Source organism: Agelaius phoeniceus, chromosome 2 (assembly GCF_051311805.1).
Source record: "Agelaius phoeniceus isolate bAgePho1 chromosome 2, bAgePho1.hap1, whole genome shotgun sequence".
Taxonomy (NCBI): domain Eukaryota; kingdom Metazoa; phylum Chordata; class Aves; order Passeriformes; family Icteridae; genus Agelaius; species Agelaius phoeniceus.
The window spans coordinates 30,096,421-30,203,419 of NC_135266.1; the positions used below are offsets into that span (position 1 = coordinate 30,096,421).

The 106,999-nt window shown below is 39.6% G+C and overlaps 2 protein-coding genes across 2 annotated transcripts; both read right to left on the reverse strand.

Moving 5' to 3' along the window:
* Window positions 1-22,332: 22,332 nt before the first annotated feature.
* SLC9A4 (solute carrier family 9 member A4) lies at window positions 22,333-53,065 on the reverse strand. Its single transcript, XM_054627744.2, has 12 exons — window positions 52,789-53,065; window positions 50,107-50,570; window positions 44,567-44,826; window positions 41,233-41,450; window positions 39,039-39,241; window positions 37,824-37,910; window positions 36,503-36,573; window positions 34,116-34,277; window positions 28,329-28,425; window positions 26,441-26,572; window positions 25,639-25,726; window positions 22,333-22,787 (listed from the first exon to the last, which is right to left on the reverse strand). The coding sequence occupies exons 1-12, from the start codon at window positions 53,048-53,050 to the stop codon at window positions 22,489-22,491; spliced, it is 2,343 nt and encodes a 780-aa protein (XP_054483719.2). The 5' UTR covers window positions 53,051-53,065; the 3' UTR covers window positions 22,333-22,488.
* A 2,829-nt stretch (window positions 53,066-55,894) lies between these two features.
* Window positions 55,895-104,975, reverse strand: LOC129117200 (interleukin-18 receptor accessory protein). The gene is made up of 22 exons (XM_054627743.2): window positions 104,632-104,975; window positions 103,478-103,563; window positions 103,121-103,285; window positions 100,459-100,578; window positions 99,193-99,433; window positions 93,748-93,925; window positions 92,684-92,837; window positions 92,125-92,187; window positions 88,906-89,062; window positions 88,592-88,725; window positions 87,655-87,816; window positions 83,691-83,849; window positions 68,924-69,055; window positions 67,599-67,866; window positions 67,285-67,459; window positions 65,855-66,029; window positions 64,086-64,154; window positions 63,807-63,927; window positions 61,892-62,046; window positions 60,883-61,020; window positions 57,144-57,314; window positions 55,895-56,522 (listed from the first exon to the last, which is right to left on the reverse strand). Exons 3-22 carry the CDS (start codon window positions 103,212-103,214, stop codon window positions 56,128-56,130), a joined length of 3,261 nt encoding a protein of 1,086 aa, XP_054483718.2. The 5' UTR covers window positions 103,215-103,285; window positions 103,478-103,563; window positions 104,632-104,975; the 3' UTR covers window positions 55,895-56,127.
* Between the last annotated feature and the right edge of the window lie 2,024 nt (window positions 104,976-106,999).

Consider the following 106,999-nt stretch of genomic DNA (forward strand, 5'->3'; position numbering starts at 1 on the left):
CTCTAAGAGAGATATATATGCAGTCATATAAATATATACATATGTAGTTACATAAACTAATCTAAAGTGTTGACACACTCAGTATGGATACGCCTGTGGATACATATAGCGTCTTTAAATACAGGTATCTAAACGCAATTTAGGGACTTTATATGTATGCATGTACATCTATACATGTACGTGTAAATGTATACATATGTATATACATATATATATATGTATATGAATGTTTTTACATATACATTAATGTTTACATATGTATGTGTGTATAAGCGTATGTATTTTGCCATTACCAAATGCAGCATAGGTGCCTCTACCACATATACGAAAGATAGCATACTGTTCAGAATTACTAATTAAAACTCTATTAATTTGGAAAGTTAAAACAGTGCATACTGTATACATATATGTATGTATATGCCTAATATAGAAAATAAGTATATATTATATTATATTATATTATATTATATTATATTATATTATATAACATTAGTATATTATATAGTCAATATATAAAATAATATATAATATATTGTCCATATGTTTCCACCTCTCAAACATGTGATAGTCATAATCTGATTTATGTTATTAACAGATACACATTCTATTAATTCAGGCAGTTAAAATTACACACTGTATAAGCATATATGATCACTCATACATATATTCTCATATATATATATATATAAATATACGACTGATAATATATGTATGTGTGTGTCAGTGTGTGTTGCAAATATTGAACATGTGACTGGCAAAATCCTCTTTCTAAAGGCACTGCGATCTGATTCCATCAGATACTGCTGAGCACCAGGTTTCTGTATTTCCTGAAAGAATCAATCTCACCCGAGATTTACTCATGACTTCATCACTTATGAGTAAGACAGTATTCCAAAGCTCAAACTCATAAAATCTTTAGAGCACACCATTCTGCATGCCTCTATAGCAAAGCATGTCTTTCTTGGCTTCCAATAAAACTAAAGCAGGAAGTAGGAGTTATTTTTTTCCACAAATGTATCAGTGGCTACTGTGTCTGTAGGGTGTTAAAGTTCAGAATCAATTAGCTGAATATCTGTAATTGTCATTTACCTTCAGAACCTGAAAAAAGGTCACTAAGCCTGTGGTTTGAATGACAAATTTTAAGACATTATATTAATAAAAAAATGCTCTTTATCTACAATGCAGTCAGGAAAACATATTTTAATATCAAACCATTATATACATCATCTCTCTAACTTGATGCAATATCTTCATATCTTCTTTTATTTGTTTTATTATATTCTCTGATATAAGAGAAACACATAAATATTGCCAATTCTGAGGACATTTCCTTTATATGGAAAAGGAATACAAGAAGAAAATGATCTTTCATTTTTGAATCTCCTTGTCCCAGTCAGACCATCCATAAGAAGAGAAGTCTAACCCTCAGGTGAAGGTGATAGCACTATTTGTTATAAATAATAAATTTAATTTAGTCTAAAATTACAAGATCTGTAATGGTACTCACATGTTTCATTTTATGACCTTTTCTGCAGATAAAGAAAACCTTTCTGAAAAATAAGGTTATGAAAGCATCAATACCTGCTCTCCTAGGATCCCCTCTATCTGCAGGATGCTGCACTGAACTGAGACTTTTATTCAGTGCTGGTGAGTATTGACAAGAGCAAGGTATCCCATCGACTCTTTTCTCTAATATCACCTCATAATTCTGATCTATGCTGGAATTCATACCCCATCCAATAACACAGCCAAAATGCACTGTAGAGCAGGGAACTGAGCCACTGTGCAGCAGCCCTGCAGGTGCACCAGCCACCAGACCAATGTTTGGACATTTTTGAGCAGCCTGAGGAATTTCACTTTGCCATAAGAGGGGAAGGAACACTATGAGTGGGAAAAGACTGAGTCATACAAAAGTGGAGGAAGGTCCATTCTCATGGAAAATGTTCGTCATTGCTGCCCTGTTCATTACAGGCAGTGAGGGATGACAGAACACGGCTGCTGCATGCTGGCAGAGACAGAGAGATGCCTCAGCACCCAGGTCATGTGCTTTTAGTCACAAAGTTTCACTCACACACAGGAAAACAGACCCTTCCTTGGGGCACCATCCAGATATTTGCCATTATTTGTCCTCTTGCTCTCCTCAACTCCAAAAATAAAAGAGCACAGACAGCAGAAATCCCTCTAGCTCTGAGGGAGCTAGAGAGAAATCCCTCTAGCTCTGCTGTGGGTCTGGTTAATAAGCTAACTTTCTTTTTATATTAAGAAAATGAGAAGTTGGTAAATGGGAATTTAAGAAAATGACGGAAAGATGTCATTAATCTTGAGCCTGGAGACCTATATGCCAGTAATAAAAAGGGAAATAATGCATTGACACAGTCCCCAAAACACTTGAGACAATAAAGAAAAAAGGTATTGATATTAATTAGAGATGATAGTCTATTATTAAACCAAACTAATATATTTTATGGATGGATTGTGTACATGAGACTATCCACCATTTGAACAGGAATTGCCCTTACAGAATAGAATGATGCAGTGGGGGAGTGGACCCTATTTGACTTTGGACCCAGCTGAAATGGTTGCAGTGAAGCTTAGCATGGTATGAGGTACTGAAGTGCTTGTGAAGATTCTGGCAGTATTTTGACACATGCCACTTTTCATTGCCACCAGTCCTGGTCCCACAGATGCTGAGGGTTTCACCACAGGTGGAAGGTCTTTGAATCCAGGCAGAGCTTTGCCTAAGACAGCAGAATGGGGTATGATATTCTTGTTACCTCTGCCTCACCTGGGTAGGCTGTGTGAGACAGCAGCAACAGCTTCATTTCCCTGCACTGCCCTTCACATTGTGCCCAGCCCTGCAGGTGTCTGTGCAAGAAGCAGCTTCTCCTGAAGCCATGACTGGGGACCTCTCCATACAGAGAAAAATATCCCTGAGCTTCAGTGCTGCCCAAGAAGGGGAGGGAGGGGGCTCAGGGAGAGCTATAGGGGAGACGTGAAGGTGTGTTGCTGGCGCCGCGGTGTCTCGTCATGGCTCTGCGCCTGACAGCTCAATGCATCTGCTTCCACTTCAGAACAATTTTCTGTCAGGTCGCTCCGCACCATTTCAGTGACAGCACAAACAGAGAGCACGTACGCCGCACTTGCCTGATTCCAGCTGATCCATAGAGGACCTTCCCAGAGAGCCCCCAGCGCTGCCTCCCTGCCCGCGCTGCGCCGAGCCATCTGCGCCTGGTGCGCTTTCATCTCCTTAATTCTGCTCACAGGCATTGTCTGGTTTGCCAGATACAGTGCTAACAGCATTTCACGTGACAAAGTGCATGTTATTTCATACATCAAGATGCTAACTCACATGATTCAGTTTGTTTACCTTTTAATCCTTTTATTGATTATTACTGAGCAAGGGACTGCCCAGGGTACCCACAGAGAGCTGTTTGGGAAAGGGAGACATTGGCACATACACCACACAAATTTGGAGTAGCTTGAGTGGTTCATACAAGTGATAGGACAGTTTAGTTTTACTTTTGCTAGAGTAGGCACTGGGACTTTGTCATTGTAAGCATGGCATTGAGTTACAGGGTTGTATGTTGTCTGTGTTTATAATTCCAGCTTTATCTTTTTAGTAGCAAAGATCAGTCTATTGCTATAATAAAAACTTTGCTTTCACAATAAAAAGAGTAATAAGTAATTTGAAAAAAATGAGAATTTTCACTTTATCATAAATTTAGCTCCGTATTTTAGGGATTTTCTAAAAATTATGAAATGATATTTTCATATTTGATGTTCTGACCCGTCTTGGTCATCAGAGAAGCATTCTGGAAAGTTAATGTGACTATTCCACTAACTGGATCCTCTACAAGAAATGTTTTAGGTCTTCTCTTGTAAACATGATCAAAAATCAAAATGGTTGGAGGGGAAATCATAAATATACTAACAAATATTTGTCCGTAATTTTCATTGCTGTTCTAGTTTGACAGAAAATTTCAGCAGATAAAAAATTTTAAAAAAATACATTCTATTGCTGATGTTTTATTTTGGTGGAAATTAGCCCTGTGCAGGGAATTTTGCATACTTCTTGAACTTTCCCTGACACAGTCCATATAGCAGTATTGTAAAATCTGTGCTCTTTCTTCAGAAGAAAAGTATACATTTCACCATTCTTCCTAGTAAATTCTCCAAAACTTTTTCCAGTTTTCCCCAAAAATATTTTCCCCTAGTGCACAGGAGACAAACACAGACTACCTTTTTGAAATACATCAGAGTGTTACTAAAATAAATTTGTAAAAAAGTCTAGTATTCCCATTAGAAAAGGGAAGGAAGTTTCTGGGCTATATCAGGCAGAGAGGTGGCTCATCTTGACATCTGCAGCTGTATGGGAATCACAATTACACAAGGAAAGCCTGTGCCCGTAGTGCATGCAACCATGATGTTCTTGGAGTTAAGTGAAAATACACATCAAAGAGAGGACATAGATTTTTTTTTTTCACTTGTTTAGAAGCAGCCTCATTGAAGATTTAAGGATTATAAACATGCTTGACTGAGAGTGGTTTTCTCTAGGAGTGGGGGCTGGTCACTCACCTACATGCATTATGTTAACAATTGTTTCTCAAAACCTATTCCATTAGGGGTTAGACTCTTTTATAAGGGCTGTGTCATCAGGGCCTTGGCTGAATAACTCTGTCTCTAAATCCATTAATTAGTGAATTAATATCTCAACTATCAAATGATTTATTATCTGAAATCAACACTCCATTTAGGATGTGTTTTTCCACAGACTTTTCCAGGACTGCTTAGCAACCATCCCCATAAACCAGGTCCACCAGAGGCATTATACCTTGCTCATGTGGGCACTTTAATGGCAGCAATTTAGCTCTGCAGGTCTGAACTTTGGTTAGCCATTTTAAGGCCCTAGCTCTGTTAGCAGGGGACAGGTACCATCAGCTTTCTAATATTCCAGGACTCCAGGAATGGTAGAAGCAGCGGATTGCCTGGCAATAGATGCAGAACATGAGGAAAGGAGCATAACTATTTTTTTAGCCTTCAAAAGCAGCCCCATTAATGAAGTGCTGAATTCAGAGTGATGAGCTCTGCTTTTCTGGGGTTTCCTTAGGCCACACACAGCAGCCATCACAGCACCAGCACAGTTATTCCAGTGTGAAGCCCTGAGGGAGCAACATGTTGCTGCTTCTGTGGATTACAGGCAACCACCTCCCCAAAGCCAGGACTAATCTGGGCATCAGAGTAATTGCACCCATGTGAACACTCTCCTAAAGACTTTTCCTGAGGCTTTCCCCAGCCAGCAGCTGTGTACACAGCACTCTGCTCACCATGAGTAAGCATCTCCAGCAGATCCAGCCAGGAAGATCTGGAGAGCCTTTGTGCCTCGCACCAAATAACTGAGAGGTTTCAGCAGCATGGCAGGGCATCAGAATTAAATATCATCCCAAAGAACAGAAAAGGGACCTGTCATAATCTACTGCAGGAGGGCTAAGTGAAGTTTCTAACTCCAGAGGCAACCCAGGAAAACTAATAACCCATGAAGTTGATTTCTGCTATTGCTTCAAAGTGAAGTGGCCTTCTGTTCATAAGACAGGCAAAATCAAGAGTCACCCAGAGAGTGATTGTACTGTTTTTTCTTTTATTACTTCTGTTTGAGGTGATCTGGATATCACTGAAAAATTACATTGTTGGTCACATTTGCTGAAAGTCTAGAATTCAACATGACAGGCTGGTCTCCTTCTCTTAAGTCTTAGAACAATCTAATTGCTTAATAGCTAAGCAACATGTTTAATGTTTAAACAGTAAATCCCCTCTTTAGCTCACTCTGCACCAGGACACTTAGTCATTGAATGATTTCAGAGGCTGTGTCCCCATGCTGGCTGTCAAAAGTAGCCACTGTTCTCAAGCTTAGCACCTGTCACTGCCATGAATACAGAAATACTAATTTAAATGTTTAACTTCGGGGGCGAAGAAAGTTAATGACTAAAAGAACACTTCCAGTTTTAGCCTTACAGTGCCATCAACAACAATGAGAATTTTCCTTTGAAAGCAGAGTTTGATATATTATGACAGATATGATAAACATATTTCTTAACTCTCTCCCATGAGTTCAAGTTGTAGGGCTGAAATTGGAGGGTGAAGTGATTCCTTTAGTGCTGTAACCCATATTTACAACTCTGACAACCTTTGAAGCATAGAGGTGTAGCCTCTGTTTGCAAAGGGCAAGGTAAAGACTGACCCAGTCCTGCTAAGCTACATTTCTGACTCACTACCACTAGATTAATGGCACAAGTGTGTTGGCCAAGTGTGGCTTTCAAAAATGCTGAGGAGTTGTGGATTTCTTCCCTGAAAAAGTTTCATTTAAAAATAAATGCTACAATGTTTCCCAAGCAGTTCTGAAGCACGCAAAAAATGTGTCCAGACTGTGCTTGGTCTTGTAAGGAATCAAGTACCACCTTATTCTCGGCTAAGCACAGCCTAACCTCTGCTTCCCTTTCACCAACAATGAGCTGGCTTGAATAGGTATAGTAGGTCACATTTAGGCCCTGGATAAAGACTCTAAGAAGATCTAAGAAGACTCAGATCTTAAGCAGGAGTCTAGAAATGTCTTCTGGGATGCCCACAGAACACCACCCTGCAGCAATGATGAAGGTCAGTTGACAGCAGTAGCTGGAACAGCATTAATACGTGGTGTAGGGAGCTGTTCATCTCATGGCCCCTTTCTCATCTATATCTTGTTTCTGACACACTCTTGTTTCTCCTCCTTATCCCAAAAACCCACCTGCAATATACAACTACCTTAGATTCTCTACAAATCTGACTCTGTCTTGAGTGATGCTGTATGTATCCCACTGAAGCCAGGGAAGTGTTCCTGACAGCTGAAGTAGCCCTAATGCAAAGAAGGTGTTTTGAATTTTGAATTGCACTGAAAGGTAGTTTGTGAATTGCTGCAGTGGTCTGCCAATGAATTAAGTGTCTGTACACTAATACTGTGTATGTAGGACTTAAATAGTAAGCATTTGTTATCTAGAAAAAAATTTAACCTAGAATAGCTGGTGATTTTTATAGACTGTATATAACTTTTCTGTTAGGATTCAGAAAGCTGCATTTCAAGAGTTGATTAATTCTTCTTTTCACTGGCTTGTGTTTTGTTTATCTTTACTCAGTTTTCCTTTACTTATTTCTCTTTATCCAGCCTACCCACTGAAGTCAATTAGCCATTGCTTGCATCTCTGATGTCACTATATTTTCACTGCAGAAGGTTCACAAACCCTTGCAGAATCTGTAAGTGCTTATCTCAGCTGCTTGGCTCTATGACCAATAGGCAGCTGATGTGAACATAGGTTTTCCACTTGACTTGGTGGAGTTTGGCTTTAAGGTTTATACAGAATGTTATGTGTGGTTTGGTTTTCAATAAAAATTAGTCCTATGTTAGTCCCATTGTTCCTATGATTAATGTGAAAAAATAAATCTTCTTCACATAATCCTGTCCTTGGGAAAGTTAGCACAAAACAATCAGGTAAGAAATTAAAGAAAATCATTCATTTGTTCAAGAAGACATCTCATGGGAAAGTCCACCCTTCCCACTGCCTTGTGAAGAGGAGGTGTGTTTGGTACAACAGCCAGTCAGTCTGTGAGAGTTAGAAGAAAGCCTCTGATTTGAAGACACCCTAAATTTAGAGTCAAAAGGACTGCAGCTGTTAAATTCTCCCTCTGCACTCCAGAGACAAGGGGTACAACATTCAGCTGCACAAGAAACCCTCCCCAGCCTACAGCCTGGATTTTAGCACTTCTGAAGTGGAATAGCATCAGAGTGTGGGGTTAAGGGAGCAAAGCTGCAGTGCTTAGAGCATGCAGCAGCCAGGCATCAAAATCTTTTTTTTCCTAGAAAGAGCCTTCTCATAATTTCAAAGATGGTATTATGGAACCCTATGACTCATTTAACGTTCCAAAAGAGTATCAAGAAATAGGTACAACATTTTCATTATCAGAGTTTTCCAAATGAAAAAAAGAAAAGTAATAGCAAAAACTGCTGATATCCTAAAACTTCTCAAAAAATTTATATGGCATTTTAAACTGGGAAGATGCATAAAGGAGTTTTCAGGAATGGAAAATGTGGACACTTCTTTAAAAAGCTTTGAGAAGAGTGGAAATTTTTGTTAACAAACTAATGATTGCTCACTGGTATAGAAACGAATTGGATATATTGGCATAATGAGGAAGATGCCAGATTTTCTTTGTCTCAGTGAAATTATTTCAGTAAACTTTCTCAGCATTTGACAGACTTTTTAAATGCAAGATGTACATAACATACCACTGAAAAGATCTGATGAACATTCTTAGTATTGACAATCCTTTGATAACCACATTATCACTGGCTCCCATACCCTCTTCATTTGTCTATAACCTGGTTTTGATTATACTAAAATGCTGATAGTTTAGTAGAGAACAAATTTACTGCTTCTTCAGTGACTAACAGACAGCCTCTTTTCCTTTTATATAATTTAGTATCTATATCAATACATTTACACACAAGCACACATGCACATATACTTGCACATATATATGATTTTATTTATATTTTATATATCTTCCATGTAATTAGCTTGAATAAGCAGTCTTATGTTTGAAATTATTTTTCCCCTTCTCCATGAATGCAAATCTTGCAAATAGAATCTGCTGCTGTATTTATAAATCCTTTCAGCTAGGCATCGATACTTCAATGTTAGAGTTATCAACTTAATTGCAAGCATTTAAAAGTGATAAAAAGCAGTAGGATTTGATCCCACAATTAATTACACATGGGCACCAAAATGTAAACAAACTTTTTGATAAGAGAAAAGGCTGCACTGGTAAAAAAAACAGCAAACAAGCAAACAAAAAAAAAACTGGAAGAAAAAAACTAAAACAACAACAACAACAAAAAACCCTGAAGAAAGCCATCCTAAGCACCCTAGCAGAAAAGTGCAGAGGAATAGTAAAGTGTGTCCAATGCCAACCACAAACAAATCTGCTCACAGAAGCCATGTCAGGATAGCATTACTTTATTGAGAAGATTGTATCCATTTCCTTGTAATTTAACCTGCCTCTGATTACTTTCTTATGCAACAGTCTCTCTTGGAACATTGCATCATGGAAAAAGAAGGTGGAGCAGTTATATTCATGGTCATTAACTACCAGTATGTTTTTTAACTCCTCCTGCCTGACACTCCATCTATACCTTCTGAGGAAGGAACATCCTGCCAAAATACAGAATTAGCAAAATTTCTTAGATAATTTGCAACAAGGTTTATCACCTCTTGACACACAGAAATAAGTAAATCCCCTTTTCCATTTGCAGGTGCCTCAGGAAATGCCAGTTCTGAGGTGAGGAGCAGAGGCTGTGTATCTGTCCTGTGCAATTAACCTCTGCTTGTCCTGTGCTGAAGTAAAGTTGTCACATAAGCAGTTTGGTTCTCAGCTAGACCAGCATGTTGGTGCCAGTCCTGTAATGGCAGCAAACACCATCCCACAGTGTTTGAAATAAACTAGAGGAGTTGGTTAACAGAAAAACCTTAGAGAGAGAAAAGAGAAATCTGTCTGACCTGTGTTTTCTACTGCAGAAGTCAAATACCTTGAAACTCAAAGCCGTATGAAGTCCAGTGATAAAGGCTCTGATCGGCCTTATCATAAAGCAGAGCAATGGGGCTCAGGAGCTCAGTCCCTGGGTAGGGACCGGGTGCCCGAGGCTCACTCGCTCATGCCAACGCCGTGGGGCTGCCATGTAGCAAGCATGGTGATTATCAGCTCTAGAGTGATTGCAAGCTCTCAGGATTTCAGCTTTGCTTGCTAGGTAGTGGTGCCCCGGGCTGGAGGCTGCAGCAAACGGAGAGAGAGGAGAACGAGAAGGCACAGGCTGTTCCACGGAGATGGCTTTATTTGGGGAGGTCCGTGAAGGGTCTCTGCTCTTCTTCTTTCTCAACTAATGGGGTACAGTATGCTTCTTTTATAGGGTTGGAAAGGATCCAACCAATGGTAAGGGGTTAACATGACATTGCCTTATAGGGTTACAGAGATAGGTTAAGGGTGGAGGACAGGGAAACAGGAATTTTCTTTTGCTGTTTCAGCATTCCTATTGTTCATATTCTCCATGGTGCTTTTCCCAAACTTATGGGGTTTACTACAGTCCAGTAGTGGAGAGCTAACAAATTTTGATCCTGCATGCAGTCGGGTCCCAGCAGCAGGATTCCCAGACTGGCTCAGTGCCACACACTTGTGAGCAGATGCATTCTTAAGGCAAAATAGATGGGCTTGGAGCTCATGATACAGATGATGATACAGCTGCTTTGGTTCTAGATGCTGCTTTTTTAGAGCCCATGCAAGTATCTTGGTACAGAACTAGACTAAAAAGTATCAGCTTGTTTTTTAACACCTGCTCTCAGGTTCAGCCCTAGCATCATATAAAGTATGTTCAGATGCTGGTCTAAAAAAGACCAAAATCTCTTAGACCCCCTTAAACTCCTCAAAAAAATGTAATCATAATTTTATTTTTAGGGTGCCCTCATCTGTCCTGTAGCAATGGCACCTTGGGATCTATTTAGGGCTCCTGGAAAGCAGCAGGCACTTCAAAAAGGCTTGCTTGCTGCTACCCAGACCCATCAATCACTGTCTGCAGATGCTGCCTCCTAGAGCTGAGCAAAAAGATGCCCCACCTTGATAAGCTGGGGTAAGCTTCACATCTGAAGCTGAATGTGGTGGATTCAAATCTCACATTTGCCCACAGCTACTATCAAAATCTCACAGGCTGGCCTAGGCAGGGTGCCTCCTCCTTCATGGCTCATTGCAGGTACCTCTTTTCCTGAAGTTTTTCTCCCAGTTCTGGGATGGAATACGAGTTTTGACCCTTGCTAAGAAACTTGTAGGTATGTGCATTCTCCAGGTATTTTCCAATTTACTACTCACTAGAGGGGAATAGTGGATGAGGGTTTGGAGTAGATGACCTCCAGAGGTCCCATCTCAGCCATTCTGTGATTCTGTGATGATAAGGGATTTTACCTATCACCTCTGTAGTGGTTGCCTCTCTGGGAGGATTAAATGAAGCCTTCTCTCCTGGGTTTGAGGCTCAGGAGTCTCTCACCTGTGTCACACTAAAATAGGATGAACAGAGAGATACAAATTGCCAAAATCACAAGGGTCAAAAGAGTGGCAGGTTCAGATGCAGTTTTTGGAAATGGACATAATTGTTATGATTCAGAGCTGGCACTAAGCAGAGAAGTTGGCTTCCAACTCAGAAGGTCACTCAAATTCTGGGTTTGAACTGTCCAGTTTACCCTGAGAAATCATACCCGAATGCTTCTGTGTAAGGCCAAAACCAGAAAGTATGTAAGTCTGCTCACTGCACAAAATCAAGCAATTGACCAAACCAGCAATTACTGCAGGATTCAGATAATCTCTGCATACAGAGAGGAGAAGTTTGGGGCTTTTTGAAGAGAAAATCCTGCTTTTTTGAACTCAGTTGCAAGAAAAAATCCAAATCCAAATATGATTTCACCCTACATTATGCTATTGCCAGTGTAGAGGTTTTTTGGTTATAGATAAGGATCAGCTAGGGTTTATTGCAAAGTTTATTTTGTAGTAAGCCTGTAGCAGCAATTAAAGTTCCAAAACAGTTTTCACATACTAGTAATTTAAAGAAAAGTACATCTCTGAAGATGTAATTTTCCATTTTTAATCTCTATCCAAAGATATTCATTAACTTTGAGCAAATTCCTGTCAAACAGTTATAATTGTATGAAAAAGATACTTTTGCAGATATAAAAAAAGATGACTGCTGACTTTTCCCTTTCTCTTCTATAAGATAAGCCAAGAGAAATGACCTCTAAAGACTGGTACATAAATAACAGCTCAGGAACTTGTTCATAAATGCACTATAAAATTAAAATGGAAAAGAACTAAATTATAAATCCTGAATGCTGGGTAATAAGAATGCACAGTTGAAAGCAGCAATAAGATATTTTGATTCCTTTCAAGTAACAACCTGTTTCCTAAAATGATATCTGAGGTCACAAAACTAATACATGTGGAAATGGAGCTCAGTTTTAGCTTAGATGCCAGAACATAGGTGATTTCAGCTTCAGTGCAAAAGTTGTAGCTATGTACAATATTACAAAAGTTCCTTTTACAATTATGTCAAGCAACATAAAAAAATTTCACACCACAAAGTAGGATTACAATCAGCAGAAAAAAAATCATTCTTTATATAGAATGATTCTATGTGCTATTCTACCATAGAACTTATTTACTTAATAAGTAAACTCTTCCAGGAATAGTCTTTTCTTGGTTTATATTTAGCATGTTAAGTGGGAATTTGGTGTCCTTTAACATGTAGAGGTCTGTGTAGGATGATAATATATTGAGGAAAATAAATCTTTGATCTAACCTACCATCCAGCTATACCTCATATCCTGACCACTGTGAACAAAAATTTGTCAGACTCACGCAGAGACAATATCCAGACATAATTTCCCAGCAGTCAATTAAGATCTTCTCCAGGATAATTAATTATATATAGAAGATACATCAATACTTCCTTCATGCCTGGCAGCATGTAGTTCTCAAAGAGGCAGCTATAAATATTTTGCTCTACTCTGAAATTTGTATAAAGACACCATAATATTTATGGCCTCTATAACATATGCAAACTGGGATAGGTTTTAATTCTTTACACTTTTTGTATCTTGATACAAAAAGACTGACAGACCAGGTACACAATTAATATCTAGTTAATGATACCCTATCATAGTGCACTGATCTATTATTTTGGGGGTTATATTTATCTATATCAAAATAAGATATTTCATTATGTAGATTTTCTAGTATTTTTTATAAAAACCAGAATGAACTTGGTATTTTTCCCTCCTTACACTTGCAGAAATAATTCTCTACAAATCCTGAACAACAATACCATAGTAGATACTGGTAAAAACTCATTAGCAATATCCATTTGTCTCTTGTGAGAAGGATGTTGTGGGCACAGCAGTGGTTCTGTAAAGTGTACTAAAAAAAACCCAAAACTTCTCAGGCTCTGGTGGAGGCGTTATCAAACTGAAATACCTGAAGTGGGAAGAATTCCATCTTGGTGATCATGGTCAGACCTACCATAACACCTAACACTGAAGGAAATCAATACCAATTTCTATCCCTGTGGCTCCTGGAAAAGACAAACAGTGTGGGTACCAATTGTTTAGTGGGCAGTTTGGAAACAAAAAACAACTTCAAGAGCACAAAGCCCTGCCCCTCAATTATGCCTCTGTTTAATACTGAATAGTCCTCAGCAAAGGCCCAAGTCTGAAAAAAATTAAGGACATACTACTCCTATTTCCACAAACTACTTAGCTCTTAATGGAAGCTTTCTTATTGATTTCAATGACTTTATTCATATGGGATGAATCCTTACATGTTTGGCTCTAATGAGACTCCTCCAAACCTTGAAGTTAAGCATTAAAGTCCAGATCCTTGTGGGTATTTACGTGTTTAATTATTTTCCTGTATCAGAACTAGCCCATAAAGACACGTTCCAAATTCTTGGTCATAAGGCATGACAGTTCCTAGATATTTCTTTCTGCCACAGGCAGCCTGCCAACTGGGAAGCTTCTTTGCCTCAAAACTTCAAGAATACCGTGTTTCAGTCTGGCGTGGGGAGCTGGTCACTAAATTAAGATCACGTAATACATAGAGGCACGATGTTTTCTTTTGGTGATATAAACTCCTGGAATGCACTATAGCACTGCAAAAACCCACATCTTCCTTCTGTGTCACGCCCTCTGTACTTATGCCAACGGTTTTTAATCCCACAAACAAAAACAAAAAACACTGAACAAATTTTCTAAAACTAATTTTAAAAAGGAGACTACTTTGATAGGGTTTCTGACTTCAGTGGGTGTTAATTGTGCATGTCAATCTTTTTCATATTCAGCCTGAAAGTTGTTTCTTCTTAGCACAGTTGCTTTTTGTTCCATTGATTTACAGCAGAGGATTTGAATGTGTCGCCTTTCTTTTTTGGCTATTTAAACACATTGCTTAATTCCATCAACAGAGGTCACTGCAGCTCCTTTCCTCTTTGGTGAAAGTGTTCCCCTTCCAGCAGATAAAGCATAATTAATGCTGTCATCTAGCAGAAGTTTAGTTTATCCATTATTTTAGAGACAGAAAAATTACTACAGGAAAATTTGCACATAGGGGAAGACTAGAGCCCAACAACATCAAAACAAACTAAAACAAAACCCCACCAATAACAACAACAACAACAATAAAATGAGCTCATTTCAGCTTTGAAACTTAACCTAATTCATGCAAACTTGTTTATATGAAGTTCTGTGCTTGGTCACCAGATCTATCCTTCTTTACATTACCCAGGAACAAGACATGTAAATCTGATCTTGGCACCAGCTGTTCTATCTGCTCTGCAGCTCTTAGTAAATCAGTATCAGGCATTTCCACACTATGGAAAAATAAGAAAACAGCTCCTTTAAATTGCTAAGACTTTTGTCAGCAGTCATCACTTTCATTTGAATCTGTCTGCATACTTACGAAAATGATGAGGAATTATTTTGGAATATTTATCATTAAGTGGAGTTCAAGCCAAAGGGTCCATCTGAAGCTGCAGTAATGTGAGCCTTGCAATTTTCTATCACTAAAGGCATTACAGCTGACAGAGCCAAATACACTTGCAGACAGAGTCTTTTAGAAATCAAGAGAATATAGGAGTTTCACACAGTGAGACACTGTCAAAAAAAAAAAAATATATATATATATATGTATATATATATCTGGGTATATGTGCTCTATGTACATATAGAAATAGCTTAATTTATTAAGGAGGAAAAGATTTGTCTCAAAGATAATGCCTTTCTTTGAAAGGACACTTTTCTCTCATAAATGCCAAATGGATCAGGTCAGTGGAATATTAATTCAGGCACGGTAAGCTGCATTCATATGTTCACCACTAAGGTATCTAAGCAATCACTGGAGTCAGTGGAGGCAGAGCTGTTTATCAGGTAGTGACCAAGGCAGCCATCCACATGTTCAATCAATTTATGCCCTAAATGCCATTGGTGCCCACCAATTTCAGCCCCAGGGGTTCTGTCCAGTTGTCCTAAAGGTGCCCCAAGGGGCCTCTCTAAGCTCTGGCTGCTGATCCAGGGAGCAAAGAACTTCTGTGGTTCCTCTACCAAATGTGGCCAAAGATGAATTGTGGTATCTGTATATGCCTTAGCCCTGAGTGCCTTTAGCCCTAAGAGATTTGTCCTAGTTCTAACACCTGTGCTAAATATCTCCAGCTTCCCATACCCATCAGAGGAAAGGGAAGAGGAGCAGCTTCCAAGAGTTTCTGTTCCATTTTCCAAGAAAAAGGTGTGTTTGCCATAGGATATTCACTTCCTACCCTGTCACCAGCTTTTGGAACTAAGCAAAACATGCAGAACATATATAGATTCTGAAAGGAACAACAGTGAATGTACAAGGGAAAAATGAGTGGAAAACTATTTTTTTACATTTCATATATTTGGTACATGATTCTTAAGTATGGCTAAATTTTATTACATGTTTTAGGACACTGGGTGTTTGTAAGCAGCAAGTCCTGGTGTCTGGCTTGAAGCAGTGCAGAAACAATTTCTGTGAGAATTTTTTCCTTTTTTGTGGTGTGAGATGAATGAAAAGCTTCAGCCTGTTCTTTTGTTCCGTTCTGTAGGTTTCAGTCATCTGAATACCAAAGGGGAGTAAAGATAGACTTGGGGTCAAGGAACAAAAGTCTCTTTTTTTAATTCTTTTTTCACCCTTTATCACTGCTGATAATTCATTAGAGCAAGGAACAAATGGTCCTAGGCTTAGTACCAAATAATGTCTCTAAATTAATACCTGGCACAGGTGCCAGCAGTTTAACTTCAAGCATCTTTTATGATAATTTTATATTTAGCAGAATAGATTACTGATGAGAAAGCATTGAGCTTTGTCTGATAGTCTGATAATCTGACCTGTGTTTGCAGATGTAAAAGGGATGTTGCAGATGACCAATACCTGTGCCCATAGCTCACTGTGGCTATTCTTGACAGATCCTTCTTCTTTTCTGTGTTTCTCCCGCAAGGATGGTGGAAAAATAATTAAGGTATGATGTTCAGATTGGCTGTCTGCTCCTGACCAGATATTCACTGTTGGTGTGGCTGCAATGTGCCCTGCCAAAGAAAACTCTGAAAATCAGAACTTGACCTTGTTTTCTTCAGTCCATGTCACTTTTCTTATGATTGAAAGGTAGTCAAATTTTTCCATAAGGATGGGTGGATTAGAAATAAACAAGAACCAATATTAGCTTTTGAAATTTAACACCTGTGAAACCAAAGAAGGAAAGAAAAAGAAGTTTCACTTTTGATTAACACTGAGATAGATTCTCAAAATGAAATTAACTAGGTAATTTAGCTCAATAGGGTTCCAATCTTTTTAACTGGTTCTGAATATTACTCATAAACCTAACATCTTTAATTTTAAGGTTCTAAAGTATAGTGAGTTTGGCTAAACAGTAAATACAATTGTCCTACCCAAAAAGCAAACAAAACATAGAGATAAAGTAATCTGCTTTTCCACTCTCAGTGTTTGTGTTTTATGCACATATGTAAATAGAAAATTTTAAAAAGATTACATATAAAAAAAGGAAGCTTGAAAATATTTGTTACTATTTTCCAGTCACCCACACGCTTTTAAATAGCAATTTCCACTCATATATGACAATAAAATGTGGGTTTTTGGGGTCTAAGTTTTTGGGATCTAAGTTTTTGGGCCGCAGGAAAAAACCTTTAAAGTGTTAATTCTCAAAACTGACACACCAGCAGGAAAATAAAGTACATTTCACATTTTTTTTCATCTCCTGTTACTTATAAGTTGTGTTTTGCATCCACAGCCATTTGATGGTTTCCCCTACAGATACCACTGGTCTTCTTTCTTTGACTACTTCTCTTATAAATATGAATTTTATCCTTCTCACATTAAACATGATCACTATAAGCCTCTCCAGCCTTAAACTCTGACCTACTTTCCTGAATCTCACTTAGCTTCCCTTTGCTGCTCTGAGCACATCTGAACTCTTGTCATTTAAGCCAGTGTACTTCCTTGGCACACACACAGCACTAAATCAGTCCACCTAGAACTCCCACCAGGACATTTGGCTCTTTTCCTTGTGCTGCAGCTTCTTCTCTCTGCCTTCAGTGGGCACGTGCCTGCTCCATGCACTGGGATTTTGAGCAGTGCTGCAAGGGGAGTTGCCTCCCCCAGCCCCTGGTTCTGCATCCTTTGCCAGTGTCCTCCCCTGGTGTGACCCAGAAACTTTTGGGTCTTTCACAGCATCCTTCCATGTCCTGCTTGCTGGGATTATCCTGTAAGCAGCAGTTTTGCCCATGGGTGCTGTACAGATGGCAGCAGCCCTGACTGCTCAGGGGTGGGCACCACTGTCCCTTGAAGAGACACCACAGCAATGCCTTCTTCCAATGCACCATGTTAACTTGGATGTAACATCCGTCACATCTGGATGCTCCCTGCACAAGCTGCTATCTTGTCTGAGTGCTGCCACTCCACTTGCTGCTGCATCCTTCTTGCTGAGTTCTCTAAGGGAAAGATTCTTCTTTTACTACACATTCTTACTTGCCAGGGATATTAATTGAAAAGCAATAGCTGCAACAAGAGCAACAAGATCTAACAGTTAATTACACTGTGCAATAAACATGAAAGTACTGCCAGCTCCTCACAACATATCACTGACCTCAATAAATCCCTCCCTTTTTCTGCAATATTCTGTTTGAGCATTGTTGCTTTTGCTCCTAAAATATGTTCTCATTATGATTGTTCTTGTCTTATTTTTCACATTGATTAACAAGTTCTGTTCAGGCGTGAGGTCATTTAGGCTGGGACAGAGTTAATTTTCTTCATAGTGTCTCATATGGGCCTGTATTTTGGATTTGTGCTGGAAACAGTGTTGATAACAGGACGTTTTTGTTATTGCTGAGCTGTGCTTCCACAGGGTTCTGTGTACACAGAACACAGACCTGCTCTGCCTCTCACCCCACCCCACCAGTGAACAGGCTGGGGGTGCCAAGACAGCTGACCAGGTGAGCAAAGGGATCCCCCACACTTTGTGGTGTCATGCTCAGCAACAAAGGTGGGGAAGTATAAGGAGGGGAGGACAGTCAGAGTGGTGGTGTTTGCCTCTACAAGTCCCTGTTATGTGTGTGGCAGCCTGGTTTTCCTGGAGATATCTGAACTCCTGCCTGTCCATTGGAAGTGGTGAATGAATTTCTTGTTTTCTTTTGCCTGTGTGTGTGTTACCTTTGCTTCACTTACTAAACTGTCTTTATCTCAACCCCCAAGGTTTTCCTGCACTTCTCTCCCTCATCCCACCACCAGGCAGTGAATGAGTGCCTGCATGGGGCTGAGTTGCAAGCTGGGTTTAAATCACCACATTACCACATTATCTCCTGTTTTCTCTACTGTGAAAGGTAAAGGCTATTAATTATTATTCCTTCCTGAAACTCAACTGTCCTGCCAAGGAAACAGTCTTAATTTTCTGAGCTCTTATTTCCTCTCTGGATTTTGAATAATATTCTTCACCTTCTGGGCACGGATTTCCTGTGCCAGTTTACCTTAAATAAGTGTGGAATTTAAATTCCTGAGTAAATAGCACTCTACCAGCCAAAAAAAAAAAAAAAAATAAAAGAAAGAGGTCTTGAATTAACTCACCTTTGTAAATTACAGCACAAGGTTCCTGGATGTGACCCAGGTTCAAGAGCTTAAGAATGCCCACACACTGGATTTAAATTCATGCCCTAAACCATTTCAGCTTTCTTTATGGTGAGGCCTGAAGCCTATAGACATGGATTAAGTTACTTGTAATAAGATATTGCTGTAGTTATTGCTACTTAAAATATAAGTAATGTGCTTCTTTCGGGAGAACTTTTTTTTCCACAAGAAATAACGATGAAAAAAAAATAAAATGTGCAACATTATATTTTGGAACATATTTTATATAGGCATCTGCAGCATTGCTTCTTGGCTGATGGCCAGAAAAGCCATTAACAGCAACTAATGGCACAGAAGGAAATTTTCTTCCAGTACTATTTGCTAATTGCTAGGAATGAAAACTAAAAATAGACTTTACAAGTTTAGGAGCTAGACTGCAAAATCTGAGAGCACTCTATTAACTTCTAGCTTCTCTACGGCTTTACACTCTCTGAAGCTCTGGGTCACTGATTTCATCAACAAGAAGATTAGGAATGAAGCAAAGGAGGGAGATTTGACTCCATCTATGCACTAATTATCTTAGTATTTTATTATTTTCCTCTAGTCCTAATATAAACCCACAATTAGAAACTGAATGTTTTCTCCCTACTTCTGATGGGTAATTATATGATGCTCCACAACTTGTACAATATTTAAGGAATTTAGGAGTCAATTTTGAGCATATCTGTCAAAATGCACAGACTCCTCTTTTTCATGGTGTATGCCTAGTCCCTTCCCAGGCTACTCCTGACATCCCATTAATCCTTGTCTCACAGAGTTTGTCTCTGTCCAGTTCCCCGAGACAATTCGTTGATTAAATCTTCTTAAAGATGAAATGCTGAATTTGCAGCTCACAGTAATTCCTCCATTAAAGCTGTCTCTCATGAGCCTCCCTTGGAAGATGAGACACTATCCCTTCTTCACCTTTCTTTCAGATTTCCACATTCTCTCTGTTCCCAAGGATTGCCAGCAGTTTCTATCCCCCACCAGCCAGTTTTGGAGATCCTAATCCCCCACAACTCTGCGATGCAGAAGCAGGTTTCACACCTCTGTTGTCCTACTCCATGCACCTCTGTGGCCTTAGACCACATCATATGGGTACTAATTTTCCCCTCAATTAAATATCACGTGGCAAATATTGTGTGGCTCACAGTGCAATTTAAGAACCAAGCTTGTATAGTAACGCTTTCCCTTAATATCATGTTTTAATTTAGATTTATGATATGTCAATATAACTTGCTGTAGGACTGAGATCTGGTGCAAGGCTTTTGTTTAAAAACTCTGTGGTGCACTTCCTCCTTTGGTGGAGCTGGGTTTATTTGTTGATTTTCAGGTACAGAACTGTATTCATTGCTAATTCAGTTTCGGTACAGACGAAAAATCCTACCCTGTTTCAATAATGTACCACTGTTTTCATAAAAGGAAGTCATATAATTTCTCTGGCACAATAAGGAAATACAAACAGAACTCGAGTTTCATAAAGCTTTGTACAATTTCAGTACAGATGATTCATTATAACCTGCTAAGCATAAAAGCTGCAAACACAAGAAAATGGGGAAAAGGGCTGGTAGAGCTTTCTTTCTCTGGCAGTGGTTTTCAAGTTTATTAGTTTAGATTATACCTGTCCTGAATCAGAAAGCCTTTGTAAAAAATGTGAAATCATAACTTACAGAAATAAGTTCTTTTAGGGACCAGGACATACAAGCAATACCAGCAATATAAAAAAGAGAAACATGCAAGTAGCACTGCTATCTCTGACTCTTAGAGAAGCATTTACAGACCTTGAGCAAGGTCTGAGTGGAGGAAACAGGAGGAAACTTAACAAAAACATGACTGAACTTGGTACATTTCTTAACCATAGATTCAATTTCAGTGCAGCTGTAAGGGTGGGTTTATGGACTTCTGGATTCATCCCTTTGGATAAAATCAGCTCAACTACAGTGCTAAGACAGAGAAGACAATGGCAATGCTGCTTCCATTCTACAGAAAGGAACTTTTTCAGAGAAACTAGGTGTCTGGGACTTAGCTAAAATGTCTAAAGACGATACTTGCTTCTCCTGTTACTAGGGAGAGCCACCATTGAGAGTGGAGCATGGGCACACAGAGTCACTTGGAAGGGAGCTCCACAGAAAGGCTGGGAGTTCAAGTGTTGTAGTGCATATCCCTCTGATTATTTCTGCTTTCTTTTAGAGAAAATCTTCTCTGTACAACATATAGAAAGACACTACAAATAGGTGTGAGGCAAACACAGGGCCTCTCTTTCCTGCTAGACAGCAGGCTACAGGATTAGGCTCCCTTTACCTTTAATCCCAGTTTCTTGCTTCCTATCTGCATTGCTGGTCCAGCTGTACTGTGAAAAATGGTGCATGCATTTGGGCACACAAGATGGGAGTGGGGAATGGAGAAGTTAAATACTTTACAAGGAAGCCTTCTGCTTGCTGAATCACAAAAATATTGTGTATGTTCTTGCCATTCCATGCTTACAAATAAAATCCTGACAGTACTTCTGCCTGAAAACTCCTCTGGATTTGTACATACAAGGATACCTTCTTTATTCCTCCAAAACAACTGTAGGTGAGTGATAGGAGCCTACCTATTGAAATTGATTCAACTAGCTGGAGCCATGGATCATCACAGTAGATGACTTTACACACTTTTTCAGAGCCAAAACCTGAGTTACCAAGAGGTTCCTAAGTGCTTAAAACATTCACTGAAAATCCTTTTGACTTAAGGTCTTGCTTAGGCATCTTCAGTGACATTTACATGCCCTAAGAAATGCCTTTCTGCTTTTAACTCTTGCAATAAATCCATGATTCTCTGGGCTAATATAAATCCAGATCCGGCTTGCTCAGGACTAAAGCCCACACAGAATTGCACAGACGGAAGGTAAAAGACGAGAAGCGCTCTTTGCCACGTGGAGATGAGTATCCAGTTCATTAGCTTGAGACAGACACTTCTGGTGGCAGCAACCACCCAGGAGCAGAGAGGCAGAACCACACCTGCCGTAGGGTTTTATGCCCCAGGTGATGGGGGTGGGGAAAGAGGACTGTGGCCAATGGGATAACATTGGGGAGGGGCAAGGGGAGGGACCACCCGTGGGACAGACACCAGGGCATACAGAAACCAGGGGGTTATGTGAGGGAGAAACCATGGGATGAGAAAGGGGGAATAAATGGTCCATGTGACCTGACATACCCAGTAAAATTTTCCCATCACCAGGGTAAAAACACCAACTAAATAAGCTATTTAGTGCCCTACAACAAACTCTTTTCCAGAATGCAGCTGATTCTGATCTGAAATCAAAAGCTCTATGATGTGCATTCACATGTCAGAGATGCCTTTAGATATTTCTGGATGCAGACCATAGTATGAAACAAAGGCAGTGTCAGCTTCCACCCATAGTACTTCATGCACCCAACTACTGTTGTTTAAATCCTCATCCAAACCCATACAAATATCATATTCTTCTCTTTCCTGCAGTGTTTTGTTGGAAAGAAAGCTTGATATTAGCACATAAGAATTTGAGTCTTCTCTGAGCCACTAAGTACCTTAATACAACTCTTGAAAGTGATACGAGAGCAAGCACACTGGTCCCCAGAGGAAAATCATAGTTTGGTTCATATAAAAGCTTTGCTACTTCTTTTGAAGCAGTGCACCAAGGGCCCTAGAGATGCAAACACTGATGATCTCTTCTCCTCATATAACTAATGGCCTGGCTGGTGCCATTGTTTCTGTCTCTTCTTCTGACTCATACTCCTCCACTTCTCTGACAGTGAAGCGAGCCTTTGGCATTGGAGCTGGATTGTCTGCTCTGGTGAAACGATGAGGCCTGATTGAATATCCTCTTCGAGCTGGCAGGTTGGATGGAGCAGCTCGTCTGTCCAGGTGTGCCATTGGAATCAGCTCCTGCCGCTGCTTGGCTTCCAGTGGCCGTAGCCGGGGCTGGGGCCTCAATGTCAATGGCAATGCAGCATCAGAGCCACTCCTATGCTGATCTAAAGATAAACAGACAAATAATTTGTTTATTTAAAGAAGAGAAGAGAAGAGAGAAATGCCATGGTATTGGAAAGGAGAGATAAAGGGTATTCAATACAATACCCTGGAACTGAAGCATTTTAAATAATTATTATAGAATAAGGAAGCAGTCAAGAACTAAAAATAGCCCTAATTTTTAATTTTCGTCTCAAAGCTGATGTTTAAAAGATTTTCTTTACCTCATCTCAGCTCTGAAACACCAGAATATGAGCACATTCACCTACTTTTTGGTGTCTCACAGACCTGCCCAATGCCTTCACTGCAAGGATGAAGGGCAAGAGTGAAATGCAAGAGTGTTCCTTTATGTAATTTAAATTTTCCTAAAATTTCAGAAGTGTACCTAGTACCATGGTTAAAAAGCATTTTTAAACCCATAGCACAAAACAAAAACATGATAAAGGAGAAAATTCTGGTCCATCAAAAATCAAGTTTGCCAGTGACCTGTGACTAACAAGATGAACAGTTTCATCTGAAACCAGGGGTGCTTTGATTACTCTGGGTGTGTCAGATCTGCTCCTACCAGCTTGCTTTGCCACAAGTACATTGTAAAAATTTGCCTGCAAGAGGCCAGTAACTGGCATTCTCATTCTGACGAGTTTTATAGAATTTACTTTTTCCCTTTCCTAAAGCCACCTGTAGTCTAACTACACAGTAGGAAAGTAGTTAATGTAAGAAACAACTCCTAACATATGAACTAGGAGGATCTGGGATATAAACACAGAGGTCTATGAACAGTAAAATTAGTCTAAATCCTGCTACAGTTAAAGTATACATGTATTGACTGTGGTCACAGTTTCAAAATTTAAGAAATTATTGCAGATCCATAACTATTAAATTATTTTAAGCTAATGTTTATTGCACAGTTGGCACAGTAAAGCACTGCTGCTCATAGGCCCCATGGACATACGACACCCCAAGCAGGATAGTATTTCCCAGATTTCCAGGGCTTCTACTCAGCCCTTTAGGAGCATCACTGCTACAAAGTATGAATGATATATACTGCCAAAGAAATAATTCATAAAATCATAGACTGGTTAGGGTTGGAAGGGACCTTTAAGTTCCCTTACTTCTGCCCCCCTTTCATGAACAGGGAACCTTCCACTAGACCATGTTGCTCAGGCCCATCCACTTGCTCATGAACACCTTCAGGGATGGGGAGTCCATAATTTGTCTGGGCAACAACAACCTCTCTGGCCAATTCGTTTATATGAGTGGCAGAAAGAGCTGGTAGGTGACTTAAGAATCTATTTAAGGTTATTTCTGAGCTTTATTTACTAAAATTTCTGCACATGCTATATATAAGACCTAAATCAAGCTTGCTGGAAGATTTTTTTTTCCAGAAGGTCTTCCAGGCATAGACAGAAGAGATGACATTCATCTCTAAAATGCATGTGTGCACAAATGAGGTTGTCACTCTAATTCCCTACATACTGAGTACTTCTCTTCTTAGTTTCCAAGCGCAATTCATCTCATCCCAACAGTTTATGAGAGGATTTAGGGTGGCTTTTTCCTGCTGAAGACACTTAAAGTTGTGTTCATGCTACACAATTGTGGTGGTGTTCGCAGGGGTCTTAGGATGAGGGAAGAGATGAGAATATTGACTCCATGTTTCAGAAGGCCTGATTTATTATTTTATGATATATGTTATATTAAAAATATACTAAAAGAATAGAATAAAGGATTTCATTAGAAGGCTAACTAAGAATAGAAAAGGAATGATAACAAAGGCTTGTGACTGACCGAGACAGTCCGAACAGCTGGACTGTGATTGGCCATTAATTAGAAACAAGCACATGAGACCAATCACAGATCCACCTGTTGCATTCCACAGCAGCAGATAATCATTGTTTACATTTTGTTCAGGATTTAGCTCTCTCCCCACTAAAATAATATGCCTACCTCCTATAGCAGCATTTGGTTCCTTCAAAGTGTCTGCAGTCCTTTTAGGTCTGAGACTGCTGTGTGGAATACTTTAAGTCTTTTAGACAGGGAGGACTGGCTGCCCAAGGCCAGCTACTGGAGGCTCCTCCAGTACATGAGGTAGAGTGTAACACCAAGTCTCTGTGTGTAGGTCTGTGAACTGGAGCTGCTGGGGGCTGTGTCCCCTGGGATTTACATACCCAAGTGCCACCAAATGTACAGATGGAAGGTCCGGGGCCAGCTGCTGAGCAGAGCCTGTATCTCAGGCCAGCTACTGAAGATTCAGATAGCATGTATGTATTTATACTTTTCCACCAACAGTCTATCAGTCTCATCATCCAGGGAGGGGACAAGGATGAGGCCATTGGTGCTGTTTGCATTTGTGTGAGCCCTGTGCCATGTCTGTGCTGCTCTCTGTGTCTGGCTGTGTGTACACATGCACTGAATTTTGGTGTGGGGCTGCCTGTTGGGAAACCTGCTCAGTCTTGGTACCTGCAGGACCTGGGACCATGGAGCTCCATCAGTCTCACCTGGACAGGGCTACAGGTTCAGAAAGTCATAATAATTTTGCATACAGCTCTGTCTGTGGGGCTGCAGGGAATGGCTAATTTGTGTTCTTGAGCTTGGCCAGGTGGAACTGCAGGGATCACAGGAATATTTGTTCAAGAGGGAAGAAGAGAAAAGCAGGAGGTGCTGGAACAAAACAGAAACTGATGCAGTAATGATAATATAAACAACATGATAAAACAGAAAGGAGAGAAGGGTGTAGCTCATTTAAAGAGGCCATAGACTTCCACGGGACTGTGCATGTAGTACTGTTAAATCCACCAAACAACTGGCCAAGTTTCCTTTTCTACTGGAGTAGGATACAGAGTAAAGCACTTCCCTTACCTGTAAAAGTAACATGCCTGGCTTTTCTTCTAGTGGGCTGGCGTGGACCCTGAGGTAAGGAGAGGTAGCGTATTTCCGTGGTGTTAACCTGTGTAGGAGACAGAAGTGTGTCCAATGCCTGTGAGTGCCTCCACTGGGCACTGACTTGGTGAAACAGTAAAGAGTTATGGAGATATGCTGCATCATTAAAGCCAAATTTTGATAGGCATGAATAAGATCAATGCTTGGTTTAGATGGTTGAACTCACATCAGCTCCAGTGAGAATATCTGTCTGATATAACAGCCAAAGTGGTTTTACCATCACCAGAGAAAAACATGTTCCTCTAAGGTTCACCTTTCTTATTTCAGGTAAAAAATTTGAGTACAACTAATCCATCCAACAAGAACTTATTTCTCTTCCTTAACCATGATTATCTCAGTTATAAATGTCTGTGCTGTTCAATGCCTACCTTTGGTCAGACAAATCTCTTACTGATTGAGAACCCAAATCATCAACGTGCCAGAGGCTTTGCATCAGGCCTTTTCTGATTACACTATACTTTGCACATGCAAAATCAATGCAAGTTACATTATTTTACTACACACAGTCAGAGTAGCTGATTTCTGACCAATGCATTGAGATGGGACATGAAAACTTTGCTGCTCCCATGCTAAGTGAAGGTTTTTCTTCTTAAGGGCTGCATGAGCACACTGGGAAAATACCCATTTTAATACAGTGAAGGGTACATTAGAACTAGTGTCTTTCCATATTTACAGAGAAGCCAAGGCATTTTTACATAAACAGTAGATGGATAACAGGTACCGGTCTACCCCAAGGCAAGCTGTTTCCCTTCCTGCAACTTTGCCTCAGGCTGTGTTCCCGACGAATGAGGATTTCTTGTGCTTGTTTGTCACTTGTCTCAGTAGGAAGATTGTGCCGGTTGTATGCTGGTGCCTGAAACAAAAGATGCAGCCAGCTCATTTTCGGTGCCTTTGCAATGTTAATCAGTCTGATCAACCACAGGGCCAAGGGGACATCTGCCTCAGCTCGGTCACAGACCCAACACGGATTGCTTTGGTATCACATGGCAAAATGCAGCCACGCACAAATCTCACTGCTGCAGAGCAAGATGGGAGGAAGCTGAACACAGCTATAAGTCTCAGACCTCAAGGGCTGTGTTTTGATGCCATTTTTGATAGACTCTTACCTGCTCAAAGTGGAGGTATATAAAATATACCTACCTAAGAAGGCTGTTATCATCTCTGGGCTTGTCCTGTCTTAGTCATCTCTTTTCTCCTCTCATCAAGTGTAGCTGGGAGCTACAGATATGAGGCAGGTCCCAAGAAAGAGACACCTGGTTAACTCAGCTCTGAGCTTTGGTACTAATATTACCGAGTCTGAAGCAAGCTTCAGATGCACTCAGGAACAAAGAATGAATCTCTAGAATGAGATGCACAACTAAGTTTCCTTTCCATATTTGGACAAACTACAAATTACTATTACCCTAAATCTGAGCATCATTTAAGACAAGCCTTTTAGTTTATCACATACATCTAGTGAAATGAAGGAAATAATTATCTGCCTTAAAGAGAAAAATTCATTGAAGTTTATAATCCCTCTTAAAAAGTAGAATCTCATCTCAGTTTCATTCGCAAGGGTCCTTGTAAAACTGGTCTGGGGAGCAAGAGCTTTTCAGAGCTGAAAAGGAGTATTAGAAGTGGCATTACTTTCCATCCAATCTTTCATGTCCAAAAGCACACCATTCTCAATACTACATAGGAAATGACTAGCACAAATAGTCATTACTGTAACTGATTTTGAAGAGAGTTAGTTCATTTCAGTAAGCTAAGAGATAACTATAAATGCAAATTGTTGCTGGTAAGATAAGAAATTGATATCATAAGGATAATTAGCCATGGCAAGTCAAACAATGTTAGGAATGAATAACATATTAATAATGCCACATTTAAATGAGCAGGCCCTAGCATTTTCTAGTACACGTGTGTTACATGAGTTAGCCTTGTTTATCGGCATAATTTCAAGGTTACTGTAATGTATTCTCTCCCACTCTTTGCTGTGGGCGAGCTCTCAATTGTCTATTCAGTGCCCGAGACTGGATTAAGCAGATACCATACCCTGGGCTCTGTCAGGGTCACCACAAATTTCTGCAAAACAAATCCCCGCTGAGGTATTATCGCGCCACTTCTACAGGGAAACAAACCACCTAAATGTGTCAAATGAAGCTCGGAGGACGTGGAAAATTTTTTTCCTTCGTTTTTTTCCTCCTGCGGTGCGGTAAATGCCGCTCCCACGCCGGGCTGCGCGGTGTTTGCCCGCCCGCCCCCGCAGCGGAGTTTCGCTGCTGCTGCTGCCGCCGGAGCGCTGCCAGCGCCGGGCTGCGCTCCCGGGAGCCCCGGCAAGGCACAGCCCAGCGGCGAGGGAAGCCTGACCTCTACAGCTCAGGCACTGATTTATCCTGGCTTTTCCCGCTGCCGTCAGGATGGAAAAAGAAAAGGGAAAAAAAAAAAAAAAAAAAGCGCAAACCCAGCTTTCCTCTATTCCGATCAGTGCCCAAGCCCAGGTTTCTTCCCTCCTTGCCCTCCCAGCTGCCCGCAGTGCCCCCGGGCCGTGGTACGGGCAGGGCAGACCCGGGCTGCGGGGCCGCAACCAGCGCTCGGCAGCTCGGCTCGGCTCGGCTCGGCTCACGCACCCTTTGCCGCACTTGGTACAGGTTGTGTGCCAGGACATCCCGCATGGCCTCCACCTCTGCCGGGGACAGCCTGTGTGCACGCTGGTTCCTGCCGCTCCTGTAAATAAAAGGGGAAATTAAATATGATATTCATGAGCTGATTAAATACTGATCCCATTAAATAATGCATGGACTATTTTTAGCGCTAGAAAAGAAGGCTATGTAGAGCCTTTCTGTGATCAGCAACACCTGCAAATCATCCAAAGATGAATTAAAAAAGGTCAAATTTTGCTCTTTCATTGGCTTTATCCGTATAGTGGGTAGTCAAATTGGGCCCTAAGCCCTCATACAGCTGGCAGCAGAAACTCTTCTTTCTTAAACCTCCAGAAGGAAGTTCCTATTTAAGGATTAGATTAGGCCATGACCAGCTCAGGAAAGCACTGCAAGTTTCCTCCTCTGTCTGAACAAAAACCTCAGCATGGTCTAGCAGTCTGGGCCTTGCCACCTTACTGGTTTTCACTCCTTTGAGAAAGTGAAGAAAATCCTAAGAGTATATTAATTATGAAGTCTGACAGACCCACCCTGTGGTGAGGAGAACATATAGAGTTTCCTTGCTACTGAACCTGTTTCTCCATTTGACATTAAAGAATCACCTAAAAGATAGTAATCTTTGTGTCTTTAAAAAACTTTGGCAAGCCCACAGTCACTTGTAACTGCCTGGCTTTTTCACTAGCAAAGCAGTGGAGGAGGGCTGCTGTGAAATGTTATTGGGTTTCACTACAACAGTCAATCACTGTGAGAGTTAGTGTTTGAGTGAATTCCCAGGAAAAGAAAGGGAAATAGATAGTGATCATCCAGGATGAATCAGTCTGTCTTGTTCCTTCTGAATTTTTCCTTTCTCCATTTTGCTTTCCCACCTCTTAAAAAATAAAAAAAAAAAGTGATTGCAATTGTTGTTTTTCAGCTAAGTGATGTCCTTAAAGTGTTGTCTGTAAAGTGTGCAATAATTAAAAAATAAATTATGATCTATATACAGTATTGCCAGAGTTTTGTGTGCATTTATTTCACACTGCCTCTAAAATAAATTTTAAAATTTTAATGGCAAAGGACAATGGATTCATGCTAAACTGTTTATGATTCATACTAAATTGATTATGATGTAAACATGGGAAAAAGGCTGAAATTTGCAACTACAGCTAGTTTAACAATATTACTATTGTTTTGTTTGATAATCTACCATTAACATCTTGAAAACTTGTAGGACCAATATGAACTGCCTGGATTCTCTATTTTACTGCCTCTTACCCTGAAGTATACAGAGATCCCTGGTACCCTGGTCCCTGTCCAAAGCCCCTGGAATAGAAGAAATAATTCCTGATATATTTCAAGGTTTTGGAAAGTGTTTTCATTCTGCCATCAGACTAAAACAGACACCTGACTTCTTTTCTGTGAAATAAAAACAAAGAGGGAAATTTACAGCAGGTTAAGGTGTAATATTAAAGCAAGGATTGGGATAAGCAGCAGGTTAAGGACTCACTGAAGCATGAGTGACCCATTAGTCTGCCACTGAGATGCTGGCAAGTCAGTGTGACAGAAAAGGGCTGCCATTCTGGATTTGACCAGAAATCTTATCTTGTCCCTGATAAATCCTTCCCATCAAATGTTTAATTGACATTCATCAATTCTCAACAATTGCAATAGCAACAAAGTTATTTATTTACCATTAGGGAAAAAAAAGTACCTTCACCATCACCCAGCCTGAGTGGGTGGGTGCATTGGTTGGTTGGTTCCTTTTTCACTTGCTTTCAGCTCTTAGAGATACACTGAGAGGATCTGGGGATGCTACCAAGTTTCAGGCTTGGGTGCATTGCGCCTTTACTCCCTACTGGGTGTGGCGTGTCACAGTGGGGCACAGCCCGTGTATGCTGCCCTCCACACAGGGAAACCAGGCTCCTTGCTGTCAGCAGCCCCTGTCTGATGACCCTTTGGACAGCAGGGAGACCCTAGGTACACCTGGAAGATATACACAAGCACAAGCCCTGGGGACTGTCATCAAGTATTGGTCTCTAAAATACAGGCTTGGCTCATTTGTGTAATGCAAATGGAACTGGAATAGTTGCTGCATGTGGCTTTGACAACACAGGTAACAACTGCCTCCCTGCTCTGTGCTCCACTGAATGTGCCCACAGGGTCTTTATAATTTACAGCTGGGAATAAACAGGGGAAAGTATCTAAACAGGGAAAATCTTAACTCCAAAGGGGAGATTATCAGATTATCTCTACTTTTCCAGCTGCATACCTGACTTTCTCCATATGCCAACACAGAAATATCCAGTTCTAAATAATTTCAAATCTTATTATTTTGCTCTTAAAGTGAATTAAATAGAGTAAATAAAACTGCTTGAGTCTCAGTTGGGGTAGCAAAAGAAAAAGTAGCATGAAGATAATCTATATTGTTCTGGAGCACAAATAAAAAACCATCATTCTTTTCATGGGATTGGAAATTAACCTACCCAACTGATAACAATGCACATATATGGTAATAAGGAACAGATTGCTTTCACATTTTGCAGTACCTTAAGAAAAGGCTTTCAAAAAACCCCAAGCATGTACAGTATGTTACCAAACCCATAAAGTAATCCTTATTGAAACTATTTCTTTGTTGTTATTGAATCTTCCAACATGTTACAACAAAGAACAGCACAGGATATATTTGTCAAGAAAAAAGTTATAATATGGCATGAAAACTGTCTCTCTGTAATGACTGTCATGACATTATTTCTCTCTTCCTTAGATATGGAGATACTTGATATTTGATACATTGATACTTGCACAATCTGTGTCAATTTTTTTATATTATATCTAAAATCTTGAATGTTGTAAACTTTCCATTAATCTTCACTCATCCTGTGAATGAATAATGTTATTGGGGCACAACTTTCTCATAACTGTACCACCACAAATGACAACACAACAATTGGTTCTGATCTGTACTGTATTCATATATTCTAAGATTTATCAAAGTCAATATTGCAGCAATATGAAGCCAGCATTAAGTAAACCCAGTACCAAACCATCTTTCTCTCTAATGCTCATATTTCCTACAAAAACCAGCCATAAACCCACAGTTTTGATAATATCTCCTACACTCCACTTTTGCCATTCCATCCTTATTTATCAGGCTTATATTCTCCAAAATATCATAACCAAATGCTCTGCTTTCATTCCAGTGTGGATTCTTTGTTGCACTATCCGTGGGCAAATTTTCTCACTCCACACTGAAAATACTTACTGTAAATTGGACACCCACTCCACCTGCAGGAATCACACCAGCATGAATGCAATTCTCTAATTCACAGCATTGGAGATCTGCTTTGATTCTTATAAAGTAAATCTCCTTGAGTGCATAAAGGCTGAAAAAACTGATCAGAAGTGTGAGCGAGAGTTTTCTCACTACTGTGGCACTGCTAATAATGATTTACAAGCCATACATTGGAATTTTATTTCAAATCTCCTTTTGTTCATGGCCAGAGTTTTGTATCTTCACTGAAGACAGGACTTTAGGTACATGCTGACTCAATGACAGTAATCATACAATTTATAAATACATTTAGAGACCTTTTACACAGGTTCTTTTGATTGCTGTGGGGAAAGACAGCAAGAACCACTGTATTGGCTCAGACCAAAGATCCACCAACTCCCTCAATATCCTGTCTCCTGCAGTCCTCAACAGCAGACACTTATCAATGAACAGAGGTAGGGAAATGTTTATTTTCCTAGAACACTCTCACAACCTGCAAGATCATAATGGTCTTGAGCCACAGGCTGTTTTTCTGAAGTTGACACTTCATTTTTAAAAAAGCTTTCTCATCAGAGGATGATGCACAGCAAAATTCAATTATAGCCAGAGTAGAGATGGCAAAAATTAGTCCATCATATCAGCTGGTTATTAAAGAATATTTATCAACCTAAATTCTCAGCTCAGGAGAAAATTTCTGAACTATGCTGGAGCAATTTGTCTTATTTTCTCATTCCCTCAGGAAAAGAAGAGGGATGTGGTTTGATTGCCAGGGATTGTCTATCAACCTTGCACATTTTCTCTTGGCTCAGAATGGTTAAGGGATTACAGCAGACAGAAAGGAGCCTGACATACATGCAGTCTTTTTTAATATCATCCATTCAGAAAAGAATAATTTAGAGAGAAAAGGTCTAGGTCTTACACTGCATGCTGACATCAGTACAAGAAAACAAATTGATCTTGACATGACTAAACCAGAGTTTCAATCAAGATTTTCATTTAATATCCAGTTGATATTTGAATTTTCTGTTATTGGGAATGATCATCATTCAAAAAAAGTAATATGCCAGACCCTACCAGGAGCTGCTGCAAAATGGAGAGTGGTTTAAGGATGCAACAGGAAAGATCAGCAACAGTGGTCAGCAAGAACCATGGAAAGAAATGATGGAGGCAAGTGCCTGCAGCAGTACCTGTGCTCTGGACAGTGTGTTGCAAAGCAAGGATAAATATGTGCATATCAATAATAGTATGCAGGACAGAAGATTTGTGCAACTTTTCTCCTAGAGGGTTGTTCCCTCAGTTCCCTCTGGAGATCCCACCAGTTTTGTCCCCTGGTCTGTCTGATGCCACATGGCATTACTGTTTGATAGAATCATAGAATGCCTTGCATCTGGTTCCAAACCCCCTCACAATGACCAAGGGACATCCTCAGCTCTGTCAGGTTGCTCAGAGCCCCATCACACCCAACCTTGAATGTTTCCTGGGATGAGGCATCTGCCATCTCCCAGAGCAACCTGTTCCAGAGTTTCACCACCCTCATCGTAAAAAGTTCTTGTACCTAGTCTGAACCTACCTTCTCCTAGTCCTACTGCTACAAGTCTACTAAAAAGTCTGTCCCTATCTTTCTTATAAGCCTTCTTTAAGTACTGAAAAGCTGCAAACAAGTGTTCCCAGAGCCTTGTCTGTCTCCTAGGATAGGTGCTTTGACCTTCTGATCATCTTTGTGGCACTCCTCTGGACCAGCTCTAACAGGTCCATGTCTTCCCTGTACTGAGGACTCCAGAACTGGACACAGCACTGTAGGGTCTCACAGAATAGCAGGGCAGAATAACAGGGCAGAATAGCAGGGGAGAATTCCCCTCCCCCAGCCTGCTGACCATGCTGCTTTTGAGGCAGGATATGGTTGCCTTTCTGGGCTGTGAATGTACATTGACAGTTCATGTCCAGCATTTCCACCACAAGTATCCTCAAGTCGTTCTTGGCTGGCTGCTCTCAATGTTTAATTGGACAAATTTGTTTGGTTTGGAAATACCAAAATATGGCAAGGTGGTGTGAGGGATTGCAAACTGGAGCAGCAAAAATTGCAAATGCTACAAAGAAATCTGCTCTCAACAAAAATTCATGATTGGGACAATGGAGCCAGGACCTGTATGCTAAGCCATCCTGCAGGGATGGCAGGAACCTGGCAGGGATTAACAAAACCCACTGGCCAGGTAAGTTATAAGTACATCTGTCTTGAGCCACTGATGTGATTTAAAGCAACAGGACTCCTGTACATCACTCATGATTCCTCTTCAGGACTGCCCATCATGGAAAAGAAACAGGAAATGTCCATGGTTTTAATTTTCACTCTCTGAGCAAAGCGCAGTTATGATGAACACCAAATTGCACCTTCTCTTTTCTTAACAGTCTTCTTTTTTCTTACATTTCAATTAAGTCATGGAATACCTTGGGTACTTCCTCATTTTTGTCCCTGTTCCCCTGCAAAGGGTGAGGAGGTTGGTACTCACTGTAAAGAAGTAGTGGATGGTTTTGAAATTTTCATGCCACTCTCAGCCATCTCGATGGCCAATTTTATCTCCATCTTTTTGTACAATGACACAAGGCTGGATTTGGGCTGGTGTTCCCGAATTAAAATTTTCTTCAAATACTTATTATCAAACTTCTTAAATCTGCAAAAGAGATACCAAAATCAAAGTGTAGAAAAGGAAATATGTTTTCATTTCTGTACTACAAGCTGATCTTCATTCAAATGCATATATCTACAATTCAGTGGTGGAAACTGAATACAAATTAGAGGCACCTGTGGACTCCTGAAGGCCTGGTGAGCTGAGACCTTTAGGGGGATATTTGGCATAGTCTACTGGTCCACAGAGATTGCAGAGCCCGCTAGACAAAAGAAAGAAACAAGCTGCAATCAGAGCAAAAAAGAGGGCTGTGTGTATGTTTGCATATTACACTGGCACATTTGTCAGAAAAGAATACGGCCAGTCTCCATGCTTTTGTACAAATGTTGCATTATAGAAGGACATAACAGCAGCAGCTGCTCTTACTGTAATCCTGGCCTATTCAGCCAGCCACCAATGAGGCTCTAAGTGGCCCAGCAGTTACAGTAGTTAGGGCCCATTACATTGCTGATAATTTTGAATCCTGACAATTAGAGCAGAGAAAATACATTTCTTTGTATTCTGAATAACAGAGAAATTGAAAGGACCCCAAAATACTATGTGCTTGCATGCTGCAGATTGTCAAATATTGCTAATGTGTGGCATAATTTGAATGTGAATGTGTGTGGGTGCCTTGGAACAGGTACATGCTTTCAGGCAGACATTTAGCAGAACAACAGCAGATCTTCAGCAGAGCAACAGTTCTGTTTCTTTCAAAGGAACAGTTTACCACAGCAAGGTAAGGTGCTCCACGATGCTGGGAAAAGCACTACAGGGTTTGTATCTTTCTTTCCTTAGCAAAGGCTGTTTTTATTCATTAATAGCAGAGGAAGGTACACAAATATTTGCACGGGGATTACAGCTCTTTATGTTTCTCTGTGTAATAAAAAGCCTCCTGGATTGTCATTGCTTAGGTAATTAATTCTGTATACAACTTTAAAGCTGCATACAAAAGTTGAGGGAATACTTTTTAATACAATCTTCTTATGTTAAATGTCCTAGACACTGTGTGTTTTTTGAATCTGTCCATGAACCAAAACACTACATTTATGGCTAGTTCAGGGAAAATTCTTTTTTCAAAGCTATCAGGTAGGTATGGGACAAATGGATGGCATTTACTCACAGATATGTGTAAATGTAGCTATTTAAATGGATTTACTGCTCCAACAGAGATTTGTTCAGTTTGTTGACTGCACAGACAGTGGTGTAGTCCCAGCAGATGGATGTCCTAAAGCTATCTCTGTACTCAGAACCAAGAAGACATTTCAGATTCTGGGTATGCCCTAGTACATTCTATCATTACTCCCCATTGGGACAAGAATTGGATGCAAACTAGTCATCCTCTTCCCCCTCTGAATTTCTGGTTTCCATAGGGAGAAACTTGAGAGGACTTACAGCAGACACCCTTGGCTGGATTACTGGAGTCCAATGCTGAAAGGTCAGACAGGATTCCAGCACAGAAGCCTAGGCAGAACTAAGGATAACTTTTAGCCCACGGCATCATAATAAGATGTTTGGGGGAAAGAAAAATTAGTCTTTTCCCTGCTTCCTTTCATGCTGTGGGGTGGTGGCCAACATGTCCACAGGACTCCCTTAGGGAAAAGGTAGAGGGAGCAGGAGATCTATCTCTTCTGAGCAGAGCTTGGAAGAGCTGCAAAGCTTCACAAATCCACCTCACACTGCTGATGGAAGGGACAATGTGTGCCCTGCATTTCTGAGTAAAGACTAGCTTGAGGGTATCCGCTTATGCTACTGGCTGTTTAAATTCAAACACTCCCTTCAGCACTCTTATTCAGATTTTAGTGAATGCAAAGACCTATAACGACCCGTGACTAATTATTACTGATTCTCTGCTACTGTGGAGGCTCACAGCAAAAGCCATCAAAGCACTGAGACCATGTGTAGCTTATGTTCTAAATCCAGAGTTAAAGAAGTGTTTCCTGGGATCTCAGATTTATACCAAGGGTGTGCACAGGCTGATATCTGCAGCATGAGTTGCCATGCTATGTTTTTCTTTCAGAAGGCTTATTTTCTGCTTGTGCAGATCCAATTTAGCAGGCAATGTATGAGCATTGCACTCTCAAGAGTTAATGGTTACTCAGGAGTTCTGTTTCTAGAAAGAGATACAGCACATGACCACAGCATTTTGATTTCCTCTTCTATTTACCTACTATATTTTACCTGATAGATAGGTTATTTTATTATATTAGACTGCAATAAGACATACTTACTTATCTCTCAGTTGATAATGACTCCAATGTCCACATATGTCTTCAATACCTGCTTTCAAGTGATCCATCAACTACAGGAAAAAAACATGGAAACATTGTAAGTGGCCATTATGAAATGTCCATGTGTTCATTATGAAATGTTACCACAAATATGCACTTATTGACATGATTTTGAGATTTATTGTTTTCCTGGAGCATGTGAGTTAATTCTGACAGCATCTACATTTTTCTAAAAATCAAGGCAAAGAGGCCACTGTGGCAGCTTGGCTGCAGTGGCAGTGTTTTAATGGAAGCAAAAAATTTTGGGGTCCTTTTTGTCTACTGAACCCAAAATATAAATTCTTGGTTCTGTTTCCCCTCCAAGTTTCCCCTCCTCATGCATGGCCTTCCTGGGAGAGGCACAGGGCCACATGCCAACACCTTCACCTTGACAGATAAACTCTCTGAGGAATTTGCAGAATGACATGAGACTGGTCACTGCTACCTTCTGTTACTTTCAGTCCTTTTGTGTGCTTTTCCAGCACTATAGAGACAGAAAAAGACCAATTCTTACAGACATATTGTCATAAGGGGTGCTTTAAAATGCAGGTTCTCTTCAAGGTTCATTGTAAATGTTCAGATAGGAAGAATTAAATTCACTTTAAATTCAAAATCAGTTCAGATGTTCTAATTTTGCTAATATCTCTTCAGCTTACATCTGTGCATGTGTTTAATTTTAAGACACAGCATTTCTGTTGATTTCAAATGTATTCCCTATTGTGAAATGAAAGAATGTACATAGGTTTTCTGTAATGTTAAATCAGATTGAACAACTTCCTGTTATTTTATATAATAGTAATTTGGGAACTGAAGTAAATGTTTGAGAGGACAAAAGATCACTACTCAGAATAACTTGAAACTAAGTTTGCAGTTCAATGGTTCAACTCAGTTCAATAAATCTGGATTAAAGACTTTTAAGACTTCAGTGTCTAGAACTGGTCAAAAGATGGCAACAAGTGTTTCTGACTAATCCAGCTAGGAAGGATGGAGAGTACTTTGATAAACATTACCTTTCTCTTTCTGTCCTCCCATGGTCAAAGTGCCAATGAATAAGGACCTAATACACCATGACACTTGTGGATGATAATATAATATGATAGTAAATATGAACATAAATGAGATGCAAGATCTCAGAAAATCATGCCTAAGTTACCTCCTTACATTCTTAAAAGCATTGAGCATCCAAATGCACAGAATGCTAGATTTCCAAGGGCTTCCCTCTTTCCAGCTCTTCTAGAATACCTGTTCGTTCCTTTTGGGGTTACTGATATTAAAAACTTACTCGCACATGAATTTCTTCATTTATAGATTCCTTTTTGTTCGTCTTTTTAACATCCAGATATCTGACCAATGGTCCAATTGTGATGCCCTGCATTTGGAATAATGAGTTGAATAGTTAAATATCTTTTAGGCAAAAATAGAAAGAAAGCAAAAGGGGATAATTTTAATCAGTTAGGAAAGCTGTGTCTTAGCACAGAAATTAACTATTATTTGTATGGAGAGCTACAGAAGAGAATCTAAAATAAAAAACTTTTTAATAGGGGTTTTTTTAAGTGAGATTCTATTTATAGGCATATTCTAATAATGTAAAGTAACTGACTCATTGGCAATCATCTTCAAAAGAGGATTCATTTGAAAAAAAAATAATCTTTGCGAGGTCTGGAAGTCTTAAAACCATTTACTTCAACATTTTCAGAATTAAACATTCCAGGGGGTTTTCACTTAGAAACAGTTTCCAGCTTTTCCCACTTCTTTACTGCACTGCTACAGAAAACCATTTTAAAAGTGGAAATAGAAACTTTTTTTTTTTCCTGAAACGTTCTGGTGGAACCTAAGTGCCTTACTTTATCACAAGTGCATAGTGCCCCATTGGCACCCTAGAGGATCTGAGACCTTGGTATTGGAAAATGCAAAATATGGGATGCAGAGTTCTCTAGAAGTTTCAGTTCTTCCAGGTACAGCAGTAAGCAAGGTTGAATAACTCAAATATCTAAAGTAGACACCTATCCTTACAAATGTGACTTATTCACTTCATTTTTTAAAATATTCTTTTACAAAGGATTTCAAAATATTTGTATTTGGCCTCTAAGATGAAGTTAAAAGTATAAAATTCAAAAGCTGTCACAGAACAGACATACATACTGTTTTCTGGTCAGTTTGAGATACATCACGAATAACGAATGAATCAGTACTGAAAGGTAAAGCTAAAAGACTTCTTAAATTGGAAGTACCAGGAAATGCATGTGGAATGAACATAAATAATTTTGGACACCAAGTGCCCTCTCCCCTGAATATTTTAAAAGACACATGTTTTCAATACAGAATTTTTGTATTACCTAAAAGCTCTTAAAAAGGCTAATTACACAGTACAGTGCTAAATCTGGCCCTAAAATGCAATAACTTGTCCTAGCCTAAGAGTGAATTCAATGCAATTTTCACTATGAAGCTTTCAGTCACCTCTAGTACATGAAAGTTATCAATTAAGAAATATACATACTTGGATGAACACAGTGAAATATATAACCACAATGGTTGCAGTGATGAATAGGTTTTTTCTGGGGAAAAGATTCACTGGAAGCAAGAATGCAAGAGAAAAGCTGCTGGCTCCTCGGAGGCCGCTGTAAGAAATAATGAGTTGGTCTTTGAAGGTGAAGGGATATGTTCGGAACTTGTTACTGATGTAGAAGAGAGCAAACACACCTGGGAAGGGATTAAAAAAACCCCCACAGTTATTATTAATCAAGGAGAAAAAGAAAATATTAAATATTAAAAGCAAAGCAATTGTTGTTTTGGGGAACTGTTGACAGCCCATGTTTTTTTCTCTTTTGGTTTCTTGTAGCTTCTCTTTGACCAACTGCTAAATTTGGCTTGTGTGAAATATGTCCTATAAATTACTGTGGTTCCTAACAGCTTCAGGATTTAAATTCATTAACACAGTTTAGAAGAGAGATTAGGGGAAAATATTTACTTCCTATACTTATGTTGTATAGTTTCCTCCAAAGTGTTCTGGAGAAAAGGAAAACAACTGGATGAGAGTTTTCCCTGGGCCTTCCCTTGCAATGTTTCCTGCTTTCTGTACAGTGTCTGCCTAAAGTGTTTGAACAGTGTTTTACCAACAAGTCCAGTGGACAGGTTCACCGAAAGACAAAGAATAATAGCATTTTAAATTTTTATCCTTGGGTTTATTGTGACTCTAATTCTTTGTTTATTTCTCAAACTTCATTTTATTTTAATAAAATTTAAAATTAATAAGATAATCTGCGGCTGTGTAAGGACTGCAACTTGTCTTTATAGTGTAATTTTAGGAATTTGTTATATATCTGTTATATATTTGTTATATATATAACTTCTTATATATCCTATGTTTTATGTGGAAACCATTAAATTACTTACATAAAAGCTGACAAATGCTGATAACTGGTGTTATTTTACACAGCTGTCACTGATACACTCAGATTGTTAGAGGTAAAGCCAATAGCAGCATCCTCTTATGTAGGTTGCTGGATATCACTTTATGCAAGACCTTTTTTGGCTACTTATAATTATGCTAGGTATCAGGTACTCAGAGTGAAACAGCCTATGTGAGGTATCAACCTCAGGCCGCTTCTCTTTACTTTATTCAAGTTTCAGAGAAAATGATGTAATCATTTTAACACACAAATTTAGCAGAAAATGTTTTGTCCTTCCTCTGGAAAGCTCTAGCACTCCCCTTGGTGTCTGAGAGTAGGATGGACATGTGGCTGGAAAACAGCTTTAATATCAGGAGAGGCTTGTTTCTGTCTTAATTAGAAGGATACTTCAAAATGGAGAGCAAGCCTTTAAAAATTCAGAGGCCACACTTGGTCCAGATGCAGCAAGAAAATATGTAATTACTTCCTTTTTGCTACCACCTCCAGAACACCAACCACCAGCCTTCTTATTCCTTCTCCCTTTTCAGCATTACTGTCAACTCATCCTGGACATTAGGAGGAGATGAGAAACTCTGTCTCACAACTTGTCTGACATCATCTATGAACTGTCCTGTCCATGCTAGAGGAATCTGTCCCACAGTTCAGGGAGTAGGACACCTTTGCAGGAATGGGACATACCATGCGCAAAAATGGAATAATTTCATACAGGCACTACTTTTTAGCAGTTTAAAACTTTAGACTCGACTTGTGATTAGTAGTAGCATAGTGCTGTTGGCCCACATGTGGTATAAATCCCTGATCAGTTATCTATTAGTGCTAATTTTCACCTTCCCTCTTTTCCTATGCCTCCAGCCCTCCCAGCCCAGGACCTGTAGTGTTATAGCACTGGAAGTGTGATGATCTACATTATCTAATTATTAAGTTAATGACAGTGTGTTGTGAAATCATTATGAAGCCCACTTATCTAAGGGCATATAGTAAATAAAGATATAAACATCTCTATAAGTGTAATCATGGCAATATATTAATTTTGCTTTAAAAAAATCAATTTTCACCTAAATGTAAAGTCTTTGCTTGGAGACTTGCATTCAGATTTGTGTGGAGCTTTTTTCCTCTTTTTCTCTGTGTGTAGATGTGTGAAATTTGCTTGTCACTAATATGAACTAGTAAATTGGTTGTTAAACCAGTTGTGCCAGTCCCCACAGACTTTTCTAACAAAATTTTGTGCCAAAGATTTCTTCTCATAGATGCAGAGAAGGTTGTCTGCAAGAGTTTACTTACTCAGTGTCCGCCAAATGAGGCAGAAGAACAGAGTGAAGCAAATGAAGGCCCAGTTCCATTCATGGTTTTTCCCCACTGTAGACACTCCCATGAACACAAAAATCAGGGTCTCACTGATGCTGCTTAGCATCTTCATGAAATATTTTATTGTGGTGTAAGAATTCTGGGAAACATTCTCCTCCACATATTTTTTCATTGTCACTGCACATGCTGTCATCCTGTATCAAGCAAAACATCAGAGATCAGCCATGACCTGTTCTTCTTTTCAGTTAAGGACAACATCAGCCATCATAACCTGTACTCTCCACCACCAGGTTCTGACCTTCATCAAAGCAAGCATTTTATTTCCCCAGTAACATTAGCTATTTCATTAGATAGAAAAGGATCTTCATTCATGTTTACAAATCTGTTTTACTTATAGGATAAAGGAAGCAAACCAGTCGGCCTTTCTGACAAGGAAGGGAGGGGATCACATTCCAGCTCAAAGTCCATTTTATCCTGAATGCCTAACATGGAGCCACCAAGCACCAAATATTTGTCTCAAACAACAGGCAGGTAGGTTTTGTACCAGCCTACAGGTGGATCAGTTAGAGGGACATAACCTGCCTGGAATGTCACCTGGGTGACATTCTCCCTTGAGGTGGCAGTGCAGATCATGGTAGCCCCACGCCAGGGCCAAAGCTACCATGGCTCCCTGGCAGATCAGCAGTGCCAGGGCAAGCTGCAGGACTCTCCAAGCACAGCAGCCCTTTGTGGCACAGCAGGAGAAAATTCAATTATCCTACAGAGGTGTCCTCCTCCCTGCAGTTACCTAGGGTGTGTGGAATGTGCCTAAGAAGGCAAAGGGATGTTTTCCACTTCTCCACTGTTAATGAAGACTAGAACTTGTGTCAGAGGCATCAGCAGCCACCCAGCACAGATGCTGGTGACAATCACATGGAGCAGCAGTCTTTGATCAGCCCTACTGAAGGGGATTTCCTTTTCCCCTCTGCATTTTCCGTAGGTAACACACAGATTGAGTGCTATGCTAGTAACATATTCCATCACCTATCTAGTTTCTACTGATATGATTTTAGTCTCTGGGGGCCTCTTGTAATGATATTTTTCCAAACTTGTGAATTCAGAGAATGATGACTGTTCATTAGATAACCTTCCTCTAGTTTCAGTTCATTTAATTTCCACTGAAGAAATCTCAAGGGTATCCTGGTGGAGCTGAGTCATTTAGCATGTCCAAGGACACTCCAAGACAAGGCCATTAGGCATTAATGATTAATACTGTTGACTTTCAGATACACATACATAATAGACTTTCATGATCCAAGTGAAAAATGAATGAATCCTCAATAATTCAGAAAGGTGGCAATAAGTTTCCATCTCTAAAACAAGCAATAATTTCCTTAATGAAGCAGTAAGAATAATAAATCCAAATTATATTACAATTCTTAAATTACTAATAATTTCAGAACTCTAATGAAAATAAGAAGTGAAAGAAATAAAGAGCTATGTGATCTTGTGCAAGGAGTAGGTAGGGAAGCAGTATTTTGGGCAGTGCAGGTAGGAAGGGGTCCATATGGTTTTACTGCTCACTGCACAATACATCTAATCCTGCTCAACTAAAGTTGCCAGTCAGCTCAATCTGAGCCTACATTTGGGTATACAAAACATAGCACAAGACTCATCTGCTTTGTATAGTTGCTCAAGATAATCTATATCCAGTCTAACTACTTATTTCATATGTTTAAATATTCAAATACTGTTTCCCAGGACCATCCTGCAAAGGTTATTTTTATAATGGCAATTCTACTCTGAAGCTGACTAACCCAGGGTTTTTCACCTGCAGAGGAGAAAGCTTCAGGAGCACTTTATTTCAATCTTTTGACATTTAAAAGAGGCCTATAAGAAGTATGGGGACAAACTCTTTAGTATCACCTATTGCAATATGACAGGGGATAATAGTTTTAGACTAAAAGATTTAGGTAGATTTAGACTAGATGTAAGCAAAAACTATTTTACAATGAGAGTGGTGAAGCACTGGAAGAGGTTGCTCAGAATGGTGGCAGATATCCCACCTGTGAAAACACTAAAGGTCAGTTTGGATGGGGCTCTGAGCAACCTGATCTAGCTGAAGATGTCCCTGCTCATTGCCAGGGCATTGGACTACATGGTCTTTAAATGTCCCTTCCAACCCAAACCATTCCGTGATTGTGAAATCAGAGCTTCACAAGTTGAGGTGAGTAAATGTACCTGTCTGGACATCAGCAGCCACATGCTTGTATTTGTTAAGTTTAAACTGGTTTGTCCTCTATAAAGGGAATCACTTTCTGCAACACGAGGTCATCCAAGGCCCTCATGAAAGCTCAGAGCCAGCAGAGGCCATGCAAAGCTGCTGCTACCCACCAGCTGTGCACTGAGCCTGTGGCAACCAGCAGCACCAGCTGCAGCATTTAGCAACAGGAGGTCTCCACCTTCTTATGCTGCACCCTGCAGGAGGGCTGGTTTGGGTGGTATCCTTGCAAGCCACTTTCTCACTTTTTCACTTTTGCCAGCAGCTTTCTCCTTAAGTCTCTCACTTCCATCCCTGTTCCTTCCTTTCTCTTCAGCTCCTTTCCTGCTACCATCTTCTTTCCTTCCCACAATTCTCACCATTCCTGCATTTACTCCAGTCAAGAGCCTAACAGCTTTCTCTCTGCAGCAGGCACCCACACCATCACATACTTTGAGGAACATGTCCCCAGCATCACAGCAGTATCAAGCTATCCTGACCACAAAAATAAAATACTGCTAATATTCATATACATGACTATAAGTATGCATGTGTAGGTGATGTTCTCTTTCACCTGGTATTTCCTCCAGTTTCAATCTCAGTGATGCTGTTCAAATGTAATATAATTCCAGTGAATGGTGTTAGGGCTGATGTTCACAAAGAACTCAGATGTGCTTTCTTATATTTTCCATACCCATCGCTGTATGTCTCTCTTAGAATCTGATGGTGAAGCTGCTTAGAAATAAATACAGATAAACTGTTGTAGTATCAAATCATTCTCTTCTGCTGCTGATCTTATCAGAGATGGCAGACAGATGGTGGCAGCACTGGCAACTTTACGCACAAACAGCATGTGAAGGACCAGTACTTTTGCCAGCGTCCCTTGGTAGAATATCTGTGCCTACACTGACTGTGGGTTTGCTTTTCCTAATCACCACTGCATTTTACAGATCTCTAAGAGTCTGTGCACTGCCTCTCTAATGCCTGTGTTGCACCAACCTTGAGCAAACCACCACAAAACAACACCAGTTCCTCAAAGAGATCATCCAAAAAGCCGTAAGGAATACTCACGCCAAAATGCCAGAGATGTAAAGGGTTTCAGCAGACAAGTATGAGAGGTAGCTGAACATGAAGACCAGCAGGGGTTCGATTGAAGAGACGTTGCGGGTGAAACGAGTCATGAATGCTGAGACAAATCCAAACACGATGCCAAACAAGACTCCACCCAGCCCCACCACGAAAAAGCGAGCAAAGCCAGCAAAGACATCGATGGATTCAATTTCTTCATACCTGTGCATCTGGGTGAAGGCAATGAAGATGTTGTATAAAACCTACATGTGAAAATAAGAAAACAGCAGTTGGGCATCTTTTCTGAACCTGGCACCTATTTCATAGGTGAAATAATGTGCGTGTGTTTAGTGTCTGTGTTTGCCAGAAATTGCTTTAGACAGATCAGCAAAGTAACAATTGAAATCTCAGCTGGTTCTTAACAAGTCTCAGAAATATGAGTCCATTAAGTGCCCTGAAAAAGAGCAACAAAAAAAAAAAAAAAAAAAAAAAAAAAAAAAAAAAAAAAAAAACCAAAAAAAAAAAAGTAAATGGCTGTGGAATAGCATTGAGTAATAAAAAAAAAAATACTCTCTTTTCTTGGTTTGTTTGAGAGTTAATTTTTGGTCCTTGTAGAAGAGGTTAAAAGCTCATCTGGGTACCTTAAACACCATGGAGGCTCTACCCTCCATGTTCTCCTTCTGAATCAGGCTGGGGCAGGGTAGGGACTAGGAGTCACATATTTCATTTAAGTCCCATTTAGTTTGTCTATAGGATCAGTTAGTAGACTTGACAAACTTCATCAGATGGACAAGGTAATGTTGCATATTTTTCAAAAGCACTTGGCACATAAAAATCATGAAACATCACTGAGAATGGGACTGGGAAAGGAAGATGGTAGCCTCAGTTTCATTCTCTAGCTAGGTAAAAAAAGCCTCTCTATCATCACATATTTGGAGTTTGGTGCTACTTAACCACTTCCCAAGATAACCATCTAAAAGTATGAATGAAATGCTGTGACTCTCTAAATGTTCTAAAGACCCTGCACATATACATATTTTGATTAGAAATCTTGAAATTGCAAAAATTAAAAGAAAATATCAGATTAGAAGAAAGATGCAATTTAATGCAAATTACAATTTTATGTAATGTATTATATAATTTGGTCTGTAAAGATAATATCTTAGAGAAGAAAACTTTACCAAACTTCTATTATCAATAATTTCTATTCTTCAGAAACTGTTAATGAAAAATTTTCAGCAATTCCACTTTCATTCATCTTTTAGAAACTAACAGAAAATTTCCAGAGCAGTGTAGTAATGAAAAGGCCTTAGAGGTTGCTGACAATCAGTTAATATTAAGTCCTGTCAGATCTGTTTACAGTAACTGTGTAACACATGAAAGTCACCTTTCAGTTTTGAAGAGAATTTGGGAAATAACTAGACACCAGCTCTCCAAAGCTGTTGCACGAAAGCATTAGTTCAAAAACAATAAATAGACCAAAGTAATTTGCATTTTATGGTTTTCTTTGGTCTTTCTTCTTCATCTAGTTAATTCCAGAAGGTTATTAAGAAGACTAAAGCAGGTATTTGCAGGTAGAAGAGTCAAGCTCATTAGGATAATAATTACTGCTCAGCTACTATCCAATCTTAAATTGCTCCTGGGGACATATAACCTTGAGCTGTCACACAGTCTGTTCTCCAGGAAGCTCACTGCTAATAGTTCTGGGAGACAGACAAAGCCTAACAAAATATTTCTTTTAAGAAAATACCCAGGACTTCTTTTTCCTAATGCCAGTGTATGAAATTTGTCACTTCAGCAGCAGATAAGGAAAAGAAGGTTCATGTTTTCACAGTAAGCAAACCTCACCCCACCTACCCTATAGCTTTTAATTTCAGAGCCTGTTTTCTCTGTTTCCCTTTCTTGTAGACTTTGACCTCTTCCTAAGAGTTGTGATTCTTTATAAATGGTACCACAGCATGATTCTGTGCTGACTTAAGAAGATTCTCAGCAAATGACTTAAGAATGCTTTTCACTTTTCTAGTTCCTCAAGTATCCATATGATTTAACTGATTTGGCATAAAAATGAAAGTTATGGAAATATGAATGACTTTTTTTTTTTTTTTGTAATATGCTTTGTAGCAGTAAACTGTTCTGTATCACAACCTGCACTGTGTCATATAAGTAAGGTTCAGCTAAGTTACATTGCAGTGTTTATGCCAGTAAATGGATTACTAGAATTCTTTATATATTAGGAAAGCCTGAATCAGATTAGGAGGCTTTTGTTCACACAAAAAGAGATGGATTGATAGTGGTCTCATGTAGCAACCCTGAGAACATCATGATTTGGGTTGCTTGGAGAGGATTTTGTACCACTGGGCAGCTCTCAGAACAACAGAGAGGAGCAGAGAGCATGACACTGCTGCCACAGGAGACTCCCCAGGGACTGCTCCGTGTTCCAGGTGTCTGTGTACGATTACTGCACACACAATCCACACCAGAAACATTGGAAGAAGAGATTTTCAAGTGGCTGCCTTAACCACCAACACAGGCTGTCTTGATAATTCTTTCTTACCACCCTGCTGATTCTTTCTGACCACTGTAGCTGGTTTCACTCTAATGACAGTGGAACAACTTTTACAGCAGGAGCAGAGAATATCTCTATCCTCCTATCTAGCATCCAAACTAGTGATCAAGGTCTTTCTCAGTGACATTAGAGGCACTTTCAAATCTCCTCAAATAAAAAAAGTAATTTTACTTAGGTCTTCAACATGTATTAGATTTAACTATTCTGCTGCTTACACAGAAGACAGGGTTCCATTAGAGAATACAGCCAGTGCCACTCATTTTGAGTACAGCATGATATTTAGGTGTTCTCAGTATTTCTAGAATCAAGCCTCAGAGATGAAGCAGTCAGGGAATATTCCATTTCCTGATTCATAGCAGTGGCTCAGCTCCTGTTTAGAAACAGAATTGTCTGTGTATATGTGGGAGCAGAACTTCAGATGGCTGAAACACTTCACAGCAAAATCAGGGTATTCCACCTGAGTTCAGTCTTGAATGAGATCTGCCCAGGATTTACAATACTGTTATTGAACAGGGCTTTGAAATTCCATTAATGTATGATGTATCCTAGGTCCAGCCCTGATGCTGTCTGAACTATTCTGATGCTAACAGCCCACTCAGAAATAACTGGGGAAAGAAGTAATTAAGAGGACTTGGAACCTTCTTTTTTCCATCCACATACATGGCCCTACTGAAGAAAAAAAGAAAAGGTACCAACAGGTAAAATGAGTAAATCATCCACTTTTCTCCCATCCCCTTAAGGCAAAGTCATAACTTCTAGATTATAATTCTAATTCTAATTATAATTCTAATTCTAAATAACAGTCTGTTATTTTGTAATATTTTTTATATACCAACATATTAAACTAAATATAGGAGACAGAGCTATTGTTGCCCCACATGTATTACACAAGTTGAACAAAACTCATACCAGTTTTTCCTGCTGGTGAAAAAAATGTTCAAGCTGATAAGCAGGCTGGAGAATACCAGGGGATATTTGTATTTAAACAATAAAAAAATATGTATGCCTAATATATCTTGGTGATATTATCTTTTTCAAACACTTAGAGTTAACTCAAATGAAACGGTTAAGAGCAAAATAGAAGGATAAGGTAAGAGAAGACACCTGAGAGAAGTAGTTTTAAAGTCTTGGAAAAAAGTAAGTGGGATATCAGAGAGGAGACAGTCATCTGCTGGACTCCATTCAGGTGACAAATACTTCAGTCTTCTTGAGCATGAAGCCAAGTAGAGATTTTGAAAGCTCAAATGCCCAGGAAGGGGGTGAATGGTGGTTGATGCAGAGATGCAGTAGCAGGAGCTGACAAAGTGATGGCAACACAGCTGCTCTGAGATGAGCCCCAAAGATGAGTGTGGGGCAATGGGAACTCTCAGTGGTGCACCCAACGAAGCCCATGTACAACCTTTTCACCTCCTTTACTAACACACCCAGGGCTGCTGAGGAGTGCCTACATCCACTGTTTTAACAGGCTTTCTGTCACTGCACATTTGTACTGTAACAGGATCCCGACTGGAAGCTCGGGTAAATACCATCAGGAGTTGGACCCATATGATAAATAGCTGGGAGAAAAGCAAAGGCAAGGTAGTGAGCCCATCAAAAAAAGCATGAAACAAGCTCTTCCAGCATGAAAACAAGACATTACATTTTTGAGGTCAGTATTTGAAGGAACTAAAAAGAGAAGTGTAAGAGATAGACTTATTGGGGATTTTTCTGTTACAACTGTAGCACCCAAGTAGTTTGACCATAAATGAAATAACATTTGTCCCTTAGTTCTACATCAGCCCTGTATCTCTGATCACCAAGAGGAAGGATTTATGATCCTTAGGCTGTGCCTGCAAGAAGTTACTTTGTTCCTTTTTCTTTTCTGAGTACTGGTAAACTGCACTTTTCCCATGAAGCCTTTCAGCAGTGAACTCTGTACGGATTTTACAAGTCCCAGTTGGGCTGTACCTCTTGTATAGCAGTATCTGAATAGTTTTTATGTGGTTTAGATTCCTGTGATTTAAATTCTGTAAAGATCTTATCTGTGAAACTCCTTAACCTGCTGTTAACTTGTACCACATGAGCAGTCCTGTTGGTTTCTGAGCAATAAATTTCCTGCTTGAAATTTCTTCCTTGAAAAACATGTGTTTTAAATGTTCTTGTCATTTCTGCTTACAGCTAGAGTTTCAGGTTGCTCCAATTTTAGCAGAACTAACGAGATAAAGGGAAAAACATTAGCAAAAAGGAACTTTGTAAAAACACTCTTCTCCTATTAAAAACAAAAAGTCAACAACAACAAAGAAGAGCAACAATAAAAACACAGCCAACCAAACAAATCTCTCCTATTCAGGAAACATTGTTTCTGGATATTTATGACAAGACAGCCGAAAAATTTAAACATTTGTCGGATGTCAATATTTTTTTACTACTAGAAACAGAATTATGCAAAGTTCTTAGTGGCGTTTGGAATTCCTGTCTAAGGTCTCTTGTGAAATTTCTGGAAGGGGCTGGAGGACAGAGTGTGGTCTCCAGCAGTTATCCACATCTGGTCTGCTTTTTGCTTTTTTTTTCCAGAGGACCCTCTCAGGTATGTGACAAAGCAGGATCTCCTGTATTTCTACCCTTGCTGCCTTCATTCTTTAAGCAGTACAATTTTCTCTTTATTTGCTTGCACAATGTCAAGAACATTCCAAGGTCCTACACTGATCTGACCAGGAAAATCAGCTGTAGCTTATCCATTCACTTTAGTAAATGCAAGAGCACATCTCACATGTACGTGGATGTTTCCCTCTTCCAGCAGCTCTAAAGTACATGCTTTGGAAAGAGGTAATCTAAGATGTAATTTTTGCATGCATTAAAATCTCTTGTGTGTAACTGAGTGGAGTATTCATAAAATAGATAATGGATAAGGATCTCCTGTGTTCTGGTCCTGTGCCCAGTAACCCTACAAGCCAAAAGAGTCCAAAGAGGGGAAGACAAGGAGCAAAAACAAACTCACCACAGTTATGCCATCATTTAGCAGTGACTCTCCAAAGATCATCATGTAAAGCTGCTCATTAACAGAGGCTTCTTCAAAAACCACCAGAACTGCCACGGGGTCCACTGCTGAAATCATGCTGCCAAAGAGCAAGTTCTGCAGCAGGCTCAGGTCACTCAGGCCAAAGGCTTCGATCTGGCAGACTCCATAGAGGGAGAGGCCAATCCCAAATGAGCTTAGCAGAGATCCCAGAACAGACCACCACAGAATGGATCCAAAGTTTTCAAAAAATGGTCGAGTTGGCATGAAATAACCCTCCTCCAGAATAATGGGTGGGAGGAGATACAAGAAGTAAATACTACTGTCCATCACTGGTGGAGATTTGTGATGGGAAGCAAAGATGATTGCTCCTACTAGGGCTCCAATGGCAATCAGGATGCAGCTTTCAGGCATAAGTCTTGGTAATCGGTGAAAGATGTGGAAACCTTGAATAAAACATTTGGGGATTATTCAAGTTTAAATTAACCTCATATCAGACAATTGTAATGCCTGCATTTGGACACTTTGTCTTCAGACAGCCAGTTTTTGCTTTAAGGATTATGAAGGTAAAAAACTTCTGTTAGAAGTGTTTTTACTGCACTTCTGCAGTACTGTTCCCTTCAAAACTAAACATTCCCACACTTGTATCACTAAAGCAGGACAAGAGTGTGCCCATGAATTTCTTCTCTTCTTGCTGCCCTGCTCCTGGTTGATGAGCAAGCATGTCTGAGTTTAAGCTCCAGTTCTGGGAAGGCAGAAACCTCTTTGAAATGATCCTCCACAATTTGGAAAGAAAATATTCTTTAAGAATCCTCACTGCCCACCTGCCATTGGCTTGTCTAGTCACTATAAAAGGAACTGTGTGATCATTGTGTGAATGGGATGTGCTTGTACTAAAAATGTCAGGACTTTTTAAAATTTACAAGAATGAGAATGATGCAGACTAAGAAACTCTTAAATCCAATGTCTGTGACTCCATGTTTGAAGCTAGGTCAGCCTTCATCTTGCAACTCTAGAGGGTTCTGCCATGACAGTATTTCTGTGATCCTTACACTATCAGTCTTCAAAAGCAAAGGAACATAATATTTTTATGAAAGTTTCAATAATTTTTTTAGGACACTACTTTTTTTTTTTTACCAAGAGGTATGTTTATATCATAACTCTTCTCATCTGCTTTTTTAATTTTAAAATAATTTTCAACTCTTCTTCCAGTCTTACAGATAAGGGGATTGTTTTGCTTTTCAAGATCTTGGAACTGTTTCCCATCCTTACATCTCAAAATCCAGAAAGAAGAAAATACCTGAACAAAACACTGAAAACTTTAACCATTTGGAAATCTTCTTCCCTGGGTAACCAGATTATTCAGACTAACTCTTTCTTTCAAATAGATTTAAAATTAACAGCTCCACACTTTTCATCAAAAATAATGTATGAAAATTCACAGTAAAAGCAACAGGTCCACCTGGGAGGCATCACACAATTCTTCTAAAGTATCTATTTCATGTTCAAAACAAGAATATTGTGTGGATGTGCCATATGTCAAGTCTTGTGCTTTATGGATGATAAATAAAGAATTTGGTCGATATGTTTAATATTAAAACACTCTGCTGATGCCATAACACATTTAATTTTTGAAAATTTTGATTGTTATGTTACCAGTGAAAACATTTGCAGGAATCAGATTGAGGGCATCAGCTATAAGGAAACTAGCAAATCATGGATAGTGGTAATGATTTTTGTCAGCTGGGTGACTATGACAGGAAAAATGTTTATCTCCTGGCCACCTTCACAAAAACATCAGTCTCACCTGATGATTCTGGATATTCTCACCTACCAGCTTCTTCTAAGAAAGGGTTCAAAAATCCCACATAAAGTTCAAAGGAAAACTATTTTATGTGTGCAACTCTTCACATTACTACCATCTTCTTCATTTATTTGATATTGCTGCATTAATTCTAAATGGTCAAAAAAATTTCAGCCCAGCCATGAAAATGTATAAGACATGATGAGCCTTTTTTTGCAATATTAATTACAGTTCCTATTGCAATTACTACTCCCTGAGTTGCATTTCCCCTTTCAGATACCCACATGGAGCTCCAACAGAAGCCAGTTGCATTGCTATGTATTCAAAAGATACTTAGCCTACATCCCTGATGATCCACACCCTCAGAGAGCCTCATTCTCTCTCCCCAGTATTACTTTTCACACCAACTTCAAGGAGCAAATAAGTAAAACAAAGACTCAGAGGGAAATGTTTCCTTTCATTCATACAAAGGAAGAATGCTTTACACATTCTCCCCAAAATTCGATGCACTTGAAGTCTCAATCTGGTGTAACTGATTTCTGCAGCTGGGTCAGGTTGCAATTTCCAGTATCTTGTGATGTATAAGGACTAAAAAAATGGACATCACTGTGTCAGGAAGCTCTGTTGCTATTTGCTACTCACAACCCAAGAGACCTGAAGATTAGAGGTCATATGTTAAGTAAGATGGAATCATTCTAAGGTGGAATTTTGGCAGAGCTGTGGTAATGAACATGCCTGTTCTTTTGACAGATGCTGTAAAATCAATCCCAGCTACAAATGAATGAAAGTTACTTGGTTATATTGTATTTTTTTAACTTCTTTCCAAGTTAGGAGGACCCAAGATCCCATTTTCTACTTACCTATTTTTGCAAAAGAGGCAAGGAGGATCCAAAGGGTAACTTCATAGGGAATTTGCACATAGTCATAGTCCAGTGTGAAAACATGTAGCCTCATGTCTTCAGAAGAGTCAACAGCACCACTGGAATCATGTTCATAGTGAAGCAAGGCCCTCTTGCCCAGGCTGTGCTCACCCCCATGAGCAGCAGCAGAACAGGATACCACACTCAACAGCAGCAGCAGCACTTTGGAAAGCTTTGCACGTGCAAGCCTGGCAAAGCCCATGTCTGGAGCTGTGACAATTTTATTACAGATTTAGCATATAGTGGTGCATGAAGGTGTGCACAGTCACTTCTGGTGATTCACACTGCCCACAGCCACTTCTTCCTCAGGGCTCTTTCATTTACCTGTTAGAGGTCATTTTATAGTCCTTATGTGCCTGTCCCATTCCTTGTGCTGCAGACAGACCTGGAGTTTCTGTGAAGATACCGGTTGTGCAGGTTCCACTGACCCAGAAAAACCTTGGCCACAGCATTACCTTGTTGAGGAATAAAAGGACTTTTCCAACTACATAATTTATGCAGCCGCTCTGATTTTTCCCCTGTCACACAAAAAAAAAAAAAAAAAAAAAAAAAAAAAAAAAAAAAATCAACCAAAAAAGCTCTCAATGCTCACCATTCAGGCAGCAAGCACAGCACGGGGGAATTGCATCGGTTGTGAGAGGTGGTGGTGGTGGCAGCCTGGGCAGGCAGGAGAGCCAGCTCCGTGCCTTCCTCTCTTGCCCTCGTTCCCCATCTGCCTCCCCAGCGCAAGTGGCACCCCGGGCACCACACTTGGCACAGCTCCCTGGTCCTGTCACACCTGGTAACAAAACTACCCAGTGTGTAAATAAAGGGATTGTGCAGGCTCCCGGGAGGGACATCTGGTGGGGGACCGCGCAAATTACAGCCTCGCTTGGGAAGGGGCTCCCTCCCTTAAACACGTGTATGTAATTAGCAGGAAATATCAATATAAAGAGCAAGGGCTGAGTCACACCGCCTGCGTGATATTGGATCTTGGGTTGTCTTGTATTTGGTATTTGTTTTACACATACCAGTAAGGCACCTACTGGGCAAATACATTATCCTCCTCCAACTGCTCCTGTGGATCATGTTTTTTAAAATACCAGCATATTTTCTCCTCCACAAAAACTACCACGTTTAGTATAAGGAAAACAGGGTGTGCAAACATAGTGCTGTTAATTAGAAGGTTCTAAAACCTGTACTACTTATCTTAGAACTGAGTGCATTTAATTTAGTGACAAATTATTCAAATTCATAGATGATTTGACTGTGTTAGAAGACAGTGCAGATAGGGCAGATGGTGAGAACAGATGTGATAACCCAAAACAACTAGTTCTGAGAACCCTGAAACCACACTGCATGTGCTTGGGAGGGGATTCCTTCAAAGCAACTGGCCTTACAGACTGAATGTCCCTTCATGGGTAGAGAATATCTTCCACTTGACTTCCTGTGGAAGGGATACAGTGTGTGCAGCTGTGATGGTCTATAATGCAAAGCAAAAGGTGACATGTGGTGACAAGTGAGAAATTTGCATCAAAATGATAATTATTTGAACCAAATCTCCAACACAGGTGCGACTGCAATGTCAAAATTCTCTGAGGTACAGCGTTAGAACCCTAGTTAGAGAATTTTAGACTTTCTGTGCTGATCCCCAAAAGAACACTACATTTAACCTGAAGCTGTAGAGAAAGCTTCCAAAATTTAATATTATAACTTAAATTATAAGTGTATAATTTGAATAGAAGTGTGTAATATCACATAATAGAAAACCTAGAGTTTAAAGTTTTAGCATATAGTAATATATATAAAATAAAATATAAGTTTTAGATCAGAAACTAATCCTTTTTCTTCACCTTCTTCTTTATGGGTTTGGGTGATATTTTGTAATTAAATAAAAAAGTCCACATTATGAGCCACAAGTAGTTAGTTATTAAGTTAAAAGTAAAAATAATTGAAGTGTCATTTCTTAATTAGACAGTTTATCCTTAAAAAAACCTTGCAAAGTGGGAGATACAGCTCCATTTTTTAGTTTGTTTAAGTACTGTAAAACTCACAGTTTATGAGACTGTAATATAAATAAAAACTAGAAAACATCTGAATCCAAACAAAAAATACCATCTCACACATTTAATACCGAGCCTAACAAAAAAGAAGTTAAAACTCCACAGTACAGTCAGTGATGCCCTTTTATGTTCTACATGAAGCAGTATCTTCTGTCAGCCTCACAGCACCATCAGTCCTTCCAAAAAAGCTTTGAACCCAATATAACATTAGGTAGATAATACTCAGCCTGCTTGCAAATGAGTTCTTTTTTCCAGTATACTGATCCTGTTGAGAGTAGTATTTCTTAGAATCCCTTTCCAACAAGGAATCTGGCAGATGAGATATTCAATTAGCATTATAAAACAAGGATTTATTAACTTGAAGGCCAAATAAAGTGATCAGAACAACAGAGAAGAGGCCATACCACTCAGATTGCTTAGTACTGACCATTGCATTTCACTCAGCTACAGACATACACACAGACTGCAAGATGGTTTGGAGAGTTGGCAGCCAGAGGACTGCAAGGGAAAGATTTAGAGACCCTTGAAGTCTACTAGTTGTGACAATCAGGGCTTTGATTTACACCTGCAACACACCCACAGTGCCAACAGGTCCAGTGGGCATTGAGTGACCAGCACCAGCCAGGATCAGCAATGATCAGGTGCAGGTGTCCCTGAGTGTGAACTGTTTTACAACTGGTTGAATTCTTCCCCTCATTGAAGGAAGGGTGGAGATGCCTGGGCTAAGCCTACAGAGTGGTCCTTCTTTTCTGAATCCCTTTGGCATACCCAGCTGTAGAAGTCTCTCATGGTAGTTTCTTGACGTTCCCACTGGAGGAGGTAGCTCACTTGAAGAATTTGGGTATGTCCCACTGGACTGCATCAGAAAATTAAACTGCAAGCATCCTCTGGAGTTCCATTTTTAAAATATTTTTCTAGAAAACAAGTGTTAAAGTATTCCAGAAAGAAATGCAGTGCAAAGAACATTGTATGTCTCAAAATCAGAGCAAAATGGTATAATAAATAAATGGTATAATGAAAATGGTAATAAAATATTAATTTATGAAAGATATTTACAGTTTTTAAATATTTATATATTACAGTTATGTGCAGTGGCACAGTTTTGCTGTGCACTGTCACACTTCAGTCCTTCTGACTGTTTCAGAGCAAGCTCTTGCTGGCTGCAGTGACAGTGGGCAGCTGTCAGATGATACAGAAGAGGTCTTTGACAATTGTGTTACCATTCCTGAGCCTGACGTCATCCCCCTGTGAAATTTCTCCTATCTATACCCAGTCTGAATAACCTTTGGGAGAAGCCCTTGAGGCTGAAATTTTCCAGCCTTTTAGAAGTTTTCATTGGCATGTGGTAATGCATGTATTTCCAGAACTTCTTGTGTGGAGCAGCAGAAATTGAAGACTTCCAGGTAATGAGTGGTAAAATCCGAAGTGCTTTCTTCACTACTGGAGGCAAAGTCTCTGGCTCCTGGAAATCCTGGAACTTTATTAGTACCAGTTTGATCCCTTTATCTTCCAATGCACAGTTCACTGCTGCCTGCAGTTCAAAGATGCTTGGTCCACTGACATAGGCTGGGCTCAAAATGATTATTACCCGTCTGCTGTGTTTAATAGCAGTTACAACTTCATCTGTGTAGGCTGGAGAGGAAATGGTGAGAGTTACTGCATTCTGCAAAGGAGTTTTTATCTTATCACTTTCTTTATCAACAGCTAAAACCCTGAAATAAGGAAAGGCAAGAATAGGAATGCTAAGTAATCATACAACACCTATAAATGAGTTTGCTATCAAGGGGTACCATGGCTGTTCTTATACAACTGAAGAACACAACTTTCTGCTCAGGACATGAAGGGCACAGCTGAGACCTCAGCACACTTCAGCAGGGTCTCAAGGGACACTTGGACTTGTCCTCATCTCACCCACAGGGCTTTCTAATTACTGAGGTATCACTGGCTAAAGTTGCTCAGAAAGTAACTACTGAAATATTTGAAGTCTTGTTTCCAGGAAAAAGAGTCTGCTTGCAAAGAAATTCTTGCACAAGAAGCTTTGTCTCAGCCTAGTAGCTCACAGTGACCTCACTCCAAAGTATGTGTGCGTCAGGCACAGGGACCAGACACAAAGATCAAAACATTATGAGATTTCAACATAAATTCCACTACCTAATTATGCAATTTGTTGCTCTGGTGCACAAAAGGGATTTTTTAAAAGTGAAGCACAATTTTATAAAAACTGAAGATTTTCTATCATGCCCGGGAACTTACCTCCTCCCGGAAGAATATCTCTTTCAAGAATACATAACTTATATCCATATTTATTTTCTAGCATATCTGGAAGAAGCTCCAGGGCAAATTTTTCCTCGCTAATTAAAGGAGAGTCACTTTCAGAAGAGTTTAGTTTTGCATAGGATACAAACGCATCAAATTCCTTGCCATCTAAAATAAATGAATTAATAAATAAATTACTATATACATTAACAAGTCCGGATAAAGCATTCAGCTTCTTTCTTAATGCCCAGTTTCCATTTATATCTGTTTAAGTAGGCACACAGAAACCTGAAATTATGATGTGTTCATAGATTACAGCTATCCAGTCACCAAAGACAACCTTGCTGTTTCACTGTCTTGCAAATTTTGTAGAGATGCTACCAAAGCAAACAAGCCAGCTAGAGATGTTTAGTGCAAGGTAGTTTAGAGATTTGGTCCTTTCCAGGCAAAAACCACGTGGTAGGGAGTGAGTCCCAATCTTTTCTCTCTTTTGCCCAAATTCTGATTAAAAAAAAACTTGTCAATGGCCAATCTTATTTTAAAATATAATAAAGCTTAAAGGAACAATGTTCTTGAATAGTAGTTGCTTGCAAAAGATATGTTGTTTTCATACACCGTTATGTCTGTAAACATAGAAACTTGTGTCTCTCTGTTAAGGAGCAAAGGCTAAGTCTGATCAAAATATCAGCTCTGACACCAAGTACCGACCAGTTATTGAACTTAAAGTCTCCTTGAAAGAACGTTTGTACAGTGCAGATGAAACATAGGTAAAGAATTTTTCTTAGCTTTGATCACCCTGGTACCAATGTCCGAGTTAGATGCATTCTTAACTACAAGGCAGGAGCAAATTATATCTGCTGAATAAACTTTGAACCACACTTGAGGGAGAAGGAACATAAAATAAAATAATTTCTGGTGAAAGCAAAAGTCACAGTGAACCCAGTCCAGTTTCACAGTTATTTGAGGCCATTTAAATTATCCTAAGACTGCCAGATTTGACAGGGGAAGTATTGGAGACTCAAGCACTTTGGAATGGCAGGACATCATCAGGCAGCCCAAATACCATCAGGCACCAATGTTCAATTAGCTGAATTGTATCACATGACAATATAATGAATAGGAACCAGAAAGAAATTCCCCTGTATAGAGCAGGGTGCTGCTGCTGCAGGGTGAGCTGAGAGGCTCTCTGGATTCCACCACATTGACTGCACCTTCACCTTCACTGCTTGGGAACTGAGACACCCACATCCAGCACAGAGACCTGAGTGCTGATTGTCATGACCCAAGTGCCTTGGTGTAAACTTCCCTATTTCTATCCTTGGATGTGAGATTAGGACCACAGACACAGGCTAGAGTCACCAAGTTCCTAAAGGATCTAGAAGAGCCTGTAGGATGTAAAGCAAATTCAGAAAACTAACATGGATGAGCTGGGGCTGAACACTTAAATTCAGAACCAGCACATAGCAGAAAGTGTGTCATCAAAAGAAAACAGAGGTGTGCAGACTTGATCTGGAAGCCAAGAATGTTATCAGACAACAAATGTTGCATCTCTGCTCCTCCACTCTGCTCCTGGACACACTTTCAATCCCATCCTTCTACTGGTGATAATTCTTGTGATAAGCTCTAGTGATAATAGGGGAAGATGATTCACTTTGCTGGCTACACACTGTCTTTTACTGAGTTCTTTTTCTGCCAACCTGAGTCAATTCAGGCCCACAAGAGTGAATCATCAGCAGTAGGCACACAGGACTGTGTAGGAATTAAAGGTGGGCCAGAGGTTCACAGATTGGTTTAGCTTCATTTATACCCCAAACTGAAGCTCCCTTGAAAACAGATTTTAAATAACATTAAATTGCACTACAAGCCAGGTATTCCTCATTTCACCCACAGAGGTCACTGCAATCTTATTAGACCACAACCACTAACAAACACATACCTTTATAACATGCTATTAAAATAGCAAGTTAAAAATAAATACAAAATAAGCACTATTAGGCCATTTTTTCACATAATTGTAGAGGAAAATTACAAGCTGAGGAACTTTTGGTGCTGTATTTAAGATGCAATGTAGGAAAGTGTAGGAAATGAAGAATACCTGACTTAAGCAAAGTGATGGCATACATGTTCTATAAATGTTAGTATAAAATCTCCTGCATTATTTCTTTTCTACATGTGGAAGAAGGCAGGAGTTTTGAGAGATATATCTGAATTGGCTAAGGAGGCCAACTAACCCCAGAGGGGTTGTGGATTCTCTCTCCACAAGGTCCTGCACAACCTAGGCTGGCTCTGCTTTGAGCAGGTGCCCAGGGTGCCTTCCAATCTTGTAGGATTCTTCAATTGTCTGATTCTGTGCTGAGAAGAACATGAGAAAAGAAATTATAGAAAGGAATAAACAGCAAAATCAAGTCATAACTGCTGCTTTGCTGCTTTATGAGCAAGTCCTTCCAGACCAAGGTGACTTGATATGCATCCATGAAGTGAGAGGGACATAGTCCTGCAGGTGAGAACACATTTCCCTTGGACAGAAAACTCTCTGGGTGTGCACAGTTGGTCTGCGCACCCCCTGTACCCCCATGCTGCAAATGGAGCTGTGTGCACGAGGTACCTGAGAAGCAGGGGACAGGCAGGGGACAGGAGCTGTCATGGTGAAACCCCAAGGTGTCCTCAACTTCAGTGCACAGGCCTTGGCAAAGCATGTCCTGCTGACATGCAGGGTGTGCTCTAAAGGGAATTTCCACAGGTCCTTAAATCACTTTGTCACCAGGTAGTGGGGAAATTTTGAGTGATTTCCCAAACTGCCTTTGCCAAATGTCTTAACGCTTGTAAAAATATTTTCCAGAAGAGCAGTTAATTTTCCAATTGTGCATGTACTCAAAGGTATCTAGATACAGTTGTTTCACACTCATATATAAGATACATGTACAAACACAAAAACAGACTCAGACACCCCTATCTCAAACTGCATCAAGATGCAAGAATTTTTAGAAAAATTTTCTCGGGCACAAACTATCAGAATTCTTTCAACATATTTAAGAAAATCATACCTTAAGTTCTTTGAAGTAGTCATAGTGATTCCTGATACATTTTTACTCTGTCTACTATTTTAGGGGCCTGTTTTAGCTGAGGTGGTGGGACAATGCTACTACAGAGACTTGAAAAATCAAAAGCTAATCACTCGGGTCCAAATGTCAAGTGGTTTTCAAAGATTTTAGAAAGGAAATATGAATATTTCCCAAACATTCATTTGTCAACTGGTGCCCTTCATCATCTTATTTCTCTCTTTTGTTTATTCTTCTGAGAAACTTTTTGGCTTCAAGTGAAAGATACTATAGACCCTGGAGTCCTTCACCTTGTTATGCAAGGTCATTTTGTTCTTGTCCAAAGGTTTTGTTGAATTTTTCCAGAGACTGATTTTGAAATGTTGGAGATGCGAAGTTATTCCCTGCATATGGACTGCCAAAATTCAGCTTCCTACTCTAATCTTCTATGGGTAAATTAGGGTAAAAGTCTTACTGACATTTCTGTTGGTGTCAGATATTTCTTTCACACTATATGACTTTTTTTTCCATCTGCATTCACTGGGCATCTTGCAAGCTTTAGTAGACTTTTTATTGGCTCAAAGAGAACAGAGTCTTTAAAAGAAAATAATTAAATGAGTAATTCATATTAGATTATCCCACATGGCAAAAGGCACTAGAAAAACTAGACCAAATTCATATTAGACAAGGTTTCTTACCTTCTGTACTTTTGTTGTGGACCAGATAACTTCGATACATCAGCACTATTTCAATCCAGTGCTGGTAAATAAAGACAGTGCACAAGACAAAGGCAAGTAGAGTAGAAATGGCACTGCATAGTACATATAAGAACAACACTGCAGAAAGAAAAGAGTCTGTCATAACTTAAGTTTCCAAAATAATACTGACACTTAGATAAAAAATCAGTCCAGAAATGGGGACAAACCATCTTACAAAAACTTTTTCCTTATCCCTCTGGCAAAATTTAGGGAAGTCAAGATTTCATGTAGCCACAAACTTTGTCATAGAATTTCAGTCTACCATCAGTGACCTTTTTTGCATGGCATCTCTTTGGTGATATGAAAAGCCAATCTATGACAGAGTGCACAGAAAAAATAGTCTCTGGTACACTCAGCAATGCTGTAAATAGTCATCACCTGAGATGGAAAAGCTACATCAGAACAGACACAGCTGCACCCAGTGCCCTTCTAGCAGCTTCCTGTTGCACTCCAGTGATGAACCTCCACTGTGAACTACGGTTTAACACTTTAATTTCCACACTGATTCAGGTTTGGGACTTGAAAGGCTGCCACAATCATATCAGGTACGGTAACTTCTCAGAAACATGCATGCTAATGACTGGGAAAATAAACAGAAATATCTCATGAAAATCAGGGAATACTGTTGCTTTCAGCAGCCTCTCTGCTTCAGTTTGGTAGATTTCCTATTAATGCTCAGAGATTACACTCTCCTCTTTTTCCTTCTGGTTACTCTCTAACTTCCACTTGACTCACCTTCCTGCAGTAATTCCCCAGACAGCCCTGTTCTCCTGAGTAATCCTCAAATTACCTGGCTTTCAAGACATCTGACAAATCAGATTTTCCCACTCAGGTTCAAGAAACTTCTGCTGCTGGCTAAAAGCCAGTGTCAATGGGGAATTAATTAGTAGCAGTAGAGTAAATCAAAATGTGTCTTCAGGGGTAAATAGTCACCAGTTGATAGCTTTACCTCTCTTCTTCCTTTTCAGCTGGATCACAGCAGTGGCATTCCCCACTGAATTCTGAGCAAAGCATGTGAAATTGCTTCTGAGGTCATTTTCAGTTACTTCTTTCAAAGTTGCAACGTGAAGAAGTGTGTGCCCCTTTAAACCTTTTGGATAGACACTGGAGAGAAAAAAAAATGTGTATTTGCATGATACCTTTGCTGTTCATTCACACCATTTCCCAATGTCTTACACACAAAAACAGAGGAGCTTGCAACTTGTTCATCTTGAACTTTTAATAGCACTGCAATATTCTGGTTTGGAACCTTCACTTGGTTTATACATTGTAAGAAAAAACTAACTAACATTGTAAGAAAACACTTTGATAAGTCTGAAGACTGAAAGATTTATCCTTAATTATCTACTCAGCAAAATATTTGACTTGCCTAGTTTTCAATATATAGTCCCCTTTACTTCTATAAGATTACTTATGCTTTTCTAAGATGTAAAATATTCACCTGGAAGAAATGCAAAGAAATGAAACTTCAAAAAGGAACCCCAAGAGAGAACAAGCTGGGCAAAAGACTGAGCAGCTCAGCCTCTTGCACAGGGGTAAAAAGCCCAAAGACAGGATAGGCAAACAGAATAAGACAGAAATAAGGGACAGAAGTATAGGGAATGAAGAGGTAACTGAGGAATCCCTTCAGGGCTGAGAGAAGAATATGGGAAACAGATCTGTACCTGCAATCACTCCAGAATACCCAGGGTTTCTGAGTTTCAGCATTCCCCTTTGAAAGCCACAAGTATAAGCATCTCTGGGTCATCCCAAAAGTCATCTCACATCATGCCACTGCAAAATGAGAGTGTCCCATGGCTCTACCTCTCTACCTCTGCTACCTCAAGATATGTAGGAGTGAGAATAGGCAAGGATTCAACCAAAGTCTGTTGGGGAAGTTTCATTTGTTTGTTTTTTAAAAGATAAACAGAAACTCTACCTATGAAAAAAGGTAAAAACTTGTTAACAAGAATATTCCAAACCTAAACATTCTAAAGTTATGAAAATGCAATTTCCAGTCTATCTCATGAGTGTGTGTGATATCATAATTCTTTTTTTCCCCATATGACTCCTATTATGAACTTGATTCTAGCAGTGGCAGCAGGGCCTTTGCTTCCCCCAGGGTACAGAAAGTTTACCCATAAAGTTGACTCGGGGCTGTGTGGTGAAAGACAGAGTTGCCTGTGTTGCCTCTACTCTGTTGCTTGCCCAAGTTGAACACTGCGTAAGTGAATGAGAACAGGAAGGAGAGGGAAGAGTAATCACTACAGGGGCTGTCCCAGGTCACAGGAAACCTTTTCCCTACATGTTTCTTCTCTGCAGGGTCTGGTTAATTCTCATCAGGGGGAAAAAATCCAAAATTCAGTGTCCTGAAATTCAGTGCTGCAAGCCCTCAGACCGAGTCTGTAACACCTCAATTTCTGAGATACACAAACTCCTTTCCATGCCCACAGGACTGTTTTGCTGATCTCATTCATTCTCCACTCAGAGGCAGCTTCCAAAGGCAGATTGTGTGAATTGCTAGCAAGGCACAACAGAGACTGTGCTTTCAAGAACACTTGAGAACAAGAACACTTGAAAACAGCTGATGTGGGGACAGGCAACCAGGAGCCCTTCATGTTGAAGCTGTCTGTGAGATAAAGCTTTAAGAGCTAAGATTATGCAGAGTTTGAGTTCTTGATTTTATGGCCATCAATTTGTCCTTCTGTATGTGAAGGTCACATGCCTGTTGCTTGTGGACATATGCATTACTAGGTGATAGAAAAGTGCCTTCTAAAGTTTTTTCAATAAAATGTATTCAGTAAAACTGTTACAGAAGTACTTATACAGCTGCTTGTGGTGGTAGTAACCAGAATATTGGAAGGGATGGGGGAGGAGGTTCTCACATTGTTTCCTGATTCAATTTCTCATTTACATTCTCTTCGTTGTTTCGTTTCCATGTTACCCTCATTGGAGAAACTGTTTCAAACCCAAACTGTACACGACATTCCAATTCAAGTGGCTTGCCTGGAACAAATGAACACAGAATACAAATGCCTGCAGAATATTATTCTCTTAAATAGCCTAGAAAACAAACCTGGTTTGCTTTATCAAGATCTGTCATTATTTATCAATACCTCATTTAAATATTTTCATTTGCTTCTAGAGGAGGAATTGAAACTTACCAACTTCTACTTCAAGGATCACAACACCATTGGGATACAAGAGGTTTGGTGGATGAATAGTGTTTTTTGCTGCAATTAACAAGAATATCATTAAGTATAAAGTTATTGTCAGTGCAGAAAACCAAACAAAATAACTTAAAATTTGATTTTTCAAGATTTGGGTGGAATTTAGACACCTAAGTCCAAGAGGAGGACAACAAAATTTGTGTAGCTACTCAAACACCTGCTATCTCATTTATTCTGAGGCATTGTCCTCTAACATGAGCTGAGGAGCTCAGCAACTAGTGTGAACTTTAAATTATTTAGGATTAAAAAATTAGGAACCCCCCCCCCTTGCAAAACCCCCTGAAGGGTGCAATCCTCATACCAGTTCCCTGTCAAACATTTTTTCATGCCCAGTAAGCAGAAACAGAGCACATGCACACTCCATTTTCACAAGCACAGATACTTGTACCAAAATAGCCATGTTGTTTTCAAAACTCAGGCTGCCAAAGGGCACAGATAATGACACCCACGGGTTTTACAATAAAACCCATAGTTCTGATATTCTAGGAAAGTCCCATACTGCAGGAAATAGTACCACACATAGCACCTTTTGGTTCTGGTTTTTTGTTTTGTTTTGGTTTTTTTTAACCAGGTCACAGCAGAGAAATATAGCCCAGAATAACAGAACAAGCTGAGTTGGAAGGGACCCACAGAATCGAGTTCAGCCCTCAGCCCTGCACAGAACCATCCCCAAGGGTCACACCCTGTGCCTGAGAATGTTGCTCAAACACTCCTTGAGCTCTGTCAGGTTTGGTGCTGTGACCACTTCCCTGGGGAGCTGTTCCAGTGCCCTACCACCCTCTGGGTGAAAAACCTTTTCCTAATAGCCAACTTCAGGCCATTCCCTCGGGTTCTGTCACTGATCACCACAGAGAAGAGATCAGTGCCTGTCCCTTCTCTTCCTCTCACATGGTAGACCTCCAGTGCAAGAGGGTCTCCCCTCAGTCTGCAAGTTCTAGGGTAGGATGTATATGGTGCCTTTTAAGTGTTTTTCTGACTGCTCTACAAAGTGAGGGAGAAGAACTGAGAAGGACAATGTGTTAGCTCAAATACAGTCAGATCAGAATAAAAGCAGAGCTAGTCCAAGCCTGCCTGGAGAATTATGTGGGAATAAAGCCAGAAGGAAGAGTGAAAGAGCAAGAGGTATTTTAAGCCACCACACAGAGATCTCACAGGTTGGTAAGATATGGTTTCCTGTTCTGATGGGATAGATACATTTTCCACTTGAAGTCTCAGAAACAAATGCTTAAAATACCTGGGGGGAAAAGGATCACCTATTTTGGAAAAGTGCTATCCTCATTAGACCATGAAATGTCAAAGGAGTGTTTCTTCACTAGACCATAGAATCAGATTGCTTCACTTGACATATTTCTTTTGCTCCCTAAATCTTGTTTTCCCTTTCACAGAGTGGCCTATCTTCCACCAGGATGCTGAGGAATATTCCTGTGCTGTTTTCATACAGAAACAGCTGTACTGAATCCATATAGTTCAGGATATAGAATAGATTTATACTTTCCTACAGGACCTACTGCTATTACTATTGGATGTTCTAGTTGGTGTACAAACATGTCCTCAGAATACTTGGAAGAGGATTTGAATGATCCTGTAGCTAATTCAGTTTATGGGTTTTCAGAACAAGAGCCTGAACAAAAGACAGAAATAAACGTAATAAAGAAAACCTGCTTTACTTTAGATATTTTATTCTGGGTTTTTATACTACTCACCAATGACTTCTACTGTTACTGCTGTTCTCACTGTCCACTCAGTAGTGTTGTCAGACAGAGTGTAATCACACACATATATTCCAGCATCTTTGTCATAGGTTGGATTCAAGAAGATTTCATTCTGCTTAAGCTTTAGGCTTGGTCTCCTTTTCCTGTATTTTATCTGGTGACCATCCTAATGAAAATAATATCTAAGAATTACAGTTGTTGTTTTTTTTTTCCTTGCTGTTGTTGCTGTTACTAAATTAAATTTTAATATATTTGGACAGGATTTTCATGGCAGAAGGGCTACACCAAAGTCTTTCCACTGAAGCCCAAAATGAGATGTATTAGGAGTCTGAGGACAATTTTCAGTTATACTAAAATATATGTGAATAACCTTGATTTTTAAAAAATTATTTAAAATTTATGGTTGATGCAAAAATATGAAATAATGAAGCTGATCTAAATTAAACTCCTATTACTAAAGAGCGACAAAAAGGATCACTTTTTTGATGGACTAGGTATTTTTTGTTTTGTAAAGAAGTAATTTTGAAAATATTTTCAAGTTATTTTATGAGAAGTAAACCATGAGTTTAGATGGTCTGAGGTCGAGGACACTGTCACTACTTTTAGAAGCATGAAAATGGTCTATTTTTGAAAAGCACCACTATTTTTCAGCTTTATGTACTCATATTCCACCAAAACCAGCAAGAATTTTCCTTAAATCAAGTTCCTGACAAAATCCAGTAATGCAAATGTGAAGACACTCCTCAGCTTCAGTGGGTTTCAGATCAAGATGTAGGTAAAGATAAATATCATTTAAAATTTTAAAACAAATGGAGAATAACTTTGACTAGATCATAATTCTACTTGATAGAATAAAATAATGTAAATAATACCAGGCAGGAAAATGCACAATTGCAAATTTTAGTCATTTTCCATTGCTCATTTATATAGGTTTGGGTGCTAAATTACTATCCTTACAAATACTGAGTCAGTAGTGGTTCAGTAGAATACTGTTTCATTTAACACAGGAGTCTTGGAAAGAACAATCTGAAACATTATTCTTAAAATAATTTTGTGTCTAACAAAGCCAGTTTTTCCTTGATATATTGGATATTTTCAAAATTTGAAATGTCAAAACAAAACTTAAAACGTTGCATTTCAATCATGTCAGTTTTGTAAAAAAACTATTTTAATTCTCAGTTACTTCAATTTCTTAGCTGAAGAGCAAGGATTTCTTGGCTTCTGTTTCTTACAATAATGTTTTGGGTGTGGCAAATTTCTTCAAAACTCCTCCTTAAATACTTGATATATATGAGTCCAAAATTCTAGTTTTGGATTGAATTTCTTTGGCATTGCCTGACAAAGAAGGGCTCAAGAACTATGGCACATGGACATTAACTAGACCTGAAGCTCTGCCTCCACTCAGCAAGGCTGACTCTTACCTTGTACCATTTCACATCTGGCTTTTTTACGTGGTTGAAACATTTTGTCCCAGGACAGGTTATTGAATTCCCACTGCCAGCAAGCAGATATAGCATATTGGTGTCATAACCTGAACATTTTGCTGCCTTCTTTGTTTGAACATCCAAAACAATTTTGAGACATGGGATTTTCCCCCTGGGTGATGTTAAAAAAAAAAAGAAAAGAAAAAAAAAGTTAAACATTTAATACATAAACCAAACCAAAATAGTAATTCTCCTATAGAAATAGAAACCTTTTACTCCTTTAATCCATTACTTTTTGCTCCATTACTTACCATATCCTACAGATGTACACTCCAGAAGCACTGTCCCTTATTGGTTTAAACCAAAGTGCATCCCCTTGGAAAGTCAGATTTGAGCTTTCCTTGATAGCCTTCAGTGTCTCTTTATCTTTCTGGTGCCAGAACCATTTCACCTTATGTTGATTTAGAAGTGAGTTGTTATAAATGTTGGTAGCATCTCTTTCTGGTAAAGCACATTGTAGAACAAACTCCTCACCATTAATTGCACGATACCATATTTGAGGTTCAACATGGGAACATCCTGAAAAGCAGGACAGTCAGATATCAGTACCATCTGAAAAAATGCAAAGTCATGGTGAAAAAATTAAAAATAAAAATTAGGAACAAAAATAGAACCTTACCTTTCTTGTGTTGAATATTTCTTTATGTGATCAGAACATGGACTAATAAAAAATAGGTTTTAAATGTAATACGTAATTTGCCAATCTTCTTGAAGATTTATTCCAAAGGTTTCCAAAGGTTTCCAAAGGTTTATTAGGCCTTTTTTCAAAAGCTTAACATGAAGAGTTTTTGTGATGTGTAGACTTTTGCATGCGTGCTAACCTGTTAAACCACAACTGTGTAGAAAAGCAGATTCAGCTATTCTTGATCTCCTATTAATGGAGAAGGGACTGACATAAGCCTGAGGAAGCAGAACCTGCTCACCACATGCCCTATTTAAAGTAAGATTGACAAGCATTATTGGGTCAGTGATATTTATAAATATTTATCTTCCAATGTTTCAGTAACTGTCTCTAAAATTACACAATTTTTTTTAATTCTGAAAGGTGTGGTCAGCCATCCTAATGCCCATCCTGCCCATCAGGCTGTTGTGTACGGCAGGATTTCACCCCAGCAGAAGGGAGGTCATGAAATCTGTTCCTCAGCTGCCCACCTGGGAAACCCTCTACAGTTCCATTGTCTCTCTGTGCACTAAACTGGATCAAGCTCCTCTAGGTATATTGTGTGTGTGGAAGGCTTTGATAAATCACTCTCCTTCTGCTTTTGTCTTCCTTCTCTCCAGTCCCTGCCTCACTATACCAGACACTGGAGACCTAAGTCACAGATGCAATCCATTTGTTTCATTTAGGCCTCAGAGACTCTCCTTTACATTTAACCTTTTCATTGAGGAACTGACTTTTGAGTCAAATTTAGGGTAGCTTGTATTACCAATACTTCAGAAGCTTGCAGAAAGGCTATTTGTCTGACACAAGCATGTACATGTACAGGAAAAACTCACAAAAGCAAGGAAAAATTAAGATGTCCTAAGTTTTCAGAAAGCACCACAAACACCAAACATCACTGGAGTAGATTCTTACCTGGCAAGTTAATCTCTCTAACTTCTACCCCACTGATAAATATTGTTAGCATCCAGCACAAAGTGAGCATTATTTTCTTTATCAATTTTGGCTGATATTTGGAGACATTTTCTTTAAGAATCATCTTGCTATCTGTAAAAGAGGAAAACAGGGTTTTTTTTGTAAATAAGAGTCCAATAAAATAGATAATAGCATATTACATTGTGTACCTCTGTAAAACTTTGCAAACATTATTTCCTGCATATTGTGTTTTTTAAAAATGAGGTTAGCAGCACTTTTCCTGCTTTATTTCACAAAAATGCAGGATGGACAATACTCAAGAATATGCAACAGTGTTTCTAAATACACCTTGCATAGAATTGCTTACAGATGGATTTCCAAGTCATACCTCCAACAATGCAGAACTCCACCTCTGGAGTGGAAATGCAGATCCTTCCTCCTTTGATAGGAGCATGTTCTCTAAGATGAGAGGTAAGATATCAAATATCATCACCCTTCAGCTAATGATGCCTATCAGCAACAGACTGAGACAGCAGAAATGGCACCAAAAATCCATGGAGCGCTGTTGTAGCTTGAAGGTCAACAGGCTCAGATTGGACCCCTTTGGGATTAAACCAAATCTGAAGATGTGCTGCAGCTGCAAACAGCATTGAGCCATATGACTGGAGACCCATGCAGAAGTAAAGCCCTCAAAGCATGTCCTGTGTGGGCACGTGTCTTTGGCTCTCTCTTTCACCCAAGAGATGTGCTCCTAGTGGGCTTTGTTACCAGCCAAAATGGGCATACTTAGGATGTCTACTAGGGCCAGCAGAGCAACCTAAAACCCCTTCTCCTCCTCTGTGGTGTACCTGGGTGTGCAGCACCAGGCCTCACTTTTGCACTACAATGCTGTGTTGCACTGCTTGAACAGCTGTGGCAGGGCCCTGCTGAGAAGGGTAACCCCCACACCAGCATAAGGGACCAGCTCTGTGGGATGCCCTCTGGGACTGGGAACACCAGGGGATTTGGAGCAGGTCCACAAAGCACTCAGATGCATCAGACCCCTATATGACAGTACCCTGTACAAGGTCAAACCCCAAACCATGCTGTTATGTTTTCCTTCTTCTACTAAGTCTGATCTGCATCCCATAGCCTTCTCAGCCACACTGAATATGCCCAGTGTGCATATTCAATGGCCATGGCTTAACCTGGCTGTTTAGTAAGGACATACCCAACGCTTATGACTGACATGTCTGCAGCATCTGCTCCAGGAGTAAAGGGGCAGTGTCTGATTCAGGAGCAAAGCACTTTGCTGCTGTTCAATTTGCACAGCTGTGCGTTGTGCAACAGAGGCCTCAAGGGGTTTTTTCCTTTCCTTTGGCCACAGAGTGACTCTGCATTTGCAGTGCTGTCAGAGAGGCACTAAGTCAGCCCAAGGGAAAAGCAGAGAGGTTGGGAAAAGGCCAGTCCTTTGTCTGTTGGTACCTCATGCAAATCAGACACTACTCATACTGGTTAGCATCAGCAGAGCCTCTGTGAACCACAGAACCACACTGTGCTAGAGAGAGAGCTGATGAGAACTCCCACGCTGCACTTTTCCAGGCAGCTGTTTTGTGCAGAGGGGAGAACTTTTAGTCACCATTCTCTTCAAAATGTCTCTATTCCTTGTAAGCAAATGATCTATTTTTATGCTCAGAGGCCACAGGAAATAAGTTAACTCATTTTTCTGACCTCATCCTGGTGCTTTGTTACAGGTTGGCTGCTAACTGTCATCACCCCATGTATTTTTTTTAAATCATCATTAAACTCCAAGTCTCTATGTATGCCTTAATAAAGTGAGTTTGCTACCAGCACTGGGAAAAAGCCCTCCATAAGTTTATCCAACTTTTTTGTCTGCTGCAAAAAGATCAATGGATCCTGACTCTCAAATCTGGGTTTATGACACCTGTGAAGACCTTGCTCAAGGCATTCACTGAGGCTGCATCTCTAGCCATGTTAATTGTGTATAAACCAAGAATGGTGTTTTGAGTTATGTCATCCAGCAGCCCACATGGCAAGGCATGCTGGTGCCAGTAGCAATCAAGACCAAAGGGCCTTTTGTGTGGTTCAGTGCTGTAGTCCCTTGAGTGGGTGAGCAGGTGTTGCTGCTGTCAAAAGCAGAGGAGCAAGCACTGATCTCTTCATTCTCATGACCAGTTACATGACTCAAGGAGACAGAATGAAGCTGTGTCAGGGAAATTCAGGGTGGATATCAGAAAATTGTTCTTTACCCAGAGGATGGTTGGGCACTGGAACAAGTTCCCCAGGGAACTGGTCACAGCACCAAGCCTGACAGAGTTCAAGAGGTGTTCGGCCAACACTCTCAGGCACATGGTGTGATTCTTGGGGTGCCCTGTGTAGGCCAGGAGTTGAACTTGATGATGCTGATGGGTCCATTCCAACTCAGCTTATTCTATGATTTTATTATCTATTTATCTGTCCTCTGCACTCCACTTGACCCCAGGCAAATGGTCCAGTCTCTCTCCTGTGACAGTTCTGGTCCTTCCTGGTGACTCATTAAGCCACCTGTGACTCTGTTAAGCCACCAGAAGCTATTTGAAGAGTGCCTGACCTGGCACAGGATAAGCAGTGCAAGTGTTTACTTCTCAGCTTCCCATTTGTGTGTAACTGGGTACATACAGGCCACATGTAGTGAAGCTACATGAAGTGACTGTTCACGAAGCATTTAATAATGCCAGTGGTGTATAATCTCTTTGTTATGCAGTTTGATGCCATACTAATGATACCTTCTTTAAGCTCCAAAAGGTCACCACAAATGGGAAAGGAGGGCCAAAGGGAAGGTTGACTAATGAATGTTACAGTTTTGGTTAGCAAGCTTTTCAATTTTTCTGTTGTCTTTAGCTAGGCATGGGAAAATGCGCCACTGCCGTTTTGGGGATTTTTCGGTTTTGGTTTTGGTTTGTTTTTTTTTTGCTAACTGATAACATTTTTATTAGAGACTCTTGTAGTCTTTGCATTTTTATAGTGTTTAAAAGGTATGGTAGGATGGGAAATTAATCATTGTCATCTTGCAAGTGTGCTTGACTGGAAGAGGGAAATTCACAGCAGAAGCAGACCGCAATCACCATTCAGGTGGATTTGCACTTCAGGTGCACTCAGGTGATTCGGTGACTTGGTTTACTCAAGGACTCATTTCTCTTTATCAGTATCTACCAGAGAAAGAAAGGACTCTACTCCAGGCAACTTGTTATCAAAAGTCTTTCTACCTTTTCCTACCATGTACACATCCATATTATCATATTCTTTGTCTAGGAATTTAGAGTGCCACTTAATTGGAAAGTATCATATGTGCAAAGGAAATTATTGTGATCTTCACATAATTTCTTGTGCTAAAAATACAAGTGAAAAATAGGAATTGTATTCTATTGACTATAATATAATTATATTATATTATGTTTCAACTCCTAAAGGACTGTTAGAAGAAAAGAGTAAATTTCTATTTCACAGTTTTCACAGTATTACAGAATAAGCTGAGTTGGAAGGGACCTATAAGAATCATCATTTTTGAACTCTGTCACACTTGGTGCTGTGACCACTTCCCTGGGAAGCCCATTTCAGTGCCCAGCCACCCTTTGGGTGAAGAACCTTTTTTTAAGATCCAGCCCAAACTTCCCCTGACACACCTGTAGGCCATTCCTCCAGGTCCTGTCACTGGTCACCACAGTGAAGAGACCAGTAGTACACTGTGATGAGGTCTCCTTTCACCCTCTTCTTCAGCTTTTTACATAAAATATAAGCAAAAAAACCAAAATCAGTTTCTTGAGAGCTGTGCCAAGTTTCACAATATCTCTAGAGTCTAGTAAAGAGTGGCATACCACAATCCTACCATCATACTATTCTGATTCTGATGAAAATCACTTCACCATCAAAACTACCAATTCCTGTGTCTTGTATTCAACTTATATCGGTGGAAGGGCAAGCATAATCTGATTCTAGGACTAAGATTAGTAATAGCCACACAGGAGATGAAGAAAGCTTATCTTGTGTACAAAATGGAAAAGGATATTTATTGAAGCTAATTACTAAGACACTACTGTTTGCCTGACCAAGCAGTTAAAGCCCATTTACTTTAAAATGCACATTCAAAGGCAATAAAATGAACTCACCTTCAAGAAGACAGGGTAGAGAGGGCTAAAATCTAAAGCTAAGACATATAATTTAAAAAAAAAAATATCTGAAGATCTTACTTGCACATCCTACCCAACATGGATTGTGGGTAGGATGTGCAAGTAAGAATTGTGGTTAGCTCTAGCTGTGCGCTGTGTTGAGTCTGTTTCCTTTACAGGAATTTCCTCTACCTCACAGTCATCATCCCTTCCTTTCTTAGTTTAGTTTCATTATGTTGAAAATTTCTGGGTCACTTTCTCGTAAAAAAAAACAGGGGAAACACCCCCTAGTAAGAGATCAAAGCTTCTTGGGTTCTAAAATCTTCTATTTGCATTGTGTGCAAAATTGTGTTGGATTTTTTTAGTTTGCTTCATCTAAGAAGGGTAATCTTTTTCCATCTGCTGCTTTAAGACAGTTCACAAAAATCTGTAATACCTGAGATCTACAAGATTATTCCAACATAAAATAATATTCACAGTAAGAATCAATGTCCCCAGCTACCTTCCCACTATAAGTGGGAGCTGTTACCTCCCATCTGTGTCCTCCTAGTTCAGCCTCACTAGTTACCCAAACACAGCCTTGGCAGAGAGGGAAGAGAAGCCCTGCTGAGTCTGAGCCATTTGTGACTTGCCCTCCTTGGACCTGCTAGGAAGGCAGAGCCCTTCAGCATACACAGTCCCACACACTCCTGCCCCTCTTTCAGCCTTCCTGCCTGGATGTAAAACCCATAAAAGACTGACTACACAGTGACTCAAACTACATAAAAGCATGTGAGAGCACTTTGCCATCTATTCAGATCACAGTGACCCCTATTCAAATAGAGGATATGTAAACATTTGTCCATCAGTTTGCAACAGACTTATTTCAAGAACAGTAGAACTTGTTTTTCTTTTCTTGTGTGAAGTTCTCTATCTTCACTGCACATTGGGTCAATCACTCTATTTCCACAAGAAGGTTAGAAAGGCTGTTTGCCTCAAAGTGGGGGATTTCAATGTTGCCCCTGTTTATGCACACATTCCTTTATGCAATGACCAGTATGAATGCTTGATTCTGTTGGGTTCTGAGCATTTTTAGCTCCCTGCTTATTCCAGACCCGAGCCCACTGGTGATCAACCTTGGTGATTTTCTCCTAAACAATAGTCAATGTTTTGCCCCATGGCAAAATACATGTTTGATTTACAAATTAAAAAGGGCTCCAATTTATCTCTAGAAATTTCAGTATAAAGAATTAAGCTTTTGAAGGTGTCCTGTCTGACTGAAAAAAAGCCCTTTTGTTCCCTCTTCACTTAAAGGAACTACAGAGTGCAACACAGCTGAAGTCAAAGCCCTTCTTCTTTCAAACTCAGATTATCAGAAAAAAAATGGTTCTTTCACAGACATGGAACTAACTTAAAGACGTAAAATATACTTCATTCACTTTAAGTATAAATTGTTGTAATGTCCAAGTAATAAGGCTTACCACAATCAAAAAATTAAACATAACAGTCCAACTATTATATCAGAAATGCATTTTAGAAATACAACAGAAACACCAGTCACACAGAGTTTTGAAAGCCACCAGAAGTTTGAGTGGTATGTCATGCTGGTTACTACACTGGATGAAAACCTTGTATATAGCCCCTTCTCCAATTCACCCTTTTGTCTTCTGTAAAAATAATATAGACACTAAAAAAGCAGCCTCACACACTTGCACTTCCAAGGTTCACATTTATCTTTGACTGCAAGGCAAAGTGCATAAGGAAGAGGGTAAAGGACCACTCCAGAATATCCTCCTCCCCGCCCTCTCCTCCCTTTTACTTACCCTCCCACTCGGCTAAAATTTAGCATATTTTATGCTATATCTCCAGAAAATTTTACCTCCCCACCCCTGTGGAAAGTCAAGTTTGGGGGCTTTATCTTACCTTGTCCATCTCACTTCTGCTCAAGTGGGGAAAACCTACCATCTCAGTGTGTATGCAGTGTAGTCTTATAGTGTTGAGAGGATTAGGGTTTTTTTACTATTCTTGCACTATTCTGGCTTAACACATTTACACATCACCTCCTCCTCTGCCCAGCTATGGTTAACACCTAGTGGGTAAGAAATTTTCCACTCCAATGATCTTCTACAATGAGTCAGTGGTGCTGGTTCTGCTGTTGCAGGAGGCGTCTGAACAATGTTCAAACATGAACCTCTGTCCATTTTGTACTAGTTTATGCACCTTGTGAAATAATGTACAGTCACAGGTGGTTTCTGGAACTTGTGGGTGATTGTGAAATAAAGGAAGGTGGTGTTACTTACCATCAATTTGCTGCACCACAGTGAATTCCCCCTGAGGCATCAAGGACTAATGCCTAGAGCCACAGAGGTACTATGAACATACCAATAACTGCATAGCCATATGCCAACAGAGAAAGAGCAAAGCAAATTCTCATCATGCAAGTCTTTCAAAAGTTTTAACTCTCACAATTCTTAGCAGTTAATTAGAAATTATTTTCTAGCACCTCAAATTCCATGACAATTCCTTCTTGCCTTCCATGATAGCCCAGCCTGCTTACTGCAAGCCAAGAAACATAAACCTGACAGAGGTTACCACTGCCAAATTTTCGGTTTTCTTTCAGAAACTTATTGTACTCCAGTTTAAAAGCAGGTCAGAGTAGTTTCTCCTTTACTCTCACAGGAGACCATACTCTCATAATGGCTTTAAAGCCTATCATACATTTCTTCAAGGACACATCCTTGTATGCATGTTATTCCTTAGCTTGAGCAGCTCTTCTTTCTAGTGCTTTTCTTTTCCTGTATGCATTTGGTAACAATTCCTTTCCCTGGTCATTTTACCAACCTAGGCAATTAAACTATTCTAGGATCCCTTTTCATGGCTCCCCTGATGACCCTCAATGGCTCTGCCTTACAGGTCTCAAGGTCTTGTTTCACTGGAACAATTCATTGGTATTTGTCTTTCCTTCATCATGCTGGAAGCTGGAGACACTCCTGAGATTGTCACAAGTATTCATTTCCAGTGTATGAGTTCCTTCCTTGTAGATGAATTTTTGTTGCTAGTCCATAAAGGCAGTATTTTCCTTATGTATTACATAAATAAATATGCTTAATGAATGGCTTATCAACCCAATATGCACAAATAGAGATGTTGCTGTCACAGCTGAGAGCTAAATATTTACTTTCAAGGCTCCTGAAAGGGGAGGTCTCGTAATGAAGTCCTCAAGAGATCTTTTTGCTAGTGATTTTCAGATAATCCCTAGTATGTACTGCCTGCTCTTCAAAACTAGACACAGTTACTTCTGAATTTGCTCAACTGTTTCTAAAAAGTTGGGTTTGTACAGCATTATAAGTAGCTTTGGAACCTCTTATGGAGCAGCATTCCTTCACCATTGTCAAAACCCCTAAAGCAGATACAATTTTCCAGCAATGAATAGAAAAGAGTTTTGTAACCTTATAGTAGAATGAGATCTCCAGCACACCACTGAAATTGGCTTAGTTATGGTAGTGGCTGAAAGCAATACAGCAATACTCCATAAATCTATTTTATTGTCTTTAAGAAACACCTTAAGGCATCAATGTACTGAACTCTATTATTTCTGTATTTGATAGGTTACAAGCAAAAAATATATTACACTGGACTGTCTTTCTGAATTACACATTATTACACATATAAAGGCCAGATGGGAGATCAAACAATAAGAGACAAAACTCTGTAATGACTTTTTTATATATTTAGCTGACAAAACAAACAAACAAAAAATACTATTGTGGCCTAATTGCAGCTGCTTTTGCTGAAATTCAGAAAATTTGGACTGCTGAACTACAGGAAGCTGTAAGTTGTGGATACTGCAGAAAGCTTGGTAACTGCTGCTTTACCCAGACATGCAATCTAATTCTAGTTCAGAAAATTATTTCCCAAAAAATGCAATCAAATTTTCTTTTTCAAAATATTGAATGCTTTTTAAGTACATCACAAGCATCTCATTAGGAAAGGCAACAAACATTCTTAAAGCCTGCAAGCCAGTTTCAAACAATCTTAAAAGTCTGCAAGCCAGACCATAGTTGTCTCTAAAAAGAAAGTGACCTTTTTTTACTTTCTCTGAGAAATCAAGATAGAAAAGGACAACTTCAATATATAACCACAGTTCTAGAGTAACCTTCCAGGTCAGAAATATGCATCTATCTTCATAACTGCTAATCTCTGTTTTCTCTCCATTTTTAATTTTCTGAGGACTCAATCTACAGAATTCTGGATGTGAAACATAAAATTCTGGGCCATTTTGCATAAATCAACTATGTACCCTTACATAGGGTACTATGTACTCCCTTATGCTTGGATTCGGAGTGACACAGCTGCTTAGGAGGGGGAATTTATTCCTGTTTCACAAGTTCTATGTCTCCAATGTCTCTAAAGGATGTAGATGGTCATGAAGGAACAGAAGCACTTATAGTAGGAAAAAAACCCTTGAAGTGCCAAACCTTTTGCAGTAATTGCCCTTACACAGTACTACCCTACAGCAATAATGCACAATAGTCCAAATTCTTCCTATGTTTATGTTACAATTATCAATAGACAAGAAGAGTTCTTTGATACTGTTTTGCTTCCAGCCTGTATTGTGTCTGGTAGAAAGTGGTAAACCAGCAACACTAAAAAAATGCACAGACAGACCATGCTCTCACAGCCAGTTACTAGGTTATAGTACATAGAAAGAGAGACAAGAAATTTCAAGACTGGTGGCTTGCAACAGCTGTCTCCTTACTGATCCCATCTGTGTTCTTCTCATGGAAATTACATATTTCAATAGCTTTTTTGGATTTGGCTTTGTTTTAATCTTCCTAAATTACAAATGAGACATTCGTTGCTTGTGGTCTAACCACATTTGCTTTTCCTGCAATTTTTCTTCATACCCTAAGCTTGATTTTTGACTCTTGCTTGTGATGGTGATCCCTCCCCCCAGCCCCTCAGGTCACACTATGAGCTGAGAAATGTTCAATAGGCCTCGGCCTTGAACAGCACCATGATTGAGCTCTCTTGAGGAAAGTTTCCAACCCAAATTGTGGCTAGGATGTGATATTACTATGACTAAAGCTCACTCTCTTGCAACCCTATAAAAGGCAGTCCTGATTAGGACCCTTTGAGCTCTCCAGGACCACAGTGGGCTGCAGCCAGCACCCTCCCTCTAGAGCCAGTGAACTCCCAGCTTTGCCACACTTGGAGGATCACCAGGCAACGACAGATCCTGAGCTGATGCCCCCACTGCTCGAGGCTCAACCCTTTGTCCACTGAGAAGATCCAAAATCATCTGATGGGAGCACTTCACTGAATTCAAGGGGCATTTTTCACAGAGATATCTGATACATACTTCTCCAGGTCTGCATGCATGCAAGTGTGAATATTTAATAGCAAATGTACTATGAATGTTGCTCTCCTAAAAGACTTAAGTTTGTAAGCTAGGCTTGTAAATGAGTTACTGTTTTGCTGCAGTAAATTCTACATAAATCTTTTGTTAAATTGTTTAATTTAAGCTATCAATTAAGTGCTTTTAAGTGCTGTTAAACCTTTAGGCCTAAACTGTTGATCAAGACTGGATAAATTTAGCTGTGGCTCTGAACCTTGTACCTAAATGGGAGCATCTTCCTAATTCCTTTTTATCCTTACCTTTTCCTACCCTAGCTCTTTTCTTCCCCCCACTCCCCCTCCAGCCTCCTCATAGATAATTTTTGGCTCGATTTTGGGGTAAGATTGATTGATTTCAGGTTTTAATCTGATTTTTTCTATGTGCTTTAGCTGTCCAGTAAGTAGTAGAATGAACCTTGCCAATTAATTTTTTTCTCCCTTTCACATTAAATCTACTTTTGCCAATACATATGTCAGTGATTCTATAAGCAACCTTAAAGCACTCATTCATGATATTACTTGTCTAGCTGCAGCAAAAATGGAAGCCACAGATGTGGAGAAGGAGAAATATAGTTTTATTAAGTGCAAAAGTGAACAAAAGCCACAGTAGAAATCGCTGAAATGACCCATTACCTCAAACCAACTATCATGTGAATTCACTTATACGTGACGAGGCAAGTCATTACAACTACAGTCTATAAAGGAAATATTAGCAGTTCCTTTTCTCTATGGACTGGCAAACAAAAATCAGGCATTTCCAAGGTCTGATTAATGTCAGTAATTCAGGATACAAGAGCAATAAGAACAACATTTGGCATTAGTATGAGTATGTATATCCTTAATTTCCCTTGTCCCCCTTTACCACTGATCCTTAATTTCCCTTTTCCTCCTTTACCACTGCATCATGGGCAGTGAGGATCATCTATAAAGTGTCTGTGTCATGATACCTCTCTGTGCAAAAATACTTCCCCTTTTATAGATGTTGAGTCATTCAATGTGCATCTGCTTTGCTGGCATTCAGAAAACTTGAGAGTTAATGCCATTTAGCTTTCAAACTTCCTTATGTATAATCCTCTGTTAATCTGTAAAATCTCAGGGCAGACAAATTCTGTATGGTGTCACAGGCTTTAGGGCATGTCTTCATGAGGTCTAGCAGGTATATGCAGTTATGTTGTCTCTCCAAGCTGAGGTGAGGGGGCATCCATGGCAAATTCAATTTCAATTTATAGTAGCTGATTCTCATAGAGGGTAGGCTTGGTCCAGAGCTATTAACAAACCATGGGCACCATCCACAGTCACATGTGTAGTAAAACACATTTGACATATAATTTTTTAGGCAATACATTGATGGCAGTATATGAAAAACTACATGGCTGAGGAGAAAGTTTAATACTTCAATTAAGTATTAGGAAAATTACTACCACTTTTGTAAGATTTTTGGCCAGAAAATTGATGTGCCTGGTATGTCTGATGGCATTTCTGTGCTGACAGAGAATGTTAAAACTTTCTGTGACTAGAAAACATGGGAAACACAGGTAAAGAAGGACTGAACATTGTGAAAGATTTGAGATTTGGAATGTAAAGGTACACATCTCCAGAGGAGAAATCCTTGTCAGTAAAAGCTTACACCAGAGAATGGCTTTTGCCTATGAACCACATTTACATAGCTCTTTAGTTGTCTGACAGAGAGGAGACCTCCTAGAGCTGATCTGAAGGTCCCTACAGATGTTTGCTTTATTTCTTCGTTCCTTTTCCATCTACCTGTTAACCTGGCAACAGTGTTGTCTCCATTTTGGAAATCTATACTTAGCCTTTTCTTTTATCTAAACATCTTCCAGAAACTATGCGTGATCAAAGGATATTTGACAAAAAAATGTTTCATTCCCATGAAACTTGAGACATTGTCATGACACCCAACACTCCAATTGTATTTTCAAGTGCACTGAGAAGGTAATGGAGCTCCTCCTCCTCTGTGAATTAAGTGGCACTGTAAAAGAGATGCCTTCTCAAAACCAGCAGTAATGGCATACAAAGCAATGACAAGAGTGGGCAGAGCCTTGATGATCTCCTAGCCACCTGACAAAAGATCTTGCAAAATTATTCTCCCTTGACTTCTCCCCACTGATGCTAGGAGGAAATATGGTTCCATTTTATCCAGGAATTTATGTGAGCTCGGTATCTTCTGTCAGGCAGCTAAAAATAAGGGAGGATTACCATAGTTTTGAATAGCTCTTCTAACATTGTTTTAGAAAATAATATTAAGACAAGAGTTCCAAAGGGTTAGGAGTGTATATACACACCTCATTTTCACCTAATTCCCCTACATGCAATAGCTGAAGGCAGATCAGGGTATAACAGAATCATAGAACAGGTCTGTTTGGAAGGGACCACAGTGGGACATCTGGTCTGACCTCCTGCTCAAGCAGGGTCATCCCAGAGCACATTGCAGAGAATTATGTCCAGTCAGTTCTTGAATATGTCCATTGAGAAAGACTCCACAACCTCTCTGGGCAATTGGTTGCAGTGTGGTATCAGCACACATTAACAAAATACCATTATTTCTATCCCACCCCCCTCTTCTCCCAGTCAAAATGAGCATTTGCAATCGTCTCAGTGAAATAGGATGTAAACAGCCTTTATCATACCTTCAAATGATTCCCAGTTGTAGACCACGTATGATTCAGTAGTAAATACTGTTAAACCATCCAAAACTGCCCTACTTTTTATAACCTCCCTTTTCTCAGTTTGGGTTTTTTTCTACTTGATGTTGCCCAAAGCCTGAATGCCAAGCTCTTTAAGGCAGGAGCTGTTTGGGTCTACTTACAATCCTTAGAAAATAACAAAATATAAAAACAAAGAGCATCCTAATAATAGGAGATTGTAAGTACTGGTTTATTTATTGAAGGGCCTAAAAAGCATATGCAAGTAAAAATAGTATCATTCTACATCACTGAAAATCATGAAATAAAAATGTTTTTCATTGTGCTTCATGCCATGTGCTAAGTCCTAAGCAGAACAAAACTTCTGTGCCTTGTGCAGATTGCTGAGGAAACCTTCTCTGGGATAGGATTTACCAATTGGGGTTGACATCCTGGCCACTGCAGTGACCTCTGCATTCTTCTCAGATCTCAGAGCCGGCCTCTTAATCAACTATTTCCAAAAATATTAGATTATTTAGTTCTACTAGTTAGAAAAACACAGTTTTCTGCTACATCTTCAGTCTCCAGAATTGTTATATGATTGCATTAAAGTCACAGCCCTCAGTCCAGGGCTGAGCAGTTTCTGAGCCTGAGTCAAGGTTACTATAGTGCCCTTTGGTCTTTGTCTCGATAGGCTTTGCTGGCATCAGATAACGAAGGTTCTTCCAAAATCTGGAATTCACGGGAAGAGATTTGTCTTTTTTCCATTTCACCACCCTCTTTGATGGTAAAAGTGACAGTGATTCTGGCAAGAAATTGTAGTCACTTATAGGCATATATTCAATTAATATGATCTTAGTTTTCTTTTCAACTAGAGCTTTATGCAGTCCACTCTCAAGTTCGTATATGGCTCTGTCAGAAACGTAGTTCTGGCTCAGTATAATGATTAATCTTCTGCTTTTATCAATGAATGAGTGGATATCATCAACAAGTGCTGCAAATTAAAGATAAATGTATTGTTATATTAAATTGAAAGGATAGGGACAAAATCAACTTATCTTTTAAATTCACATATGTACTAAAAATGCCCCTCTTATAAAGTGACAGCATGTAAGTATCCTGTCCTTATGAAGAGATTAATATGTATTAAATATTAGGAGTCTCCAAAAATTAACTCAGGTACGGTGAAAGACTGTTCTCTAGAGCAGATATAAACCTACTGATAATCTCCATCTACCCTAGACTGCTGTCTGGCAGTAGTCACATGGACAGAAGGCAACAGCAAAATTAGGCTTCCCCCAACCAGACATCTCTTTGCTCTTTCCTAATAGATACCATTGGAGTGATTCCACAGAAAGGCACAAACAGCAGCTTCTCTCCAAGTATTTTGTAAACCTGGGGTTACACCTTCCTTTATGACACCAAACACCCAAATCTATTTCCAGTAATCCAGGGCTGAGAAGACTAGCATGTAATGACAAAAGGAGTGCCAACTGTGTTTTAGATTGACTTTTGGTATGAAAAGTGATGAATGAAAGTGAATGGTGATATCCTTTAAATATCAAATTGAATTTTCATTAACAGCTTCCAGTGCTTGTTTTAACACCATGGGACAGAGTCTACATAAACCAGAGATCTAGAAAACATGACTTGTAGAGAAAGGCAAAGCAAACTGCAGAACTAACCTAAGCAAGAAAAAACTGAGGGTAAAAGGAAGGTATGAACAAGGGTATTACAACACCAAAGGCTCCTGTACAAAGAAGGAAATATTCTATTTTATGTGTTCACAATGGATCAGAACAGAGAAAAGGAAATAATCTAAAACTATTGAAAGAATCAGACTGCACACTTCAGTAAACAATTTTTTAATACTTAAAGAATGAGAATAGGTAAGAAGAAAGGGCTTGGAAGAGCTGTGGCTCCTCTCAGGATAGAAAAATTTTTCAGGAATGGATATAAAGGGACAAGATCCTGATTAATGAAGGAGGGTAACTGATCCTCTTGTTCTGTGGTTTGCACAATGAAATTTCATTCATCAGCTGGATCTTTGGACTAAATGGAAACTCATAGTACCTTTTGTCCAAGCAAAAGGCAGGTGCCAGATACATCCATAGGCCAAACAAAATTCCATTTCTTATTTCTATTTTGTTATGGCACCCATTTCATCCAGAAAATTGTTTCAACCATCACATTGAACATACAGAAAACATACAAGTTACCTAAGAATTACTAGTACCAGAGTCATCAGCTGCTCTGTGCAATAAATGTGAGTTCATTCATTGGCCCTCAGCAAAAGCAGAGCAAAAGCACTGTTACTGGGAAATATGTGATATCTTCTGTGTCCTCACCTTAACCTTCTTGATGCTTGCTCTTTGATCTTTTCATCTTGATTCTTTACAATTAGTGATTTACGTATGCATGTGTGAGGGTATATGAATTCATAACTATAAAATGTGTAAAATGTTTGCAACCAAACTTTGCATGCACACAGTCCAGATTAAATGAAAAATGTAACCTTTCAAGTGACAATTCCTTCTAATTATAGACTTCTACCTTTGTGTGAAAACGATGAGCCTATTTAATGACAAGAATATTCAATACACTTACCTCCTCCAGGGAATACATCCCTCTCAAATATGCATAACTTGTACCCAAAGTTTTCTTCTAATATCATGGGCAACACCTTCAAAGCAAATTCTCTCTCTTCTTCAGTAGGAGAAACACAGTCTTTCAGGTAAGACACAAATGCATCATATTCTTTTCCATCTGAAAATAAATCAAAAATTGTTGCCTTGTTATCAACCACTAGAAATCCAGTATCTGATTCACCTTTCTGGTTTCCAAACTTAGTGTCTCCATGGTAAAGCATCTAGAAATTCCTGATCTTTCTTCTGAAGACTTTGAAGAGTCTTCAAACACTCTCCTTGAGATTCAAAAAAGAAATTTAAGGTTGATACAAAAGATTCTGATTGCATTTGGAAAATACTTGAAAATATTTCCTTTCTACATTAAGGTGCTTTTTAAATAAAATCAGATTAATTTAACCATTTAATGTCACATCTGTGAAAATCAAGATATGAAGGGAAGCAAAAAAGATGTCTGTTAACTGAAAAATTGCTTTTTAAGTGGTGTTGCAGATTTCAACATTTATTGTACACTGTGTTGAACAGTATCAAGTGGAATAGGTACTGGCAAAAGAGAGAACAAACCAGTTAATTATTTTTGTTATGAGAGTATGGCATGTCTGGTCTGGGTTGGGGCACTAATTTACAGACAGAAAATCAAAGACCAATCCAGAGGCCAGGTCCACCACACTGCCACAGAGCAACTATCAGGGCTGATACACCAGCACACGTGCCTTTGCCTGTTAAACTGCACTTCTTTGCTTCCCTTTCTGAATACTTTACTGCATGTAGTTCATAAGAGAGCACAAAGTAAACACCATGAAACCCACACCTTCAAGAGCTCTAGGAATAGGAAAACCACTGCCTAGTACCCAACAGGCAGCTCCTCCAGGGCAGCACAGTCCAGGTTCTCAGAGACCCTCCCTGAGTGAGTGTAAGTCACTGTGGTAGCTGATATCAACAAGGAGATAACACTGGCAGGCTCCAGTTACATCCACCCATTATCCAAAAATTCCCAAGCATTGCAGTTTATTCAAGTTATATTCAAGCTGATTTAGAGACCAAGAAAGACCAAGAAAATCAGACCCATATATATAGCAAGTTTTGTCACAATTTTCAGAAAAATTATTCCTAAAATTGAGTCATTGTCATGTTTGCGTGCTGTGAAGGCCACAGAGCTGCTGCCTGGTAAGATACTGGGAATGTGCCCTCCTGCTCTCCTTAAGGGCATGTAGTGACAAACCTATAAACGTGCAATGGCCTCTACAGCCAAAGAAATACTTTAAGCGTCACCTCACTGAAGGGCATCAGTGAGGTGAAAACAAATTTATGTCAGTCTGCCCATCTGAAAACTCCAGAGTGTTCATGAAAACCTCCATGGACAACTGAAAACCTCCATGGACAACTGAAAACCTCCATGGACAACTGAAAACCTCCATGGACAACTGAAAACCTCCATGGACAACTGAAAACCTCCATGGACAACTGAAAACCTCCATGGACAACTGAAAACCTCCATGGACAACTGAAAACCTCCATGGACAACTGAAAACCTCCATGGACAACTGAAAACCTCCATGGACAACTGAAAACCTCCATGGACAACTGAAAACCTCCATGGACAACTGAAAACCTCCATGGACAACTGAAAACCTCCATGGACAACTGAAAACCTCCATGGACAACTGAAAACCTCCATGGACAACTGAAAACCTCCATGGACAACTGAAAACCTCCATGGACAACTGAAAACCTCCATGGACAACTGAAAACCTCCATGGACAACTGAAAACCTCCATGGACAACTGAAAACCTCCATGGACAACTGAAAACCTCCATGGACAACTGAAAACCTCCATGGACAACTGAAAACCTCCATGGACAACTGAAAACCTCCATGGACAACTGAAAACCTCCATGGACAACTGAAAACCTCCATGGACAACTGAAAACCTCCATGGACAACTGAAAACCTCCATGGACAACTGAAAACCTCCATGGACAACTGAAAACCTCCATGGACAACTGAAAACCTCCATGGACAACTGAAAACCTCCATGGACAACTGAAAACCTCCATGGACAACTGAAAACCTCCATGGACAACTGAAAACCTCCATGGACAACTGAAAACCTCCATGGACAACTGAAAACCTCCATGGACAACTGAAAACCTCCATGGACAACTGAAAACCTCCATGGACAACTGAAAACCTCCATGGACAACTGAAAACCTCCATGGACAACTGAAAACCTCCATGGACAACTGAAAACCTCCATGGACAACTGAAAACCTCCATGGACAACTGAAAACCTCCATGGACAACTGAAAACCTCCATGGACAACTGAAAACCTCCATGGACAACTGAAAACCTCCATGGACAACTGAAAACCTCCATGGACAACTGAAAACCTCCATGGACAACTGAAAACCTCCATGGACAACTGAAAACCTCCATGGACAACTGAAAACCTCCATGGACAACTGAAAACCTCCATGGACAACTGAAAACCTCCATGGACAACTGAAAACCTCCATGGACAACTGAAAACCTCCATGGACAACTGAAAACCTCCATGGACAACTGAAAACCTCCATGGACAACTGAAAACCTCCATGGACAACTGAAAACCTCCATGGACAACTGAAAACCTCCATGGACAACTGAAAACCTCCATGGACAACTGAAAACCTCCATGGACAACTGAAAACCTCCATGGACAACTGAAAACCTCCATGGACAACTGAAAACCTCCATGGACAACTGAAAACCTCCATGGACAACTGAAAACCTCCATGGACAACTGAAAACCTCCATGGACAACTGAAAACCTCCATGGACAACTGAAAACCTCCATGGACAACTGAAAACCTCCATGGACAACTGAAAACCTCCATGGACAACTGAAAACCTCCATGGACAACTGAAAACCTCCATGGACAACTGAAAACCTCCATGGACAACTGAAAACCTCCATGGACAACTGAAAACCTCCATGGACAACTGAAAACCTCCATGGACAACTGAAAACCTCCATGGACAACTGAAAACCTCCATGGACAACTGAAAACCTCCATGGACAACTGAAAACCTCCATGGACAACTGAAAACCTCCATGGACAACTGAAAACCTCCATGGACAACTGAAAACCTCCATGGACAACTGAAAACCTCCATGGACAACTGAAAACCTCCATGGACAACTGAAAACCTCCATGGACAACTGAAAACCTCCATGGACAACTGAAAACCTCCATGGACAACTGAAAACCTCCATGGACAACTGAAAACCTCCATGGACAACTGAAAACCTCCATGGACAACTGAAAACCTCCATGGACAACTGAAAACCTCCATGGACAACTGAAAACCTCCATGGACAACTGAAAACCTCCATGGACAACTGAAAACCTCCATGGACAACTGAAAACCTCCATGGACAACTGAAAACCTCCATGGACAACTGAAAACCTCCATGGACAACTGAAAACCTCCATGGACAACTGAAAACCTCCATGGACAACTGAAAACCTCCATGGACAACTGAAAACCTCCATGGACAACTGAAAACCTCCATGGACAACTGAAAACCTCCATGGACAACTGAAAACCTCTCCAACCCAATCAACTTTTGTGTTTTACCATGAAGAACATGGCAGAACAGAGCTCATCTGAACAGCATCCAAACACATCACTTCCAGTGCCTGCTCCAGAGGTAGCTTCTCCACTCTGTTTATCTGCTGTCATTGCCACACATATACAACAAACACATGTTAGCACCTGACCATCAAGTTCTTTTTTATATATTCTTTGTTTTTTCTCACACTACTCCTGGATTTAAGATAAAAAAATTATCTTCCTCAAAGCTGATTTCTTCATAGAACCTGCTAGAAAATATTTTTCATCAATATGCTTATTTCAATGTCAGCATTAGCAAAGTCATACCTCCAGCAGTATCATCTCTCCTGCAAATATTTCTGTAAAATAGAACGAAGTCGACCCTAAACATCACAAACACAAACACCACAGCTACGGCAACAAATGGAAATAGCAGAGCAAGGACCATTCCAGTGGTAAATACATGCACTGGCAAGTCTTGGATCTTCCCTGTAAGAGAGAAAAAAAGCAAATTACAGCCTTCACAAAGAGTATTATCTAACAAGATTACTGTATCAAATACTGATGGCACCTAAAAATCACCTAAAAAACCCCCACAACGTTGATGGGAATCCTTTCCTGCTAATGTTTCAAGCACATATACATGCCACACTAAGAGAGAAACTAGAAAACATCCTTTAATGCAAAAACAGGAGAAACAATCTTGGACACAAATCACAGTTCATTTGTGTGTGTGCAGGGTATGTGAGATCAAGACTGACATTGCAGATCCTCATGGATGTACAGCATCTTAAAATGATGGTCACTTTTGTGAAGAGTTTCCTTCAGGTTTTTTATTATTTTTTCTTATTATCTACCTTTAACCCCTCTCTCAGTCCCATCCATAAGTCCTTAAAGTCCCATTTAATCTCTTTGGCCAAGATACTGCTGCATTTTTTTGCTCTAGTCTCTTTCAGGCCTTTCATTATTATTATTATTAATCATTATTATTAATCTTTTAGTTCCAAAAACAGATTTTTAACACTTAAATCTTTGTGAAGTTTTTACAAAGACATTCTCAAGACATGCTTATTGTAGTCTGTATTTCTTTTGCTTTGCACTCCTCCTCTCCCTGTCTGAGAGCAGGAAGAATCACCTGGGGTTGTTAGGTCCAGCACTAGATGTGTGAGGGCCTTCATAAGCAGACAGTATTTGGAGCAGTGTTTTGAAATGCCCTCAGGATTGAGAAGACTGATTCATAAATTATTTCTAGATTATGCCATACCTTTCTTCAGCTTTACTATTTTTATCTGTGTGGTTTCATCAGCTTGCAACCTGCAGGTGAAATTATGATGCATGTCCTCCTCTCTTACTTTTTTAATCCGTAGGAGCCTTGTGATATAGAACTTGTTTCCCAACCTGCAATAAAGAATGTCATTAGCAACACTATCTGTGCAAAAACTTAAAACCACCTGAGAGGCAGATTTTGAGTAAAAGTTTCTGGAGAAAACACTCAGGGTGTGTTTTTTACTGAATTTGCAGTTCCACAAAGTGTAGGACATTATCACATACTAAATGCAGCATTTTCAGGAAACCTACTGTAGTGTTTTGAGTTCTTCTTCACATACTGAAGGTTCATTCTCAGGGATACCTGTGCATTGTTCTGGAAACGTTTGGTTAATTAACCAGTAGAGGCTGGCATCTTCTTGCATATAATCACCCAAGGAACCTGTGCAATTGAATATCTCTTCTTTACCTAAAAAAAAAGCATAACATAGGAAGATTTAGTGAGAAGTAGTATTCATGTACACAGCACAGTAAAGCTTTCCAGGAAACATAACCTATAAGCTGTGCTCCCTTCTAAATTTTGTAGCCCCTGCTCAATGTTTTATAGGTGTTTACATCTGCACTGGTGGTGGCCTCAGCAATCATGCATTGCAGCAGAGTGACAATCATCCATTGCTTTCTCTGAGATAAATCGTCAAAGCCAGGTGGGTTTAAATATACCTGAGAATTTCAGGCTTTAGAAACCTAAAGGGAATTGGACTTGATCTTTATGAATCTCTTCTACTTGAGATATTCCATGATTCTATAAACCAGACTGTGTTCTGCAGTCTGAGAACAGAAGGGGAAAACCTATCACCAGTGCTCCAGGGCCAGGTAAAAGTAAGTAACTGGTAAGGGGAATTACAGCCAACTAATTGTAATAGGGAAACTATATATGATTACTGAACAAAACCAAAGCACCTGCTGAACATGCACAGAACAAATTCTTATCTCAGTATCGCAACTGGAAATTCCTGAATACATGAAGTCATTTACTGCATCAGCTACTTGTTCCATTTCAAAGCACTAAGTGTAACTGAGAGGAGCCACCCCATAAAGTTCCAATAGTTTTAAGAAATTGCAAAACTAAGAGGACAATTGTACACTTGGAATAAATAAGGGCAGAAGACTGCGGCTCTGGAGTGTGAGATTTTTTAATTCTGCCAAGGGAAGCTTGACCTGAAGCTAGCTGCAACCACAGTTTCTAGGTTATTGCAGCATCATTTCTAGGGAAATTAGTTATTGCAGCATCATTTCTAGCATCCAGAATGCTCTTTAAGCCAGGAAAAATGCATGTTATTCCTTCTTCAGACCATCATGCACAAACACTTTCCACTAAGCAAGGCCTACCCAGCAATTCTCTAAGAGCACACAAAGCTTCTCAAGACTTATCAGATACTTCTAGAACCTTCAAAGCAAGAGCCAGCTGAAAAACTGGTCATCATAGATTCAGACCTTAGAAATCCAAATTACAGTTGCACAGACCTAACCTAGTATCATTGGCCTTGCAACTCTAGCATTTCCACCATACACAACAGTTGTTTGGAGGAAAATATCATAGAACACCATCCTAAGCAATGATAGATTTTAAAGATCATGGACCCAGCTCATCCTAAATTCCCTTCACTCTCCACCATGCCATCTGTCTCATCACTCAGCAGGAAGTTCAATGACCTTATCAAATGATCCTATCAAGGCAGATAAGGGATGGAAGACAGGTGTTGTTGTTCTATTTCTAGAGTCTCATATTGTTGTTATCAGATTTCTGAAGTCCATACCTCCTCGGTGCGTTCTTATGGCTGCAGATCTTCACAGCACAGACTCCTCCTGCATGCTGTTCTCTCTCAGGTCAGGGCTCCTCCAAGGCTCTCCCTGACTGGCTAACCCACCCCCTTTTATCCCAGTCATCTTCATTGGTCACAGCTGCAGCCCAATTAAGGACATCTCAGCTGCAGCCCATCAAGGACAACTGGGACCTCCCGGGCCAAAGCCTATACACAGATATTCAAGTACAGATATTCAAGTACAATACATTTCCTCTACTATATTTCCCCCTTTTCTTTTACTTACAGGACTAGGTTTTACATACAGTTCTTCAAGTACAATACATACATTTCCCCATGACTCAAAGGCCATGTACAACACACATAGCTCCTTGCTTAAAGGCCATACTCTTTCACAGCTCCTTGACCCAAAGGCCATGCTCTTTCACAGCTCTTAGCTGCCACAGCTTTCGGCTGTCTCATCTTCTACCAAATATCACCACAGCTCTTGGCTGTCTCATCTTCTGCTAACTATCATGTCGGCGTCACCAATTGTTGTTGTTCTATTTCTAGAGCCTCATATTGTTGTTATCAGATTTCTAAAGTCCATACCTCCTCAGTGTGTTCTTATGGCTGCAGATCCTCACAGCACAGACTCCTTCTGCATGCTGCTCTTTCTCAGTTCAGGGCTCCTCCAAGGCTCTCCCTGACTGGCTAACCCACCCCCTTTTATCCCAGTTATCTTCATTGGTTACAGCTGCAGCCCAATTAAGGGCATCGCAGCTGTAGCCCATCAAGGACAACTGGGACCTCCCGGGCCAAAGCCTATACACAGATATTCAAGTACAGATATTCAAGTACAATACACTTCCTCTACTATAGACAGGTACTTCATAAGCATTTGATGCCAAACCCTGCTGACTTCTAAGGGCTGGGACAAGCACAGTAACAAGGAGGAAATGTGCAGAAAGGGCATTCTGGGAGGTTGGAAGGTATGGGGCATCATAGGATTGGTACTACCATTGGAAAAAGGACTTACCAAGCAGTACTGATAGGAAAGAAGGAAAATTAGCATCTGAGGTCCTAGATGAGTAAATGAGATACAGGTATGAGCCACAGAGGGAGTAAGACTTGGAGAAAGGAAAGATTAGGTAAGAGGAGAGGAGAGATTAATTACAGCCTCAATCACAAAATACTGGATCCTGTCCAAGACTGTGTGAAGCCTGCAGATCATTTTATCTAACCTACTTCCAGCTAGAAGCACAGGTAAGGTCTCTTGACAATACAGATATAAATGCACACACTGCCAGGATTGTCACACCTCACACTCCTCATTTCCCTGAAGAATAACATTCTCAACCACATCAGGTAGCAGCAGGATTACTCATTACTGCTGTTCACTGAGTAAACCATACATCTTTTACACGTTCCCTCATGAGGTTTGCTATCTACAAAAGAAAGCCATGGAGAGATGTTTTATCACCACCTTCTCTTGCAGGCTGTAGCAGCAGCCTCAGCTTCAGCCTCTGTGAAAGGGTACATTTAATGTACTTGTGTATCAGTCATGGAATACATTAGGCAAAGCATTACCAGATGTGAGGTTAGATCCCATACTGGATGATGCACAATTAGTTTGATTCCACTTATCCAGACCATCAACCATAAAGAAATCAGAAAAAAGCATATAGGTAGAGTAGCTACTTCACACATATTTGTATTAATTTCATACCTATTTCTGTTTCAATTTCTTCATCACGTCCAACTATCTCCAAAGTGAAAGCCTCTGGTGCATCTAAAATAGAAGTATTGTTATTGAAGTAATACCTCACCTGTGTTCTTCCACAGTAAAAGTTAAATAATTGCTCCATATGTAAAATTAATCACAAACACTCCATTCAATTCACAGAACAATATCTGGGTTCTGGTGTTACTGAGTAGCTTAAAACCCAGTATGTCTTGTTGAATTTTTTTCACATACATATATATACAGAGTACAATCTGCAATGGTTGGAAAGGCTCTTGTGTACAATTCTTAGTAGTCTGTATGGCTTACTTAGAGCAGCTATTTTGAAAAAAAGTAAAATTGTAGGGAAAACATACTAAATACATTTTCCAAAATTGGTAATATCTCAACTTCCCCTTTTTTACTTCTCAAATTATTCTGAAGTAGTTCAGATTACCAGACTTTTTCCCCCTGGTATATATTTATCAAACAAGAACTGCAATTTAAAATCTCCTTAGTTAAGTGAACAAAAATTACACTTCAAAATTTTAGAAAGCTTTCTTACCTTCTTCTACTACAAGTTTAATTGTATTTGTGCTGTGGTATATTGTTCCTTCATGACTGATTAAAATTTTACAGGTATATATCCCAGAGTTCTGTACTGTTAAGGCTCTAAAATGTAGCTCCCTCTCTGTTTCATGTTCATAATTCTTACAGTCCTGCATCAATAAAACCAGAAAATACTATTCTGCAGCAAACATGCATTCAAAATATTAAAGAAATTAAGTTTTTGGTTTTTTTTTTTTTGAAACAGTGCCACCATCACCTTTTCACACTCTCAATTACATGTATCTTACCCAAAAGAAATGCAGGCCCAATTTTTATTCATGGTCACTTAAATGCAACATTTGAACATTTAACCCATTAGAAGCTGAGAATACTGCAATTGAGGAAAGCTTAACAACCTGTGGCCCTATCCATCAATGGTCCCATCCTCCCAGGCCCCCAAAGACAAGAGAACAGGGCTGTAGCTCATTCTTGCCACACTACTCCAGATGCCTGTACTACATCAGTCAAAATCCCTTCCTGAAGCTGATTGATCTTGGGGTGAACAGGGCCTGTTACTCCAACCAGGAGACCTGAGAGGAATAAGGAGCACACCCCAAAGAGATGATTTGCCAAAAATGAACAGAAGTGGATCTGTTACACACTGTTCAGAAACAGCAAAATTGAAAAGTTTGCAATTACTTTGCAAGTACATGCCAACTGTAAAATAAAAATCTTGGCATCTCATTTAGCATCAGTACAATATCTGTATCAGCAAAGTAGCAGCTGGCTAAACCAGCTGCTGCCAAAATCAGCAAACAGACATGCACATCAGATCTTTTATCATTCCAAACTACTAGTTTAATAACTTCTGAAACAGGTATTTTTTTAAACAAATTGGAAAGCAGACAAAAGCTTTGTTTTGTGTATCTGTCTAAAGTTTTTCCCCCTAATCCCATGAGAAATTAAGGCTTTACAATATTTGTAGATGCTTCTAAAAATTTGTTTGCAATTAATATTTCCTGCAATCAGATGTTTTGTTTCTACAGCCAATGATTTGAGTGACACTGTTTCAGTAATTACCTTATACCATGTTATGCTGTCATTTTCATGGACAGACAAATCGCTGCATTTCAGTGAATGACCAGTTCCAGCACTTTTAATTTCTGTAGTTAAATGATTTTCATTGAAACAGCTGCTTTTATTTCTTTCAAGTACATTCAATGTCCACTTTTGAATTGTGAGATTTTGTTTTCCATTGCTAAGAAAAAAAAGCAAAATCAGTTTTAGGAGCTTTCTAAAATAATGCAGCTTGGTGAGTTACAAAACACAAATAAATTCTCAAATACATCTGTTAGGTAAAAAGTACTTCTACAGTGAGCAAATTACATTTATTCCCCTTTATCACTTTCCCACTCCCAAATTAGTGTAATTTCCTTTAACCAAACAGGTTACTTAAACTAAATGCACTATCACAAGACATTTGACAATACAATTATATCTATGGAACATGACAATATATGCTACATTGACCTGAACAAGGATGCAAAAATCTGTGACATCATCCATAGCTACATGAGAGCATCAAAGAATTTTGGAATTTGAATCAGCTGAAGAATTTGAAGGTTTAATTTCATATGTGTTGCTAAGATTAAAAGCCATGACAGAAAAATATATTTGTAAAATTAGAAATGAGATAGGTCATTGTTATTTAGATATCTACTAGCTTCTATCCATATATTCCTTGAAATAATCAGATTATAGCTGCAATTTCACTGTTTGATATATCCAAATACATGACTACCAAGGGAAAGGAACCTGAAGAACTTTTATTTGGCAAAGTTAGAACTTAAGAGAAAGCCATATGCTGCTGTCAGTTAGTGGGTGAGATTCTGTCAGTTAATGGGTGAGATTTTGCAATTAGTGCATAGAGCTCTCATTTGTTTTCTGAACAAGCAGGGCCTGACAAAGGAAAAGCAGCAATCACAGAGAACTTCCCTCCAATGTCAGTCATGTCTTCATAAATATGTTTGAATCTTCCTGCCTCCAAGAAAAGAAAAATAAATTTCTTCCAGAACTGCAACTAGTCAAGAATTGTTTCAATGAGAAAGTCCAAGAGGACAAAGGAGTTGGAATGGAGAAAAGCATCCCTGGTGAGTACATCAGCTTAAACACCATTCTTGACATGTCTTTTGAGTGTACAAGATTCAGAAGAGCTATCACAACATCATTTTTATGATGAATTTAGACCAAGTCTTGGGTTGTTTCTTTTCTGCTTTTTAAGCTCCCGAAACTAATGTATGTATGTATTCTGCTCACCCTCTTTGCATTGTAGCCCTTTTTCCAGCTACAGAGGTTCTCTACTCACTTGAGATGTTCATTACTCCTAGCTGTAATTGACTCTTTAAACCAAAACATAGTGGTTTTGGTAAATGAGCTAACTATGCTGTCACAAACAGGAAAAACCTTACCAAAGCTTTTCCATCAGAGAAGAGCTCATGTGGGTATTCACGGTGGGTGGAGCTCTTCTCACCTATTCTTATTTACAAAACACCTTATTTACACATTTAAATCAGAGCTACTAATCACAGTCAGCAGTGGGACCACATCAGAAGTGACCCTGTTATTGGACCTATTTTACATATTTTGTTTAGGACACGATCACCTGTGACCCAGAAAGGCCTTTCCCTCCCTGACAGCAAAGGTACCTAAGATAAGTTTAGGTGTGGACATAAACATTAATTCAAATTAATTCCACTGAGTCTGTGTGTTTCTTTAGGCATCACTCTGCTAATCTGAATACTGTCAGAGAATTAATTACAGACCGAGCCATGAAATGCAAATGATTTTACTCGCTAGATTCAGCAGATGAAAGAAAAAGGTCCGTAAAGCCACATGTTCTCCCCATCACTGTTACTCCACAGAGGATTTATTCTGTGATCCTATCTGGGGAAACCACTCAAAGTGGATCAAGATATTCTACCTGATGAGCCAACATCTGGCAAGGAGAATGCCCCTGGAAGGTATTAAAACCATACCAGTGCAAACATAGATGAATTTTTTCATACATAATTTCTAGTTGTCTGCCATGTAGCATGGTTTTCAACACACACACACACAAAAAAAACCCCATTTAGTTGGATTTTTTTAAATTGCTAGTGTCTGAATTGATATATATTTTTATCATTGTTTTGACTTGTTAAGAGTCTCCAGTGATATTCTGTCAGGAACAAAACCATTGCTGGTTTAACAGCTTTTCAATCTCCCCCCTCAACAAACCCACCAAGAAGGAACAACAAAATCCAGCTTGACTCAGAAGATGATACAGGGAAGTGAAAGCCCTTAGAGAATATAAACCAAGCTTACTGGATACATAGCCAATTCTAAGTAATCCCTTAGCTGTTTTACTGCAACAAGCCAGTGTCATCTCATATTGCAATTTTCTGCAGAAGCTGTCACTCTGCTTTCCAAATTGCAGTATTAGCTTTATATGTATACTCCCATGGCTTTCAGTTGTTCTAAACATATTGAAAAATTGAGCAATATTTGGATTTTAAAATTTATCATGTGTTTATCATGGTCCTCTACAGTTTTTTGGTTTTTTCAGGGGACCTCTAAGTTCTCTAAATTTCAAGGTTACCAAAATAGAGCAACCTGATCACCTGATTTTTTGTACTCTGTTTTTCTCTTAGACAGCCACAGGATACAGGCTATAAAAAAACCCCATACAAATTACAAATCTTTCCAAAGACCTGTGACACAGTTTTTGCTGCTTACCACACTTAATCTAAGTTCAGTTTTTATTTTCAAGAATGTTGCTGAAGATAGACTCATTCAGCCTATAGGTGATGTCCATTGATTCCTGAATTTGTATCCTAAGTCTAGTGTACTAACAAACACACGTGAGCATGTCAGCACACATATATTCACACTTCAGCTGTCTATGTATGTCTCAGCAGGACACATCTGGTTTAACTGTAAAACTTTTGATTACTCTTTAAGCAAAAAAAAAAAAATGTGGTTAAAACATCATAAAACCATTGTTACATTACTTTCACCTCTTGCTTCTTACATACTGTCAGTTGTAACACATCAGAAAAAAAATCCTACAAAAAAAATCCTACATTTAATTAGTTTGCAAAATCTGTCAACATGTTGTCTTCTTTTCTTGAAAATCTGAAGTATATGTAATTGTCACATTGTTCCCTGAAACTGCCTAAAGTTATAAAATTATTTCCCATGTAGCTTACAAACACCTAACTCTAAATTAAATAGTTAAAAATTAACAATATAAATAAAAATATACTTAGCATATCTTCTTTCAAAAGTAAAACTTTTAACCTACTATAAATACTCTGAAATTAAAGTAATTCCACTCAGTCAATCTTATTAAATTTTAAACAAGTACAGTAGCCCACAACAGCACATAACTTTTCCTTACAGAAACTTCTAAAAGTCCTCTGCCTCTGCAGTTAACAGTTTTTGCAATGCCCTTCTGTATTTACTGAAATACAACTCATTTAATATGCCTGCCAATACTGAGAACCACCATATGAACCAAGCCCAAGATCCCATTAAAATCCCATGAAAAAATCCCCTAATGCCTATTGTTCCAGCAGTGAGACCTGTGAAGAGTTCCCACAGCAGGATTGCCAGATTCTGGCATCATTCTGATCCTAACAGAAAATATGGGCCTAACAGAAAGAAATTTAAAAATTAAAAAAAAAAATTAAAAATAAAAAAAAAATAAGAAAAGATGTTTCAGAGTAAGAAATTTTTTCCTCAAAAATACTTTCTTTCAAAACTGACTTTTAAAATGCAGCATGTAACAGTTCTAGAAGACAAGACAAAAAAGGAGAAAATCAAAACTCTCAATTCCAAATGAATGCTTTGATGTAAACAAAACTTTTTTTCTGAGTTTCTCTCTTAAGCAAATGAGTAAATCAAGAAATTTCATAAAAGATTCTGACATTTTTGTGTTTTCCAACAATTCCTCATTTTAAAAAACTTTATTTTGATCGTTTTATTTCAGTTCGTGTCATCTCCTTCTTCTGTACGTGAGGCTGCTTCCTTTGGTTTTGAGGTATACACTTTTTCATAGAAATTTTGTAGAAATCTCATGACTTACTGTGGATTTACTGTCATTACCCCACGTCCTTAAGGTAATCAGAAAACCACAATGATCATGAATTAAAGCTGAGGTTATCACAGCTCTCTTCTCTTTTGCCCTTTATGAGTACTTAGGACTCATTATGGCAGTCTCCTTCAATAGCCTGGCAATTCAGGTATGACCTCCACCTACCTTTCCCCTTGCCAAAATTAGTCAGTCTGCATTTTGTGACACTAATTAGGTGGCATTGGAGTGAGTTTTTAGATTTAATAGCTTTTTTTTGAAGTGACCATACAGAAAACTGATCAACACAACAAAACAGCACAACAAACTAGACAGACTACCATATTCATCATCCCTAAAGAAAATCCTCTTGAATTTAACATAGATGAATAGAATTTTTTGTAGTATTTACCCTACAATTAAAAATATTTTGCATTTCATATACCATGAGTCAGTACTTTTTAAAATAATATCAGTAAGGAGATAACAGTAATGATACATGGAAGAATTAAAAAAAAACAACATTTTCAGCTTCCAAATTGACTTGGAAGTTACAATTGAAGTCTGTCTTAGAACTGTAAACTATCAAACTTGAGATATTTCTGGAATAAAGTGGAGAGCATTTTTCAGTATCCACAGTCCCATCCCCTTTATAAACCTGCCTAGAACCTTAAAAATATTACTTGGAGAACAGCACAAATCATTACATGCAAGGTGATCTTCTTCAAATTAATCACTGCTTCAACTGTAAATGCTGAATTATGAGTTAGTCATAAGAACTTAGTGCTGCAGACTTTTGATTTAATCCCTTTCAAGGTGTTCCAATGAAAATTGCCACCAAATAATGGAGGCCCATCCTCATTTCTCCTTTTAACCCATGGAGTTCTATAGCAGTAAGAAATCAAATCCAATTATTTCATTTGTTCTTTGAATGGCTCCATGCAGGCAAAGGTTTGCACAGAAAGCAGAATTCAGCTATGCTATGTTTAATCTTTACTATACAGTTAGATGATTTGGCAAGCCTCATAGCATGAGATCCACTCAACACAGCAAGCAAGAAGAAGTCTGGGGAAGAAGACAAGCAAATGTCTCCTTTTTCTTGGCAGTGGACAGAAGGGTTGCCTGACACTCATTTTTCTTTGGTAATTAATCACAAGCCAGCAAAAATGTTACCTGCCTTATCAAAAGGTTTACAGAACACTTAAAAGGCTGAAACTCCTTATAGATACTTGTAAATATTTCAGGTCTACTTTGATAGTTATTGTGAAATGAAGTGGGAAATGACACTGCAGTTAGAGCAGTTCCCTAAGCCCCTTTTATATGAATGCCACCAGCTATAGAAAACAAGACAAAGAAATTATCTTCATCATAGATGTGCACAGGCAAGACATTTACCCACTGTGTTGTGTACCCACCTGTGAATGACAGAGTAATTCCCAGAGTCACTGAGTTCAGCTGGCCAAAACTCCAGAAAATTCATTTGTGAAACAATTCTGTGTGTTTCCTTTATCACTTGCTGCTTGCCAGCACTTTCTTTATACCAGTTTATTGTATATGATTCTTCCTGACAATGTTCTTGCCTTGACTCAAGATAACAAAGGAAAAAGTATTCTCCTTCCAGAATATCAATGGAGGCACGAAGGGGACACAGTTTCTCTTCAGAGAAAAGGGAAAAAATATATTAGGAAGCCATTATTTTATTATTTCAGAAAATTGCATTAGCCTGACTTTAAAGTGATTTGCTTGCTGATGGCATTTTATGAAAAGACTTCTTTCAGCAAAATGGTTAGGCAGCATTTATTTATTTATTCCTGCAATATTTGCTAAAAAACTCAGCCTTCTTCAAGGTTTTATTTTATCTTACCAAAGCAACACCAGAAGGAGAAAAGGACTGAAAATAGAAGGACATTTCCCTATCTCTATGATTATTTCACATGAGTTCAACAGTGTCAGAATTACATTGGCTCAAAAGGCAGAATCTGTCCCCACTGTACATTAAAGCAGCTGCCACAAATGGAAGAGGAGAGGAGAAATTCTTCACATATGGTTTGACTTGACAAACATGTTTGAGATAAAAGCACAGATCCTATAAATTAACATTTGCATTTCCTTATCTTCTTAATTAAAACTGAATAATTATGTAGATACATTTCTGAAAAACTTCAAATATCTTTGGAAAACTGCCTTGGAATGAGATTATGTGTGTAAAATTTAGTCTTCAAGTCTGCCTTTCCAAACAAATTTCCCAAATTTACTTTTGCATACAAAAGTTATTAAAAGTACAGAAAAGGAACCATGATCAAGGATTAAGAGTCAAAAATAAAATCGGACTTCAGACTCTCTTTCTCCTGAGGTTCTCAGAGATTAGCAACTATTGTGACCACACTTCTGAATGGCACAAAAAGAAGCAGACTCTTTCTCTTGTTTTCCATATCTCTTCATACAGTTATGGCCACATACAACATCATCAGGTTTCTCCAGGTAGCATCCTTGCTTTTTCATTTCATAATTTTGGTGTTTAGGACCAAATTTCCCAAGTCTGGAGCTGGGCTGTAATTGCCAAACCTTGGCAATTACAAGGTTTGGCTGCAAAAAACAAAACTTGTCCTACTCCAAGCAACTGTCAAGAAGCTGGCACATATTTTGAATGTTCTATTATTGAATTGGAGACTTTTACTTACCAGGGGTAGATTCCATGATCAACGTTACTAAAAAAATCATCAGAATCATTTTCTTGAGTTGTTTCTCATTTCTTCTCCAAAAAAAAGAGAAACTGAATTGCTCTTGCTTGTTCTGTAAGCCTATTAAAAAAACCAACAAGATTCACAGTTCACCACAAGTCCAGTGAAACAGATTCCTTTGAGCATGTGAGCAGTATAACTATAGCCTGCTGCTGAGAGGGCTTTCCAAATGGGAAGCTACATATTTGTATCATAACAGCTATTTTCATACATCAGGTCATGTGTCTAGATTTTTCTTTGCAATTTCATTTCAAATTCAGAAAGCACTGCGGGATTTCCTTGTACCATTTTCTTATTTCATGGATGCATTTTGCAGTATTACAAGAGCACTCAAATCCTGAGCCAGCAGATATCTACCACAGGACAGGACAGTGCTTTTTTTTTCCCACAAAGAGAATAAACTTTGCAAGACTGGACCTTGTAGAAACAGCCACTGGAAACTTCCCTTGCCTTCAATGAGAGCTGCACAATGGTGTAGATTGAATATGTTGATGGCTAACTTTGAGCCTGTTGGAAAGCAATGGGACGTGTAATTTCTTTCACAATTTGTTCTGTGGGGGCAATAAGCTCCAGCTGAGAGTGCTAACATTTCCACTGAGGGGGAGGACAAGAAGCAGCCTATATTAACTTGCTTCATTTGTAGTCAACTGATTTCAATGGCAAGTGAAAAACACCACTAAGACTGGCTTACAGCATATTCTGAGGTTCCTCAGAACAGCAGGTACCAAAGACAGAGCTGCTTCTGAGACTCAGCCTCTGTTTTGCTTACAAAGCAGGTGAGATACACAATCAGCTCAGTCCAACCCCTGAATCCAAAACAGATAACCTTGCTTAGTGTGACCCAAACATGGGTGGATAGATGGGACAAAAACAAATGAAATGTATTTCAGAGATCTGGGAAATCTGCTAAAAACTCTCATCAGTAACCCATTTCTTTTTTTATTGGGTAAACCTGTTGCAATTTGAGAAAACACAAACTTTAAGAGACTGCCCTAAGATTTAGAGTCAGAAAGTTCCTGTGACCTGAAGATCTGGAGGCAGGAGGCTACTGCATTTCCAGCAGTATTGAAGGACACCAAACTGGGTAGCTGCCCTCCCTCCCCTGCATTTCTTTGTTCTTTACAAGTGTGCCATCATCCCTTAAAGCACTGCAAGGAGATGAAGGAAGTATTTCACATCCCTTTTTTATACAGCCTGGTAGGCAGATCCAGATTTAGAAAGCTAAAAGAATCTGGATGGTGAATACTGCAACACACAATTTCAGTTCCTTATTACACATGGAGATTCAAACTCCTACACTTCATAAGGAAAGAAGGTCCTCTTTCTTCAAATTCTTGAATTTTGTTTTCCTTTTCTATCCTATCACATTCAGAAGAAATACAGCTGTTAGTGACTACAAGACTATGATCCACTATATAAAGATAGAATCATTTAATGCCAGATCTTTAATTCTAAATCCACTTCTTTTTTGGTATATCACATCAGCACACAGTAGGTTGGTTGAATGCACACAACACAATGGAAGTGACTTAGTAATGACCATGTTTGAGATTCATGACTACTAAAAATCAAGACACAAGACCTCAGTCTTACTCTCTCATTGCTGTTGAATCTGGTCAATTTGTCTGAAATTGTTCTACTGTAGGCTGAAAAATTTGAGCCACACAGTTTGAATACTCTTCACTGAAAAGTTAGGAGGGGGCAAAAAAGGTTAAAAAAAGAAAAGTGCTTTTAGTGAAAGTCAGCTAATCCAGAGAGAATCTTTGAGAAACAGAATAAGATTTTTAATTTTCAGAAAAAAATTGAGACATTTTAAAGTAAAAGCAAAGATTCTCTACCTAATAAAGGAGTACAGAAATACTAATGGGCAAAATTCTAAGGTAATAGATGGAAATGACAGTTTCAATGAAAATTGATTAAATTACAAGTTGTCTATAAGGCTCAAAGTGACAACAGCTTTAAGCATTTTATTTATGTTTTATACATGTTTAAAACCACTGATGGAGTTTTAATAATAAAATATGGTTCTTTAAAATGCTTGTGCCACTGTGAAACCAAAAAGAAATTTCAAACAAACCATAAGTTTAAATTCTGTAAAGTGGATTACCAATGTCTCATGAATTAGAAAATCATGCACCATTAAAATTATTCCCCACTTTTCAAGAATCATCAGAAGATTTTTGAATGAAATTGGGCCAATACACAGAAGTGATTGATCCTCAGTTTTGGACAAGTAACTAATTTTGATCAACGCTTTTGGAAAACTCAATTTGGTCCTGAAGGGTTGTGACTTTCTTTTAAAAAAAAACTCAACAGGTTCTTCTAAACATGAGACTGTTCTAAACATCATCTTGGGGGTTGAGGAAGGAAAGCACTAGTCTTTCCTCTTTAAGAACAGATTCCTATGGAATTTAAGTATTTTTAAAGTATTACCAGACAGTGCCATAATTTACGCAGCATTGATGAAGAAAACAAAAATATTTAGCAAACAGTTGTCTTAACCATACTAGATCCAAGCAGCATTCTGCCAGGATTGCAGTTTACTGGTAAAAATTAAAATCTGTCTTAATTTCAAAGAACATAAGCAAAGCTGTTTACTTACTATGCAAGTCTTGACAGGTGGAAAGTGGATGGAGAGGGAGTCTTCCAAACTCCAGAGAGTTGCAATTTGAACTTACAGCTCTTCTGAATCTCATTCATCACTGAAACAGAGTTGTCTCTCTCAGCAAGTGATTCAATATATAGATATTTCAGTTTGAAAAACCTTCTGAAAAGGGAAAAGAGAACTGTTGATTGCAGGAAGGAAAATGGAAAGAGAGAGGAGATGGGAGAAATTCATTTCTGCTAGCATTAATGAGTAGTTTAATAGCAAGTCCTTAATATTAATATTTTTTTAATAGGGCATTTGAGAGCTGATACACAAATGTTTTAGGCATAATCTTCTGCTCCTACCACTTACAACAGCGCTGAAGGAGCCCATCCTCTTCCAAAGCCACCCAGGTGTGAGGAAAAGTGCTGCAGACAACGCAGAGATGGCAACAGGGGCTGTGGGTTGAAATAAGCCTTTATCAGGAGCTAAACTGTTTATGACAGCTGGGTAATAAGGGAAAAATACAGCGTGGGCCCTGGACAAAGGTGTCCAAGACAGGTGACTCTGGGGAGCACCGGGCAGTGCCATGGACAGGGAAACACGGCTGGGTGGGAGAGGGAGAGGGCTGGGGATGGGCAGGGATGGGGACGGGCAGGGATGGGGACGGGCAGGGTTGGGAATGGGCAGGGCTGCGAACAGGCAGAGCTGGGGACGGGCAGGGATGGAGACGGGCAGGGATGGGGACGGGCAGGGATGGGAATGGGCAGGGATGGGGACGGGCAGGGATGGGGACGGGCAGGGATGGGGACGGGTGGAGCTGGGGACGGGCAGGGATGGGAACGGGCAGGGATGGGGACGGGCAGGGATGGGGACGGGCAGGGATGGGAACGGGCAGGGTTGGGAACGGGCAGGGATGGGAACGGGCAGGGATGGGGACAGGCAGGGATGGGGACGGGTGGAGCTGGGGACGGGCAGGGATGGGGACGGGCAGGGATGGGGACGGGCAGGGATGGGGACGGGTGGAGCTGGGGACGGGCAGGGATGGGAACGGGCAGGGATGGGGACGGGCAGGGATGGGAACGGGCAGGGATGGGGACGGGCAGGGATGGGGACGGGCAGGGTTGGGACGGGCAGGGATGGGGACGGGCAGGGTGGGGACGGGCAGGGATGGGGACGGGCAGGGATGGGGACGGGCAGAGCTGGGGACGGGCAGGGCTGGGGACGGGCAGGGCTGGGAACGGGCAGGGATGGGGACGGGCAGGGATGGGGACGGGCAGGGATGGGAACGGGCAGGGTTGGGACGGGCAGGGCTGGGAACGGGCGGAGCTGGGGACGGGCAGGGATGGGGACGGGCAGGGATGGGGACGGGCAGGGTGCCCCGGAGGGCTCTCCGGCCAGCGAGAGCGGCTGCCCGCACACCCGCCGGGATGGATGCCGTGAGCGAGGCGGGCGCTCGGCTCCTCCGAGCGAGGGGAATGAGGTGTCCGCGCCCAGCCTCGGCCTCCCCCGGGCCGCTGCCCTACCTGGCTGCAGCGTGGCCGGGCGGAGCGGAGCGGTGCCAGCCGGGCCCCGCACGCCCCGAGGTGCGCCCCGCCGGCACTGCGAGTGATGCTCGGCTTTTTTAGGAGGCGGAGAGGGGTGGGGTGTGTGCGCCTCTTCCCTCTCACAGCCTTTCAGGGGACGAAAAGGCTTAAGGAGGTGATGCCTTCCGCTGTCTTGGGCCGAAACGCCTCTTCCTCCGCTTTTCCGCTGAATGCGCAGTGTAGGAGCGTGCTGGGGGTAGGACGGAGTGCTAGGAACGAGTATATTGGGCTGAGCATACCAAGTTTTGCCTCTGCTACAGCTTCCTCCCCATCCCGCTGCCTGGTTTGAGAATGAGGCGGTGCAAAGAGCTAACACTGAAAGGCCGATATTCTGCAAAGACATCAAAAGACACACACACACACACACCAAAAAAAAAAAAAAAAAAAAAAAAGAAGTTTCTTGTGTAGTTCTTCTTGTTCTTCTTAAGTTCTTCAGTTCTCTTAAGTTCTTAAGTTTTTATGACAACATCCCCTTCAAGGGGATAATAATGGAAACTTTCAGGACATTAAACAGTTTGTAGCTCCATTGCTGCACTGTGATTGTATGTATTAACGTCTAAATAAGCCATCATGCCATTAGTTGAGTTTGCTTGTTAGCCAAATGTTGTTATATTGGAACTGTGGTTCAGTCAGGGGTTTCTGACAGACATATTTCTTGTTTGAGTCCTGTTCCTAAGTAAATGCATGCTTGCTGTTGTTAATTCCATGAATGCTTTTTCTGCTAAGTACTGCACGATGATTCACTGTACTTCTAAATAAAGTTAGTTTGATAACATCAGGAAAAAAGTCATTCCCTCAGGAATCCTTTTATTTGCATATCACCCTTTTCATCTTCAGAAATTTGTTTGGTGACAGCTACATTTTGGGGTTTTTACCCAGGACAACTGCTAGTGCAAAAGTTCCCAACTTCAACCTGAGGGGACTAACAGGAGGTAAAACAAGCAGGCTACACTTAAAAGGAGGGAGGGATTACACAGGGCTGGCTTTCTTGCATATTTTTCATTGCAGAGGTGAAGAGAAGAAACCCTGGAGTGTTTTACTGTCTAACCTTGTTTGTTTTCCTCATCACAGAATGAAACATATGTCTATAACAATTAGACTTTTGCATAATGTAAATCAGCACAACTCCAGGAAAGTAAGCTAAGGATCTAACTAAATATAACTGCTTTTAAAATGTGTAGAAGATACTTTGCAGTGCTTTTGGGTTTATGACTTAGTACCTGATTTCAAAACCTAAAAGAAAGCAGATATCATGAAGATGATAATGATTTTATTTGACAGTCTGGAAACTATTTAGCAGCCAGCAAAAAAATGGTAAAGTAAAATGTCATCAGCTTTTTACTTTCACAGACTGTCTTCATAGTTACAGTTTGGAAACTTCTTTTTTTGACTCAGTCTTTTACAGCAATATTTTCCATAAGCTTCTCTCACATTTATTTGCTTTCATATTCTTTTGAAATACTCTCAAGTTTTGAGATTTAATCTGCATTGCAGAAAATGCTGTGTTCAATTGGTCCTTTCAACTAATGTCATAGTCATACATGAACATAAGTGAAAGGAGAGTAAACTTTACACTTCTTAGTTCTCTGACTAATACAATTTTAATGGAGAAGTCATAGTGTGATAATAGCTATGTAACTTGACTAAAAATAGCTACATCTTAGATGTTAATTTTGAAAATGTCATGATGAACACAAAAGTTTGCACTAAGATTGGAAAACAGATTTTTGAATGAAGCTCTGATGACCTGACCAGTTGAGAATCAGTTAGAGAAGACCAGTTATTTCACAGTTTTTCACATGTTCCTTTCCATCCAACATAAGCTATATAGAGGTACTAACTGAAAAAACTGAAATTATTTCCATCATAAATTGCAACATATCCAACTCTTGTAATCACAGTTTAAACTTGTTTGCTCTTAGGTGGCAATAGTCCTTTCTAAACTTCATCTATTATCTCTATATACAAGTTATATTGATTCTTAGCATACGTTAAGTCATGTTCAATAGTTTTAGCATTATCTTCCCCTGATGTCAAAAAAGCAGGTTATGAACTGATAATGTGTCTGTTAGAGCCTCATATGTTTCTCAGAAATTTTAAAATACAGATGTTGGACACTTTCAAATGTTCCTCCACATCACAGCATCACAGGATAATTCAGGTTTGAAGGGACCTCTGGGAGTCCTCAGGTCCAGCCCCTCTTCAGGGTGCACACAAACAAGACCTGAACACTTACAAGGATGGGGATTCCACAGCTTCTCTGGGCACATGTTCCAGCTTTGGAACATGCATATGGTGGAATTTTTTT

Coding starts and splice junctions, on each gene's coding strand:
- SLC9A4 (XM_054627744.2), bottom strand. CDS start 53,050: ATGGGCTTTGCCAGGCTTGCACGTGCAAAGCTTTCCAAAGTGCTGCTG. Junction 50,571..52,788: donor TGCCTCTTTTGCAAAAATAG/GTAAGTAGAAAA, acceptor GTTTTATTCAAG/GTTTCCACATCTTTCACCGA. Junction 26,573..28,328: donor TGTACCAAGTGCGGCAAAGG/GTGCGTGAGCCG, acceptor CTTTTGTTTCAG/GCACCAGCATACAACCGGCA.
- LOC129117200 (XM_054627743.2), bottom strand. CDS start 103,214: ATGAGATTCAGAAGAGCTGTAAGTTCAAATTGCAACTCTCTGGAGTTT. Junction 87,817..88,591: donor AATAGTAAAGCTGAAGAAAG/GTATGGCATAAT, acceptor TCTCTCTTACAG/GGAAGATCCAAGACTTGCCA. Junction 61,021..61,891: donor GCTGAAAAGGAAGAAGAGAG/GTAAAGCTATCA, acceptor TTCTTTCTGCAG/TGTTGTTCTTATATGTACTA.